The sequence below is a fragment of the Pelecanus crispus genome, chromosome 6 (genome assembly GCF_030463565.1).
Source record: "Pelecanus crispus isolate bPelCri1 chromosome 6, bPelCri1.pri, whole genome shotgun sequence".
Classification (NCBI taxonomy): Eukaryota; Metazoa; Chordata; class Aves; order Pelecaniformes; family Pelecanidae; genus Pelecanus; species Pelecanus crispus.
Genome location: NC_134648.1, coordinates 71,044,247 through 71,150,447, shown reverse-complemented (window position 1 = coordinate 71,150,447; position 106,201 = coordinate 71,044,247). Strand labels below are relative to the sequence as shown.

The window sequence follows — 106,201 nt, the reverse complement described above, 5'->3', positions numbered from 1 at the left end:
GAGAAGGGGCGGGCGGGGAGAGGGGGGAGGAGGAGGAGGAGGAGGGAGGGGAGGAGGGAGGAGGAGGAGGAGGAGGAGGGGGATAATAATTAAAGGAAAAACGCGCCCCGCGCCGCCGGGCCCCTTGGCCTTTTATGGAAGCGAAGGACGGAGCAAGCGGGGGCCGCTCCAACATCCGGGACTCGCCAGGGGGGCGGCTCGGCTGGGCTCGGCTCGGCCTGGCTCGGCTCGGCTCGGCCGGGCTCGGCTCGGCTCGGCTGGGCTCGGCTCGGCCTGGCTCGGCTCGGCTGGGCCCGGCTGGGCCCGGCTGGGCTCGGCCGGGCTCGGCTGGGCTCGGCCGGGCTCGGCTCGGCCGGGCTCGTCTGGGCTCGGCTCGTCTGGGCTCGGCTCGGCTCGGCCCGCCTCGGCCCATCTCGGCCCGGCTCGGCCCGCCTCGGCCCATCTCGGCCCGCCTCGGCCCGCCTCGGCCCATCTCGGCCCGCCTCGGCTCGCCTCGGCCCATCTCGGCTCGGCCCATCTCGGCTCGGCCCATCTCGGCCCATCTCGGCCCGGCTCGACCCGCCCCGCCCCGCCCCGCCCCGCCCCGCTACCGGCGAGGGCACCGCGGCCGGGCCCCCGGGGCCGTGCGGGAGCCCCGGAGCCGGCCCGGGAGCGGCCTCAGGGCCGGCGGGAGCGGCGCGGCCCGGGCACGCGTGGCTGCTTTCGGCGCCTTGCCGCGCCGCCTTGCCCACCCGGCTGCCGGTAGATTTTTTATTTTTCACTTTTTTTAAACACTGGCAGCCTAAAAGCCTTAATCCATAAGCAAAATATTCCCCGTGCGGCGAACGCCTTACCTGAGCGTCGCAGTCCGTGGCCCGCGCCGTGGCCGTGCTGAGGCCGGGCGACGCGCTGGTTCCCTCCATCCTTATCATCTGTGAATCTAGGAAATAGGAACTGTCTTTAAATAAAGAGCCTGAACCGGCACAAATGGAGGAAAAAAAAAATACTATCCGCTTCCTGTGGCTCTCCACCCAATGATACATACATCCCGCCAAGGCAACCGGGCTTCCTGAAAAACCGCCGCGCGGAAGGAGCTGCGTGTTGAGGGTGGTTGGCGGCGGCGGGCAGGATGCACGCCGCACCGTGCCGGGCGATGGGAAGCCGTGTCCCGTAAAAGCCGTGCCCTGCCCCGCAGCCTCGGGGATGCCAGCCCGGAGCTTTCTCCACGAGCACCGTTCCCGCGTCCCGCGCTGCCAACGGCAGCGGGAGCTTGGCCGTCGTGAAGGCAACAAAAAACGCTCGGCGGGGATGCTGAAGTCGTGCCACCTTTTCACTTTTGCTGCTAGAATGGAGATATTTATAAAGGGCTGTTCCTCTGGTTTATGTATGCGTTAATAAAAATTTTCTCCGGCTCGCTCTGCACAGGCTGAGCCGGGTTTTACACATAAACGACACGGAAGATTTGGGCTAACGTGGCTGCTGCTGCAGGAGGGGAATTGGGTAACGCTGGCCCGAACGGTGGGAGGACGGGCAGCAGATGACCTCCCCCCAAATCCTCCCAAGGGCCTTAAGCCCTGTCAGTGGAACCCCCTCTTCCCCCCCCCCCTAAATTTGGAAGCTGGAGCATAATTTGCAGGGTGACGGCTTGGGAGGGCAGGGGGAAGCTGGTCTGTAACGAGAAAGCTTACACAGATTGTATCTCGGTGTGCTTCCAGTGTGAAACAATAGGGCAATAAATAGAAAGGGTTACTCTCGACCCGAACGGTTTGGACGACGTTCCCAGCTGATGCAATTCAATACGGCTCCGCCGAAGCTCGTAACCTTTTAGTACAGCCGACTGCACGCCGTGGGGTAGCGGCTGCTGGTTCCTTATGCTCCTAAAACCATTTGTGGAGTTTCTCTTTCCCTGAGGACGGGGAAAACCGCGCTCTCTGCCCTCTCCGTCCCGGCCGGGGCCAGGCACTGCCATTCCCGGGGTTCTCCTTCCCTCCCGGCGCCGCTGCTCGGCGGTGGGTGTGCGGAGAGGCGGGCGGCATGATCGCCAATGCTCGGCCGAGACGCAAAGCAAGGTCAAAAATGCACCGGCGAGGCTCTTGCGTCAGAGGCAGCCAAGCATCCCCGGGGTTCTTCCCACTGTTTGCAAGAAGTCCTCGCTCCGTACAAGCAGCAATAGCCAAATAAGGTGCCGAAACGCACGGCCGCTTCCATCGGGACAGGGATGATACCTAGCAGATCTGCTGGCAGCGCAGCTCCTGGCCCACCGCTCCTCCTGCCTCCGCTCCGCGGAAACCGGGATGCTTTTCCCATGAAATGACTCAACGGGCATCTTTGGGAAATCGGCGACGAAGCTGAGTGGCTCTTCCCCTGTCGTGGGTTTATTGGACTCGTTTTGCCCTTTTTTTATTCATGATCTTTTTTTTATTTGGGGGTTTTAAACGGTTATGGGCAGTTGTTGAAACCAGCTGGCTTTCCTGCCTGGCTGCTCCGGGGCTGCGGGCAAGCCGCTCAGACTGGCTCTTGCCAGGGTGGCCGGCCACGGAAACCTGCCCTGTGCATTTGGGTGCCTCGGCTGGGTGACAGGAGCACGAAAAGCAGCACGACCGAGCGCCCGGCCCGCCTCCGTATACAGAGGCAGAGAAATTCCCCAAACCTCCATGTAAACAAAAGCTCCGTCTCCTCAAATGCTCCGCGCGGCCGAGCGCGACGTGCTCGGAGCCGGCGGCAGGCAGCCCCTGCTCGGCCCCCCGCCACCCCTCCGCTTCACCCGGGTCTCTGCATTCCCCATCTGCAGCTTCTTCCTTAACAAGGGCGAAGCTTAAAAAAAAAAAAAACAAAAAGGAGAAATGCAGACGCCCGTTTTTCCCCCCTGCCCCGGCACTTTTTGTGGCTCTGACACCTCCCTGCCTGTGTGCTCCTTTACAACCCACTGCCACTGGTACCTCTTCGCACGGGGTTTGCAAGCTCTTTATGTCTCCCTGTGTTTTACTCTGAGCTCGTTACAGACATCCCTTAAGCAACGGGGGACTTGGAGCATTACTTGAGTCCCTTGGAAAAAAATGCACTACTAGAAATAAACTTGGGCAGCGACTGAGCAGCAGCACAAACCAATTATTGCCTGCTCCCGCATCTCCGGCGCCGCAGATGAGAGAGGTTCAAACCACCTGGGTGGTTTTCTCCATGTGTCTCTTCATCCCCTTCCACCTCTAAATGTCTCTTGGACCTAGCCAAGGTTCACTTTTCACAAATGACCATTTTCCAGCAGAGAGAAGGTCGCGTTCCTGGCAAAGGAAACGTGCCGGGTAACTCCACTTCCTTGTTTATTCACGGCCACACTCGTTCTTCCCCGATTTTGTCATTTCGGAAATGTCCGCGACTTGGCCTTTTTATTTTTCTGAATGTACATGCAGAGTAATGAAGCTGTCACAGACACGTATTGTACAAACGTGCGGTCACCTGGTATCCACATAGAGTTATTCAGCATCCTTGTAATGAAGGGACAGATAATATTTGGGATTAAGGTCTTGAAGAAGCACTTGAAATGTGGACGTCTGGTCTTTCCAGATTGTAGTAATTCTCTCTTGTGATCTTGCAAAGGTTGTTCAGCATCTCCATACCTCACAAATAATATTTGCTTAGGACACAACTCCAGCGATGCAGTCCCACTGCTTTGCTGGTGCGTAGCCTTCCTCCAGGCTCATCATCTCAGCTGGACGTAATGTTGGCTTCTGACGAATGAGGTCAGAAGAATTCCCAAGGGTTTGTCTCATCTTTGGGCCTGTCCATAACGGAGCCTCGGCACCCTTTTCTGGGTGGGTTCATAGCTGGTGCGGTGTTTGGATTTTCCCACCGGCTGTGGGGGAGAGCGGAGGTGACAGCGGGTGTCGGAGCTGGAGGGGTATGTGGGGCCCAGGGTTGAACACACAAGGCAACACTGCGTGTCCTCACAGAGTCTGAGGAATAGGTCTGTAGACTCAAGTCCTCGCGCCTTCAGGATGGCACATTTGTCCTAGTTACTCCGAGGAAAGTTCAGGCAACCTGATGTGGAAATGCAGCTGGGTGCCCTGGGCAAGGAGCACTGATGCCAGGATGGGTATCCTTACCTAAAATGAGATCCATCAGCCTTAGGAGGGCCATGTGGCCAGATCGCTCCTCCTGATGGCCAAGGACACATGGGATGAAGCCAGGGACCAAGATCTGAGACTGTCACAACCATCCAGCTTGGTCCTTCATGCCCTTCATAACCTTCAAGGTTACAAAATACATCCCCGCAGCTGGAATAAATCCTAGCTTGCAAGAGATAGCTAAGCTCAGATAAGAGACGGAGGCAGAGCGAGCTACCTCCTCCCTTGGCAAGTCAAGCCAAGGTTTCGTTGCCTTACAGCTACAAAATCACATCTCATTTCCATTCTGCATGCGCCTAACATCAGCCGCGGCACACTGGAGCCTGCTAGGCTTGTGCCGCAGGACCAACCCCGCTGCAGGGCTCTTCTCTGTCCCCTTTTCACCTTCTTTCCAGGAATTGGGGTCAATTAAGCTCTTGAAGCCTCAGGCTGCAAGGTTTGTTTCCCAGCCTCTTCCTCTGCAATCAGCTCTTCATAAGAGATAACTCCTCCGGCTCTCCTGACTCGGCGTGTGTCAGGCATTAGTTTCCTGTTGACATTAATCCCTGCGCCGTCATTTATCTTTTATCCTTTCTCTATCATGCAGTCATGTCCTTCTGATGTTTCCAGCTGCCAGGAGTGACCTCCACCGAGTGTAACTCTTGCCTGGGCCCAGAAATGAGGCAACGTGCCCCAAATCATTCTCTAGTCATCTCTGCGGTCAGAAGGGTCCTTGAACTTTGTGTCTGAAAAGGCCGGTGGGTCCTGGAGCACCCTCTTGACATCTGTTTTAGCCAGAGGGAGTTGTTAGCAGAACACTTGAATCCATGTGATGGAGTATTTGGTTAAATCCCAGGTAAATTCTCCTAAATGTTGATTCATCCCCAGGCTGAAAATGTCCTTCCAGCTCCCTGCCCAGTGCCTGAGTGCCTCACAACAGCCATGCCCAGGATCCCGCTCTTGTTGCTGATCTTCCTCTGCATCTCCTGTGCCCAGCTCATGGTTTCGGTACATCATCCTCACCTTGGACTCTTCATGTCACCTCGTGACTTGCAGCAGCAAATCACGCTGCTCTGCATAGCCCGTGTTTTAGCGAAGAATGGGGCAGAAATGCTGCGCAGGGCTGCAGGCACAGGTCCCTCTCAGCTGCTGCCACCCCCATCGGTCTCTCAACCAGCCCCAGGACCCCCAGTGATGCTGGAACATTGCCTCCATCCAGCCCATCACCAAGGTTTGCAAATTCTTTTGGCAAAACCTCTCCCAAATGTAGCTTTCCCTGGCTGCTTGCACCGGCTCTTGGAGGGTGCTCTTCTGTGGGTGCTTTGCATGGTGCTGTCCGCAAGCCATCGGCGTAGCTCATTTTCTAGAAACTCAGCATGGAAAATGCTGTGTTTTGATGAGGTAATCCCAAAACACGATCAGTCTGTAGGGTTTTTTGGCTAAAAGTGACTACGAAGGGTACTTTACTGCACTGCTGAATTGCACTTGCCCAGGAGAAAGGGGGTAACTCCAGCCCAAAGGTTCAAATATCTCCCCCCTCTCCTTTCTCCTGTAATATACAGCATATTAAACCACTTTCTATTGCCCATCAGATTTTTTGAGCCTTTGCCACTCCTGTTCTGGCTTTTCTCCACCTCCAGAAGGCCTCCTATTCATTTGCCTTTACAAATACAAAGTACAGGCTGGAAGGCTGAATTTCTCCCATGGAGCTGGGGCTCGAAGAAAACCCACATGTCATGCAATGCTCAACCACCATCCCTGGAGCTGGTGACTCTGGGGTGTTAGAAGAAACACCCAGCGTCATCTACCCGCTGCTAGTCAGCAAGAAGAAAAACCAAAAATCCCAAATAATTCATCTGGTGGTTCTGACACCATCATCTGTAGAGCCGGCCAGATAGTAGAAAGCGTCTATTTGGAAGTGATTTACTGGGAAACAGTGGAGGAAAAAAAAAAAAAAAATCCCCAAATCACACCATTAATTATTCATAGCTGCTATTCAGGCCCTTTCGGGACAGTTGCTTGATGGGAAGCGGAGCTGCGGGGAAAGCACCCTGCGCTGGCACGCAGCACCCGGCAGATCTCCCCAGGTTGTGAAGGAGGGGAGGAAAACTGCCCCCAGCACCCTGCGTAGCCCCGTCCTGTGTCCTTGCAAAGCGGCAGCCCTGCGGCCGGCATCGCCGAGTGCCACAGCATCAAACCCCCACCCCACCCCGAGCCCTGGCACTGACGCTTCCCGTTATCTCTCCAGCGCCAGCTCTCCCCTCCCCAACGGTCTGGGGAAACTGGCTCCCAGCCCGCGGGTTTTCCCTCTATCAGCGCAGGGAGCAGCGAGGCAAAGCTCATCCCTCGCGCTTCGTTCGGGGGGGCCCGAGGGCTGCGGAGGCGCAGGGCATCCCTTGAGACATGCCCGACCATTCCCACTCGTAGGGATGCGCTCTGGAGAGGGGTCAAAATCAATTCGAGACACGCGGGGTTCAAAGACAAAGCCCAGCAAGAGCAGATCCGTGTCCTGCCCAAGCCTGGGGTTTCACCACAGCGGTTTTTCTTTGCAAGCATTGCTTGAATCCCCCCACCCTGTGAAAAATTTTGGTCGGCATAAGATGAGCCCCCCAGGGTGCTGCTCGACCCCATGGTATTGCAAAAATCACGTAATCGTGAAGTAGAGTAGCAAATCCAGCCCTGGGGACTGGCTGTCCAGCAGTGCTCAAGGGATATGAGGATGGGGAGGGACTGGGATGATTTTCCCACTGTGGAAAGCCCAGAAACCCCAGCCTGGACCACCCATCCCCTCTGGCCAGTACTGGGATGCTCCCCACTGGCGGCACCACCGACCTGCTCGGTGCCGCTGTCTTGGTCCCCAGCCCACAGCCCCAGAAGGATGCTCTGGAGATGGGTTTCTTCATCTGCCATGACCACAGGTATGAGAGCAGCAGCTTGGGGCGTGAGTGCAGACACACCCCCCCCCCCCCCCCCAATGTAGAGAGCAAACACCAGTGGGCAACTGGGAGACCCTCATGGATCAATTGGCCCCCAAATCCCCTGCGCTTCATGTGGCATCCTGAAAAGGAGCCACGTGTCCACAAGCTCCCTGGGGAGGAGCTGCCCAATGCCCCCAAGTTCAGCCAGAAGGAAGGAGAAGCCGGCAGCAACAGCTCCCTGGAAAAGCCGCCACTTCATTCCTGTCACCGGATCTCAAAAGCATCCAAAGCCTCAGGAATAAGGGACGAGGAGCAAGCCATGCAGGGGCAGGGAGAAGGGAGTTCCCCAAGGCTGCAAAGCCCCAAAGGCCAAACCAGAATAGCAGCAGCCCCATAAATCACACTCGTCCTATAAATCACACCCCCCGACAAGTCCCACCTCTGCTGCAGGAAGCTGCAAAGGCAGGAGGAGGAGGAGGAGGAGGAGGAGGAGGAGGAGGAGGAGGGCACCAAGGACGAAGCTGCTGGGGTTTGGCCACATTTGCTCATGCGCTGCTGGAGAACAAAAAGCTCTCAACAAGGGTTTTTATCAAAACGCACGTCAGAGCTCTGCAAAAGCCGGGCTGATAACAGGCACCTGAGCAAAGGAACCCATGCGACGCGGGCACCGGGGGCACATGTGCCTCCGGGGGGCATTTGGCCACACAGCCCTGATGGAGCCATCACGCAGGGCACTTCTGCCCTGTGTGAATCACCCAAATTTGCCCCAGGCCCCAGGTTGCGGGTGCAGGGGGAGCGACCCAGCATCGTCCCCTACAACCACTGCACTTGGGCATCCATAGGGCTCCACACAGCCCCCCAGACTGCTCTTCAAACACCCCAAACACAAGCACATCCTGGCTCCTCTCTCTGGGTTTGGGGTGTTTGTGAGCAGCCTCACCAGGCACAGGTCACCCAAATTCCCTGTCAAATCCGGGTATGAACGGCTGCAGCCAAGGAAATTGCGGCAATTTTCTCCCCATTTTACAGATGGAGATGCTGAGGCTGGATGCAGGGCCGTGACTTACAGCCACTGAGGATGCAGCTCCCCGCTGGAGCCGGGATCGTGCCAGCCGGGGCGGTTGGTGTGGTTTGGTACGGTGGAAAAGCACAACAGCCCCGGTGAGCAGGTTTGGGTCAAAAATAACCCCAAAGCGCTTTTTTTTTTTGCAGGAAAAATAACACCAGGAGGCTGCAGAGAAACAGGAGGGTTAGTGCACTGGAGGATGCTGGGCTCAGATTTCCCGGCCACGTCCACATCTCTCTCCGTCGCGGATCGCTTCGGCTCTCAGTGCTGTGCTGAAGTTTTCTGAGCTGGATAAAGGCATTTGGGGACCATCAAGCAGAAAAGAAATGCACCTATTAAAGGGGAAGGGGAGTTGATACCTTTTCCTTGCCTCTCGGACACCTGAGATGCCCCGTGTAGCTGCAGCAGCCGAGCACATTCAGGAGCCCGTTGCACCGGGGTAAGCTGGAGACGGATGACGCCCAGACAGCTGGATGGTTTTGTGCTATTTCAGCTTCAGTCTTCACCGGAAAGGTCAGATTCGAGCAGGACGGTAATGCAGTTAGTGCTGGAAAAACAGAGACAGAGCAGAGCGGAGTGGTTTAATAAGGTAGATGTTATTGAATCAGCCAGGTGGGATGAACTTCGCCTCCGAGCAGAGCGATCTGAAGTGATGGGGAGCTCCCGTAGGAAGGAGAAGTGGGCTTTCAGCCGGCCAGCAATAGGCAATGTGGGGAGATGTTGGGAATCCCCAAAAGCCCACTGTAGTACGAAATTGCAGTGACTTGCGGGCTCCTAGAAGACACACAGTGGTCTGCAGGCAAGGGTGCTGTCGTGTACCTGCAGTTTCTGGTGCAGCCCTGTGTCCCCTGCAAACTGGGGACAGGTGGGCTCGATGAGGTCCCCTCTGGGGATCCCTGCTCCCGGTTCATCAGTGGTTTGTGGTGAGATGGGTTGGTGACCGATGAGGAAAGGTTATAAGAATTCAGGCTGTTTACCCTAGAGACAGCCAGCCAGCCGATAACATCTTCAGGTAGATAAAAGAGGGTTTATCTGAAGAGGGAGGGACAGAAGAGGGAGCAAACGCTCTGGTCTATGTGCCCGCTCTGTGCCAGTGGGGCTCTCCCACCTTCTCTGATCAGTAAAAGCTTTTGGCGGCTCATTGCTTAAACAGGAGGATGCTGGAGCTGCTGCCTGATCTAAAGAGCAACAGCTTCATTCTCTCCAAAGATGGGCTTGAAATTAGTGCCATGCATAGACTTGGTCCAGTCCCCACTTGCAGGCAAATCTCTGCGCTCCACCGCGGGCTGAATCCAGCACCGAGGATGCCCCAACCCCACCACGCACCAGCAGGATGCCCGTGCAGCCGCAGGTAGCTAAGACCTCAGGACAGAGAGCACGTCTGTCCTGGTTTTGGCTGGGATAGAGTTAACTTTCTTCTGAGCAGCTGGTACGGTGCTGTGTTTTGGATTTAGGATGAGAATAACGTTGCTAACACGGGGATGTTTTAGTTGTTGCTGAGCAGTGCTTACACTAAGTCAAGGACTTTTCAGCTTCTCAGGGCCTGCCAGTGAGGAGGCTGGGGTGCACAAGAAGCTGGGAGGGGACACAGCCGGGCCAGCTGACCCCAACTGACCAAATGGATATTCCATATCGTATGACGTCGTGCTGAATAAAAAGACTGGGGGGAATTGGCCAGGAGGCAGCGATCGCTGCTCAGGAACGGGCTGGGCATCGGTCAGCAGGTGGTGAGCAACTGCATTGTGCATCACTTGTTTTCTACATTCTTTTATCATTATTATTATTTTCCCTTCCTTTTGTCTCCTATTAAATTGTCTTTATCTGAACCCATGAGTTTTACCTTTTTTCCCGATTCTCTCCCCGGTCCCACTGGGTGGGAGCGAGCGAGCAGCTGTGTGGTGTTTAGCTGCCTGCCAGGTTCAACCACGACAACATCGCTACTCGATCATCCCGTGGGCCAACAAAAAAACAGCAACACAGCCCAGGTGGGAGCAGAGAGGCAGCAAGCGCTGGGTGGGAGGCCAGGACCCTTCATCCCTGCTGCCGGCTCGCACCGTAGGAAGCTGGCCTGGGACTGCTCCTGAGGTGCAGCGGGGCGATCATAGAATCATAGAATCCCAGAGTGGTTTGGGTGGGAAGGGACCTTTAGAGGCCACCCAGCCCAACCCCTGCAGTGAGCAGGGACATCTCCAACCAGCCCAGGGTGCTCAGAGCCCCGTCCAACCTGGCTGGGAATGTTTCCAGGGATGGGGCATCGCCCACCTCTCTGGGCAACCTGTGCCAGTGCCTCACCACCCTCACTGTAAAAAATTCCTTCCTTGTATCCAGTCTGAATCTATTCTTCTTTGGTTTAAATCCATTACGCCTTGTCCTGTCACAACAGGCCTTGCTAAAAGCTTGCCCCCACCCTTCCTATGGCCCCCTGTCAGCACTGCCAGGCCGCACTCAGGTCTCCCCGCAGCCCCCTCCTCTCCAGGCTGAGCACCCCCAGCCCCCCCAGCCTGGCCCCGCAGCAGAGGGGCTCCAGCCCTCGGATCGTTTTTGGGGCCTCCTCTGGCCCCGCTCCAGCAGCTCCGTGTCCTTGTGCCGAGGGCCCCAGAGCTGGGCGCAGGGCTGCAGGGGGGGTCTCACCGGAGCGGAGCAGAGGGGCAGAATCCCCTCCCTCGCCCCGCTGCCCACGCTGTGGGGATGCAGCCCAGGATGGGGTTGGCTTTCTGGGCTGCCAGCGCACATTGCCGGCTCGTGTCCAGCTTTTCACCACCCAGGACCCCCAAGTCCTTCTCCGCAGGGCTGCTCTCCATCCCTTCACCCCCAGCCTGTGTTGATACTGATGGCATGGGCAATGACGGCAGAAGCTCAGTCACATCTTGGATCCGCTGCTCCCCGCGGAACGGAGAGGCCAAGATGAGGTTGTGTTGCATGTTTTGCAGCCCAGTTAAAGCTGCAGCTCTCGTGCAGCAGGCACAGTGCGGGTACTCGGTGCAAAGAGTCAAGCCCAGTCACTAGGGCAAGAAACTGCAGAAATCAGCTGGGGCTTGGAAAAGAATAAAAAAATACAGCCAGAAAATAACCCGCCGCATTGAGAGCTGACTGTAAGCGACAGTTGTTTAAGCATGGCAGAGTATCAGAGCGCTCGAGGATGTGTGTACAAGAGGAAGGTAGCTGGAGGTAGGTGCCAGCATTTTCTGGCAGCGTTGGTTTGGAAATATCCTTCATCTCCTTAGATAGCAAGCCGGAGATTACAATGCAAAGGAATGTACCGCGAGCCACTGCTGTGCACAGCTGTGGGAGGGTGGGAGGAGAAGCCAAGCCCCATGGCAGCGTGATAGGAAACAGCCTGGAGACGCACAGGGAAAAGGAGAAAATCAGGTCAATGTTCTGAAGTGGCTTAACAGGCCGTCGGGAAGCTCTTGGGAAGGAGACTGGTGCAGGAGATATGTTGGGTGAGAGGAGGTCTCCATGGCAGAGACATCATAGAATCATGGAGTGGTTTGGGTGGGAAGGGACCTTTAGAGCCCACCCAGCCCAACCCCTGCAGTGAGCAGGGACATCTCCAACCAGCCCAGGGTGCTCAGAGCCCCGTCCAACCTGGCCGGGAATGTTTCCAGGGATGGGGCATCGCCCACCTCTCTGGGCAACCTGTGCCAGTGCTTCAGCATCCTCAGTGTAAAAAATTTCTTCCCTATATCTAGTCTAAATTTACCCTCTTTTAGTTTAAAACAATCACCCCTTGTCCTGTCAAGATGGGGTGATGGTTATTGCCCATGATGGATGTCATGGTTTCAGCTGGGACCACCGCTCCATGGGCAGCGCAAACGCAGCGGAGAGCCCCAGGGAGCATGAACCGAACCGATGAGCGGGAGAGATGTTTAGTGCCACCTTCTAGGGGATGGACAGGGGCACTGGGCAGGTTTGGGATCCCAACCCAGGCCCGCTCCGCCTTCCCATCTTGGCCTGTGAAGAGCTGAACAGGGCCATATCACGCAGACCTTGGGATTGCTGTGAGCCCCTCTATGGAGAGGTGCCACGCTGACGTGGCACGGAGGAGCACAGGACAGCATTTATCGCCTCATTTGCCTCCCCAAAGCTCTCCGCACCAAACACCGGCTGCTTTTGGGAAACCCCATCTCCATCCGACAACCCAAATCCTGACACATCTGCCCAACACTGGCCAGACCCTCGGAGGTCCGTGGCACCCGGCATCCAGCGCTGTCCTCCAGGCTGGCGGTCATGCAGCGGGGGAAGAGCAAGTCCCGAACTCTCCTCCTTGGCAGGGGACCCGAGGGAGGGGAGGTGATACAGGAAAGTATCTCAACTGCGTGTTTGAATGCACAGCTGGCAAAAAGATATTCCCAAGACCTCACTCGTTTTCCCATCTACACGGAAACATGGCAATGGAGAGGAGGAGAGACCTATTTTGGCCGTCTGATGTGCTTTTCCTCCCCAGGGGGCTTTAACTAAGGTCCTGAGAAGCCACTGCCGTTTATACTGAGCTTGCAGCCTCCAGCTCTTTATTTTGCTCAGTTTTAAATAACGCAAATGTTGGGCTCCATCAGTTCCTTTGGGAGATTTCTTTTTTTTTTTTTTTTAAAGGCAGAGTCCAGGAGATTGTGCTCCCAGAGTATTTTTTCCAAGCATCAAGTCGCCTGTGCGTCCCTGCAGGGCTGTTGTGTGGCCAGGCTTTGCTTCCATCTCTCCAGTGTGTTTTGGGCACTGGAGATGCTGCCAGCTGAGCAAAGATGGGTTATTCCGACATTTGTTCCTTGCAAGGAAACACGTCTGCCTCCCCCTTCATCTCCTGAGGGGGATGACAGCGCCAGGCCAGGAAAAAACAGTGATAGCAGCACTGGAAAGAGTAAGGGGGGAAAAAAAACACAGGAAAAAACCAACAAAAAACCCAACGTTCCATCAAATTGCATGGAAATTAGGCACCACCTTGCAGGAGTCACTCCTGGATCTCAAAGGAGAGGTTACCAAGGCCATGTGGATAACCAGCCTGCGGAGGTTGGTTGTAAATGCCATGTCCTTCCTGGAAGGGACCCCAGCAGGACGGTGGTACCTGCTGTCTAAACGGAGCAAGCCCCTTTGTATGAGAGCCTGAGTGCCAGCAGCAGGGCTGGCATCTCAGGTGGCTTTGGCACCTGACACCACGATTGCCATCTTCTGTACCCAAACGGCTTGGGGTCACCATGAGTCGTCTCAGCGTGACATCCCAAGGAAGAGCAGCTCTCAGGCTTTGAGGAGGGACAGGGAGGATCCGACTCCCACGTTCCTTTCCCTGGGAGAGGTGCCAGGATCAGGCAGGGCTGCCCTGCGGTGCCGACTCGGCGCCCTTGCCTGTCTTCTGCCACCAGCCCAACACCCAGGGACGCACTGCTGTCACTCAACTGGAATAACTTTCTCTGTAGCATCACACCAGTGGAGCGGACACCGGGAAAACTCCCACCACGGGTAAGCCCGGAGTTAACTTTCCAGGCAACGTTGTAGGAAATGAGAAGTGCTACAAGGGAGAGCGCAAAGGCTCGTGCGTATCTGCTCTCCTGCATCCCAGAAAATCAAACAGATGGGGATTGTGGTGGGACACAGAGCAGTTTGCGGGGGGGTGGGGGGACGGGGAAAGGAGATGCTTCTTTGCAGAATAGCTGCTCCAGAGATCATGGGTGACATTTCCAGCAGGGCAAGGCATGCTACACGGTCATGTCCCAGCTAATACAAGGAATACATCGGCTCGTTTCCAAGCACTCTGGCTTTGGGCCAGTCACTTAACTCTCGGCATCTCAGTTCCTTTAGCTGGAAAAGAGGCGAGCTGTTCTTCCCGGCCTCTCTGGCATCTCCTGGGATGTTAGGACTTTGGGAGGTGAGGACAGGGTGTACACCTACAGCCCTACCGCAGCGAGCTGTCAGTAGTAGGGTGCGACGGACACTGGTTTTCAGGAACCCAGTCCCCTGCTTGCAGGTGCAAGCCTGTTTTCTGCAAGGCCAGGTTCAGGAAGCGTCATTTGAATGATTAATGGTCTGCTTTTTTTGGGGGAGCTGTTTCCTTCTGTTGGCCAAGCACTGGAAGCTACCTACTGCTGAGGGCAGGATGCTGGGAGCACTGGGTTGGCTCGGACAAAAGCCCTGCACTACTAACTCGCCCTTTCCGAGGAAATTTGTCGTCAGCGGTGAAGGTCACTGCACCGAGAACTCTGGGGGACAGCAAAAGGAGGCCTGAACGCGATGCCTTAAAAGAAGTCAGGAAGGGACCTGTCTGTCTGTCCCACTAAGCTATTTTGCAGCCAGCATCTCCCTTCATTGACTTACACGGATTCTAAAAGCGTCGCGTTGCAAACAGATCAAATGCCAAGTTCACCTAATCTGGAAGGAAGATCTCGTCAAGACTCCCGTGGGCATTTCCTAGACTGCCCGGGCACAACATTCCCCGTGCAGGATGTGAAGGGCACCGGCAGGCATCGGAGCAGGACTGCCCAGCTTCCGGAAAACCATTTCTGGGGCAGGAGAGCTACCAAATACACAAAGAACCCAAGAACCAAGAAGGATCTTGCTGCTCCCACTGCTCTCCAGGACACCCGTCCTCTCCTCCCAGGAGCTGGGATGTTTCAGAGCTCGCAGAGCCGATTCACAAAGCTAACTGCAAACTAGAAAACCTTATGTCAGGAAGAAGTCACAAGGCATCCTAACCAGAAACATATTTGGGGAGTGAGTCAGTGGAGGGGGAAGCAAAAAGAAAGTTGCACCCTTTTACTTGATGAAAAAAGCATATGGCAACAGCCAATATTGTGCACAACATTCCCCACTCCAGCGATCGAGCCAGAAAGAAAACTCATGACTCAACCGTTGCATTTCATCCAAATCTAAAGAAAAAATCTCGTTCAGGAGGGGTATCTTCAGGGAGAGTCAGCAAGAACTGATTTAGCCAGTTAATTAACTAAATTGTTTGGAGAGGGTAAAATTATTTTGCAGAGGCTTTTAGGCTCATTTTAAAGCCCAGATTTAAACACAGCTTAGACTGTGGAGAAACAAGTGCGCTCTGCAGACATATATAATGCATAAAATATATTCAACCATGCTCGCATACACACACGGTTTCTTCTGATTCCACAGAATAAACTCGGGAGGACCTTAACACTTGCCCAGAAACAGCTTGCATCCAGAGCTTCCCCTTCCCCCAGAAGGCTGTGAATATGTCACCATAAATCATAAATCCAAGGAGGCCAAAAATGCCATCACGATTATGAAATACAACTAGAAATTGGCAAAACATTTACTGCAAACTCCGTACGACTCTGATTTTCTTTGGGTAGCTGGAATGAAAGAATAGGACGCAGTGCAGGATGCAGGACCAGCGCGGTCTGCAGATGCTTTCAGGCACCGTGGCTCGCTGAGGCTGCTCGGAATCAAAATACACTGCAGCGAGAGGCAGTCTGAAGCAGCCAGTCCTCAAGTTTTTTTTCCCAAGACTTTGTGGTTGCAGATGTCAAAGCTGTAACGCTCGGTCAGCCCAGTGACTTGGGAAAGAAAGTGAATAATCCCTAGAAAGCAGCCCGGCGATGCTGGGTGGGAAGCTATCGCCTGCAGGAGGTCAGACAAGACACATGGGTCCCTCCTGACTTGAGCCATCCGTCGGTGTCCGGGTTTGGGCGGCTCTGGGTAGGGAAGCGAAGGCTCCTGTTGCCCTAGCACCGAACTGCAACCCAGCTGCTCCTTAGAGCCTGCCCACTGAAAATGGGACCACGCACCAGATAACGCCCAGGATCGGGGCAGGCTCAGAAAGGGGTTTCGGTTCCCCTGGAGACACACGTGTACGCCGTGGGCTCCCTGCTCCGGTTCTGGGAGGTCCCACCCACGCGGACGGGGCACAGGCTGCCTTGCAGGACTGTCCTCGGGCTGAGTGTGGTCACCGGAGCAATTAAATACCCCCAGGAGAAGCCTTGCTACAGCGATATTTTGCAGTACCTCAGTTCAGGCGTGCTCGCGGCGAGTCGGAAGGGATCGCACAACCCCAAAGAATATGAGGGTGCTGGGGACAGGCACAGGACCTGGCCCCTCATGGGAGGAAAGGGCCGTAGCTCTCGTCCTGCTCGCTGCCATCCGCCTTGCGCCCGCGTCTCCTGACGGGAGCATCAAGCTGCAACATGTGTTTAACACGTGCTGGCTGATACGCATCAGGCTGTTCCGCAGCGCTGCCAAGCTTTGCCTTGATTTAATCAGCGCTTCTCCTGCCTGTTTTTCCTTCCCCCTCTTTCCTCCCCCCGCCCCCAAATGCAGATGTGGTCTCTCCAACACGAAGGAGATCACAGGTTTCTTTCGTGACAGCACACCACGCATCGTTGGAAGGAACGTTTCTACCCTCTTCCCTTTTCTGCAACCACCACAAAGCGACCTCACCTCCCTCCCTTCCCCCTGCTGATTTTTAATACTCTCGTTTATATGAAAATTAAAAAAGCCCTCACACGCAATTGCATGCAAGGGGCAGTCTGGTGAGCATAAAGGAGAAAACCTGCGGGGTGTGCCAGGAGACATAACCGCCCCATCCGAACATCGAGCTTTCTAAACACAGAAATTTCAGCTGTTGTTTCGGTATAAGCCCTTCCTGCAAAGCACACAAGATTAAACGCCAGTGCCACATCCCGGCTGGTTAAAGATTCCTTTTCCAACAGTATCTCACCTTATACAAAGCACAGAGATTAACTGAAGAACCCTTCGCAGTCCAGTAGCGTTAAAGCTAGTGGTGGAAATACCGGGGAAACGTGGTGGTGGCATCCCTGGAACACGCTCCGGCGAGACACCAGCTGGGAGATCGATAGTGTTAGTTTTGGAAGCGGTCTGTCCTTCTTTGCAAATAGGTCTAACCATTTCCTTACTGAAAGCGCACATAGCAATGTTGAAAGTACGTTATTTTTAAACTTAAGTATTGGTTACTTCAAAGTAATTATGAATGTGAAGATAACTTCTGACAAATCCTGCAGTGTTAAACATTCTGGAGCATTATCAGGGCAGGACATTGGCATTTTTAGATGGAAAACTGCACGCTCCTCATTTGGCCCTTCAGCACAACAGAACGGGAGCGGGATGAAGAGGTGGAAAGAGAAAACATTTGTGCACGTTTTGGAGGGCTCTTCTCATCTTGCAGAGATTTTTGCCATTTTGCGTTTCCACACCGATTCACAACGGGAAACGCCGACGCCGGGAGCCGGCGGGGGAGCCTGTTCCTGCCCAGCCCCGCTCCCCCTGCGCACGCCGGGCTCGGCAGCGCCGGCCAACTCAGCACCCGGGTTTCACCGGCACCACCGCCCTGAGACCACCTCCACTTACAGCAGCTCAGCCTTTGCCCACCCCGATCATTCACAATGGCCTTTTCCGCTGGTTAGGGTCAATCGAAATGGTCTCCATCCCCAGTCTGCTGCGTCCCTACCCTGCACAACCTGAATATTTGGAGTCCAAAAACCCCAGCGCATGTTAGTGACTCAGTTCTGAAAACACAAGCTGTGAAAATACACCAGAGATGATGTGGTCTGCCAGCCTCTTTCCGGTGGTAGCACAAACTTGTTTCTAGTTTTGGGTAGGTGTGAGAGACAGCAGTAGATGGAAAGATACCACAAATTCAAAATCAGCAGAGCTGGTCTCCTTTCCCCCTTCCCATGGCTTTGGTTTCCAACCGGTCTGGGCTTTGCAGGCAGAAGGATACGAACAACACCACAGAAAACCAGAATTCAACCACAGTGTGATTTCTCCGTTCGAGAGATTCAAGGGTTCAGTGCTGGCCAACTGGCGACCTAAATGCCAGATCCTTTTGTTCCCCCACATAATCCATATTATACGTATTCACCTAAGAAAAGGTAGGAAGAGCAACGAGCTCTAAAGGCACTCAGAATATGATCCCAAACTCGCTGAAGTCAAGGGAAGACCTTCGTTTCAGCAGGATTGGGATCTGACTGTTAGAGAAGTAGCAGAAGCAGAACCACATTGGTAGCTTGAGGGGGTCTGACACATTACCAGTGATACCGTATCAGAGAGAAAAAAATCTGGATTCATAAGGCACGGGCTAAAATTAATTTCTATTTGAAACAGCTATTGTGAGTTCAAAACCCAAGCTAAAGGAGCCTTCTTATAAACTGAAGAAAGCAGTAAAACCCCCAAAACTGAGATGTTTTGGCACAAACATGCTTGAAAATCATGTTTTAAAATAGAAGTCAAGGATCTTTATCAAGGGGTATGGTGAAATGGTAAGACTCTTTAAGTAGCTGCTCTTTAAGTACAAAGTATGGGGCCACTCTGAGATGAGATACTGACTGAGATACTGAAAGAGCCATAAAACCAGCAAGAACAACAAATTGGATGTGGGGTCCTTGGAGCTCCAGGGTCTGGTCAGGGCTGCAGTCTGTAGAGAAGTTTGCGCTTCACCTCTCCCATGTCCGTGCTTACAATCAATGAGGCACCAGGGAACGGGCAGAGTAGCTGCAAGAAATGGTATTTTATTTAAGAAACAAAGAGAGAAGTTAATTTGTAGCAGATGCTCACAGAATTGTCAAATGAAAACCCTCTCTCTGGATAAATCAGCGAGGATTTCAAAACCACAAGGGATTGCTTCTGGGACATCTCATGTTTGCAGGGGACTCGCTGACTTTTCACTCTTGAAGGGTTGGCCAAGGCCTGCTAGCCAAGAGCTGCTGCAACTGCAGCTGGGGGGACAGGGCATTTTTGGGGGAAAAGGCTGATGTCGGAATTTGCTTCCTAATGGGACCAGAGAGCACTGACCTCCGGGGCGATTTCAAACTTTCATAGCCAGGCATTTCTCTCCATGTATTAGGTCTCCTCCTCTTATTCCTTGGAAGAGGACACCATGTCAACACACTGTCAGTATCAAAGGCTGTGCATGTGGTTTTAAGTGCTTCTGCAATGGCATGCAGAGAAACACAAAACATTGTGACATCTATAGCAAAGTGTGGGTCAAATGGGCCTCATGGGATGCAGGAGAAACCCAAAGAGCAAGGAACCAGGCTTGGGAGAGGCCAGCCCCACTGCTCACTAACATGCCAAAACCCATTGACAATGACAGAAAATGCTCAGTCCCGGAGTTAAGCTGACTGATGGCGGTGACCAGAAAAGACATAAACGCAGTGAGAGAGAACATGCAAACCCATCCAGCAAGCTAAACACATCCAGCTGGGCTTTGCTGAGCTTTCAGGAGAAGTCTCCGGGATCACAACGGTAATACGTGTCTCTTGGGTTTCAAGAGGGTTTCAAAGTTCCCACTTTAAGTCTTGAGGATGCACAGGGCATGCTCAAACAAGCAGAGTCTTGAAGCAAGCTTCAATTCCAGTGGACAGAAATCAAAGCAGAAATGGAAACCAGAGGCTTCAGAAGAGGCTTGAGCACAAGGGGTAACAGACAAGGTGTACTAAAAAATACCCATGGAAGATGTAGGGAAAAGCTAACCCAAAAGTTTGATTTTGTGGAAAAGGATTATTAAATGCAGATCAAGCATGAAATGCAAGAGAAATGTCAGGCTGAAGTCCACCCGATAAACCGGAAAATGGGATTGTCACAGGGGTAATATTTTTAAAAAAGATTTTAAAGCTTTTCGCAAGCTCAGCAAAGACAATAGGCATGGACTCCGGGGAAGCAATGAAAAGCGGTCGCTACAATTGCAGATGGAGAGCAACCAGAAAGATAATGCTTGGAAAACTGAAAGTAACTCAGTACATGTGGCACTCTATTACCGGGTCTCGGTGCGTAAAAGCTTACTGAACCCCTGACAGTCAGTGAAGATGTATGGCAGAGACGGGGGACATGACCTGCAAAACACCACGGTCAATCACCTGCAGTCCAACTTCAGTAGAAAAATGATGTGCGGAGGCAGAAACCTGATCTCCAAGCTAATAACGTAAAAATGGGAAACGACGAATTTCAAATAAACTTGCTGGGCAGAGGGCACACAAATATACATTAACTATCTAACTGCAAACAGTTGACATAGTGATTCATGAACTCAACTTGGAAAAAAAAAAATCAATCCCCACCGATTCAGCTACGGGCAGAGTCAGCTCGACTGACAAGCGGCATGGGAAACGAGCACCAGCTCAACAGAAAACCATGAAGGAGGAAGAGGTGCCAACCAGGCGTAATATATATATACGGGAATAAGAAACATATTTCAGTTCAGCCTAATAATACTAATTAGGAAAGAAGATAAAGTAACTGAACTTGGCCAGCTAGACTGTCACGGTAAAATAAAGCAAAGGGCCTCTGACTTCAGAAACACGGGCAATAAAAGCAGAGAGAACTCATATACAAGGGAAGGGAGTTTGTGGTAAAACCACGACAGAATAATTAGTAGCAAAGGGATGGAATTCAGTAAAATGAGGGGGAAAAAAAATAATTAAAGCTGATTATCTGCAAAAATGACCTTGTAGCAAAAAAACCGTAAGCGTCAAATTTGGACAAAGTATTCAAGGGCAAGTTTCAGAAAACAGCTCAGTATCAGTCAGAAGACCGACAACAGCGTGGTACATTTCCCTTATCTTGGTTTCTCAAGAAAAACCACCAGTCAACACAGCTTATAAAGCTAAACATTGTTCTTGCAGAAGAAAACAAGTCAGTAATTGGAAGCCAGGACATTCCAGCTCTATATTATGCCACGGACCATCTGACCACAAAGTTTTAAGCGTGAAATTTAGCCTCTTGCATGCAGAGACATGACCCTACTTGGATCTTTGTTACGCTGCAGAATAGAAATGGGGCGACCCTTTTTCTAACAACTCCAAAATTCAATTATCAAATAGTATTTCATCTTTGCAGGAGGATGAGATCTTTTTTGAGGATTAAAAAGATGAAAGTCTGCCCACAGCACGCTTAACATCTTTGCATACACTTTAGAATAAATCTCCATCTATTCTTTTGAGGTGTGTTTTGTCTTTGTAATTAAGCTTGGAGATTAGTAGATGCCCCATGAAGTAACAGAACAGAATCATACATACGTCCATTAACTCCGGAAAAATGCAAAGTGATGAGCAGGTATTGGTCCTTATTATCCCTTCTCCTACCAGCAACGTGGTTTACTTCTCAGCTCTATCTTCTCCCTGATTTACCAAGGGGTACGTACATAAAAGTAGGATCTCATCCCTTATATGGAGAGCAGTCGGCAAGTACCAGCATGTTCCGATGCGAAGGGAACAGTTACTCCATAAATCTGAAACATGTTCTGGACAACAGCAGAGTTTAGACAGACCACAAGAATTAGAGGAATTAACCCCCTTTTGTTTACAGCGTTTAAAAAGAGATCTAGTGTAGAACCAGTAGGGTAAGGGGATACTGCAGCAGTGACACGATCCAACTCAAAGTACTGAAACACAAACCATGCAACATTTGGAACCGTTTTGCATGTTCTAAATATAAAAGGAGATTCTCCTTTTATGTTTAAGTTCTCCTAATTAGGAAGAGCTGATTAAACAGCTTATCTGGAAAGCCAGCAATGTAAACAAAAGCCTGTTTTCTGGAGTAGAGGTGTCAAGCTTCCTTCTCTTAGAGGGTTGATTTTCATTTTTTATAATTGTTCATCAACCAAGGTAAACACGTCAGGCAGGAGAGTTACAATTCACCGAGGATAGATGGATTTTTTCAGAGATCCACACTGAAACATGGTCTTTTACATTGTCTGAACATCTTGCTTCGTTATTGCTTCATTGCATTTATAGTCGTGCTCTTTCCATCACCTTCTTCCCTTCCCATTCCCCTCCACTCCTCTCTTTCCTTTTTCTTTGCATCGTTTTTTCCCCTTCATAATTGTTCTTAAATCTGTAACATACAGGCCTAGCTCCCAATTCCTTCCCCATTGCACCATGGACTAGGGAAACAAGCAACAGCCCAAGTAGTGTTATTTGGGAGAATAATATTCTCTCCTCCCCCAGAATTTCAGAAAGGGACGTCTGGGTGGTTTCCACACCTCCGAGCCAACTGCTGGGGCTGTCTGCTGGTGTGGGCTGATGTTGTCACGTCTGTTTACACTGAGAACACCGCTATTCACCAACACGGCAGCCTCTTTTTTTTTTTTTTTTAAAAACCAAAAGTTTCTAGACATACATAGATCACAAATAGCTCAGCCAGAGGCAGCTCAGAGGCCATATATCTGACACTTCTGCTCCGGAGTTTTAAAATCTCAGCGATGACCTTTTCGTGTTTCATTTGGAGATCATTCCCTTTCATCACAACACTTCTCTCATGACTTCTCCTGAATTAGTTTCAGATACAAATCTAATCTAAGCTCAGATATTCTTAGGCCTCACCAAGTTTCTTTTATGCTGCTCTCTTTCCTCTTGACAGGATCCTTGTGCGTAAATACACATCTACGTACATCTTCATACAAACGCGCACACGCACATATATATGCGTTTAATAATGGTAAGCAGAAGACAGCTGGATCCTCTGCAAACCAAGTCTAATGTGAGCTCAAAACCTTCCTGTGCCTGAGAAACACTTGGGACCTAAAAAGCAAAGCCAGTTACCTACCTTTGAGAAGAACGTGACTGATGTCATTTGTGTGAAACCACAAATATTTATTTTTAATGAAAAAATACTTAAAGTGTGCCACAGTGTCCATATATTCATTTGAATAGTAGTACAAAGATATGTATTTCTGAGAAAAAGTCTTAACACTGTAGAAAATAAATGTGGTTCTTAAATTATGTCAAAAGAAACCAGTAAAAAAGTAATGTTTTATACACTGGAATAAAATGAAACAATTAGAGCTAATAATAAATTATAATTACAGTATTTCAAATATTTGCTTCATGCTTTTTTTCAGCATTAGTTTCTAAATGTATCACGTATAATACGCCCTCAGAAGCCAGCAGTCAGAATGGTCTTTCAATGGTACTGTGGATAATAGGATGTGGAGCTGAATAAAGTCCTAGAAAAATGACACCACCGTTGGTTATTTACTGATACATAAAACATCGGAACATGGCAGTTTTAGGTTTGTATCTAACATATATTTTTGTTAATGGAAATTAATTTAGTGGGTTGTTTTTTTTTTTTTTTAATCAGCTAATCTTTTATACTTTAATGAACTAAACAGCAATTATGGTCATTAACAAGTATGTCACCCAAGCACACTGCACAACCGTGCTTACGGGATGCTGCACGTTGTATTGGCTTTTTATACAGTCAAAGTTAACAAGAATTTGGAATCATTTCGGGTCTAATTAAGCACTGCAAAATGTTTAAAACTGTAAAGTGCTTTTAAATACAAATAATTTTTGCTCTTTAGAAATAGGAAAAAATCCAGACATGCACTTAAACCTGAAACCTCCATGCCATATATACTGCAGTTCAACAGTAAAACATCAGTTTTGTGCCATTCGTTTTAAAATTTCCTTTCCCATCCCGCCCCATCCCCAGTCAAAAATTCAAATAGTGTCTAAATTGGACTTGTCAGTATCTTCTTGGTCGTGTTTGCACATGAAGGTTAGAAGGAAAAGAGCAATATCCAGAGATGACCAATAGGCAGTGTGTGACGTGACCGCCGACCAGTATCTGCTCTCCACGAGACCTTCCCTGAGCTCGAAATCAATCCTGTGCTCCAGTTCCACTAGAAATTAAACAAGAACAAAGACGTCGTTAGAATTGTATGTCAGCAGAAGAAGAAACACCGGCGTGGTTTTCCATCGGCTTTGGGTTCTGGTTCTACTCGCTGTACATACATAAAACGCACATTGGATCGCTGTGTTTGCATTTAACCAGTCTCCTAAGTCAACTGTGATTTTTAATAATATGTACGTACATTTTTATGCACATCCATTTAGCACAAACCTGACCTAAGAGTGGTGCTTAGTTCAGGGGAAAAAAAAAAAAAGAAACTAAACCTAAAGCTTGGAAAAAGCTGGCATTTTTTTAAGCAGCTGTTTTCCTTATAGTAACTATATAAATACACTTATTTATGCTCCTTATGGTAACTACAGAGAAGTATCCAGCAAATGTTGAGGGCCCATCAGGAAACATTGACTTTCAGAAGGTGGATGCTCAGAACTTACTGAAATAAATGGACTTCTTGCATCTTTAGCAGCTATACAAGGAGACTACACCCAGTATTACAAGCCCTTTCGGAAAACCAGCCGTCCCTACACAGCACTAGCCCTTTTCATTTCCAGATTATTCCAAATATATTTCAGCAGTTATCCTTTCATGTCAATGGCTGCTTTGATTAATACCACATTCAAAGCAATTTTCCCTGCATGTTTAACTGGGCCAATGGCTAACCTATTGTTAAGGCACTTCAGCGGTCAGAAAACCTCTACAAGGAGCAATGGAATAAAAAGGACAAAACTAAAAGCCTGCTTAGCTACAAAGGCCAAAACCCCATATTGAGTAAAAAATGCAGCCATTTATCAAGGCCAGTTTCAAGGAATTTTAATTCTTGGCTCAAAGAGGGCATAAAGGGAGCATCGCACAAGCGCTGCCCCGGCAGTCACGGCACGGCAGCGCTCGGGGGACGACACGCCTTCGTCTTTTCACAGGAGCACCGCACCGCTGTGCGCACGCAGCGAGGAGCGGGAGCCGGAGCCTTCGAGCACCAGGAGACAACCGCAGTCATTTCCACTGCGACGCGGAATACTCAAACCCCAGCCGCTCTGCAGGAAGGACGCCCCGAACGACTCCGTCTCCCTCTGACGAGAGGCCGTCACAGCAGCTTGGGAGGCAGCCAAGCCCCACCGCCAGCCGTGCGGCCGTCCCTCTCAGAAGCAAACGCTTTGGCGGCGGATTGCATCATTCAGCTCGCAGCCTCGCTGGCCCCCGCTCCACGTTCTCCCAGCAGGAGCAGGGCAGGGATCGTCCCCCTGCGCTCGGCGCTGGGGAGGCCGCACCTGGAATGCTGTGTCCAGTTTTGGGCCCCTCAGCACAAGAAGGACATTGGGGTGCTGGGGCGTGTCCAGAGAAGGGCAGCGGAGCTGGGGCAGGGTCTGGAGCACAGGGCTGGTGGGGAGCGGCTGAGGGAGCTGGGGGTGTTCAGCCTGGAGAAGAGGAGGCTGAGGGGAGACCTTATTGCTCCCTACAACTGCCTGACAGGAGGGGGCAGGGAGGGGGGTGTTGGTCTCTTCTCCCATGTAGTTAGCGACAGGACGAGAGGAAATGGGCTTAAGCTGCGCCAGGGGAGGTTTAGGTTGGAAATTAGGAAAAATTTCTTTACGGAAAGGGTGGTCAAGAATTGGACCAGGCTGCCCAGAGAGGTGGTGGAGTCACCATCCCTGGAAGTGTTCAAAAAACGGGCAGACGTGGCACTTTGGGACATGGTTTAGTCTAGTTTAAGCCTTGATTGGTTTAGAGTAGACTTGGTAGTGTAGGTTAATGGTTGGACTGGATGATCTTAAAGGTCTTTTCCAACCTAAACGATTCTATGAGTCTATGATTCTATGGAGCAGGGACGGGCTTTCAGCGGAGAGGGATGCAGGAATCGTGCAGAAGGCCCTTGACGTGCCAAACCACCCCGAAAGGACCTCATCGGCAGCTCCGCAATATTGGCTGCCACGCCACGCTGTTTGCCTCAAGTTTAAAACGAAGTCTCTGTCCTCAAACACTGCCTCAGACAGGTTATCTGTTGACATCAGCAGTGATGAGCGGACAGCAACGTATCATGTGAACGCTATCAGAAGATACAACATACTTGTGACTCCTTAGATTGCAAAAACCCCCACCTTGCAACAGTGCCAATGAGAAGTTTAGAAAGAAAATCAAGTAGGAATTTCTGTGAAGGAAGTACCTATGCTTTTCCAAAAAACCAGCTGCTCAAATTGCACTTTCTTTTCTGGGCAGTTCAGATCAGGACAAGAGCAGCTTCTTTTTCCAGTCATACGTGCCTTTAAATCCAGATTGCTTCAGAATCGCAAATGTATGGGGAAATTTAAGTAAGTCCATTTTATGATAAATGGGGAGTGGAATTCTCTGCAGCAATTTATATTGCTTTTCCTAGTGGGAGTCTAGGAACTACTGAGATGCAGATCTCGTTAGGCAAGAGATCTTTTTTGAGGATTAAAAAGATGAATGTCTGCCCACAGCGCGCTTAACATCTCTGCATACACTTTAGAATAAATCTCCATCCATTCTTTTGAGGTGTGTTTTGTCTTTGTAATTAACATGCACGTATATGTGTGAGTGGTGTACGTGTAGGTACAAACACGTATACAGATAAACCTCCTTTAAAAGAAAAAGGGATAAAAGGGACAACGACAAGTCAGGCCGCGGACAGTCTTAAGAGATTAAAAAAGCGGGAATGGATTCAACATTTATCACTTTAGCGCAAACCAACATAATCAAAGAGTGGCATATGTTGTTGTGGTATTTCCAGCCTCCCACAGCATACATGTGCAGCCCACTGAAGGTCTTGTTTCCACGGGGTTCGTACGGCGGGCTCGTCACTAACCTGTGGGTTCGAGAAAGCTCGAGCTGCTGTGCGGGAAAGGCGGCGTCCCAACAGCTGGGGCCTTCTTGTCGTCCCCCTCGGCTCCATCTTTTCCCGTCTCCAGCGTCTGTGGCGTGGTTGTACTAGATCGCCCAAATCTCGAAAAAAGCATCCCGCCGAGGCCCTTCCCAATACTCGCAGCTCCTGCATTCAGCGTGGAGGGGAAAAAAAAAAAAAGAAAAAAAAAAAAGAAGCACAAGGACAGCTAAATCAAACTGCAAATTCAAGTCACTGTAGCACCCATCAATTAGAGTTGAGTGACGGACGAAGGAAAACACTATTCATGCTTTTCTAGGGTGGGAACAGCTTATCTGACTTAAGTGTACGCTCTTTATCATGAGACCAATCTAGCGTACAAGCAAAGGCTGTAATTTGGAAACTGCAGTTAGGGGAACAGAAACACATGAGAACACTTTGGCAGCAAGAAATCTGGTACTTTTAAGGGTATGTTGTAATGCCTCTTTCATAAAAAGTCTAAGATGAAGACCAAAAGGCTTTACAACAATGTGAGTTCCTTCTGCACATAAGAATCCCACCAGGACATTTAAGACACTCCTCCCATTGAGGGTCCTTACGTTGGCATAACCCTTACAGACATTTAGAAATGCTATAACATCCTTGAAAAGGACTGTTTTGGTGGCTGAGGAAGAGGGGTGTAAAAGTTAAGAACAGATCTGTGATGTTTTCTCCCGACTTTGCTGCCACCTTATGGACATGACATTAAAGTTAGTATAGTAACATGGCAAAAAGCTTTGAAATACCACCTATTCCCACTTAAGGACTAAACTGTTTTTATATGCTTTACTTATTTGATTGGGAAGATTCCTGGCACTAGGTCACATTAGCCTTCTTCCAGATCCCACATAGAGAGCTAAAGGAAAGCCCTGAGTCAACAAAAACTGCAAGTGCATGCTCAAATGTAAGCGCCAGTGAAAGTGAATTTGAACTCAGTTAAACCAGGGCTTATTTTAACCCAGAAAGCCGGAAGGGGACAGACTTCATATGAAAACCGCCTGAATTTCCTATTGTAAAATCATGAGTTAAATGGAACTGTAATAGCTTTCATAGAGTGATTTTTCTCCTATTTGCCAATACCAGAAAACATAGTCACAAAACAAGCTTTAATTTATTTTTTTACCCATGAAGTCGAGTGGAAACTATTAAATCACCAGGATGTTACTTCAATAAGGCAGACAACAATAAGGCAACCATAGCATAAACTCCCTCACCCACATCCTCTCCCTGCAAGATTTGACTCCAGTGTACGTAAACTGTCTTTTCTTCAAAGTAAATGTCAGTTGGGATTAAAACAAGCCATACACCTATATAGAACAAACTGAAACAGCCAGGAATAACTTGCTTATGGTTGCACCTCAAACGGTGAAGCTCTACAAGAAGGTCCTGTATTAAAAAAAAAAAAAAAAAAGGACATAAAGAACAATTACCTAATATACTCGCTTTGCCTATGTTTGTTATAGACTCCCCGTAGTGGCGTCGAACCATGACTGGTGAAGTAGTTGGGCTCGGTACAGTTGAAACACTTTCGCTGTCAGTAACTGAGGTAGGTTCTTTTGTTGGGTTGAGAAAACTTGGCTTCATGTGCTCATAAGGTAGAGGGTTTGCAGTGTTGTACCAGTGGATCTGGACAGGCGAAATGTTGCTGTAGTGTTTCAGAATTAAAGGTTCTAATCTATAGGCCTGCAAGAGCAATTCAGAAAAGAAAATCCTGAGTTTCAAAACTGAAAAATCACATTCCCTTCCCATACAGAGTCCTCTCCAACCTCAAATCCATAATATCTGCAACAAGGGAAGCCTAGAAGATATATTAGCTGCCTAGTTGCTTGTGCATGCACATTTGCGCATTTCTCTGCAACACTTCTACTACGCGTTGTTACCAACACACAAGTTACTATTAACAGATGTTGTTGTTATGCACTGACAGAGCAAATTGACAGACAGTTAAACTGATTCTGCACAATACAACAGAGAGGGAGGAACTGGCTACGTAAACATTTTGTTTGATGGCTCTTCATTGACCCCTGTGCAAACCATGAATTGGTGGGCTTATTAAAATAATTTTCTATTGATTCTTTATTTTTCTTTGTTTACTTAGATGCAGAAAAGCATTCTGCACTTCTTCATCTTAAGCCTAAATAAAGTTACTATTTGTGGAGTGGGACCACAGATAGCAGCCTGATCAGTCGTCCTAAATGTCCCACAAAAATTCTGGTTTTGGAGTAGCTGGAGCTGAACAAGATCTTGAGATGAACAGAACCAGTGTGTTTGGATTGAAGTCTAAACACAAAAGTATCCCCAAATGACCGTTCTACAGGAAGCATGAAATCCCAAATCAAGCTTGCATCAAAGAAGTTGCCAAGGTGATGCAGATCAAAGGTCCAGCATCCTGCCTTTGATAACAGCAAACATTGGCTGCCTATGGAAGAGTATAAGGACAGGGCAAACCTATACCGAAACCACCCTCCCAAATACTATCCCACTCTCTAACAATCTGTTACTCGAGCCCTTGGGGAAAAAACAGTGTCTTTGTTTTTCTACAGTATCTTGTAAGCTGCTTGTGAAGCCTTTTTTAACAGCAGTAGTGTCTTTGGACAGATGATGTTTAATGGAAGTCAGCAAGTCAAACACAAGTTGGAACGTGACTAGAGAAGGATTATTTCTTATGCCTTTGCAAAAAAAAAAAAAGCAGAGTAATCTCGAATTTTACGCTTATTAATATGAAAGGAGAAGCAAAGTATATGGTATTTAAAGCAATTATTTGTAGAAACTGTTATTCTACATTTACAAAAACCAAGACATTGTACAATAATCATCAACAAATAGTTCTGCGCTGGAACACACTTGCGTTGATTCACACGCTTTGAAGATCACACATTATCACACAGCTGATGCTTAAAAATAGTCAAGGTAAAAGCTTGCAACTGCAGTTAAAACTCACCACTGGATCTGTTGGATGAAAAATATTTAGTAAGCGGTTACAAATTGTTCTGGGCAGAATATGATCTTGACTACCGCTGTTTCCCGGACGGATGCCACGCAATGCCAAAAACACTGCTAATGGAGATCCCATACAGAAGAAATTCTCAACCTAAGGAGAGATTTCATCCACATTAATAAGGATGGAAATAATGCTTTCTAACATTTGGATGGATTTGATTTCTCTCTTTCAATTGATTTCTCAGTTTCAACTGAGGGACATGTATAGTATTAGTAAGTCAAAAGGGGGAAGACGACTGTAATACACATACTATAACATGAAGGTTAAGTTTCCCATTTCCCTTTGCTGTGAGAAGAGTTGCATGTTGTGGTGCTACATAGTTGGAAAACTGAAAAACAAGTCAGGTATTTGAACTGAAAGAGGTCTACCAACACTGGAAAAGCTAGAGTGAGAAGAATTTGGAAGACACTAAGGAAATGTGATGAGTTTCACAAGATTGAAGTTGGATTTCTCATGAAACTTCCCAAAGCTTACCACAGCTCCTTAATCTTACCCTAACCAAGTACTCCATGATTGGTTTTGCTACACACACCCACTGATGAAGTAGAAACGCAAGCTACACTGAGTATTAAGACAACCTGGAGAATACTCACCGTAGTCACGCACACATACAGGCTGGTGTTATGCACACCCTCTTTAAAACACCTAGTGTTAAGCGAACAGGACGTTGCTTGTCAAAAGTGCCACCGCGTCACACGTTAGGAACCGCTATCCAGGACAGGTACGGTACACTGAGCGACTCTGCGGGCTACTCTCATGCCATCCAAAGCTACCATGACTTTGCTCTAAAAGGACTGCCTCCGACACGGGGAGGCGACCGAGTAAACCTGAACTGCAGCTGCTAACCCATCTGACAAAGGTCACTGAACATGCATCAGTGGTAACGACTTTTGGTCACTACCAACCTGGGCCGGGATTCAACAGTGACCTAGAGGTGAATGGCTTCGTATCCCATTACCAATCCTCAGACATCGTCTCCTAGAAACATCAAATGTAAAACTCTGTAGTCAAAAATATTTTCAGAAGTCAAAATTACTTTTTAACCTTTAGAATATTTTCTTATAAGAAAAATTAATTTTACCATTATCAGACCTTCACTGCAACTTGCCCAATAGTAGTGCCCGGTTTGCAGGGCGCTACAACTGAGCAACTCCTAGTGCGCTGCTACTTAACCAGCAAGAGAAATTGCTGCATTCTTGCTAAGTGCATGTGGAGGATGCTTGGATTCCCATGTGCCTTCACTATATGTCAGCACATGGAGCGAGGGCGTAGAAATAATGGTGCGTTTCATCTATCAGATTCCAACGCTGCACAAAACATTCCTCCTCCTCTGACTTGGCACTGGCACCCCACCTCTTCCTTCCAAAAGAATGCGCAAGTCCCAATTCAATGGAAAAAAAAAAAAATCTAGGTCTTCAGCAAAGCTATTCAATGTCATATGCTGCAAAGCACTGCTCTGTCACCTATACTGTTACTCCAGTCTAGTGCAAAGCTGCTCTCCTTTCTTATACTCGAGCTTTACAGAGACCCTTACATTTTTGCAGTTTGGACAAAAAGCTTTCTGATCTTCAAATACAATAGAAACAGATATTAACAGTGCAATCCTTTAAACTGAATAAGTAACCTTTAACCCTGTCCATCTGACATTCCTGTATTGAGCGCCTGGAGTACACAATTGCAGTCTTTCTGCTTTAGAAAGAAATCAGAAAGTGACTGCCAGCTTACACTTGCCAGCAGATGCTTAAAAGATGTTTTCATGAATTCACCTTAGGCCACTACAGACAAAAATCTCAAAAGGTAAATAGTTGCAGTGGTTACGTGGTGCATGGCTTTTGTTCCATTGTTTCTATTAATAAACACAGGATTAACAGTGTCCACAGACAGATGCTTTCTTCTTGGAGGGCACTGTTCTTTGCTATGTGTTTTCTTACAAGCGCAAGCCTTTCAACGTGGTCTTCCAGCTCTGGAAATGCTTACAAAGACAAAGTACCAATTGGTGGGTACTTTCATGAGTGGCACCAGACCAAAGCAGTGAACACTAAAAATCAAAAGTAAGTCTTTAAAAAATAAAGTCCTTTAAATTGCAGCCATGAGACTCTCAGCGCTGTTGCAAAGTGGCTGAAGAGAAAACTGCCATGCCATGAAGAGAAGACTGCCATGCCATGAAACCTACTGGGAATAGAGGACTAAAATCTTTCTAGAAAACTTGTATTAATTTTGGTGTTTCTCCTAGAAGCAGGAGTGGGGCACTTCACATATACTCCTGTAAATGTTTAACAACAGAGAAGAAATGTTTAAGAACATGACCTTTCAGGATAGCACTCCTCTCCTGGGTATGATTCATGAACAGAAGACTTAATGAATTTATTTGTATTTTAAGCAGAAGCTGAGCCAAATAGTCATCCATTCAACTTAAGACTGCAGTATTTTCAGAATTTTAAAAAAAAAAAAAAGCTGAACGAGCCAACAGAAGTGAGGCAGCACAGCTCCTTCGTGCACAGGGAAGTGTGGGGGACAAATGAATGTGTTTAGTGGTGGTGTTAAAACAGAAGACCCAGGAGGCGATTACAATTTATGTTTCTGTGCTGCCTTTCAGCCTGGAGGATCTCAAGCATCCTCCCAGAGTGAGGAAATACAGACCTCTGCAGCAGCCTCTACCCGTTCCTGCACCCAGGAACGTTCTGCAGCCTTAGCAGACAAAGGGAACAGAGACTCAGACCAGTATTACATGGGGGATTTAACTGGGCGGTTGTGTGTTGAGCTACTACGGCACCTTTCTGCATTCAGTCTAAAGGCTTCCTCCTCTCAGATAAGGCTGCACGTCAGCATCCCATTAAGCTCTCATAATTCTTGCACCTGTGGTAAATCACTAGTATCTTATAAATAATTTGTGATAGTTGTTACCAACGTTGACACCACTGTCAGATGATGATGTCAGAAGAGTTTCTGTAACCCTGGGCGAATGAGGAATCCTGAAGCACTTTGGGACAGCACATTGACTAGTCCAGATTCAAATTAATTTCCATCTCAGTACTAGGGAGCAACTGAGGTACGTCCTGCCCTCCTCTTCGCTACTGTGATTGAAAATCATCCTACAACACGGTTATTTTCATGCACCACAGAGTCATAAAGAGGTAGGTATTGCACCATTCCCCATGTTTTCATGTTCTTCAGCCCCTTTAGCCTTTAACTTCGATTCCTCTTATGAAGCTGGTGGGGAGAAGGCTGCGATTCTATGCTTTACATTTGCAATGGGGTGTTGGCTTTGCTTTTAACCTGCGCAGGTCCTAATGATTTAGCAGTTTATTCAATTGTGCCATCTGAGGAGAAATAGAGGAGAGAGAGCCATAAAGATACCTCATCCTCAAGTTCTCATTCTGGTGGCTTGTCCAATACATTATTAGAGTACAAGACACTCCATATCTTCAAGGGTTTTTTTTCTCCCCAATGGATCAGTTAAACACAGATCATTTCCTTTAATATTAAATACCAGCCAAGTTAGCTGCTGTATTTATTCTTACACTTGTCTTGCCAAAAGCTACCTTCGTGCTTGCTCAACATCAAGCAAGCTTAACTCTGCTTAATGTAGGACTAGTGACTTTCTCTCATCCTGGGAAGCTTAATTTGTTTCAATCCATAAAGGAGGCAACATATTGACAGCAGCTAGCCTTTTTCTTTTCAGCTGTACATGCCCATTTCATCACGTAATACAGCCTAAGGAGATCAGTGACCAAAAGACTCCAGTCTCCTGCATCACACAGACCGAAGTAATTTGTGGATCAAGCGCTTGTAGTTACTAGCAACTCATGATCAAACCAGAGCTCTGGTCTGCCATGAAGAGCCAAGCTGCTGGTAGTTGGTACCTACAAAGCAGTTAGTTCTCTTTCAACAAGCTAGTCAGCCTCAGTAAGCTGGACTGGCTTGCTGATGAGCAATCATCTTTCAACGACATCCGGCTGAAATCCTCCCTTGGCAGAAGCACTTTGCCATCACGTCCATGGAAAGCCTCCCTCTTCCCCTGCAGCTCTGTCTCAGGCATGGTATTCAAGCAATGGGAGTCACTAGTTTAAAGCTTCACAGAAACAAAACATCTTCCTATCAGTAAGGGTAAGAAAAAGGATGTACTGCAATGGAAATTTACCTAGCAATAATTTGGATTGATACAGTCCTCTTTTCTTCCCCCTTTCTTTTCCCCTCCTTTCCTGCTCCCTCTAAAAAGCATCTCTTCAAAAAAATCTTTGGTTTAAACACAACTGAGTGAAGAGTAATCTTTCACAGAGCTGGAGGAGTATCAGCCTGACTCCAGCTTCCTTGATGGTAGAGATAATAGCACGATGCTTTCAAGCAGTGATGAAAAGGAGAAGGCTATGACAAATTGAATTATGCTTAGTTTCCTCTTTTTTATGGCTCAAGATTGACCTTGGCTTCTAGGAGTCCTTCTGAACCCAGAAGGAAAGAAAAATGGCCAGTTAAGAAACAATAATCTATTTTCTTCTCATCTATCATGTCACATTTTTTACGGTTTAATATTTCAGGATATAGTCAAGCAACTAGAAAGTGTTGCACATCCCACCAAGAAGCTAGAAAATGCCTTTTCCTAAAGACATGAAATTGTAGCAACTTATACAGCTGATTAGCAAGCAAGCTATTTCATGAGACTAAAAGTAACTTGTGCTAACTGTCAAACCGGTGTAATTTGGAAGGAAAATCCACTGCTGGAGGAAATTCAATCAAATTTGCTGAGAGATGTGACATGTTAGCAGTAGTCCCCAAGGAAAATGGATTAGTCAACAAAGTAGAAGTGAAATGGTTTAAGATAGGTGATTAATGCAATTTGCCAAACAGTTTTTACCTTCCCACATAGTTGTATGTGTGTGTGTGTAATATATTAACAACCTATATACAGGTTTATATATTTACATATATATTCATAATAAACAGTAATATATGAATACAGTAACATGTTCACACACACGTACACACGCTTCAACCAATACATCAAAATAATTCTACCAACATCGTGTCTAGGGACACGGCAAAAAAAAAAATATAAGTAGAATAACTCATATCACAGATGTATTTTTACAGCAGGTATAATATTCAGTAAAAACCTCTTGACATACATACCTTAAATTTTAAGACAGGTGGTTTTGATATGGTGGATGCCTTTAACCCATGTAACCTCTCTTCTATCTCTCTCAACCTAGAAAATAAAGATCATTCTGAGATCCAAGAAAAAATGTAGCCTTAACCTGTCCAATCCAAACAGGCATTCCTGTGGGGTCCAACAGTTTTGTCTGCTGGGAAGAGAGAGTGATGGCACCAGTATTTCTTGGAGGCAGTCCAATTGATTAAGAGTCAATGTATGTGAAATCCTGTTTCTCTGATCACAGAAGGAATCAATCAAGACATGACAGTTTCCTTGTTCACCACCCCAAGCACCTGCCCACCCTCCTTCCTTAGAAGTAGGTGACTCACCTCCTGTTTCCTTGGTGTTTTAGCAACCAAATCACCTGGTTGGTTTGGTTTTTTTGGTTTTTTTTTTCAAAAAAAGCCACAGGAAACTCCATGGTCCAAGCATTATGGAGTTCTGTATGGTGGTGGAATATCTGGAGGACAGTGTCCCACCCTTTCAACTATCATTAAAAAAGGTTGTTCACCTGTTCTTCTAGTTAGCCTGAATTTAAAAAGCAGCTACAATATAAAGCACCTCATACGGACCCCAGCACCAGAACGTTATGCCCTCTTCGGAGCAGGAAAACACCATCTCCTCAAGTTCCACAAAAGCATTACAGAAACAAATACGTTAAGCTTAACTTCTGCCATCCTGGTTAAAAGAAGCAAGTCTGGAGCTGAAACTTCCCAAAGAGCAGTACTTTCAAAAAAGTTTGTATGCTTTAATGAGCACGATTCAGTCTTAAAAAAGAAGACATGCAGAATTCTTGATTCCTGTGAACTGTTGTCGAAGGGTTCCAACACACAACCTCACATGCTGTATGTATGTTATTCTACAATGTAGAATATTTATACATGCTACGACACACCCTACTCAGGCATAAGCATTTCCAGACAACCTCTATGTGTTTGCCATCCTTAAAAACACCAGAAATGCAAAAGTTCTAGGATGTCAGGAGTACCCGTGCTATTATTTCAGACTGAATTGCACTAAGATGGCTCACGAAATGGAGAGCCACTCTAGCTATACAGAAGTGCCAGAGTCAAACGATACTTGGATTACTGCAGATGCAACCTGAAGCACTTCAGAGGATGCCTAAGGAGCTGGAGCTTGAGTGTGAAAATGGCAATTTTTCCCTGATCATATGCTAACGATATGCCTGAAGGGTCATCTTACCACTGGACTACTTCATTAGGTTTCTTACTTCCCTCATCTCAGAAAGATTGCACTTTATCCAGCTGTGCAGCTGATAGAGATGTCCTGATTACACACTGGCCTGGTTTCGGCTGGGATAGAGTTAATTTTCTTCCTATTAGCTGGTATAGTGCTGTGTTTTGGATTTAGCATGAGAATAATGCGATAACACACTGATGTTTTAGCTGTTGCTAAGCAGTGTTTATACCAAGTCAAGGACTTTTCAGCTTCCCATACTCTGCCAGCGAGGAGGTGCACAAGAAGCTGGGAGGGGCACAGCCGGGACAGCTGCCCCAAACTGGCCAAAGGGCTATTCCATACCATATGGCATCGTGCTCATATAGAACCTGGGGGAAGTTGGCCAGGGGGTGGCAATCACTGCTCAGGGATGGGCTGCATCTCAACCGGCGGCGGGTGGTGAGCTTGTTTTCCCTAGGTTTTGCTCCTCTCATTCTCTCTCGTTGTTTTCCTTTTCATTATTATTATTATATTTTATTTCAATTATTAAACTGTTCTTATCTCAACCCACGTGTTTCCTTACTTTTGCTCTTCAGATTCTCTCCTGCATCCCACCAGGGTGGGAGGAGGGTGCACGAGCAGCTGTGTGGTGCTTGGTTGCCGACTGGGGCTAAAGCACAACACTCACATACTGATTTCGAGCGCCGCAGGAGATCTGATGCTATATTAATGCTTCCAAAGTACCGCCAATACTAAGATAGGTTTCAAGTAGGAACCAAAAAGAACTGTGATCATGATTTATCCTCACCTACCACTTGAAAGATTGAAGCTCAAGCTACTATTATCAGATTCTCTATCTACGGGTGTCTCATAGCGTCTCGATATCCAGGTTAGAACCTGGAAGTCAGGGAAGGGAAGAAGGGAAGTCATCTTCAGGGAAGAAGGGAAGTCACCTTAACACTGTGGAGACATCACGATGATCTGCAAGGTGCCCTAAGAGAGGTGCCCTAGAGAGGTGGTGGATTCACCATCCCTGGAAGTGTTCAAAAAACGGGTAGATGTGGCACTTTGAGACATGGTTTAGTCTAGTCTACCCTTGATTGGCTTAGAGTAGACTTGGTAGTGTAGGTTAATGGTTGGACTGGATGATCTTAAAGGTCTTTTCCAACCTAAACAATTCTATGATTCTATGATTCTAACACTGAGAATCCCTACCAACACTTGCAAGGTGCTGAAACTGAGGTCCTGTTTGTCACAGTGGGCAGTGCTGCTTCACGCTCCCAACAGCATGAACATTTCTAGATGGCAGCAGGAAGAAGCTGGTAAATGATCCGCAGCAGAGTAGTAACCCCATAAACCCAGTCACAGCAATTACAACATCTGTATCCAGCTGGTGGAGCTCAATTTCCAAGCTGAGCCTAGGAGAAAACTTCTCATTTTCCTCTAGAAACTTAGAAATGTCACTGCTCAGGTTCTGCTCAGTACTGCTGCTCACTGCCCACCTGCAAGCTACTTTGTTGTGTTTCTCCTCAAGTATCTGGAGAGCTAATGGCCTGACATTCGCCTTTCTTCCCGGCTATGATCTGCTCCCAGTGCATCTGGTCAGTGGGCAGTAGCTAGTTGCTCAGTTCTGGTACAGCCCGTAGGATGTGGATTCAGAGCTCCTATTAGCAGTGCCAGCTTCCTGAGCCTGCTCAGTCCTGTGTTTAGCATTTACCACTGCCATTCGTCACCAGCAGAAGAACATCAGCCACAAAAGATAACAGCCATGACGGGTTCTGGAAACACTCAAAGGGTGTCATCTAAGGATGTGGTTTTCTCCTTTAATAATGAGAAGTGGATGCATTACCGTTGTTTAGTTATGTAAAGTTCTTCAAGTAAATGTTGCTCCTCATAGCTCATCCAACGGTCCTCAAGCTCCTCCTCCTCCTCCTTCTGCAGCAACTGTTCGTAAAGCCTGACGGGGTTCCAGCCAGTCATGATGTCGTAGGTGATGACACAGCCCAGCGAGTGGGACACAATCGAGACCTTCCCTCCTTTCTCCTCAAACTCTGGATTCCGGGAGCAGAAAAGTGTGTATAGCCGGTTCAGCTCCTGCTGCAGCCCTTTGACCAGCTGTTTCAAGAAGGTAAGGAAAGAAATTGTAATATCAACATTTTACCGCTCCTGTTCACGTATGTTCATGTACTACACTGACCAGCTTCTCGAGCATGTATCTAGGATGAGCATGATAGTCTGTTCATTTGGGCTGGGAAGATGAGCAAAATCTTATGGTCAGCAGCAACAGCTTGGTTGACTGTCGCTGACTCCAGTGGTTCATCTCTCCCCTCCAAACCCAACAACCACCACCACAGAGGACGGGTGGTGACCCTAGAACTGCTACGCTCCACAGCCCAAGGCATTAAATTGCAATAAACCCTTAAACAAATGACAGCTGTGCCTAAAGTACTTAACAGCATCCTCTGAGATGAGCAATAGCAAGGTACTTGGTTTTCACTAGCGGTCCATTAGCACAACAGCGACCATTAACACAGCTCTATTTCCCTTATTGCTTGTTTCTCTACCTTTTCACAGCACTGAATGTTTCTCCCGTGTCAGAGGTTCAGCTCCTTTTTTAACCTAAGGAGGCTGGAAGGAGCCTGAGCCACAGACGATCTGGAATCAACTCACATCTCTGCCACAAGCGTGGCACATAACCCTGGCCAAGTCATACTCCCTCTTCTCCATTTATCAAAGCGAGCAACAGCATTCCTACCTCATTGCAGGGGACTGGGAAGATAAATCCACTAAAATGGATATGCTCAGATACTACAGTGACAGCCTAAATGGGTACTGGGAAAACATCCTCAAATTGCTTTTGGATCTCCATAAAGCATACTTGAACTCATCAAGTCTTTCATTGTTCTGCCCGCTGCTTGGCTACAAGGAGATGCAGCTTTCTGTCCTACTTCCCCTCCTACCATACTGCACCTATTGTAATTTCTTCCAAAGGAATCAGAACGAAATGATGCTGCTAAAGAATAAAAAGCCTCCTCTCAGGCAAAAGGAAGACACGGGAGGAGAAAAAGCACAAATTCTGGCAGCAGCGCCAGAATTTTAACATTTGACATGAACAATGCTAAGAAAAATAGTTTTCTGGTTGTAGGTTTCTAGGAGGGGTTGGGCAGGGGGGAAACAGGAATGCAACGTGGTTCTCGAACATCATAGGCTAATCCTATGCAATAAATATATATTGGTCCTATGTTAACTGAGCCTCTGAGAGGCTATTCAAATCCTGTGCTAGGGTACATATGCATAAAAATGTTCAGAAAGTATTTTTTAGAGAGAAATGTTGAAAGCCATGAGATTTAGGAACTAGACAATACAAAAAAGGCAGCTTTGCTTGTGAAACTCAGCATGGTAACTGAGCAATGCTTCCAGGCGATGGCATAGAGGAGGACAAACAAGAAATTGCAAATCATTCCCTTGTTAGCAACAGGAAATTAAAGCTACAGAACATGTAATTTGAACATGATTTTTCAAGAGCCTGAATCATTACTGAATATAAACATGAATGGCACTAGGACTGTCAGTGTTTGATACACATTTTACTGAGCGAGAATTCACACATCAAACCCGACGCCTAAAGCACCGTGAAATGATTAACAAAGCCTCACAACAGCTTGGAGAAATAAGTATCATCATTCCCATTTTCAAATCCTTTTGACTGTGACGCTGCCTATTCTTGTGTTTGGCCCTATACAGACTTTGGGCACTACTTTCACACATGAACAAACAGGCAGAGGTTTTAGCAAGAGTTGGAGCTGAAATCAGAACTACCTTTGGCTGGCATCTTCTCCATTTAAAAAGGCTTTGATTAAAACCCAGAACAAACCAGCAGAGATCTGTTGAAATCAAAATGTTTTGGGCTTCCTGCCAGGAGCTCAGTGAAATGAGGGAACGCTGACATCCAGCAGTTTGCCTGGCTGGCTGCCACGGTACCCTCCAAGGGAGCCAACGTACATCGTCCCGCCGTCGGGGACCTCAGCAGGGAGCCCGGGACCCCCAGCCATACAGCAGACACTCTGGATGGAGCGCTGGCTTCAGGTTTTAGAGTCGGCAGTGTAAAAAATGCCAAGCAAACTAGTGCTGGACTCATCACAGCTTCCAGCATCCCTGTCAGTGCAGCAGGGAGACGAGCAATGCCATCTTGTTTTAAAAAATCCTAAATAAGCTGTATTAATGTATCTCAGTGCCCCCAAATTTTTCCTCTGGTGGGAAAAGCAAGATGCACAACAACTCAACTGCTTATCAAGAATAGATTTAGACTGGACATAAGGAAGAAATTTTTTACACTGAGGGTGGTGAGGCACTGGCACAGGTTGCCCAGAGAGGTGGTCGATGCCCCATCCCTGGAAACATTCCCGGCCAGGTTGGACGGGGCTCTTAGCACCCTGGGCTGGCTGGAGATGTCCCTGCTCACTGCAGGGGGTTGGGCTGGGTGGCCTCTAAAGGTCCCTTCCCACCCAAAGCATCCTATGATTCTATGCTTCCCTTGGCTTCCTGTTGCATAAAAGCTATTGCTCCCAATGTCCTGCCCAACTTGCTCAACAGCCTTGTACCCTACTCTCCTGTACCCTATTCCTGCACAGCCTACTGCCCGGGAAAAGCAGATCTCTTCCAGGAAGAATGACATCATGTCAGTCTCCGCCACAACCCATAGCCACAAAGCGGGTAAGGAATCTTCTGGCATCATGGCATTTCATTACAAAGGTCTTGTTCTCTTGCAATCTGGGGCCGTAAGACAGAACATTCTTGGAAAGCCCTCATTGGACACCGAGTCCGACCCTGTTTTTAACTGTCCTGCTCTATAAAACCATGCTGTTACTGAGAAGTTAGGCAAAAACATGGACAGCAACTAAGAAACTGTGCATGGATTTCCAAATTGCTGCATATTTGGAAGTTTGAAGACCAGAGTCCAAGCATTTAATCCAACTAAATCGTCTGATCGAGATTGTTTCTAAACTCCAAATCGCTGGTTACCTAACTTAATTGTAGAGTAGAAGGTCTGCTGTAGTAAAGCCTCCAGATTTTCAGGCACTATGAATGGTCTGGTTTGCTGCTATGAGAAAACCAGAAGCCCTCCACCTGCAGTGAGCGCTTATGGATGTCGGTATCTTGCCAACAGTTCTGCATCAGTACTAAGATTAGAACCTTTTGGTATATAGTAAAGAAAAAAGAAAAAAAAGAAAGGAAAAGAAAAAGCATATTCATTGTAAGTCCCAGCTAAAAAATTATTTGGTTAAGCAGTATATGAACTTAAGGTAATATTTAATCCTGATTTGCTTTCTTAGTCGTAAAAAGCATACACTATTCTAAAAGAAAAGCTTGGTTTGAAAAGGGCTTTAGTCCAGCAAGTGTAACATGATTTACTACAGCAGACCTTCTACTCTACAATTAAGTTAGGTAATCACTGATTTGGAGTTTAGAAACGATCTCAATCAGACGATTTAGTTGAATTAAATGCTTGGACTCTGGTCTTCAAACTTCCAAATATGCAGCTATTTGGAAATCCATGCTTTCAAATCTCTTTTGTAGTTACAGCTTGATAGATATCCTAACACTCCATATAAAAATACCTTCTATAAACCCCAATTGGCTTTATATTTGTTAAAATCAGTGACGTTTTTCATTGAAATTAAACATGAAAAATATAACCACCTATCAAATTTTCTCCCCTGAACAGCATCACTGTAATTAAAAACAGCTTTTTAAGAGCTGATTTTTTTTTTTATCCACGGCTTGTCTTTCTGCTCCCTCTAAAGGGGTCTCTGTTTAATTAAAAAAAAAAAAACAAACCCCAGCAAAACAACAGCTTGCTCCTCGGCCTCCCAAAACCACAACACCCGAGTGGCTGCTCCACATCTACACCTCCTTGTTAGGTGGTAAGTAAGGGTGCCTCTCCCAGGGCTTGCTGACAGTGTCTCCTGCTCTCCTACACCTACAACCAATGACTTCCCAATTAAGGGAGCCCTTTCCCCACTGTTTTCCCTGGTGCTTCTGCCAACCCCAAGCCTCACCGCCGGCCGGTCCATGGGATTTAGTATGTGCTTAGGAAGCACCTGGTGTTTCTGCCCGAAAACAGGAAAGCGGGAATCAGCCGGGGAAAAAAAAAAAAAAAAGAAGTTTAATAGTGGAATGCAATATGACCAGACCCCTCTCTTCTTCCATCTCCCCTCCTGTCTCCTCCCTCCCGGTTCCCACCTTATTTTGGGCACCAGTGGGACTGCACATGCAAAGAGCTGTTTCTCCAGCCCCCGCAGCAGTGCCGGTTTTTGGCAGCAGGGCTTTCAGTAGGGTTTTCCCCACAAAAAGGCTAGAGTTTCCTTGAGTTTTTGCCCAACCCATACTACCATCTCCAAAGGCTTCTCCCACAGACTAAACAAGCTCATATATCTCACAAAAGAACAAATGTGGCAGCAGTCGATTGGGTCGATTTTTTTTTTTTCTCCTGTGCAGCTGCTCCCACAAATGCTGCTTGCTGCTCTGACTGCTAATCTGCTGGCTGCTCTGCTCCGTTACCCTCAGCTCTTCCAGAAGGACCAGTGAAAGGCAGCATGCTTATGTGGCTGTTACTGAACAGATCAAACCACCGTAACAAAGAGAAAATTTCCTATTTCTTCAAAAAATAGCCATATCAAATCCCTTCCTCCCAGCTGACCTTTCTACCACAGCATTAGTTTCGCATCAGCCTGAGGACACTGCAGTATTTGAAAGAAAGGTACGGAAAATCTTCCAGTGTTCCTATTTTCTTCCCCCGAAAAATCCTCTCTCCCTGTTCTGATTTTTAGGGAAAAATTTCCTAAGCATCTTTTGCAGACCAATTGGTTCAGTGCAAAAGTTTAGTGCAGGATTAAAATGCTACAAGCCTCGAAGATGTGCCACTGCAAATACTCATAGATACCCAGAGAAAATGAAATACAAGTAAAGCAGGACTTTGCAATGCCTGAAGCCTTTAATGCAATCAAATTTCCGAGACTGATTTTACGGCAAGCCATGATCAGGCACATGAATCACCCCATAATTCTCAGGCTGGGGAGAGAGCCCTTATGTACCACGAAGTTTTCAGACCTGCTCAACGCCAGCGGAAGCACAGACGCTCGAGACACGACCTTTGATACAGTTTGACACAGCAGCATCCAAGAAATGGAGGCGTTTCCTACATGTTCCGGTCTGGTCCCAAAGGGGAAGGGACAGACTTGATTTCCAGCAGTCAAAGATCTCAGCAAAACACGGTGAACGGAGAAAAAACCCCACCAGACAACGGAGCAAATGTGGTACGGTGCTGTTCCCATGTGAAGCTCCTCTGGGAACGTGTTTCCTTTTTTCTTCACGAAAAGGAGGTCGATTACTAGTTGCCTGAAGCTCCCTTTATCAGCTGAAGTTTTGCCAATAAATCTTCCTTGCAGGAAACTCAGGCCGGCAGGATCAAGTTGCTCAGAAGTCATCGGCTTATATTCTGACAAACCGAGGTTAAACGCTGCATGCCCTTCACAAACCCAACTAAAGGCAGAGTAAGGAATGGTCTTTCTGCACATTCACGGAGAGCCAGCGTGACAGCCGTGCAATCCGAGGGGAAGCCAAAAACCAGACACTGTGGACCACGGAACAGGCTGCTGAACCTGAGCAGGCCAAAAATGCCCTCTGCTTTCCAGTGACCTGCCTGCTTGGCATATGGCCTCCAAGAAGTCAAAAAACAACAGCCCGTTCCAGTCATTCAGGAATCCTGGTGGCAAGGGCATGTGTTTTATAAAGACGAGACGGGAGTCTGAGTCAGATGAGAGATGCCACTGTCATCTCAGACAGAAGAAGGAGCTGTGGCAAGGCTGATAATAAGGGCAGAAGGATCACGTCTCTCTAATCACCTCCTGGGTGTTGGGTAAGCCTGAGCTGCTGCATCATGATGGGGAGCAAGTAACCGTGTAAGCAGTGAAACATCCAGAGCTGCTGTCTGTCTCAGCTGAAGCTCTTTTGCGCAGAACATTAACAGCATCCTGCGCTGAGCTGGAAAAAAACAAACCTCTAAATCCCCAGCACAGCATCCAAAGCAGCTGCTCATTCCGCCTCTGATGCAAAAGAAGCCTTGCGAGACACCAGAGTAAATAAGCATGCCTGTTTCTCGCAAAGCAGAAGGAAGTCGGCTGTGTGGGTGGTGGACAAACATCTCCTGGACCTACACCACGGAGATCCAGGCAGGAGGAAGAACTTCATCCCCTGCCCGTTCTAGCGGGCAGATCGCTGGGGTCAAAGGGGCTTTTCAGTGCACCCCAAAAGTACCAGGGTAGAAAATGACATCTTCCCCTCCAGGAAATGATTTTTTTTTCAAGAAAACAAGGAGTACGAAACCCCTGCTGGCACCCTGAGCGCAGGAGTAACACAGAGCTTGCACTGCTCTTGCTCAAATCCTCAGTGACCCACTTGCTGCCAAAATTTGGATATGGCACTCCAGTCCCAACCTCTTTGATCTGTCAAAGCCAACACTTGCTTTCCTCTTTGGTTCTGGTGATTGTCCTCTTCTGAGGCTGCTCTCTGCTCTGACTACCCCCTTGCTGTAACTTTCAGAGGTCCTTTCTCTTTGCCGTCCCCACAGGACCTGCACCCACTGGACAATCTTCTCACATGAACAGCTTGAAGCCCAAGAAAAAAAAAAATAACAGACAGCTACATATGAAAAGGGAGTGCAGGAAACCTGACCTCTGCACCCCCTCCAGCTTGAATAGCATGACTGTTTTAGTAGGCTTCGTGGGAAAGGAATTTTAAGGAGATCTGAGGAACAGTGAGTTTTGCAACCAGCTCCCTCCAAATGTCAAGAGAACTTCAGGAGAAAGTGCAAACTTGTTTGAAATTCAGCAAGCAGGCAATAAGAAGGCGTGTGAGCCAACTGGAGGTAGAAGAAGGTCCTTAAAAGCCAGTGAAAGATCTGCAGCTCAGGGATGGCTTGTAAAGGACCGTGAAAGCAAAGACAAGGAGCGTTCGCTTCACGTGAACCAGGAGAACATGCCAGCACACAACACAGAGACAGGGAGGCTGCTGACCCTCCAGCATACAACAGCTGTCACGCTCCCCGACGGCATCACTGGCGGATGCCAGAGGAGTGTCACAACAACAGATGAGAGGCCAGAACGAGAGTTAGCTGTGTGAACAGACCGGAATGGCTGCGTCTTAGTGACATTACAGAATAAGGATCGGCAGATCTGCCCAGACCCGAGTCTCTCTCTCAGTACCCCTCCTTCTGTTGAAAAGCAGAGTCCAACCCATTTCTAACCAAGTCACTGTGTTCAAGACTAAGTTTAGGCTCAGGCAGATCCAGTAACCTATCGCATTATAAAGCTGAGAATACATTCAAGAACAATCAAATGAATTAAGCAAGCCATGAAAGTGCTGCCAAGCAGTTTCTTAACTATTAGGTTCAACAGAATAAGCAAACCCAGTGTTGAAATAGTCTCAGTTAAATATTTCCTGCTTCACATCCCTCTCGTTTTCAAACACACATAAAACAATTGCTGAAATTTATTGCTGAAAGAAGTGCATAAGAGAAGGCTATTTCCATTGCAAAACCTCATCTCAAAGAGGGATGAAAGCTCTAGTAGAAGTTAATACTTGTCCCAAATTTCAAGAGTACAAGCTCCTTCATCTCCTGACCTCAGCTGGTGAGGAACGTTCAACACCCACTGCGTCTCCCTGCTCTTCAGCTGTGGTGGAAGTAATCCATAAATATCTCCTACTAATCTGCTGAGGCTATTGCAATATTTGCACTAAATCTTTAGAGATCTTGGGGTGACGGATGTAAGTAATATTTATTCTGTACTAAAGGCATTTTCTGCCAAGACATATATCAATAATTTACAGAACTACAATTAGCCTGCAAGGAAGCACAGTGAAGATCAGTAAAATAAGCACTTAAAAATATAATGAAGGTGACAACGCTAAATTTACTATGCATCAATTAGTCTTTTTAATCTCTCTCACAGCCATTTATTATTAAAGAAATGTGAAGCTACAGTGACACAGATGTGAAACGAAGCCACCCACTGAAGACACTAAAACCCAAGGGTATGTTACCATAGATGGCACTAGCAAGGCCAGAATTAAAAGCGTGAAATGATTGTTTGTTTAGAAATAGGCAGGTGTGCATCAAAATATCAATTTATTGCTTTTCCTTATTATCTGCGTAATGTTTGAAGAGGGCTTCTGGTTTACTCATCGTGGACCACCGTGTAGATGAGGACCCGCACAGCCCAATTCATTTGCAGCCCCACACACGCGCCGCAGCTGAATCTGTTGCCCGCAGACGTCCCCCACACTGAACTCTGAGACCAGGCTGCCTGAGATGTTCGTAGGGCTGTACTGAATTATTAATACCTGCCTGGTATCACATTATGGGTCAGAAGTCAGAGGCACCTTTTGGATATTCTCCTACCATGCTGCAGAAGAAACAACACCTGAAATGAGAGAGGGGGTTACCCACCACGCTCCCGTAACGCTTAGCAGAGCAATCCAGCTAGAGCTGAAACTGCTCTCCGCTATCTCATGCGAAAGCTGATATCACATGGCTTCTTCCCCCCCGAAAGGAGATAGTGGCTACCCACTTGCAAATCCCTTAACAAGTTGTTTAAAGAGTGGTCAAAAGCTTTAAAGAAGCAGTTACGTTACTTCTAGATGTGGGCAAAATCCTTGGAAGTAGAAAGAAAATTCATATCAACGTATTGTTGGGTGTTGTCAGCAGCTTTACTCTTCTCTAGGCTGAACTTGCTGCACTGCTCAATTTCTTTCACAGGGGCACAGCAAAGTTTAATTAGCTCTTTTTGAGATACTGTTAGGATTTCTGGATGGAAAGCGTTAGGAGTGCCCACAGTACACAAAGAACCGGGTCAGCGTTATGAAGCAGCGAGCAGGAATACCGATTCCGAGCAACGTGTGACCACGTGAAGACTTGAAGACAAGGCTCATTTCTGAGCTGGAATGAGCGCTCGGAGCAAAGTGCCACCGAACAGCTCCACACTGAACATGGGAAAAGAACCAACTGTTTTTCCAGAAGAACGCTCAGCTTGATACTATTCTGTTTAAATGCTGCAAATTTAGGTCACAGAGAATAAAACGGAATAAGGAAGAGTAACCAAAAAAACCCAAACCAACCCCCAACTAAAACAAGTCTCCCTTCTGTAGGTAAAGGCAAACTAAAAGGTGAAAAAATATGCAAAATCTCTGAACTTGACACAACTCCTAACCAAATGAGCAGAATCAAGCAAGAAGTCACATCCCTGACAACTCACTGGCAGAACACGAACTCTGTAGCTGAACGGACAACCAGGAAACCTGCATCCCAAACACTTTGGCTGCAACACCAAAGACGCATTTCAGAAACCTGTTCTTCAAGGTTTTAACATTTCATTTGTAATAGCACTTTCTTTTTTGGACAAATACTTGCAATTCCAATTGTACAACTTTGCTTTAAGAAAGTTATAAGATTTATCAATGCAGCCTGAATATGGTAAGGTAATGATCAACTTGTTGCAAACGTTTCAAGACAATTCACTTGATTCAGCGACGAAAACAACTTAGTCTTTTGTAATCAGATCTAAGCACAGCCACTGCACACTCATTTTATTTGTCAATTCTTGTACTTGAGAGATGGTGACATACCTGCAAAACTTCAGTTCTACTGAGCAACGAATTAAATTTTTCATGCATTGTTGGCCAGCATACCTGAACTTTACTTGCTAATCCATTTCCCATAAGAAGCCCACAGACATGCCAAGCCTCTAATGCAGTTTAAAAATCTATTTTAGAGCTGCCAGAGAAGTTTTCATCGCTTGCCACAAAAGTTCACGCTGGCCTGAGCTCCACAACAGACAGAGAAACCTGATAGACAGCAGAGAACCCAGGAGCCCGGAACAATGAGCTCTGCATCACTGAGCAACAAGCTCAGCTTTTGGAACACCTATTGCTAGTGCTGGAAGCTTAAAAGGCTCATAGCCATCTCACCACCATTGCTGCTAGCGGAAAAAGAAGTATTATTAGGTAGTTTAGGGTTTAAAATTATATTGTCCATCTAAACGACTTATACATATCCAATTTTAATGGTAGGTAGCGTCAAATCGACAGGTAGACTTTGAAAGTCTCCGCCCCAGCCTAACTGTGCACAGAGCACCAAGGCTGCAAAAAGATTACCATCGCTCCATACATAGAATCATAGAATCGTTTCAGTTGGAAAAGACCTTTAAGACCATCCAAAAACTAGAATTCCTATAGAAACTAATCCTAAAGCGTCCCCCCAGGGGTTTTCCAGTTAAGCGTGACACAGAGAGGATGCTACTGGGGTGATGCGCTGTACGTACTTAACAGGCTACATTATCACTCATTAAAGGTTTTTCCCCTCTGATTGATGGAGTCACTCTCCAGCTACACAGACAAAAGCACACACAGATGTGGCAGGGTAAGATGGGAGCTTTCACTGTATGAGCGAACAGGTAACTGAGGGCTGTCTTGCTTTTCCTGCAAGGAAAGTGTATGCAAAAGCACTGAAACTGGCTGGGGCATGTTTGCACGTGCTGCCATCTCATCTGACACAAATGAAATGACAAATGTCCACAGATTTTGCAAGAGGTAAGAAGAGTGTCAGCTCTACGGACTCCCATTGCTCTGAATATGCAGATGCATGAAAACACCATAAAAAACCTTCCCATTTCTAAGCTGCTGACACAGACCTATTTTAGACAGCCATTTCTGCTCTAAACAAATTACACTGATTGTACTTTTTGCTGTTTCTCTACTCCTCTCACTCTTTAAAACTCTGTGTTTTGATTACTACGGATGACCATGACATACTGGCAAAGCGTTAGTATTCTTTATGCCGGGTGTCTCAGAAAGAAACTTTGCTTACATTCCTAAGTCGAGTGTGTTTCAGCCTCTACGCTCTGCTCTAGTAAAACTTAGATAAACCCACACTTACTTCATCTCGGTAAAGAGGACTTGTATAATACATGATATCCATTGCGCTGCTGTTCAGCATATCCCTTAAACCTCGTACTTTATCTGGAGTAATGGAGTCCACGGTGTCTGGGGGGGGAAAAAAGAAAAAGACTTGAGTTACATGCAGGAGAACGATAAAATCCAAACAAGGCACGTGCAGAGGACACGGCGTTAAACTTCTGGGGACAATTGTGCAGACTGCAGCCACTGGAACAGCGAAAGAACCAAGTAATGTACCTCCATCGAGGGTAAGTTTTGATCTCCATTCAACCGGAAGAAACTCAACATGCGTTGCAAGATTGGAAAAATACTTCTCTTCTATTTTTCTTGCAGTATCTCGCATCCTATAAAAAAGAAAAAAAAGAACACGTTCCCGTAAAGACTGCTATTGGTGCTCTTATCAAATAAAGCCAATGCATCCAGCACATTTTTTGCGTTACTGCTTTTCAAGTATGCAGTGCATGCTTACTAACACAGGTAATCACCTCACCTCATGCTTTTGTTATAAAGTCTTTAAATTCTCACAGAATGAAAAATTCTGCGCATTATATGCTCAAAAAAAAAAAAAGTTTAAAAAAAACCCTAAATGTATTATACTATGGGCCTAACATAAACCACCTAAATTCAATTGAAAGAGATCTGTTAACTCTGGTGGGTTTGGGGTAGAATGTGATCTGAAAATTAAGAATTTTACCACTGCCTTGAAATCCTGAATCCACTGAAATCGATCATTTAGACCAGTATGGAAGGAAGACAATTCAGTGCTTTTAAAGACAAAGAAAACTATTAAAAATATTGCTTGAAAAGTCAGAATTTTAATTTCGCATATCAAATTGGAAGGCTTGGGAGCTCTCAGCGTGAGAAATAGGGCCATTTATTAGCATTTCAACTTGCAGTAGCAGACGGACAGGCTAACTGTCCTTTTAAAAGACTCCTCATTTTTAAAGCATATCTGAACACAAACATTGATGCATCTCTCTTGAAGGATGCGAGAAACTTAAAATACCTAAAACCCAAAGTATATCTGACCCTCTCTGTTGTTTGGGGGAAAAGGGGAATAATGGTATGTTATATTCTTTTAAAAATGCTGTTTTACTTGTGTTGTGTGGAAGACCCATCAGTAAAAAATGAAAACCAGCATGAGATTATACAAGATAGTAAAATATCCATACGTTCTATCAAAAACATTCAGCAACCAAACTGAGAAAGCGTTCTATTTTCCTTTCTTTCCTTTACATGAATCTTGGCTCCCAATCGTTTAGCATTTTTGGAGATGAGCATGACAAACTAAATCCGACCAAGGGGCAGCAGTGCCAGGTTTCCAGCAGCAGGTTCCCAGTTCCAAGCATCAGAGCGGTTTTTATTTCTGAGGCAAAGCCCAGAGTTTCAATATATATATATTTTTTTTTTTCCTATTTTCAAAGCAAACCCCTTTTAATGATTGCTGCAACCACAGGCATGATGACATTAATCTCCCATCTGTACTTCCACAAGTCCAAATGGGGTTTAGTAAGTTTAACCCCCTAGCTGAGGCACCTCCCTTGAATATATTAATGCGCCTCTGTTCTCCTTCAATAGAAATGGGACAGTTTAGCCTAAATCACTACCAACACCTGAGACAGTAATCGCTTAAGCTGCTCCATTTGATGAGCAAAACGCTGTCAGCACGGACACGGCAATACCCTATAGACAACCCTACCAAACTCCCGCCTTGAGTTTCAGCGCACTTCAAAACAAAGTCAGCGGTACGCAGCCCATAGCTGCAAAATGAAGTCAGGAGCTGCCCAAATCTCCTCCACGAGGCTGCCGCCCGAGGTGACAATACAGATGAAAAAGGAAAAAGTATTGACAGAATTTGTTCTTAAATCTCCCGGCGTAGCTGTCGCGTCAGTAGGACGCAGCTCGCCAGCGGGATTTAGGCTGAAGGCAGATGTGTCCGGTGGAACAGACACGGATGAATTCAGCCATCACCTTCAGCTCCTGAGAGATGTCACGGGAATGGAGAGATGTCACGGGGGCTTTGGGCAAAATGCCTTCTACATTTTTCTTTCAGCCTTACCAGCTGCACAGCAAGAGAGAAACACACTTCACTGAGGCAGGAGTATGAAAGCCGATGCCTTGCAAAAATATTTTCTACAAAGATAATTAATTCTTCTTCTTTATCACGTTTTTCCCAGGAAAAGGAAAAGCACATTATGCTACTAAAAAAGCAGATCAACGATATACCAAATTTTTGAAGCAGGCAGTCAAAACACTTTTCCCTAAGTGACACCTGCTTTCTGCTGAAGGGAAGGGAAGGGGAGAATCCTTTACACATTTTCTTCCAAAGCAGTTACTGATGGTCTGACCAAACAGCCAAGAATTACAACTAATCAGCATCTTTATTTTTAAAGCCTGTTTTGATTGCACTCCTAATCTCCTAGTCTCTAGTCCAATGAGATGGCAGAGGTTTAAGTAAAGCAGAATGTCCTTCCCATGATGGGGGGGGGTGGAAATTCAGCAAAAGGATCTGCTTAAATGGGGGTTGGTTTACGGCCCGAGCTGACCTAGCCTTGCAAAGCACAAACCAACCCTCCCCACCAGCACCACACCCAACACACCTCTAAGGACACTTATTCGAGAGCCCAACTTCAGCCGCACGGAATTTCTAGATTATCAAGAAGATAAAAATTCAGTAAATACATTAACATTCCTGGAGTCCCTGAGCAACCAAAACAGAAGAGAAACACACCTGTCTGAACAAAACCAGATGATTACTAGCACAAGGAAATGTAGGGACCTAAAATCTAAATTAATATTCTTTGGAAATGCTAATGATTCTTCGGTATCGCCAAGTCAGCTTGGCTTTCTCTGCATGAAGGAGGATGGTGGCCAGCGAAGATGAATGCAGCAACAATAAGTTTAGCAGGAAACCAGCCAAGCAGCCGTCCAAAGCTGCTAGGCTTAAAAGCAGTAAAAGCATAGAAATGTTGTATGAATAGGGCACAGGATTCTACACAGCAACAATTACTTGAAGAGAAGGAACTGGTAAATAACCTGGTCCTAATAGTGCAGGAATAAACATCAGTAGCAGCTCTAAACATTATGAAGAAATAGATATTAGAGCTATTGGCATCCCCATCTTCAAATATGACACCCACAGGGTTTCTTTCTGCTCGAAAGAGTCCAGGTCTTACTAAAGGAGAGGATTTTTTTAACTAAAAGTCTTCTTTCTAAAGCTAGATATATGAGTTTGGAAAAAACCAGTGCAGCCTAGCACTTCTGCCAAAGCTTTTGGGTAAAGCTTCAAGTCTCCCCTCCTACAAGCTGTGCCAGCTTTGTGTCCTTATCCAAAATTTGGTGAAATGCAAAACCTAATTTTACTCGGATTTGGAGGTTCCTCCCCACGTCAGCTGAAGTTTTCCAGCCATGGTCCAGCCTCCAGCAGAATAGTCCCAAACTTCTGCTAAAACGGATTATGGACAAACGTTCAAAAGCACGCGGGCACATTAGAAAACCAAAACCCAACTCTGCGTGCATCTTCCTTATGCCTGGCAAAATACACTCTGGTAGAAGTGCACAAAAAGTCTGTTTCAATGAATTTTTGTTAACTGCCACCTCTCCGATGTCCAATCAAGGAAGCAGCACTTGCATCTCAAGTGTGCTCCTCCACTACGATACGCTGCGTTGCACGCTAACCGCATGAAGCTGGTTAACGCTACAAACTCCTGACTGGAGTTCTGCAGATTACAAACTATGGAGTTACGGAAACATTTAATTTTTTTTGCCTTCGGCTAAACTTTCTGCGGCAACCCAGTTCGGTGTTACCAGCCAAATTCTGGTGCAACTATTCTCTCTCTCCTTATTTTCCAGCAGCAATGTCACACCCATCTCCTGATGGCAAGAATCATGGAGGCATTAAAACACACCAGCAGAACAATGCCCAATGCAACACATCTCATTTACAGCAAATGGCACTATACATCATCTCCCACTGATTTTGATCCACAATGTTATATTATAAAATCTAATAAAAATTGCAGTGTAATTGGCAAGCAACGTGCTCACATCCAAAACCCCAGAATATATACCTGCTATAGCCACGCTCATCTGTTCTGCTGCAAAGTCTTTTTTTTCCCCCGTCTTCTGACTTCTTAAAAATAAATATTTTGAGCTATTTTGTTAGATGGCAAGTCCCTCTACTCACTTGCTAAATTAACACCAACTGAAGTAATAAATCCTCATTTAAACAGGCAGAGAATTCTTCTCCTTTCCAATACAAATGGATGTTGAAATATTGACCCCAGAGCAACAATTACTGAAATCTATACATCAAAACACATGGCAACAACGAAAATTTATTATTTTTCTAAGAAAAAAAACCACTCAGGTGCAGATGAAATGCATACCTTAGAAAGCATTTTGACATATTGCTACTTGCCATGCGAGAAGTAATGGCTTGAAAATAGATACTTTGAGACTCCCCATAAATAAAACGTGCTTGGCTGCCTTTCTCTGATTAAAATAATAAATAATAAACCCGTATTTTCACAGGTATACATCCTTGCTTAAGCAAGTGTATTCCAGAGATATATTTAAATAATTATGATCATTGCTGTGTTATGCTACTAATTTTACTCTTGTGGAGCAGTCACAAGTACTACATTAAAAACTGGAGAGCTACAAACAAGTTAGCTTCAGCCAGTTCGCAAATTTTATAAAATGACCTTGACAGCTGGTAACAGAGCAAAATGCCTGAAGGCTTGAAGATGTTACTCGTTTTATTCCCAGGCCATCTTTGCAGACTCAATTCAGTCAGATGATCCATAGCCAAGAAAAAGGGAATGATCTTTAATTTTAAAAGCATTACACCAGCCAACTTCTTACTCTGAACTCTTGACTTGAGAGATAGGGCAATGGAATGTCCCCACAAAAACCCCTAAACTCTCGCTACTGCCTGCAGAACCGTGTGGATCTGTTCCTGGTTTTTGGTCACACAACTGGTGAATTATGCTCTAAAGCATTCCCCAGCTGCTTTCACCACTCTGGAGTTCCCTCAAACGGAGGGCAGCGCTCACTGCCTCTTTGAGGAAATAATACCACGAGTTATTGAGGAAACCCAGGACCGGCTTAAGCTAAATTTGGTAAGTCAAAGTGAGAGTAGCAGGCATGAGTAAAAAAAATTGAGATCTGCTCAAGCCAGAGGGAGCGAAAGGGAGGCTGTTTGCAAAAGCTTAGCTGCGCTGCAGAAATGCAAACTCAAGCCTTGCTCTAGGTGGATTTCAAAGAGCACCTGCAAGACACAAGTCACCTTCTGCCACGGTTCTTCAGGGATTCGTCTGCTCTCAGACCAGAACACATTAAGACTGCTGCTCCAGGGCATATGCAGACTCGTTTTACTTGCGAAGAAAGATGGATATTCTAGGATGCAAGCAAAGTAAGCATGATCGCGGCTCACACTTCATCCTTTTCCAGAATAACAGGAGTCTGCATGGTCGAAGGAACTCAGGCTGCTCAGTTATTTGATTACGGGATCCCCGAGACGAGCCTGTGGCGATCCGGGTGCTCCAAGCGTGAGTGCCTCCCTGCCCAGCGCTGCTGGCCAAACGCTGCCGCAGTTGCCCCTTAGCGAGATGCTGGCTTTGGCATAAAGCAGATTAGGCGTTCCCCATCCCTGTTGATATCCCCTGCCTCCCCGACAGACACACTCCCATCTTCCAGATGGGGATCCAGTTTTTTGGACCAACTGCAGTGATCCAGTTTACAATGGGACCGTACGGACAGTCATGCTGGTGTGGGCAGGGCAAGGGCAGCACCGGGCAGGAATGAGGGCTGCGAGGATGTCCTGGTTTCGGCTGGGATAGAGTTAATTTTCTTCCCAGTAGCAGGCACAGTGCTGTGTTTTGGATTTAGTAGGAGAAGAATGTTGATAACGTGCTGATGTTTTTAGCTGTTGCTCAGTACTGCTTATGCCAGTCAAGGACTTTTCAGCTTCCCCTGCTCTGCCAGGGGCACAAGAAGCTGGGAGGGGGCACAGCCAGAAGAGTTGATCCAAACTGCCCCAAGGGCCATTCCATACCATACGGCGTCATGGGCAGTATAGAAACTGGGGGGGTTGGCCGGGGAGCAGCGATCGCTGCTTGGGAACTGGCTGGGCATCGGTCGGCGGGTGGTGAGCAATTGCATTGGGCATCACTTGCATTGTATATCATTATTATTATTATTATTATTATACTGTTACTATTAGCATTACTATTTTACTTTATTTCAATTATTAAACTGTTCTTATCTCAGCCCAGGAGTGTTTCTCACCCTTACTCCCCCGATTCTCTCCCCCATCCCATCGGGGCAGGGGCAGTGAGCGATGGCTGTGTGGTGCTGAGCTGCTGCCTGGGGCTAAACCACGACAGGGGAGGACGGGAATGAGAACACATCTAGAGATACATCGAAGTCCTAAACAGGCTGTTACAACTTCCATCCCATATGCGGTCATGTGTTAGATAATTAATAAATGTACACAAAACAAGCTCTTACGAAAGTCTCGAACGCCCTAACTTTCACCTTTTACCTCTTGGGCTGAACTTCTCATTTAGCTTGCAAGACAAGCTCAAGTTGAAACCTGTAAGACAATTTTTACCATTTGGATACTTAATTTCAGAAGAACATGCAATTATTACCTGCACCGAAGAATGGAAGACAAGCACGTAATATGTATTTAATGCAATGCAAGCATTTAAATGGAAAATAAGCAAAACTACCAAATATCTAGAAAGCTAAAAAATTATGCAGAAAATTTTACAGGAAATCTTGATTTAAGATTCCAGCAGCACATATTTAATGCACTGAAAGGCCTCTGAGAGGCTCTGCACTCTGTAAGGGCTTGCATACCAGTGGAAATTTACCAAAATAGCTATTCTGAAGTAATTATTATAATGATAATCCACAATTAAAATGCTTTCTAATGGGACTTGCAATAAAAATGTAATTGGTGATTATGGAACGCCAAGATGATGTTGCTTGTGCAGGCAGCAATTTTTGTGCTACGAGCAGCAGCACAGGCAAATACAATTTTCGAATCAAAACAGGAGATTCAGACAGAGGCAGCCAGATACCAGCTTCAGGGTAAGAGCAGCCAAGAAGTGTCACAACACTACAGCTATTATGGAAATACACAGAACAGTTACTTCATTCGTTTTTCAAGCACAGGAGCTGATGAAATCTAGAGGGCCAGCCTAAAGGTCTGACCTTTACCTAGGTCAGGTAAAACAACAGGATGTTTTAAAAATGAGGTTGGAAGCATGGATAGTAACGTTCCTAAATTCTATCTAATGTATGTAAGAAACCCCATCCCACCCCCTGCCATAATCTAGAAGCACAAGTTCAGCAAAATCAGAGATTAGGGTTCAGTGACAAAAATAGTCCGATTAACAGTATGAAAGTGCATACAGTAAAATTAAAAGGATATTCCAAACCGATTTTTTTTTTAAAGTTAACATTGTACCTTATCAGAAACCTAGTAATGCCAGAATACTGCATCTGATGGCAAATAAAAAACCTCCAATTATGCCATAATATCTTGATTTACATCGCACAGGAATACAGAATATAATATCTTCTTCCTTGAATGATCCTCCCTATGCTAGCAAAGCAGCTCAGAGCACATTATTCTGTTCACGTTAGGTCAGCTGAATCACTGTTCCAGCCTGGGGGAGGTACTGTCTCTTCCCAGACGACTTCTGCAGTTAGTATCAGCACTGACAGGAGCAGCTTGTTGTACCAGCTGCCGTGCTACATTTAGCTAATAAATGTATTTAACTGCACTGTGAAGAAGCAAAAGCATGTCACATCTACCAAAGACCTGTTCCTTCAAGCATCAATAAAAGGTACCTTCTCCATTTACCTACTTGCAGGACACCGTGCGACCATAGCATCTAACCACGTTAATGGTTAGATTGAACTCCAGTCCTTAATGAGATTAGCGCATATAATTTTAAATCACCCTGGAAGCAGAGCTCTGTTTTCACCTCTGTAACCAACAGGATCTGCCTAATGATGCAGATGCATCATGTGAGCTGCACCGATTTCTTCTCGAGGTGGTAATGTGAGGACAGAGCATATCAAATCAGCTCTGGTAGGGTGTCTCACTGGCCTGGGTTACAGACAGAGTATTCCATGTCTGCGTTATAAGCTGTATTTTTGCATTTTTTTTCTTTTTCTTTCCTTTAGGACCACTTGTTCAAGTGAGTCTTCGGTTTTGCGCTATGAGCTGAAGTGTTGCTCTCACACAGGTTGAAATAAATACAAAAGTTTTATCCCAGGGTAGACCGAACCTCCAAAGGAGCAACAGCAACTGTACGTGGCAAAGACAAAATGCACAAGGCAGTTTTCTGTGGATGGTAGAAAGAGAATGCACCCAAACAAATATTCCCTTCTGGAGATCCCAGAGTCCCTCCAAGTATTGTACCAAAAAAATGCAAGGTGCCATGGAGATTGCCTCGCCCAACCTGCCTCGTCCCTGTTCTCCCCCCAGAGTCCAGGGAGAGGACTGGTGGCTCTCTGCAGGGGAACGCGTCCTGCCAGGTGTCCTGGGGCCTAAACCAAAAGCAATTTTCTATTTCTACAGAAAACACACACCACCTACCCCAGGGTTCCCACACCAGCACAGGTCTATCACAAGTGACATCCAAGTCCTTCAAAGCTGCACGCAGCCCAAGACAACGACGAGCTCTGAGGGCCGATAGCACCTTCTACATCTGCTGGTGGTACCCAGGTATCGATGAGGGAGGAAAGGAGTGGTGACACTGATGGGCAGACCTATGGCTTAAGTTACAGATTTAGCACGGTTGGAACTACAGGTTTCCTACTAAAGAACGTGCATTTAAAAGGAAAAAAACACTGAGGTCTTTCCTCCTTAGCTTCTACTTTAAAGTGTGACGGGTCAAAAAAATATTTCTCCTTACCTGTTGTATCCTTTTTCAAAAGGCAACATTTGACTTCCTATGTCCCTAATGCAAAAGAACGTTAAAAAAAAAACAAAACGCACACATATCATGGATGAAAGTGCTAACAGAAAGTGCTAGTACGGCTTGTGAGAGCTGCCATTGTGCTGGCCTGGCAGACATTTCTTCTAAAATCTCTTCCTAGAACATATGGGATCTTCCTCACTGATAAGTTTTAAGCTATAAAAAAAAAAAAAAAGGAGAAAAAAAAAAAGACTTCAATCTAAAATGATGCTTTCGTTTGCAGATTTTGTACAGAATACACAATTTATGCCACTAATTAGCATTTTAAAAGGCTATGCAATACTGCCCGATATTTCTTGAGGATGTGAGTGAGATTTACTGAAGCACAAACAGTCTTGTTTCTCTTTTAGATAAAAGATTTCACATAATGGGCTGCCAGTTAAAGCAGGACTTCTTATGGAATGAACGCCTATGCACTGTGTCCTGAGCTGAAGTTAATCCATCCATCCAACCCCTGTATGTATATTCAATGCAAAATGGGGTAGGGAGAAAGAAAAAGCAGAAAACCTTAAAGATTCCAAGGTGGAAGCTTTATTTCTCGTCACTGTTAAACCAGTAACTTATATAGAGGGTATTTGCATTTCCAGTGTAATTGCCTCCTACAAAAATTTAAGTTTTTACATTTATTTTGGTGACTTAATTTCAGCTTTTTATCAAGGGCTCTTTTCCTCTTTGGTTTTGATTGCTTGCTCTTAAAACAACACGAATAAAAGAGCAGTGAAGTGCCAGAACAAGGGGAGTAGGGAGCAGCAGGTTGTTGCTTTGAGATGACAAACGACACAGCAGCAAAATCAAGAGGTCTACTCTACCACACCGGAGGACACTAGAGCGGAACAACGAGCTGAATGAACACAAGAGCCTGCTGACATGATGGTACACAGCACGGCGACGGCACGTATGCGCCGACCTACATTGCTATCCTGGATTTCAAGGGAGGTTCACAAAGCTCTTGCCACGAAATCAGCAATCCCAGCTTTACACACGCTTTCACAGGAGTCACTGGGTATGTCACCACTTCCGTCAGCTTCGATGGAATGTGGAACTATTTGGGACACACATACTAAACCATCTGCGCAACACGGAGCTGCAATTAACACTTTTTTAGTCTCTTCTTTCAGCTAATGAAGCATTCCTTAATATCACCTTGGCCCCCACAATGCTGTCATCACAACTTTACAATTCCTTCTAATACTCAAAAATCTTTTGAGGTACAGCATCCTCAGCAGCTCAGGAGTTTCTCTTCCCATTCACCAGCACCCTAACCGGCCTTCTAAGTTAGGCTCAGATGTCAAATCAAAAGCCATTTGCAAACCAGTCTCCACAAAAGACATTCAATGAAAAGATCCGGTAAGCTTTCAGTCATGTTTTACTTTTTATCAGGCCTCTACGCACAGAGCTCGATGAGCAGACTCACAGCAATAGCTTCCCACTGAATGAAGTCACTGTCCTGTTCGGAATGCCAACATCCCCACTAGCTCCCCATCTCTCCTCTCTTACCAGTATGCACTTCGCTCTTCCACTATTCTGACAACCAGCAGGAGCAATGGAGATTCCCCTTGATTTTGACCAGAGGAAAATCTCTCCCCACTCAGCAAAGCCACTGACCACAGGTGCTACAAACTCAGGGGCCAGCTCCCAAAAAGTCGCAAGTGTTGGTCGTGAAAACAGAATATACCTTTGCTCTTCTTGCTCTTCTGGCTTGTAGCTGCTCTTACTAAGCCCACACATCCTAATTAACACAGGAAGTAGTGTACCCACAATATAAAGACTAATGACTCGGGGGAAGAGGAGAAGGAAACAGGAAAAGATACAGCTTAAACCGAAGGGTCTGCTGTCATTTATAACGTCAGCCTTACATTCAGGCTAGAGTTGGTACTGCAAATATTACGAAGCACTCACATAGCTGTATTTTTGATGATCCTTCCTTGGTCCATTTTCTGCCCAATACCATGCACAACAAACACAATGTGACTAGTTTGTGGTGGCTTGTCTTCTAACGTAGCTTCTTCTACATAGCCTCTATGTAGCCTTGTCCCACTACTTGAAGCTGTAGAAAAAACATTATCCTAGATCAGTTACATTCTACGAAGTGCAATGGTCTTATATGTTGACAGAAGCTTGACTTGTCTCAGACCACGACATTAAAGTATTTTAAAAATAAGATTTTACGTGAATATGTATAATAATAATATGCATGTATTTTTAAATATCTAGAGTTTTAAACTCCTGAGAGATTTGAGCAATTAAGTGATATTAATTGTATCAGTCAATGTGTTACTAGGCCATTTCCACTGTAAAGACAACTGATTTCAGAGAGGTTTTGAAAAACAACTTTTTAAAAAACAGTTGTATAATTGTCCATCCACTTTTACAATGCAATACCCTTCTTCTGCATGCCTCAATCATTAAACTTCCTTACATCTCCACCTTACTTGCACAGTATGGAAGGATCGTGGAAATGATCTGGCCACAAAACTGGTGTTGTCATTCTTTCTCTGACCCAGTTCAGAGAGCTGGTTGAAAAGCTTCACAATTTTTCATTTTGACGGGGAAAACCTATGTTTTATTTCAAGCTGAGCCAACCTCAAATTTCCCCACTCCTTCTCCAGTTCAGTGGCCAAACCAAAAATCAATTACCCAGGGCAAATCTGGTTCTTCTCTCCGTGTCCCGCTGATGTCTGGAGAAACCCAGTGGCACAGCGTGTCTCCATCCCCCTCTAGTGACAGACCCGTCCAGAGGACCACAGCCTTGCCCGAGGAAGGCAGCAGCATTCCCCACCACAAAAATTGAAACAAACAACTTGTTTTAAGGAGGAGGAAAAGACTACAAAAACGCTAAGGGCAGTTTTTACACAGGACAGGTTTCGTTTACCAAGTGGGCTTCTATTTGATATTTCTCCCCCCAAATTGTTTAGGACAGATCTTACTTATTATTTATTACACACTATCCAAATTGTGTTCGGGATACAGAATACTTCATTTCTTCTGGAACTGAAGCACTGAATTATATTAATTCTTGGCAAACATTAATTAAGTATCCACCCAAGAGCCCTGTGGGGTAAGAGGGCATTAATTACAGAACAGCGGCACGGAGATTAAAGCCAAACCTGTTACCTGATCTTGCCTCTTCAGAAACCAAAGAACAAACCGTGTATGATCTTGTTTTTGTAGTCGTCCAGCAGTGCGTAGGAGCACCACGACAGAGAGGACAAGTTCCAGTTTTCTAGGTTGGCAATAATCTCCGTTAGCTTGAGAGAGACCATCCCCTCTTCCAAACATCTCAGCCTCGCTGGCTTTATAATTGGTAGTTTTGAGCTTAAATGAGCCCGGATTCCTACTGGAAACAATTTCTGTCTAAATGCTTCACCCCTCCTCTCAGTTCATATGTCTGTTTAATGAACTGAAAAAAAGCTAAAGCTGGCAAGAAGGTACGATCATGTATTTAAGGAATGCATCACCGTATGCAAGTACACAGCGGTGAAGCTAAGGTTGCAAAGGGAATTGTAACGCTTACAGTGTAGCTGCTAGACATTGCCACTGTAATATTTTCATACACTTATTATGTAATGCTAACTTCTGCATTCAAAATAATAATGAAATCTGTAATAAAACTAAGTCATAGCCTATTCACATCTAGTTACGATTATGTACAACAACCTAAGGACCCTCATATACTCTTCTGTAAAAATTGCAATGGCCAAAGCCCAAAGTGGGCTAGTCACATATTAAAACTTCAAACTTGAAATCTCCTTCTAGCGTTAAAGTAACACACTTAAAATACTGGTATTTACAATATTCTTTACAAACTCTGAGAAATATTACCTTTGGAAAACCCCAACTTTTGTGTAACAGTTCTTGCAATTTTAGATGTTGTTGCATCACTGTAAAGATACACTTCATCCACACTGTGCCAGTCCACATGGTTGCGACTCAACTTTAGACTATGAATAGCTGCAGCAAAAAGGAACAACATTTAATTTAGATGGGTAAGAGGAAAAAAAAGCCTCTTCAAACACAGAGAGAGAAGAGTAATTTACACATAGGTTAAAATCTAGAGCTCCGTTATACCTAAATCCGTCCTACTTCTTACCTTGAAAAGTTTTTTTTTACATTTAGGATTAATCTGACCAGGACAAGCAGCAGTTTGGAGACCACCTCTGGGGACATTTCACACCATTCTCCTCCCACCCTCATTTTGGGATGGTAGGTTTCCAAAATATTCCCTTAGCTGCAAACAAAAAACTGGGGGGGAGGGCAGGGCAATGCATCCTGAAATATTGCAGGTTGGTGTGCTGACCAGGTGGCTGCCCCGTGCACTCTCATCACTAGGAAAAGAGCAGTTTCACTCCTATCTTCTCCCTCCTGTGTCCGTACCGTGAGATTCCTGGTTTTGACTGCACACTGCAGTAACACAGAGGCTTTCAAGGCTCCGTTACTAGAAGGCTCCATTGCATTTCTATCCTTTCAGAAATATCTAGGAGCTGGAAACACAGTTCAATGAGAAAGCCTCTGAATGAGTAATTTCTGGCACAGAACAGAATCTAGCTCTTTCAAAAGCCACTAAGAGCTCTAGTGTTTTTTGTGCAGTTATTGTGTTTTCCAGATTTGGAGCTGATTGAGCTCTGGGACCAAGCTCATGACACACTGCCTGATTGTCAGGATTAAGCACAGCAGGCATGTTATAATGCAAGTCAGAATCTCTCACCTAAGGCTTAGAGCTTGCTTGAGCGAAGCGGTACCACACCTGTATTACTAGCAATTCGGATTTCACCTAAGTTTGGAAATCCGCTGCTTAGGTCTCATCTAACGTGGGATACACAACATTTGGAGAGCTGACAACAGCAATAGCCCTGTGACAAAAAAAGTGTTATTTAACTGTCGGTGGTCTTGCTAAAAAGTCCAAAGTCATGGAAAACACCCAGAGGGATTGTTTTGGGTTTGCTTTTTTCCGTAATAATTGGAGCTGTAACCAGTCCCCTATTTGAAGCCAGTCAAATTAATTTTTTACACTCTTTTAAAAATATTCTGAGAAAGCCAGAGCCATCACGATTTCACATTTTAATTCTGCTACAGCACAAACCAGCCATGTTAAGCTAGATGTTGTTACCTTTCTCCTGTAGTATTTTTTGTTTCTTTCCCAACTCAGATAGACCTAACATAGTCTGATGAAAAACTAAATGAACTCGGTAAGAAACACGGGGATTAGAAAAGGATTACCCCTTCTGTTATAGTAAACAAACATTTCACAAAAAATAACTAGAACTATATTGCTGTTTTACACTGACAGAGCAAGAACAGGAAAGGAAGTAAGCTTGACTTTGAAGAGCAGACACGTCAGCTTAGGCTAACGACTGGCCAGAGCAAGAAGCAATCTAGTGAGAACTCAATGCACATGCAAACTGATTTTTCATGAACATCCCTGCAGATGCAGAGATGAATCCATGTCCAGAAATCTCAATTTAGAATTGGAGAAGGAAAGGAAATTTCCAGCAAAACTTCCCCTTTCAGACTTGGAGACAATGCAACACGGACTGTGATGTCCTGAGACAGGCACGTAGCCTAGTGGCAAAGGCAAGGGAACTCCTTGCAGATGTCTCTGCAATCTCTTCCATCCTCAAATCCATGACCAATGTAGACTTTTTATGCATTGTCTAGCAGGTCTTTAAGAGCTGTTCCACCTGCATTCTGTAAAACCCCTCTAAGAGTATGTTTCTGGGAAAGCTGACAGAGGAGGGCTGGAAGGTCTCTCTTTGGAGAGCATGGTGCTCAAGGTCCAAAGCATGCAGAGGAAGAGACGGAGAGGTCCATGGCTGAGTTTTACCAGTATTACCACTGGAAGAATAGAGTTTGGGGACAAATGATCTGCAAGCTCTTTCTGGAATCAAGTCCAACCTCTCTATTGGAAAAAAATACACAGAAAGTGGTAGGGTTTCCCCATGCTGCATGAATTATTCTCACTTGGGAAGAACAAATTCCTAACTTTTACTCTTACGGTGTTCTTCAAAAACATGTATGTTGAAGGACACATCAAAATCAACTACAAGACATGCATGCACTGAGGAATTGCAAATGAAATACCCAACTCTATTTCTCTGCATATTTAGTAAGGCCTTCAGAAGGGAACCTGAAAAATTTGGTCTACTGTTAACATAAGCACCACATGAAACTACCAGTAACTTTCAGTAGGACCGTACTTCCTTGCCTCTTGACAACTGAGTAACTTACCTCTCTGAGATGTTGTTAACATACACATTGCATTCAAGCTCAGATATATTTTTTACAGGACTACACACCCTTCCTTTCTACCCAGCACCCAGAACAAAAATAAAAATAAAAATAAAAAAGTAAAAAAAAAGTGTTTGTTTGTTCTTGCTTCTCAGTTTTCCTTCAACCACAAAACATCAGGAGTTTTTAGGGAAGTGGCAGGATCCAGAACATGCATATGGACAATGCTTTTCAGAGAATCTACCAATTTGCCAGTAAGATGATGATAAATTTTGCAATTTTCATTGATATATTTACATTTTGTTTTGAATCTCGTGGTAAATTTTATTTACCAACACATTCACTGCTTTGCTTTTGAGTGCCTGTCCACGTGCACACTCCAGAGCAAAGTCCAAACCAGCAGCGGAGAGACTCAATCACTGAAAAACAGCGGCTGCAGGACGTTTCAAAGGCACCCTGCACTCCAGTGCAGTATTTTGCATAAGTCTGGGTGACACTTCCAGGATGTCTATCTTATCAACCAGGAGCAGACATATTCTTTTAAAAGTTAACAAGAGTCACCTGGGTCAAACCAAACTAAGCTGGATGCTCTACCTTGGCACTCTGTTCTGAAATCCCATGGGAGGCACTGTTAAAAAGTCTGCCTGAGCATCAATGCACCCGCTCCACAGATGAATGCACCCTCTTACTGAGGTGGGGTGAGATTTTGTCTCCCCTTTTTAAGATTATATAAACATGGGGATGTCTGTTCATCCTCAGACCCTGAATGTGATGTCCACCAGTGGAACAAAAATCCCCTAATAAAGGAAAATCTATCACCCTGAGCTCCAGGCCCTCTTGGTGTGAAAGAATACCCCTTCAAAATAGGAGTGACACCCCACTGGATGACTATGGTTGTGCACTCTCTATCCTTACATGAGCATCTGTCCCAGTGATGACAGTGCCTGGGGAGAGAAAAATGGTACACGCTTGCAGATTTGCACGGCAGAAACTCAACTGAGAGAAGAACTGCCTAACTGAGATCAGTCACAGCGACAAATGATCCATAAGCCATGTGTGTGTGCATATCTAGGCAGAGACAGTGGTTCTCTGTCATTATGCACAGGAGATACTCTTTAGGTAAAAAAAAATAAGGTACCTCTTCATGAGGACCAACACTGCGCCAAGACTGTGAGGAGATTCTCAAGACTCTCAAGTGCCCTACCAAAAAGAGCTTCTGCTGCTGACAGTCCCGGGGTGTGTTAATAATGGGACAGGGAACAAAAAAAGTGGTTTTGGAGACGATTTGATAGCAGTCTGAAAATAAGCATCCTAAAAAAAAATGAAAATAAGCAAACCGTGCTTTCCAAGTATGGGATAACAAGGGCTGCCATCGCTGTTTTGAAACTGAACACAAGGAAAAGCAAGCTGCGTTTTCCTGAAGATGATGAGGTAACATGATTTACATTCTCTTTTCAGAACAAACGGTGACTGTTCCATAAACCTCTTGCATGCTGCAGAGGTGGTCAAATTGACAGCTCAGGAGCTGTTCGTAACGAGAGATGTCACAGAGTGTCAGAAAGTCAGCAGGGCATGTCGTAGCGTGGCTGAGGAAGCCAAGCCACAGAATTCAGATTAGGCGGTGGGTATGGCACAGGGGAATGCTCTTCGTGTTCATTCCTCTGCCTTCTGGGTCCTTCAGGAGCACGCTTCCTATGTTTGTGGATTCTCTCCAGGGCACCAGGCTAGGATGTTGCTGAGCTTCACTGAGATCCGACTGCGGCTACGGCATCGCTGAACGGCAGGCAGAGAAGATGAAGGGTCTCCCGTAAAACCATGGGACAGGAATCTCCCTGTGGATCAGACTTCTTGCAGCTTTGTTTTCACATGAACTACTTCTCTGACACTGACAACACGTACAGCTTTCTTAGCAGGCATCTCCATAGCTGCATCTTCCCCAGTTGCAGAAATCCCTAGGTATTCCACACACTGCTAAATTTTCTAGTTTTCCAAGCCCATAGAAATGAGACCAAGTTTTGGTTTCCTTTGTAGCCAGAAACTAGAAACAAAACTTTTTGCAGGAATACCAACCACGACAGACACCTAGAGTATGAGTACGTGGAAGGCACAACCCCACTGTAGATGGAAGACAGCCTGACGCTAGACAGTAGTGAGCAAGCCATGCAAAAACAAGGAGAGAAGCACAGGGGAAGTGAGAGGGATCAAGAAAGGACTTCTTTCCGCTGAAGAAATCAAGGGTTACTATCACACAAACCTCCAGTTTCACCAAGAGAGATGAACACAGAGGGGAAAATGCCTTGAAAAAGTTTAAATATGAAAAACGAAGAGGTAAACATAAAACTTAGAATACATATTCCTAAAGCCTTGAGGAACCTGATCTCAGTTAGACTGCAGAAACTCATCTTGAGTCAAAATAACTAGAGAATAGCTGAGGAACAGAAAGCCTGCGCTATTTTTTATGCTCATAGCACAAAACCCGTGGAGAAGCTGGGGATGTGCACCCTGCTTGTGCGCTGCTAGTGCAAACATCCTCCCCGCTGAAGTGCTTGAGGAGCTGAACACCTCCGGAGTAAGTGCAGACAGACAGGTGCTTGAACATGGCATTTCAGGGGCCCAACAGTTCAAAATTAAAAACCTTTTAAGGTAAGCACCTCTTTTTTACTTGATACTTTCATCCACCTGCCAAGACCAAAGCATGGGGCGATTCTCTGCTACCAGAGTTTGACTATGCTCAAGTCAAAATCATTCCAGAGGAAAGCATCTTGAAGTGCGAAGAGCTGACATTATCTCCATCTCCCCCACAAAGGCACTGTCATTCCAGTCAGGGCTAAAGACCAGAGAAGGGGTACATACCGTCTAAAAACCTTTCCTGCCTTCTTTTTTTCAGGGATTTTAAAATAAATCTGTAAGCGTTAGTTCCTGCACAAAACTCTGCCACATCACACACACAGCTGAAAGCGTAATTTGGCCGCTCCTGTTCTTTCTTAAACAACTCTGAAGTTCTGGTATGTAAACCTGAGGTACAGCTGTAGATTTTAAAACCTTTTAAAATTTATTTAAAAAACAAATGTGAAGCCATTAAAAAGGCTAATGCTCTTAATTAAATTGGGCTGTTTCACATCACCGTCATTTTTATATTGCACTTCACCACCTCTCAATTCATCAATGTCACTATTTGTTACATAAGCACCCACTTTTAATTTTTTAATTCAGACAGGGTTCATTACCACAACTGACCATGACTTGGAGAAAAAAAACTATACAAAATAACTTCAAAATTATAATCACAAAATGAAAGACAGAAGTCCTTTCTTACTGCTCCAGACAGTAGTTACATTTATTCACCTTTAACAATCTTCAGTTCCATGTGTGAGAAGAGGCAGGAAAAAGTTTACTATCAAACATTTTGATTTCAAGCATTTTCATTTAGACCCAATTATAGAAAAATATAATTAAAGGAAGTCAAAAGGCTATCTATGCAAAATCTATGCATTTCAAAATAAATTCTCACACTTTACAATATTCCCAGGAGCTAAAAGAATATATGGTATGACAAGAATAACTCTAAACCTACCATGTGCATTTACATTCTAAATTGGGGGTGCAGTTTTCAGAAGTCTAGTTCCACAGTCACTGAAGTCAGTAAAAGTTTAATCACTACTGGCTTTAATGCTGGCAGAGAAAGACCAGTGACAAGTACTTTTGAGCCTTCTGCAATCATTAATGGCTCCTCTAAGATCTACTCCCACTTTCTGAAACAAATTTGCACATCAGCTGCTGCGAAGTTCAAAGTTGTTTTCTGCAATGCAGCAGCCTTTGTCACACACTCTATACAGCTTCCCCTTTTTATATCGGATGTCCAAAGTCTCACTTCATTCCAGTACTCTACAAAAGCTGCAGTAAAAATAATTTACAACATAAAATTAAAGATGCATGCATTATTCAAAAAAAAGTGGCAAAAAAAAAATTCTTTCTCTGACATAATTTATCTTATACCAGGTCTGCTGTGATTCTAAAAAAGTTGCTTTTAGTTTATTGAAAAAGCCAAACCACATATAAAGAGCGTTAAGAGACAAACGTTTACAGTTTTCATCACAGTCACAAATAATTATAAGGATTACTGCATGATACTGTTAGCATCTACTTTTCTCTAAGATTCACAACACTTCTACTTTTCTTCTAAGATCTATGATGCTTTTTCCTTCCCTTTTGAAGGAAATGGCATGAATACAGCTCAATAAATGGAAGCATGTAAATCTAACACATTTAACTGATATAAGCAAACTAGAATTTAAAGCTTCCTAAGCCAGGAGTACTACAAAAAAGAAATCTACAATTACTGTACCTTGGGAACGCTTTCGCTTAAGACATGCAGCGTCTGAATTCTCCTTATATCCTCTCCATTTGAACAAAGAAGGGAGGGAGAAGGGAGGGAGGTAGTAGAGAACTAAAAGTAAAAACACTGAGCTTCAAAGTAAAATTTTTAAAAGGGGTGTCATTTTTCTCATTAGTATTACCATTTTTAGAAAAAAAAAAAAAGTTGGCACATTTTCTGAAAAAGTATATACACTTAAAAAAACAGTTTTGTAGCAAAAGTGTCAGGTCACATTAGCCAAATTCAATTATTTCACTATTCATAAACAGTTATGACATCACAACAAAGCTACAGGCATTAGTAAAAGACAGCTGGAACACAGTGTGTAATCGGCCTCACCGAGTGCCTTTGCATTTACACGTACAAAAGCATAAACGCTCTACTTGTATAGAACACAGCAACACAGCAACCCTTCTCAAGCATACACTAAACATTTGAATAAAAAAAACCCCAACAAACCAACCCTCAATTTGAAGCACAGCTCTATTCTTTTCCCCAAAGAGTGTAAAAGGCTCATTTAAAGTTAGATTAGACAAAACACGCTGCTGTTACCCTGTTCTGTAAGTCAAGAAGCTGCTTTCCACGGTGAAATGCAGCAGCACGCCCGCTTTGCCTCTGAGCTTCCCCTTGATGGCAAGTCCCTAACTTCTGTTAGACTTTCAGCGGTGTTATTTCACCCCTCATGAGAATACTGAAATACTGCACAGCGGCCCAAAAGATTCTTTTTCAGGGGCTTTGACATCAGTGCTGTGTGATTATGGAAGAAATACTTTAAGGTAAGTGAAAGGTGCTGCTGAGGAGCAGGCAAAGTTATGTGAGCAGGAAGAAGGTGCTCTTGGCACTTACGCAAGAGGAGACTTGTATGCACTCTTAGCTCGGTTACGGATACCTTCCACCCTTCTTCCCGGGTTCCTGAGCAAGGCTGAAAGTGAAGTCCTACAACTCTACGTCTTCTGCGTTACCGCTCTGTGGGCCCTCGCTCATACAGTCTTAATTTCAAAATGTTTTAGCCTCAAAAGCCTGATAGAGTCAAGAGAGTGTTTAAACGCAATGAGGAATCAAGAGGCTCCAGCCTGGCTTCTGAATCCACGAAGTCATTAAGCTGCGATTCCCTGCAATCAGTTAGCCTGCTGGAGGGAAATGCAACCCAATGACATCTTCCCTTGCAAACGCCGGGAATTGTTAACACTCTGTGATCCAGTAACGCGTGCCAGCACGAGAGAGGGACGTTCCACGCTTGCGCCAAGGGCTTCGACTGCCACAGTTACGCTGGTGCGGGATCACACCTCTGCACAGCTAACAGCTCTGTCAGCAGATGCCTTAATACAGATGCAAGTGAAGTGTATTACTGCTGCGCATCAGTTGTCTAGAGGAGAGGAAAGTTAGGCTCATAGCTACTGCACTTGGAACTTGATGGAATAATTTAGTCTACAGAATAGTTTACTGGCTGTGGCAACTCAAGAAGAATACATGCAGGAGATTCAAGTAAAGTATAAGCAAAAAAAAAAAAAAAAAATCTTTTTGATGGTGAGGGTGATAAAACAGTGGTACAGATTGCCCAGAGAGGCTGTGAAGTCTCCAATGTTGGAGATGTTCAAAACCCCACTGGAAACATCCGGAGCAACCTGCTCGCATTGACTCCGCAGCTTTGAGCAGGGAGGTTGGACCAGGTCATCTCCAGAGATCCCTTCTGGTCTGCAGGACTCTCTGATTCTATGAATATGACTTTCCCATCTAAAGGTTAACTTAGCCAGCTGCGACAAAAATTCGTTGTTAATATAAATTTTTTAATGAACAGAGAAAATTTTATTTGAAATCTAAGGCAGAACAAATCAACTATTCCAAATGCAACTTTTACAGTTTTTGTGACATCTGACCACACGCTGAAAATCCGTAAGAAAAACCAATAAACTTATGCAGTTTCAAAATCAATGAATTTCAAAAATTCCTTCTGATTCTGACTCACTGGATTTTTTCTACCTTTTTTTATCATCTGTCACAGAATGACAGACTTGATCACAGAATAACTTCTGTTGAAGGGACTGCTGGGGTTCGTCTGCTCCAATCCCTCGCACGGATCAGGATTAACTTTTAAGTCGGATCCAATTTAAAATTTGGATGAGGTTGCTCAGGCGATTTCCAGCTAAAATTTGAGCATCTCTCTGTGCAAATACAATGAACTATGTCTATTCCTATCTTACTATCACATATATTAAGCTTTCAGCTTCACTTCATCCTAATTAAATGAATATACCTAAAGAAGAAGATGGAGCAACAGATGGTAGGTACTCAACTGTATTTATGATAGTAACGGCTAACCAAGTATTCTTAAAGCAGAGACAGCAAACCTTATGTTAGAAGATATTATTTATATTGGGGATCAGCTTATGATGTACCTTTTGAACCACTCCTCAGTGGTCTCTAATAGAAGAATCAGGATTGGCCCTCATGCCAGCCTAGAGCAGTGGGAATACCACCCGCGCTACCTCCCCCGGAGCGTGCCGAGCACTTGCTGTGCCCGCTCTGCCGTTCGGCACCGTCGCCGCTATACAGAAGGCAAGAGATGGCGGTTTCACCCGCCTGCTAACAGCTCCTCTGTGCTCGAGGAACTCGCAGCAAGGCATATGTGGCTGAGAGAGTTGGGGTTGGTCAGCCTGGAGAGGAGAAGGCTGCGGGGAGACCATATCGCGACCTTCCAGTGCTTAAAGGGGGCCTACAGGAAAGATGGGGAGAATCTTTTTAGCAAGGCCTGTTGTGACAGGACAAGGAATAATGGATTTAAACTAAAGAAGAATAGATTTAGACTGGACATAAGAAAGAAATTTTTTACACTGAGGGTGGTGAGGCACTGGCACAGGTTGCCCAGAGAGGCGGTCGATGCCCCATCCCTGGAAACATTCCCGGTCAGGTTGGACGGGGCTCTGAGCACCCTGGTCTGGTTGGAGATGTCCCTGCTCACTGCAGGGGTTGGGCTGGGTGGCCTCTAAAGGTCCCTTCCCACCCAAACCACTCCATGATTCTATGATTCTATATGGGCTTTGTCCGCAGGTCAAGAGAGGAAAATCAACACTGCAGTAGCGACATTGACCCTCCATCAAGAAGCTCCTGGTCTGAGCATCACTGCCTTTATTATGGTTAAATACTGTTTGCAAAATATCTAGTCCAAGAACCCTTAAGAACCTGCTATGATCTGAGTTCATGGTCTTGTTTTATCTTACAACGGCCTTCATATTACTGAAATCACTTGAGAACGCTGCTCCTTTCATAGACTACTTTAGACAGGTCCTGAACTCACTGTCTGCCTAAGTATGCACAAAAAGCAGTTTCTAAATCTTAGGTTATTCTGTACATTTTAAGCTTATTGACCGCTAAAAAGGTATTATGATACCCTTTTTGTATTCCTTTCAAAATGGTTTCAGCTGAAATGTTGCTTCAAAGAGCAAGTGTCACAACCTAGGTCTGTCTCAGAAATATTTATAGAATTATTTTAGAGTAGTAATATATTTAAGTGTAATCACTGGGCATATGTAGTACAAGGAAGGTCAGTATTTCTGCGCAAAGGCAGAGTTATAAACCATTCTCAGTGGGATCAAATAAACAACCCAGGTATTTCCATATTTTAAGGGCTGAAGTTTGTATCATTTAAAATTTTGAACCTAAGAATTTAGATCAAAATGCTACCTTACATCCTGTGTTGATATTAAATTATATGTGTTAAGTTTGAAGAATAAATCTTCCTTAAGAAGGAGAAGGAAAGCCAATATACAAAAAAGCCTAGTTTACCTGGATGGAAAAAAAACGAGTACTGGACAAATGAATTTGATGGCCCCATAAAACCCCAACACCGTCTACTTATCAAAAGAGTGGCAGAACAACAAATCACTCCTGGAAGCCCACATACACTCTTACAGCAGTGCAGCATCTCATTTTGAGGTTTAAGGAGTCATCAGACTCGATTTTTAGCAAAGACTTGCGTGGCAAACGTCAAGCTCTACTCCTCAATACAACTATAAAATGACAACGTGATGACTCTCATTTTGCTCAAAAAAAATGACGTAAAATTACTTTATGTAATGACAAGCCAGAGGATGCCTTCCTGCACACGCCAATACGCAGATTTGCATTTGTGCAAATTTGTGATATGCATTAACTCAAATCCAGGCTGCAGACATTCCGTTTCTGTACAACAAAGCAGTCGAAATGCAGCCAAACCCCTAATTCCTCATCCTAAGTGTGGTTTCCTCCTGCAGCCATTTCGGTTACTCTGTCTTAAAAGGCAGAATAGCAACGTCCTTTCCTGTACCTATCAACAATAAAATGAACTATTTAAACCGAAAAATGCGTGTGGCCAGGATCAAAGCAGCCTCTCTGAGATGCGAAACAGAGTGCGGTCAAGCTACGGAGGGGACGGGTGATGCCCTCGCAGGATCTGCGTGCACCAGGACCCCAGCAGCATTCTTCTGCCCTGCTTTTAGGCACCTCGGGAGGCAGAGCTCCCTGCAGAGTCCATGAAGAGAGAGGCTCGTGCCCTCAGCACCCCTCCCCGACACATTCTGCCTGGTCCGTGGTGGTCTGGGGAGTTGGCTGGCACACGCCAACACCTACGGATGCTGCACTTCAGCCATCGCCACTCAGGGTAGCTGGCTTTTTACAAGCGTTACAGATGCCAGCACATTCAGAACCAAGCATCGCTGCAGAAATCTCATCAATTTGACTAATTTCTACAAGCAGCAGATAGAGCTCTGGTGCCTGGGAACCACGTCTGTGAAATCCTCCAGAGCATAACCTTCTTGGAGATGAATCCAGGTCAACTGGATATGGCAAATCTAAAGGTCACGATAACCTGCGTGGACAGTCCTAAGAAATAAAGTGCCCCAGTTCTGTGTTCTGCCATTACAAATAATTTACCTGAGAAAGTCATGGCACTGCCGAGACCACCAGCCCAGCAGACCACTGAAGAGGATCAGACACCGAGAGGAGTCAGCCACATCAGGCACCATAACCGCAGTTCATTTTGCAAGGCGTGAAATTAAATACTTTGTAAGGATGAAAATCATAATACCGCTGCAGTCTGCTCAGCAGAGGGATCTCCCGTGGAAGCAGTGGTCTCCAGGCTGCCCCACGCAAAACAGAACTTGAGAAATCGTTCACCTAAACACCGCCATATGCTGTTCTGTTACCTTCAGCATTTACAGCTTCCTGCGGTCCCAAACAGCGCTGGAAGGTAGCACGGGCATGATGTTACTTAGGGGCCACAGGTTGGAGATCCCTATTCTGAAACATTTAGGTCTGCTTGGATTAACATTTTAATAATGTTCTGCACTACAAGTGTAGTGTCGGGCCCTACACTTGGGTCACAACAACCCCGTGCAACGCTGCAGGCTTGGGGAAGAGTGGCTGGGAAGCTGCCTGGCCGAAAAGGACCTGGGGGTGTTGGTCGACAGCCGGCTGGACATGAGCCAGCAGTGTGCCCAGGTGGCCAAGAAGGCCAACAGCATCCTGGCTTGTGTCAGGGACAGTGTGGCCAGCAGGAGCAGGGCAGGGATCGTCCCCCTGCGCTCGGCACTGGGGAGGCCGCACCTGGAATGCTGTGTCCATTTTGGGCCCCTCAGCACAAGAAGGACATTGGGGTGCTGGAGCGTGTCCAGAGAAGGGCAGCGGAGCTGGGGCAGGGTCTGGAGCACAGGGCTGGTGGGGAGCGGCTGAGGGAGCTGGGGGTGTTCAGCCTGGAGAAGAGGAGCCTGAGGGGAGACCTCATCGCTCTGCAGCTCCTGGCAGGAGGGGGCAGGGAGGGGGGGTCGGGCTCTTCTCCCAAGTGACAAGCGATAGGGCGAGAGGAAATGGCCTCGAGCTGCATCAGGGGAGGTTTAGATTGGATATTAGGAGAAATTTCTTCACAGAAAGAGTGGTCAAGCATTGGACCAGGCTGCCCAGAGAGGTGGTGGAGTCCCCATCCCTGGAAGTATTTAAAAAATGGGCAGACATGGCACTTTGGGACATGGTTTAGTCTAGTCTACCCTTGATTGGCTTAGAGTAGACTTGGTAGTGTGGGTTAATGGTTGGACTGGATGATCTCGAAGGTCTTTTCCAACCTAAACGATTCTATGATTCTATTCTATGATTCTATAATGGGGCATGCATTCGTTGGCCACCTAATCATCAACGAAAGCCCGGGATAAAGCTTAGTTATTCCCTTGTTAACATGCTACAATCCAGAAGCAGAATTAATAAATCAAATCACTGGAGTGGGAAATCGGTTTTCTAGATGTAAGTGTACTCCCCTAACGTGTATCCCAAAACTAAAGATGTGAGGAAAGAAGAGGGGCACTGCATGCTGAGCAGCTGCCCTTCACAGGTAATGTACGCAGTGCTGGCTGTCAGTTTTTGCAAAGATGAACTCGTCTGTGCGGACGACTCCACATGCAGCACCACGTGCCCTGTGCTTAAAGAGGGCGATTCCGTGGCCAGCAATGCCCTGGGCAGGCTGCTCAAAAGCTGAGGGTGCTAAACACATAGTAAACTTGCTTGCAATTCTGTTTTCTTCACAAAAAGATTTCAGAGGACAATAAAATAAATAAAGATTATTACGTTGCAAATACATTGTCAGCTGAGTCTTGGATACTAAGTTCCAGGATATCGTATGTTGCCCCGAGTTAGCAGGCTGAAGAAGAGAAAATTATCCAGAATGGGAGCAGCAAAGGGGAAGCTGCTCCTACATTTTCAGCCTGCTGCCACCGTTTAGAGCATGGCTGGGGTCAAATCAAGAGCCGACAGGTTTGTCTACTGCATACCAACAAGATGCGTGTTGACAAGCCAGTTTTTCATTATTTATGATGCAAACTGGCATGTTCATATAAAAAAAGTAATTATGTCTAAGTACTGACAGACTGTTATGGCAGATCGTCTTAATTTTGCTGAGGAATTAGATGAGATTCCTAATTTTTCGTCATTTACAATGCTTTATCGTAGCATTGCGAATAGTCACTTTGCCTCTCAATGCTATTTACAGATCTATTCTAACTTTCACTAGTCTGAAATAACAGCTACCTGTAAACCTTGACGGGACCAAAATATGTTTCACGCAGGATGCAATTGCAACGAACTAGCAACAAATTGTAGTATTTAAGAAATTTATAAACTAAATTCAGCGCTTCTCCTGCTAACTAGGATTACTTCATCAGCGATAATGCAAGTTGTAAAGCTTCTCCCAGTGCCACGTGCAGATGGCAATCAGTGATCAGAGGTGTATTGAGAGGCATATTATAATGACAAAACCACTTTTCACACTTACTGTTAGCTATAATTTTCCTGCAACTCTCCTATTACTACAAAAAAAAATCTATTGAAAGTTATGGGTGACTTTACATGTATTCCATTTTGAAGTGACTGCATACACAGCTATTTTTTTTTTACCTTTAGTTTTAGAAAAGGCACTGGCATCTGAATTTGGATTTTCTTTTTTCTGATCTTTTATGCTTTCGTAAATATTAGGCATTGTATCTTCCTCACCACTCTCCCCTATCTCTCCTACCTTAAATCTGAAAATTTCTGCTCCACAGACCAGACTTTTTATGGGGAAAAAAAAAATGAACTCCCTTCCTTACTCGATAAGGAGAATCCAAGTTCAACTGAAGCCATCCTTCCTTCCTTCCTTCCATCAGAAGTTAAGCTACCAAAGGCTGGAAGCACTCAGCAGGCATAAAGACGCACTTTCCAAGTGAAAGCATACTACCCTAGCACAAACAGCACTGCACTCACGGTGCGGGGGCAGCTGCGCTAACAAAGCTGAGCTTTGTCCCAGGACGCTGGAAGAATAAATCAGTAGAAGCACACAGAAATACAGGTGAAAGTGCCTTTCAAAAGGGCGGTTGTACTGGCACAGTGCTGTGGCGCAGGGGTCGCACCATTTTATGCACCTACTTGACAGAGCTGTTAAAGCAGGAGACTGTACCGCAGGCTTGGCCAGAGGAAAAGATCTTTTGAACTGGTATAAATAGAAAAAAAAATATTCACAGAGTCCTCGCTAGCCTTGAGGTGAGGGGAAACTTATCTACTCTCTGCATTGTTGAAAAATGTCTCCAAGTCAACAAATGCTATTCTGGTATTCCTTACAGTAATCACAAAAGAACCCCAAATACCGCCTTGCTTCTAATTTATTAACAAGGTTGACTTGTGTGGCCATGTAGTTCACACATAAGTACTCCTCCATGCTCATGGCCAAAACACAGCCACTCCTACATTCTGTAGCTGTTTCGTACAAAGTCGTAGTTTTAAGAGTTTAAAAATAAAGTTGCTTTATAAAGAATAACACAACCCAAACCCTACTAAAATATATCGTGAGGCCTCTGTACTTGAAGCTCTTGGTTTGTAGATTGTTCAGCAAGTGACAACCAACAAACAGAAGTGAAGTGTGAAAGCCAAAACACCTGAACTTTCGCTGTGCTATACTTACCCTGAGCAACCAATTCTACTGCGTACATTAAATAATAGATCAGTTATTTCAGAAGGCTATTCTTGAAAACGTTAAATGCATTTGTCTGAGATTCCCAAGAACACTAACTGAATGTCCTCAGCCTGGCCATTAAAATATAAGGACTTCCATAACAGAATGAATGCCTAAGATTTACTATAGCTGAAAACTACTCCAATAAAGTCACAGACTGAACTAGAACGGCAAATGAAATGTGACCTGTAAAACTGATTCTCCCTTTAGGCCCAATTAAGAATGCTGGCCAGAGAACTAATAGCCAGTTTGCATTTAGACACTGACTCTTCTTGTCCCATCAAGAGATTTTGGTTTGAAGTGAGATTTCAAACACACAATTAAAAGCTATAAAACACAAAGCAAAATGGGAACAAGAAGTTTATCCATGAATATAATTTTACAGTGTTCATCAAATGTGCTGCAGCAGAAAATCCTACAACATCAAGATGCACTGAAAAATGGGAGAGCAAACTGATGCGTTCCCCACTATGCAGGATGGAAAACCATCGCAGATCACATTCTTAAGTTTAAGAAAAAACAGATCCCAACTTTTCCAGAGAGCATACTATAAAAATAGTGATCTAAACAATCTTACCCTCTTTCCCGTCAACAGGTTTTGATACTTCCATATCAAAGCTCTCTTGCAGCTGCTGGCCTTTGAAGCGGTTGAGATGCTCCTGTTCTATTAGGTTACTTTCCTCCTCTTCCAGAGGTTGCCATGTACCATCAATGAACCACTGCCCACGCATTACAGGGATCTTTTCCGTTTCTGAAAATCAAACAAGAGAATTTTTATTTTTTTTTTTTTACGCAACAAATCACAAACTGACAGCAGGTAAGAGGGAAAGGGAATTCTGTTTGATGTTTTGATGAAAAAGTTACACTCCCGCTGCTGGGACCCCTAACAAGGTAACCACAAATGCCTCAAGAAACACCACCACCTTTCCCCACGGGGCTGAAACGAGCAGTGAAAGTAGTGTTAATCTGCAAACAGCTGAGCTAGTGAGGCCAAGTTTTCAGAGGGTGTGTGAGGATGTGAGAGAGATGGGCAGAAAGATGCAGATTCTGCAAAATGTATGAAGGGTTAAGTTCAAACAACAGGCCAACCTTAATGGGATAGACTCCTCTCTACCCAGTTGCCCTGCATTTTCAAAACATTAGGCACTTTGTGAGACTCCTGCTCCTCTGTAAAGTCTGACTAATAACAACCAGTGGTTTCAAAGCTGTTAAGAGGATGCAGAATTGAGGAGAGACAAAACCGCTCATGCTTACCCTGACCGCCCAGAGCCTTGTTCCCTTTGGGAACTGTACTTACAATAACCCAAATTACATATCAGTTAGTGTACAGGGTGATTTTAAAGAGAAAAGGTTTTTTTTAAATTTAAATCAGTCTCTCACTGAGGGCTCTTTTTGGTCACTGTAATTATAGTTTCAATTTCGGCACTCCAAATGAGGAAGCTGGGCACCCAGCAATTGCTGTCCACGTGACAGAAGAGAAATCTCTACAGAAAATGTATCTTGGTGCTTATTCTTCATCAGACTGTGCTTGATGCCCAAACTAACTACTGGGGCTGTAAGGAGCAAGAATTCTCCTCTTATACCCATCCCTGCAAGCAAGCTGAGACAATAATATCCATTGTAGCTCAGCTCAGAATTGCTCCTCCTGCATCTGGAAAATCAAGAAGGAGAAATACTGTGTGCGCCTGTGCTCCACAAGCCTGTAAGACCCCAACCTCCAGCCTCACGGGACCAGCACAGACACAGCTCTGCTGAGACCCCAAAGCAATGAGACCACTGACCTCCAGTGCCCGCTAATGTGCACTGCTGTATACTGCATATAGAATCATAGAATCGTTTAGGTTGGAAAAGACCTTTAAGATCATCCAGTCCAACCATTAACCTAACACTGCCAACTCCACCACTAAACCAGTTAAGGGGAGTGTAGTATTTCATGTTTCCTGGCTTGGTGGCTGGATTGTTTTTTAATGAAAGTAAGAACTAGGAATCATTAAGATTGGAAAGGCCCTCTAAGATCATCAGCCCAACCATCAACCCAACACCCCCATGCCCACTAAACCATGTCCCAAAGTACCACCTCTGCCCGTTTTTTGAACAATTCCAGGGATGGGGACTCCACCACCTCTCTGGGCAGCCTGGTCCAATGCTTGATTACCCTTTCCGTAAAGAAATTTCTCCTAATATCCAATCTAATCCTCCCCTGACGCTGCTTGAGGCCATTTCCTCTCGTCCTATCGCTAACTACGTGGGAGAAGAGACCAACACCCACCTCGCTACAACCTCCTTTCAGGCAGTTGTAGAGCAAGATGAGGTCTCCCCTCAGCCTCCTCTTCTCCAGGCTGAACACCCCCAGCTCCCTCAGCCGCTCCCCACCAGCCCTGTGCTCCAGACCCTTCCCCAGCTTCGCTGCCCGTATGCATAGAGAGACTCGGCCAAATGCAAACATCTCGTGTGTGTGTGCACGCTAACTGCACAAGTTCAGCTCTCCAAAGCAGCTAAGAACTCAACTACAAAAGAAGGTCCAAAAAGGAGATGGGGGGGAAGAGACAGGTTTTACTACTCAAGGATCTGTCCCTACCTGGAAGGTGGGGAAAAAAGCTGGTAAGGACAGCTTGGAAAAGAAACAATAGATGCAAAGAAAGAGAAAAGGAAAATTAGGTAAAAAACCAAACAAGAAACAATAGGGAGCATGGAGATTGCTGAGTTACTGAGCAAAGGAAGGGATCTCTCTGATCTATCATCAGACCAGAACAAACGCAGCTGGGCAAGGTGACCCAGCCAAGGGCAGTGGTTTTTAGCCCGGCCAAGCCGCTGCGTTGGCTCAGGCCACGCAAGCATCTGCTTCACAGAGCACCGCACCGGGACGGGGCACGTCCCACTCACCGTGGTGGCGGTTCAGAAGTCTCTGCGCTGCCCTCCGTTACAGATACACTGCTAGTGCTCGCTGTGCCCGTGGACACTAATATACACCAGAAGTATTCTCCATACTAACTGCTTGCAGATGAGAATGTAATAGAGAATTGCAAGCGGCTCCATAATTTACTTGGAACCTCTAAGCTATTCTGAATTCTTCATCCCTCAGACCACTGTACCTACAAGCTATGAAAAGGAAAATCTCCTTAAAATAATCTCCCCACAGGGCAAGTAACACTCAGAATGTTTCAAAAATGTTTCCAAAGCCAATTTTGAAACCCTTCCCATAAGATTTACAGGAAAATGCTGTTTCTACGGTGCTAGAAATGATGATGATCTCTCAACACCCCAGCTTTGTAACAGAAGGAGGGCACACTTGGGGGTGATGGCATCCTTCAGTTGGTCCTGCAGCAATCAGCAAGAAAAAGTGAACAGCAGGAAAGCTCAAGGCAGGGAGGGAAGCGGACGCTGGAGGCAGATATGTGGAGCAAGGAGCCCAGATTACCACTGAACTTCCCTGACTTGGTGCCGGCACATGTGCTCTCCCAGTTTACCCAACCATTCCAGCGACTGGGAAACCTGCAGGCAACCCTATAAAACAGCCCGCCCTGCGCGCGCATGGCACAACGCAGAGAGTGAATTTCCCAAAACAACAGCTCCGAGCGCCGCCGGCCTCTCCCATCCCAACTTCCCACAGATCCCACTTTTCCTTGGCAGGCATCGGGCATGCTGGTTCATCCCTCCCAAGTCCCCCAAAGCCCCACTGAGACTCTCCGATCCCCCTGCATCCTCAGCTCGCCCTATATAGAGCAGACGGCTGGGGTCTTGTTGGCTTGACCAAAATGCAGACAGAAATAGCACAGGACCTGGTTCTGCCATTCAACTCCTGTTTGCGCAGGTAAAATAGCTATTCCGGACAGGAGCCAGTTGTTACGCGCTGAATTTCTAACGTTTCGGATGCTGATGATCCATCAGTTGAATAACGAGGCCGGGCTGTTTGAAGGGCATGGTTATTTAATGAAAATTAATCCCAACCTATCAGAAGAACAAAAGGTCTGAGTAGCTTTAAACTGCCGACGTAACAGTTGCTAGAAATGACACAGAAAATTCAATCGTCTAGGAAAATTTAAACTAATTTTGGAGTCTACATCAATGAAGTGCGACACACAAGTATTTAGTTTCCATGAAAGTTAACCGCAGCACTGTTAATTAGCACCAAATACAGTAGCTTCTCATCACGCACCTGTCTTAACCTTGGCCGTATTCCCCTACATTTTACACCTGCCAAATATCCGCATTTTTCAGTAGAGCTAATACACACAGATCCGGATAGGCTGCCCTTACAAACAAAGCACTGTCTGTAGGGAAAAATGAAATGCACATAATATGTGAGCGCAGATAAAGGATCCCGTTGTTGCTGAAGCAATGACACAACTACGTCAGATGTTAATCCTTACTGGGAAAATCTGTAAGCAATTCCTTAATTCTTGACTAAGCATTCTGACGAGGCTCCATTCATTGAATCCATAAAAAGATTTTTTTTTTAAAAAATTAATAATAATATGAATACTATTTTGTACTCCAAACCAACTGAATACAAGACACCTCTTTTTCAGTTTTGAAAGGCTTTAAGTTTTTCACATGGGAATTTCTACCTACAGATTTCTAAAATGCTAAACACAAAGCATTAAAATAAACATATTCAGGCACTTTTTGCTTGAGATAAACTTTTCCCATAGTCTACTCTTTACAAGAGCAGACTGTAGCACTCAACAGCAGCTCTCGAACGTTAAGATGGGCAGTGCCTTTTCCAGAAAGGCTCAGCCAGGAAAAATAGACATGCTTGAAATAAGAAAATTTTTATTGCAAAATCTTTACAGGATAATTTAGTTTGGGAATAAACTAATATATCTGGCTCTGGAAAGGGCATCTATATAGAAATACAAATCACTTTCAGATCCAAAGACAAATTATTATGGAGCTTTGTTTTCAAACTAGGGCTTTAAAACCTGAGCAAGGCAATTCTGTTCTCCAACGTTCAGTGTGATTTTAGGGGGAGCCAGGAGTTGCTTTTTTTTTTTTTCCCCTCCCCTCCTTTAAACCATTGTACACTACGCGTGCAGCCGCAGCACCCTGAACTACAAGCTTGTCTTATTTCACATCTCCAGCTGGATGGCAGGTTTGATCACTGTGCTACCAGGAAACCTCAAGAGAAAACCGCCCGTTAGAGGAAGTGAGTAAATGACATTTCCTTCCATCAGAAACACGGTTTGGTTTTAAGAAAGCTGAACACTGTTTTTCAGAACCAAAACAATCAAATTTGTGATCACAGCTGACAATCATAGAATTGTTCAGGTTGGAAAAGACCTTTAAGACCATCCAGTCCAACCATTAACCTAACAATGCCAACTCCACCACTAAACCAGTTAAGGGTACAGTAATAATTAATTTCATGTTTCCTGGCTTGGTGGCTGGATTATTCTTTAATGAAAGTAAAACCAGGAATTACTAAGGTTGGAAAGGACCTCTAAGATCATCAGTCCAACCATCAACCCAACACCACCATGCCCAGTAAACCATGTCCCAAAGTGCCACCTCTGCCCGTTTTTTGAACACATGAACCATTTCACCTTACTCCTCGTTAGAGAGGAGGCTTGGTAAGCGGGAAAGAACAACTGCCCATTAACATTTTGCAAAACTGAACAACGACGGCATAATATTATAAACGTGTAATGCTGGATTTCAGTCCAGGTCAAAGTCTAACTCCAATCACGATGATGACGACAACCTCCTGACGCTAAAAGTCACCAGCTCCAAAAGCAAGTGGCATTTCAGTCAGGGGGAGAGAGGAGGATGTTAAGGGTAATGACACTGAATACTCTGGATTGGGTGGGGAAACGAGGTGACTGCAACACAAGAGGAGATTTTTCAGTATAATCTGTTGACTGTGGGAAAGAGTAAAGGCACGCCTTGATAAACACAATTCCTCCGTTTAATCTTAGACAGGTGCTGTTATTTAAAGATTTCTCTGCGATTCATCCAGAGAACTTGATGCAACCTATCACAGTAATCGCCATTAAAAAGTGATGAAGGAAAATTGCCATTTTAGCATCCAATTTCACTCACTCCTATCCACCTTCAATAAATTCATTCACAGGTTGGATATTCAGACAATTTTAGAAAGCTTAAATGACGTTCTTTCAGCTATTTTTGTTTTCTGGGAGAATTAAATACACGGGTATTTACATCATGTTGTAATTTAACTTTTTTTTCTCCCCCCCCCCAATACAGAATTCCAAATCTATAATATGAAGTGTTATTTATCTTTGTCCTGACAATCTTGATCCCTAGGAAAGGATTTGCCTTGATTTCTTGACTGCCTTAAGTCTTACGCCATATAATCTGCAGTTGGCAGTGCTTCAAACTGAAAGATAGCAATATATTTGGCCGGTTATACACTTGCACAGTTTATTTATACAAGAATTTCTAAATAAATTTGAATGGCAGAGATTACGAGCTGATGAAAGGCACTTTATTTTAATTTGTCATACATATTTTACCACTTTTAGAGGAAAATACTTTAAGATATCTAGACTGCAACAAAGAATTTATTTATTTTTACAGAAAAAGGTCTTTTTTTCCTGAAAATCCAAAGAATAAAAGAATACAAGTGCTGTAATTAACGATGTGATGAGACAAGAACATGAGCGATTTGCGTTATGATAATCACCTAAATCCTCTGAATTACAAAAACTATGTTAAAATAAAAACTGTATGCAACATATAGTATACACATGTGCAGTAATTTATACATGTATACCCCAGCTACTCCTTTTTTGTGAAGATCTTTAAACCGTGTGCTCACATTCAATATAAATTGAATGAAAAAGCTAACTAATCCATCAGAACACAGTATGAAAAGTAATAACTGAGTAGAATTTGCCTCTGTTTTTCTTCTTGTACTACTACATGAACATTTTAATTTGTTTCCTGCCACCACATAGGCTGAAACTGGGTATACCTAAATTTAAATATTGTACAGCTCAGCCGTGGCTCGTATAAGCCTCTTTCACTCTACTTGATTGAGAACCAGGAAAGAGTTGCAAAACCGAGACAATACAGAGATAATAACTAAAGGTTAACAAACAGAGCTTAAACAAAAAGCCCAAAGGAGGTGTGTTTCAGAAATACCAACACCAGGAACATAGACAGAATAAAATCATAAGAGAGTAAGATTCAGTAAACTTCTGTTTCATTGCTTCGAAGCTGAGGTCCTGTTCAGATGGCTTGATGGCAAAGTTACGGCAATTCTGGCACTGTTCACTCATCAGTCTCAAGACAGCTATAGCAATTTACCCACAAATGAGATCTAAAAGGTTAATATAATATTCAAAGGCTCAGAAATTTAAATTAAAGCTTGTGTTTTGCTGAATTGACAATCCCAATTTCCCAGCTTTCCAAGCCCAAAGCCAAGAGGTTGGACAAGAAACACAAGCTCATAAAATGCAGTCAGCTTGAGATGCTTTTCGGTATAGTAATTTCAGATTCCTGCTTTTCAGTGTAGTAACTTCTGTTCCCTAAATTTCACTTCCTTATTACTAGAGTTGCAAACAATTGGCAGTGCATGAGAATAACATCTGCACAAGCTGAAGGTAACTGTGAGGCCACCATTTGTGACATCTCAAGCTGAAAGGTATTTAAATAACGAAGAGAAGTGCCCATGCATTTACCAAGGGAAAGAAAACTTGGGCAAAATACTTTTTTTTTTTTTTTTTTCTTTCCACAAAGGCCTGCTAAAAGTGCTGCACGTTACATGTCTTGGAGCACAGCACTCCTAGGAGTTGTAATACACAGAAGAACCTGAATGTTGACATGAGCCACTGAAATAAATGTATTCCAGAATAACATCAAGGGTACCGTTGTAAGCTTTTTAAAATTTGCTGTCCATTCCTATTGTATCAGGCCTAAAATTCTATCGTGGGTATATTAGCTACTGCACAGCTCTAAGACTTTTTGCTTGTGCAAACACTTCAGTGTAAGGACAGGTATTACTCAACCTCTGCATCAATGTGCATCCTACCCACCCAGCAGCCACGGCCACTACTGCCTCTACAGCAATAATGATTTGCAGATTCTATTTTTGCCAATGCAAATGCACAGAGTGCAGTTTGCGGGACAAGATCTGTTCCTCTTACTTAGTTCCCACATGGCTGGGTGTGTAGAGTCTCGTGAAGGAAAAAAATTAAAGCTCATGAGGACTGGGAGCTTTATTACAAGAATAGTTGGTTACTGAAAGCGATCGCGAGATTGAAGATTCTTACATTTTGCCCTCAGTGACATGATCACGCATGGCGGGTGAACAAACGTGTTATAGTGAAATAGCCCTAACCTAAAATTTCATTATTTCATGTTCAATAGGAAACATAACAGACTTTTTTTTTTTTTTTAATAGCTTAGTGTTCCACAGCTTTCTAGCTATTCCACAACATATTATTTCAGAATAGAGCAGGTTACTGAATAAATGGAGCCACTCATTTAATCACAGCCCGGGTGACCTTCTTTTGTTTTCCTACAAACACATGCAATCTGTTCTGCTCTTTCAAAAGTAACAACGTAACCTGAAGAGCAGTTCAAGGGTGGAAATCCTGGCCTCAGAAAACTTAACACAGCTAGATGAACTTACAGAGCCAGACTTTTATTTTTTATTCAGTGTCTGAGATGAAGAGAGATTTAATTCACTAAGCAGTAAAGGATAATATATTATTTTGCTGGTCCATCGAATAATTCTAAATTGCTTTATTGAAGCAATTTCAAAATTACAGGTGGAAGTTACTTTTGATTTTCAGAGACTAAGCACATTAAGAGCAATCTGATTGGCATAGATGGGATTTTCCTTCCAGACTGATCTACAGAGCAGCTACATGCGAGCCTCTGCGTTTGCTTCAATGTTAGATGCAGCAAGGGAGGAACACGCGTATTGCTCCACCGCGAACGTGAAATTGCCTCCATTTTACCAAGACTGCCTGAAATAATCAAGCAACAGCTGGTAACTGGTTTTACCTGAACCATTTTTAATTGGTTTACACTATGAACTGAGCAATCCAAAACAATAACGGAAGGCTGATCTTTGGGGCTGGATCAAGCGTCAAACACAGAAGAAACCCCTCAAGAAGAGATGACCGCCCTCAAAGTCATCTCTCACCTCAATTGCTGTATATCACCCCAAAATACAGTATCATGTTTTTCAAGAAGGATTTTCTGGTTTAAGTTAGTAGTTTAACATCTCTGCAATTGCTCTTTACACAGACCAGAACTCAATGGTCCAAGTCAAAACCCTAAAGTTCACCTTACCAGCCGTGGCAAACCATGGACTGTTGAAACGTGAAACGGGGCTGCCGTTTCAAGTTCAGAGTTTTATTTTTATTGAATTCTTATCAGTTAAAATAGTTTACCAAATTTCAATAGCAGTACTCTGAAGCGAAGCACTTCCACCGCCAGCGTTTGCTGTTGGAGTCAGTAAGCTGTAGGAGCTAGTCCCTTATCAGCTCTTTTCTCACCCGGAGAAGCTTGCCTTTTTTGAAATAGCATTAGGTGAAAGCTAAATCAACACAAAAAAAGAGTGACTGTGCCACATGACAAACATGAGGACCTCCTAAAACGTAAGCACGTGCTCAAATCCCACGGAAAGTCATGGGACTGTTGCACAATCGCACCCTCAGCTCTAAGCGCGCGTGCTCGCCCGGCAGGCGCTCTTCAATCAGTCTTTTGTAAGCGAGATCTCAACAGCACCGAGCAGCAATCATCGTGTCTGTACAGTCTGAGCAAGTAGGTCCCTATGCAGGAATATCTTTAAAAAAAAAAAAAAAAAAAAGAAGAGCAAGATAGCTCAGACCTACCACTAACAAGATGAAGATACTCAAGGGCACACCAACCTTTGCTCTCAACTCCTCTCTTCTCCTCTGCAGGGATTTTTTTTTTTTTTCACTCTCCACCTAGCTTCGCTTCCTTTTTCTGTCTACTCCACCCCAACTGCAGATTTCCCTACACTTTCACCCCCAGGTTTCAATTTTTCCTTCAACTTTTTTTACCCTATAGGTTTTTTCCACCCTTGAAAACCAGCATGATTTTAGTTTCTTTCGTCTTAACACTGCCTAGGACCCCACTTGCACCTCGTACTCCCTTCATCCCAGCGCTCACCAACCATGCTATTTACAACATTTACAATCTCTGGAGCTTCTCCTCTCCAGTTCCACACCAGGCACACTCTAGTGTAGCATCAGCTACTTGCAACCCACTCAAACAGATCTTACCACACTAGTGACCTTTTCTCTGGCCAACACTCAAACCCACTACTTCATCTTCACTTTTTTCAACCTTACAGATACCACTGACAGAACTGCTCATGCTTCTTACTTTAATTTCTTGCTCTTTTGCAAATTTTTCTTCTATCTAGTCCTTCTGCTTACTAACTTACACAATGTCAGCTCTTTGAGGTTGTTCTTGTGCTCCTCCCAGGGCAAAAAGAAGCTCTGCCCAAGGTCTCCCTTTGCCTTCAGTATCGTTTTTTCCCTAGACAGCATCTCCCTCTCACACACATACACACAGAAATTCACCTGTCATCTATCTTTAATCTAGCCCTGCCACCTCCAAATTAAACCCCATCCTATTTCTTTGTTATCGCCACAGTCAAATCAGTATTCAAGCCTGAATTAAGTCAGAACAGAACTCCCGATCCTTCTCACCCCACAAACATTTTCTGCTTTCTCAGCTGCAGTAGGTAACACCCTTCTGCCTGTCACCCACAACTTGTAACCCAAGTATTCCCGGCACCTCTGCCTTCTTCCTTGTTGACCACATTCAGCGGGAAAAGTGCTGGAGCACATCGAAGGGCAAGCACAACTTGCTTTCTAAGCCGAGTCCACCCTTAGCTACTCTGCTGTAGCTGACACCATCCACCGAAGAGCGATTCTGTGAGTCTGGTATCATTTACAGGAGTAAGACAACAGATTCATTTTGCTTAAATAATGCTTGTAAATCACAAACATAAAAGCAGAGGACACGGAAGAAACCTGCCCTCACACACGCACCCAAGCAAAGCGCTGAGATCTCCCACCTGTTGTAGTAAAAGCATCCTAAATGTCACAAGTTCTCTCTGCTGAAAGAAGGAAAGGTACCAGAGGCCATAAACAGAACATACATGCAAACAAGTGTAATTTGGGATTTAATACATGGAACGCTGCAAATCTAAAAATTTTTTTCATCTATGCATGTTAGTCCTTCTGGTCAGGAAGGAACTGGCCAAAACTAAGCTACAAGATACTTTTGGAAGGATGGTATGGTAAGAACAGAAGTAAAAAAGCAAAACCCAGGAAAGATTTTGAGTAGCAAAAGTAACGCTTTACCTTGCCACACACACTATCAGTATTTTATTTGCAAAAGAGTAACATAGCTGGAGATAAAAGCAAGAAAATAGTATTCAGGAATTCAGCCTTCGATCAAAAGGTGCTTCACATAAAAGAAATTGTATCAACCAAGTTCACACACAAAAGCAGTGTTCTAAGCATGCTGTAAAGCAACTAAAAATGTGTTCTGCTGCTAAGAACAGACTAAAACAAATGCAAGCCACAAACATACTGATAAACTCTTGATTCCAAACCCTTAATTTTCATCTTGCCTCACGAATCTGTTTTTTGTTTCTATTAATATTCTAGTTCTGTTCCAGAATACAAAACAAACCCCATAAACTAAACACGCAGCCTCAGAAGAAATACCAGACATTGATTAAAGCAGCCAGGCAAGAAGTCTAGCGGGGCCTCAAGATGGGTTTAGGGTTGCCAGTCTGTAAAGCGTCAAGATACAAATTTATGCTGCCAGCTCTAGGGAAGGCACAAGCCCCCAACACTCCTGCACAAAGCAGACAGCAGAGAAGCACCTTACAGCTCTGAAACGCTGATTTCCAGTCTTGACAGCGCAGCCCAAAGAACCACCAGCGGCTGAGGTGCAAAAGGCTTCGTGTCTTACTCCTAACACCTACCTCCTACATCAAAACAAACACATGATTAAAAAAAAAAAAATCCACAAACAAAACAGCCTTTTGTAATCATCTGGTGCCAAGCTTCAACTACGATACTCCCAGATTTCTCAGTAATCTTGACCGACTCTAAGTTCAGAGGGCAGATAACACTGCCCTGGCATTCACATCTCCTTTTGCAAAAGCTCAACCTGCAGAGGCTTTTCACCGGGTGCTAATGACGGCCTCTTCTTCCAGCTTACAACGCAGCTCACAGAGAGCTTACAAAAGAAAATACAGGGTTGTGGATATTTCTTTCAGTCCAAGCTTAAAGGTAGCTGAAATCGTTTTTAAAAGCTGCCCAATTCCAGCCTGAGCATACAAATTTTCAAATTAAGACCCAGTGGTCCACTCTGTATTCACAGGTATTTCCAGGCTAAGGTCAGTAAAGTATCTGTTATATCAGTACAGCAGAACTTACTCTTACTCTTCGCTCAGAGATGGTCCTAGCGAACAATCTTTTTTTTTTTTTTTTTTAAATACAACAAGAGGTATTTTACCTAATAGACTTCTGCAACTAGTAGGTACAAAAACACATGTTTTAAAAAAAACCCTTACCAAACCTGTGTGCGGGAGTGGAGTATTTTATCCTTCCCTAAAAGACAATGCTCCACAGACTCCCCAAATGGCTGCAGAAATAAATGTTTTTGTTCTTGCTTCTCTCCACATGCCACCACAGTTTACAAAAGTCCTACTTCAATTTTAAAAACTACCATTGCAATACAGATGTCAGCCGAGGTGATGAGTGTCCCCAACACACAGTCAGAATTCAAACTGGGCAACATGCTGGGATGAAGACAACTACCTGGCGAGTGAAAGTGGACTGACTTATAAGAAAACACTGCAGGAACTAAATACAGGCAACTTGACAATGTAACCATCAAAATGCAAGGGAAAAGCAAATACCGGACAGGGCAATAGTTGCATGGGACAAACCCACAAGCCAAGGGACAGGAGAGTCACCCAGAAGTCCACAGGCTGCAGATTTAACAGACTCACCCAGGTCTTTGAAAACTAGACTGAGTAACTCTATAACAAATGGTGGTAAAGCAGCCCTCTTCGACCGGGAGGACAGAAAAGGGCTGAATAATTTAAGAAGATTCCAACAGAAGACCCTGGTATAAAATATCACTCGTTGTTATGTCCACAGAAGACAAGTAGCAGCCCATCTTCAACTTATTCATTTATCTGGAAGCCTACACTAATAATTTTAGTCCTCTTGCACTGCCTTTGCTAGTTCTCCAATGCTAATTAAATAAATCCCAGAGGTCACAAGGTAAGGATAAAATTCTCAGTAATTAATCTGCTCAAATTGTAAGTCAGTCTGATATTCCTGATGTTACAGCCGAATCCTGTGATGAGCTTAAGACTTCTGAAGACGTGAAGTGAAAAAATATTTCAGCACATGCCAAGCTATAATCAACATTTCCCTGTCATGAAGATGCCACCATAGCCGAAGGAACTGTCAGCGCGTTCAGCATCGTAGCTGTGAGATCGCCGCCTTCCCTGAAGTACAGCACAAGCATGAAACAGAACAACAAAACGGGCAAGAACAAAGATAAAAGCTTTTAACCTTTGCTCTGAACTGAAAATGTGAATCAGCAAAACTGGATAGCGGTTTCTGTACTCTTTAACGTCCACCTCAGCATATTTTAAGTCAGTTGTACTCATCATACTTCATGCTCGTGGGATCAGAGAGCGAGATTCTCCTCCCTTACTCATGGGCTTCACTAGTGTGAGATCCGGGTTGCCACCACCAGCTCCCTCCCGCACTACGGTGAACCGACGTAGTAGCTACCCTTTGGGTCTGAAATTACACCCACACTATCAAATGGGAACAATTTGGGAATAACAGCTACGCCAGGGCCTTCAAAAGCACAGATGAGACTGGATCCTTGGGATCTGACCTTGCTGTTTTCTCAGGTCTGGACGCAGCAGTTGGAAGGAAAGAATGGGAGAAAGGCAAGGGCGCTCATGTACACGGGGAGCAGAGGCAAGGAAATGTGAGTGAAGGACGAGCGAGACCAGAAGACACTGACAGACCAAAGACCAAAAGTTGATCTCAGTCTTGCGAAGGAGTGGACTTGCTAATAAGAAAAGACTTGAGCGCTTTCCTTAATCAGCTTTCTGAGGACTAAAAAACATCCCTGTCGTTAGCCTTCTCAGGACCATGAGTTTATTTCTCCCCTGCCTAGCACCGCTTCTGGTGCTAACCTCTGGGAATCTCTCCTTCCAAGCATCAGAAACTGTCTCTGCGCAGCGTATGTTGTCGTTCGAAACATCAGCTCCTCAGGCTTAATGAGGCTGAATCAGCTTCCAAAATGACCAATGCACAGGGTCAAGAAATTAAACCTTTAAGCTGCTGACGAGTACAGCCTCTTGCTCCCATTACCGGGAGCAATCCTGCCTCACCTGACAGCTCTGCCCACTCGCTCTCCTCTCTCCCTACGGCACAGTTACAAGAGGGATGTCAGCAGTTTCCTCATCCCTTGGACGACCTGCATCATCTCTTTCCAGTAACCGTGCGGCATATGCATTAAGTACCAACAGCAGGGGCTTCAGGCTGGTGACAGGGAGAACAGCCTCCACTTTCTGCCCGAGGAGCTGTGCCCAGGCTCCTCTAACTCGAAACACGTGTGGACCGAGACCTCTGCTCGCTCCTCGAGCTCAGTGTCTGCTGGGGCAATGATTCCAAAGACAAATTGGCACACCACAAGTGAATTGTACCACCCGGTATTGTCATTTATGGATCTCCCTCCCGTAAAGATGCTGATAAAGAAGAGGGGGAAACAACCAAAAGCCCTGCTCTTCGTATCTGAAACAGTTCTGCTGGTCCTCTGTGACTCCCACCTGCGTCTCAAAAATACACAGAGGAGACGAGAGAAACCTGCCTGCCCCTCTCCCAAGCCCACGCCAGGACAGTGCCTATAGCTCGGCTACGCTGCATCTCCCGCTCTACTCCATAACATTTCCCTTGTCCTCGAAGGAACGCAGTTGGAAAGCAAGTCCTCGGGGACAGAGGGTGAGCAGTGGCACAGCTCGTCTGCTCCAGAAGAGCAGACGCCCACTTGTCCAGCGAGACCCTGGGAGACATTCCCTCCAAAGGAAGGGGCAGAAGAGCTGAGGTGCCTGCTCTTCTTTCACCTCTGTTCCCCAAGGTCCCCCCTCCTCCAGCAAAGCCCAAATGAATGGGAAGGGAGGGGTGGCAGAGGGAGCGCATCACCACCTCATTTCGAAGTTGAGGCAGTGAAGCAAATTCCCCTCTATTGGAAGGGTAAGAAGGACAGACTCTATGTGTGTCCCAGAACCCTATTGCCTCCCCTTCAACAGAAAGGAAGAGAAGTCCCATTCCATGCCCGCTCCCAGCAGACAGCAGATGAGGAAGGGAAGATGAAGTACAGCATCACCATCATCCTAGCCCAGAGGGCAAGGGTAGCAGAGGGGAAGCCAGGTACCAGCCCCCTCTTCCACCGTTCCTCACCGAAGAGGGATCAGAAGCGCGCGTGTGGTGGGGAGGCAGCGGACAACCGATTGCTGTTTCTACCCTGCTCCTTCTCATGGAAGGGGGTGCGTATTAAGGGAAGGGGGGAGAGCTGAAGGCAAATCTCCACCCTCCCTCACCCTTTGTTTAGGAAATGGGAAGCGTAAGCAAGAAGGTTCTCAGACACCTTCCCTCCCACTTTCTTCTGTACATGCTGAGAAATGAGAAGATGCCCAGACCTCTTCTCCCGCGTCTCCGTATGCCAGGGTGTGAATGCCCAGATCCCCCTTTCCTCCAGGTGCATGCGCGCAGAGGGGCGAGAGGGAAAGATGGCCAGTTCCCTTTGCAGCTGGAAGTGGATGAAGAGGTGCCTGGTACACCCTTCCCCATGCCCCTGTACGGCGGGTGAGGGTTACCCAGTGCCTCTCCTCCTCGGGGGTGAGGGGTGCCCAGTGTCCCCTCTCTCCAGCGCACGCTGAGGGATGCCCACACTGCTTCCCTTACGAGCGTGCCTGGGAGGGTGGGATGCCCAGTGCCATGTTCCCCACTCCACATCCGAGATGTGGAAGGGGACTCGCCAGTCCCTCCTCGCTCAGGCGGGCATTAGAGATGGGCACGCAGGATCCCCTCTCCCTGGAGAACGTTTTGTCCCGTATCCCTCATCGCAAAGCGCACGCAGGCAGCAAGCAGTGCCCAGTCCCCTTGGCTGGTTTGGGGTGACAGGCAGTGCTCAGACCCTCATTTACCCATGGGGGTGCGCTGGAAGGGCTAGAAGGGCTACATGGTGCCCCCGGGGGGGGAACAGACCCAGTGCAGGGGTACGCACAGGGGATGCCCAGTGCCCCTTCTTGGGGACAGCGGGAGGCAGCCCAGCCACCCTCCCAGGTGCCCCCCACGGTCTCGGTGCCAGGACACCGGGATCCCCCAGTCCCCACGGGAGGGCAAGGGGAGCTCCCCTGATCCCCAAGGAAGGGTAAGGGGAGCTCCCCCCGGCCCCCCCGGGAGGGGCAAGGGGAACTCCCAGGTCCCTGCGGGCAGGGGGTAGGGGGCAAGGGAAGCTCTCCTGATCCCCGAGGAAGGGCAAGGGGAGCTCCTGGGTCCCTGCGGGGGGGGGGGCAAGGTGAGCTCCTCTGATCCCCAAGGGAGGGCAAGGGGAGCTCCTGGGTCCCTGCGGGCGGGGGGCAAGGGGAGCTGCCCGGGTCCCTGCGGGCGGGGGGCAAGGGGAGCTGCCCTGGTCCCCGAGGGAGGGCAAGGGGAGCTGCCCTGGTCCCCGAGGGAGGGCAAGGGGAGCTGCCCCCGGCCCCCCAGGAGGGGCAAAGGGAGCTGCCCTGATCCCCAAGGGAGGGCAAGGGGAGATGCCCTGATCCCCGAGGGAGGGCAAGGGGAGCTGCCCTGGTCCCCGAGGGAGGGCAAGGGGAGCTGCCCTGGTCCCCGAGGGAGGGCAAGGGGAGCTGCCCTGGTCCCCGAGGGAGGGCAAGGGGAGCTGCCCTGGTCCCCGAGGGAGGGCAAGGGGAGCTGCCCTGGTCCCCGAGGGAGGGCAAGGGGAGCTGCCCTGGTCCCCGAGGGAGGGCAAGGGGAGCTGCCCTGGTCCCCGAGGGAGGGCAAGGGGAGCTGCCCTGGTCCCCGAGGGAGGGCAAGGGGAGCTGCCCTGGTCCCCGAGGGAGGGCAAGGGGAGCTGCCCTGGTCCCCGAGGGAGGGCAAGGGGAGCTGCCCTGGTCCCCGAGGGAGGGCAAGGGGAGCTGCCCTGGTCCCCGAGGGAGGGCAAGGGGAGCTGCCCTGGTCCCCGAGGGAGGGCAAGGGGAGCTGCCCTGGTCCCCGAGGGAGGGCAAGGGGAGCTGCCCTGGTCCCCGAGGGAGGGCAAGGGGAGCTGCCCTGGTCCCCGAGGGAGGGCAAGGGGAGCTGCCCTGGTCCCCGAGGGAGGGCAAGGGGAGCTGCCCTGATCCCCGAGGGAGGGCAAGGGGAGCTGCCCTGGTTCCCGAGGGAGGGCAAGGGGAGGTCCCCCCGGTCCCCCCAGGAGGGGCAAGGGGAGCTCCCCCCGGTCCCCCCGGGAGGGGCAAGGGGAGCTGCCCTGATCCCCGAGGGAGGGCAAGGGGAGCTGCCCGCGGCCCCCCGGCAGGGACGGCGGCACTCACGGTTCCAGTAGACGGGGTAGCTCTCGGCGCTGGCCACGTCCACCTCGTAGAGCCCGCTCCGCACGCACACCGGCTCCACCGCCGCCACCTCGCCCTCCCGGGGCTCGGCCGGGCCGCCGGCTCCGAGGGCGCGGTAGGCCAGCTCGATCCGCAGCGAGTCGTAGCCGATGAAGGGCTTCCAGGTTTTCCGGTCCTCCCGGTAGAACCAGCGCACCTCCTCGGCGCCCAGCTCCCGCACCACCTCATAGCGGGGCCGGCCGCCGCCCGGCCGCCTCCTCTCGGGCAGCGCGGCCGCCGCCAGCGAGAAGCCGCCGCTGCCGCCGCTCTCGCTGCTCGCCAGCCCCGCGCCCTCGCTGCCCTCGCCGCCCGTGCCCGTGGAGTAGCGCAGCGAGGCGCCGGACTCGGCCGAGTCGAAATCGCAGCCGGCCTCGTCGCTCAGGCTGGGCTCCCGCGGCGGGGCGGCCGCCGCCTCCGGCTCCCCCTCGGAGGAGGAGGTGGAGAGCGCGGCGCGGAGCGGCGGCGCGGAGCGCGGCTGGGGCCGGCGGGGCGGCCGGGCGAGGGGATGCTGCACGCCGCGGCTCGCCGCCGCCTCCTCCTCCTCCTCCTCCTCCGCCGCTTCCTCCTCGCCGCGGGCCGGCCGCTCGCAGCAGCCGCCGACTTCCCCCGGCAGCTCCCAAGCGCCCTGCGGCGAGCCGGGCTCGGGGTAATCCATGCCGCAACGCGCCCGGCCCGCCGGTGCCGCCTCGCCCGGGCCCGCCCCCGCCGCCCCGCTCCCGCCCGGCCCGGGGCTGCCGCAGCCGCCGCCGGCTCCCTCCCGCCGGGGGCGGCGCCGTAGCGTCACGCGCGCCGCGCCGCGGCCGGGGGCGGGGCGGGGGCACGCGGGCTGCGGGCGCGCGGCGGGGGGGGGCGGCCCTGAGGGGCGTCCTCAGGCGGCGGAGACGGGGCGGGGGGGGGGGGAGGCGGCCTGAAACGGAGCCGACAGCCGCTTCGGGGTGTGTGAGAGGTACCCGCGGACACGGCTGCAGCCCCTCTGCATGTGTGAGACCCCCTCAAACACAGCCGGCACCCCTGTTCCATGTGTGAGACCCCCTCAGACACGGCCTGCAGCCCCTCTGCATGTGTGAGACCCCCTCAGGCACAGCCGGCAGCCCCTGTTCCATGTGTGAGACCCCCTCAAACACAGCCGGCACCCCTGTTCCATGTGTGAGACCCCCTCAGACACGACCTGCAGCCCCTCTGCATGTGTGAGACCCCCTCAGGCACAGCCGGCAGCCCTGTTCCATGTGTGAGACCCCCTCAGACACGGCCTGCAGCCCCTGTTCCCTGTGTGAGACCCCCTCAGACACAGCCTGCACCCCTGTTCCATGTGTGAGACCCCCTCAGACACGGCCTGCACCCCTGTTCCCTGTGTGAGACCCCCTCAGACACGGCCTGCAGCCCCTGTTCCATGTGTGAGACCCCCTCAAACACAGCCTGCAGCCCCTGTTCCATGTGTGAGACCCCCTCAGACACAGCCGGCAGCCCCGTCGGTGTGTCAGACCCCCTCAGACACAGCCGGCAGCCCCTGTTCCCTGTGTGAGACCCCCTCAGACACAGCCTGCAGCCCCTGTTCCATGTGTGAGACCCCCTCAAACACAGCCTGCAGCCCCTGTTCCCTGTGTGAGACCCCCTCAGACACAGTCTGCAGCCCCGTTGGTGTGTGTAAGACCCCCTCAAATACAGCCTGCAGCCCCGTCTTCTGTGTGTGAGACCCCCTCAAACACAGTCTGCAGCCTCGGCTCCATGTGTGAGACCCCCTCAAATACAGCGTGCACCCTCTCTGCATGTGTGAGACACCCTCAAACACAGCCAACAGCCTTGTCTGTGTGAGTGAGGCACCCTCAGACACAGCCTGCAGCCCCATCAGTGTGTGAGACCCCCTAAAATACAGCTTGCAGCCCCAGTTCCCTGTGTCTGACACCCTCAGAGACTGCCTGCAGCCTCGTGGGCATGTGTGAGACCCCCTCAAACACAGCCTGCAGCACCGTCGGTGTGTGAGACCCCCTCAAACACAGCCTGCACCCCCTCTGCATGTGTGAGACCCCCTCAGACACAGCCTGCAGCCCCAGTTCCCTGTGTGAGACCCCCCTCAAATACAGCCCGCAGTCCCAGTTCCCTGTGTGTGACACGCTCAGACATGGCCTGCAGCCCCATCTGCATGTGAGAGACACCCTCAAACGCAGCTGACAGCCCTGTCTGTGTGTGTGATGTACCCTCAAACACAGCCTGCAGCCCCAGCTCCGTGTGTGAGACCTCTTCAGACACAGCCTGCAGCCCCGTTGTTGTGTGAGACCCCTAAAATACAGCTTGCAGCCCCAGTTCCCTGTGACACCCTCAGACACCACCTGCAGCCCTGTGGGCATGTGTGAGACCCCCTCAAACATAGCCTGCAGCCCCGTTGGTGTGTGACCCCCTCAAACAGAGCTGACAGCCCTGTTGGTGTGTAAGACCTCCTCAAATACATCCTACAGCCCCACCTGTGTGTGAGACCCCCTCAAACACAGCCTGCACCCCCGTTGGTGTGCGAGAACCCCTCAAACACAGCTGACAGCCCCGTTGGTGTGTGAGACCCCCTCAAACACAGCCTGCAGCCCTGTCTGTGTGAGAGACACCCTCAAACACAGCCTGCAGCCCCAGTTCCCTGTGTGAGACACCCTCAAACACCGCCTGCAGCCCTGTCTGTGCGTGAGGCTCCCTCAGACATAGCCTGCAGCCCTGTCTGCATGTGAGGTACCCTCAAACACAGCCTGCAGCCTTGTCTGCATGTGAGGCACCCTCAAATACAGCCTGCAGCCCCGTCTTGTGTGAGGTACCCTCAGACACGGCCTGCAGCCTTGTCTGCATGTGTGAGGCACCCTCACATACAGCCTGCAGCCCCAGTTCCCTGTGTGAGACACCCTCAAGTACAGCCTACAGCCCCGTCTTGTGTGAGGTACCCTTAAACACAGCCTGCAGCCCCAGTTCCCTGTGTGAGACACCCTCAAGTACAGCCTGCAGCCCTGTCTTGTGTGAGGTGCCCTCAGACGCAGCCTGCAGCCCCGTTGGTGTGTGAGGCACCGTCAAACACAGCCTGCAACCCCGTCTGCGTGTGTGAGGTGCCCTCAAGCACAGCCCTGGCTCCATGTGTGCACGTGAGGCACCCTCAAACAGCCCTGGCTCTGCGTGTGACAGGCGCCTTGAAGTACAAGCTGTGTACGTGAGACATACGTGAGTATGTGGACATGAGTGACACCCGCCAACACAGCCTGCGGCCCTCCGTGGCGTTGAGACACCCTGACACGCAGACAGGCACGCTAAAGCACAACCTGAGGCCCAGCTTGTGTGAGACACCCTAAAGCACAACCTGCGGCCTCACAGGTGGGCGAGACACCCGGACACACATCCTGGGGCCCAGTGTGTGGGTGATGGGCACCCCTGAAACGCAAACGGCGGCTTGCTGTGCTTACAGCAGGCACTCCTAAAACAACAGTCTGTGAGTGTGGCCAGCACCCCCAAAGACACAAACTGCGGGCCCGTGTGGGTGACATGCTCTTAAAGCACATCTTGCACCCTCGTGTGTGTGTGTGTGTGTGAGACAACGCACATCCTGCAGCCCCGTGGGGGGGTTGGTGTCTGTGCACCCCCAGCACTCGTCCTGTTGCCTGCTGGGAGTGTCGGTGTCGGTTTGTGTGTGCGTGGGGGTTGCTCCCTACAGCCTGCCAGGGGCTCACTGAGGTTTGGCCTGTGAGTGTGGGTGTCAGGCCCAACGCACGCCTGATAACAGTGCAAGGGGTGTATGCACTTATGCAAGAGAGACAACCCCAGCCAACACCCTGCAGTGTGCCAGGAATTACTGGGGTTCGTGTAGGGGGGGAAGGTGGACCCTTCATCACACCCCACAACACCTAACGGGGGGGTAACCTGTTCATCTCCATGTGCGCTGGGGATGTCACGCCCTGCGACTACCAGAGTGCACCAGGGACCCCTCCTCCGTGCGTGAAATCCTACCCCCTGCGCCAAGGAAACACTACAGGTTAAGGTTGACAGTTGTGCACAGGGTGACGCTGTGCGGGAGATGTCCTCCCCCAGCTAAACACCCCAACAGCCTGGCAGGGAGAGGGGGTCTGGTTTGAACTCTGCTTCTTGGTGTGACACCCCTTTTCCCTTCAGCCAGGTGTTTCTCAGTTGTGTGTGTGTGGGGGGGGTGAGACAGACATACCCCAAACGCACTCTCTGAAAACTAACAGGGCAACAACCTGGGGTCACCCTTGTGTGAGAAGGACCCTACCCCTCCAAACACTAGCTATGGCCCCCAAAATTGGAGGGGCTGGGGTTCACCTGTGCTTGTTTGTGTGTGTGAGCGGGAAACACCCGCCTCCATCCCCAATACACACCTCAGAATCAACAGGAGGGTGTGTTGAGATGCCTATCTGTGTGATAAAACTCCTGGCAACCTGTAGCAGGAAAAAGGATGAGGGAGGGTGCCCGGGTTTTACACCCGTGTGAGACAACTCCCTGTCCAACATACACCCTATGGCCGAGGAAGGGGTAGTGATGGATCACCCCTGCGCTGCCAGTACCCCCAATCCTTTCTCATGGGTTGAGGGTTGTTGTGCGTGTGGGAAAGAGAGAGACTCCCAGAAACACACCCCAGCTTACTGGGGTGGGGTCACCTGTTTACGAGACACCCCCATTTTTCGCAACATGCCCAGGAGGAAGGAGGTGGTGAGAGGGTACGTCAGTGATACTCCTATCTCAGTTATACCTGGAAGGGCAAGGGATACCCGCGCCTTTGTTGCATCTGCATGTACAACGTCCCTGCTGCCTTACTCATACGCACATCACAGCCGGCAGGTCAGGGTGCTGGTCTGCAACCTCCAGCCACGTACACCCTGCAGCCCAACGGGGTACGTGGCTGTGCGCAGATTGTACCCCCAGCCCAACCTTCATACACGCACACACTCGCACACTTTTTCCTGAGGTGAGAACAGGGGAAGAGGGGCTGACTGGGTGTCACCTCCGACTGTGAATTGCCCAAAACACCCAACAGCCTGTGCTGGTCTGCGGTGGATGGCTGGGTTTCACCCCACTTAAAAGAGGCAGGTAGTGTGTGTATGTGTGTGTGTATGTGTGTACAGTCAGAATGCAGGGAGGAAAGTAGTTTGTTGAGTGTCATACACATTTGTGTGTCGCCACCCCTAAATATCTGTGTGTCATTCTCCTTGATTTACAGCAAATCCCTCTCACAGCCCTGTACATCAGTTGTGGAGGAAAAAACAGGGTACAGTGCATGTGTTCCGCGATTCCCCCGTCTCCTACGCATTCTTCTTGTGTCCATCCTACAGTCTCCTGCAACAAGGGGACTTCTGTGTATTGCGCGGCGTTGTATGTCCAAAAATAGACTTGTGCCGTACCTCCTACGTCCGCTTTCAGCCAGGGAATCCTGTTAATGGAGTGTGTTAAAACGCAGAGAGAGGCCAGGTGAAGTTCAGGCTGGGAGGGCAGGAGAGGCTTTTAAAAATGTTCACTGCTGGTGTGTTGTTTCCCTGAGTCATTAAAACCGTGCTGAAAGACTGCGCGCGGATCCTCAAATGCATCGGCAGCACTTTTCAATCCTGAAAGTTCCAAGAACTTTGTTAGCGTTCACAAGGCCCCACCGCGGGAGCTTTGTGCATGCTTGTTCTACTTTTTCAGACGGAGAAAGAGAGGAAAAAGAGAGGAGATAAACAAGGTGCAAGCAAGAACTCAGCGGAGGAGGCTGCACTAGGGCGCTTGACCACATTGCTTTAGCAACAGGGACACGATCTGCTTGTTTAACTTATCTTTTGCATTTCGAATGAACGCCACAAGGTAATCTCTCCTTGAAGCCTGTCCCAGATTTTCCTCCACAGTGGGGAAGAAAAAGGGAACGTTACTTAGCTTGTAGATTGCTTTGAAGACACAGATTGTAGGATTCTCACTTTTTATCCTCATTTCCATCAAAGCCGGGGCATTTCACCATCTTTTCTCATTCAATAAGTGTTTCACCCTTCTTCATGTCATCCTGCTCAAATTCTCCCTCCTTTTGCTCCTTGTCTGAGATCAAGGAAAGATTGTCCAAATGAACCAGGGGCACTTTAAATGTTCTTTACCTTTTTTATATATTCTTTCAGATGATTTGATTTATTTCTTGATGTGCGCTTCTGGGGGTATATGTCTGCTCTCCATATGCGGACGCTACATTCTTGTGCACAGTCTCTCTGTAGACAATAGGCAGGAGGACCGAGCACTAGGGGTTCATCATCATTGAGCTGAACCACATCACGGAGAGTTGCAATGTGACTCTTCTTCACTACAGCCCTCTTGGAGACCTGCGGAGACACGTGGCCTGAAAACTCATTTATTAAAGGCAAAGAGAAGGAAGTCCAGAGCCTGGATCCCTTCCCGAAAGAATCCCAGTGGCTTTCACTTTGATTTTGTGAGGAAGGTCTTTGCTGGGGTGGGCTGGTATGAATGAAGTTGAGAGCCCAGATCTCTCTTATTTGAGCTCAAAAAAGGAGTATTTCCCCCTTTTTACTGTTAGCGTCTCTGAGCTCACAGGTGTGGAGTAGCTTGAAAGTTTCTGACATGACACAGGACTCAAGTTCCATCACCATAGAGTTACATGAAATGAAAAATAATACCAAATGTATAAACTTCATTTACCATCAGAGGAGGGAAATTTCCTACAGTGGAATAAATGTGGAAGAATATTAAGTGTCTACATGGAAGTTTTAAAGCAAAGTTATCTTTATTTTGAAATGTCATTTATATAGCACTGTGAATTTCCTTGCAGACTAAGAGCAGCGGATTGCTGTGATCCTTCTATCATGAGCCCTTCACAGAAGAATTCCATAGCCATATAGGTATACATATTTCCTTTCTGCAGAGTTAACACAGTCAGGAATTTCCTGGAAAAGAGGTAGGGAGGTACCATGAGGAGCTCCCAAGGACCTCCCTTTGTCCAAGAGAGAAAGAGGTACCACAAAGGTAGGGAGTATGTTTGTAATTGAAAGTATAAGGCACTGCAAATCATCTCTGAATATCCTCCAGTTTTTAACATTACTTAAAAAAAAATGCACACAAGAAATGGACCCTGAACTTCTGCAGCAACTTCACCAAAAATGAAACCCAGCAATGCCTCCTATTTATTCTATTCATTTGCCCAAGGTTGCTGTTAGCTCCAGCGGCCACAACATTGCGCTGGAGTTAGCTTACTACAAATGTCCCCAAAGTACAGTTTTCCACCACAAACTCCGCTGCTTTCCAGGGTATGCAATAACCAAGAAGCACTTCTGCATTTGGAGATTATGTCTATATGACCCTGCACGGTGCTGGATATTTGTTCCTAAGTGTAGGACTTTGCAGTTGCCTGTCCCAAGACTTCCTTTAACTAAGCACATTTTACCAACTTCTCCTAATTATCCTCATCCCAGCAGTCTTCGTGTGCAAGACAAGCTACTCCCATCAGTGCACTTTTAAAGTGTGGTCAGTTTTGAAACTGTCTCTCACAGTTCACAAGTGATGCATTGTATTTTCTTGCAGACCCTAAATAAAATACAATGAACAGGACAAGCGCAAGTGCTTGCAAGAGTCCATTAGAAACAGTCTTTATTCACTGATGAATCCTTTATAACCAAGCCATTTTAAGATCTATCCATTAGCTATTTTTAAAGCATTTATTATGCACTCATATTGATTTTGTATTTCCTCAAATCTGGATACTGTGCAGCACTGAGTCAACACAGTTACTGCTATCAACCGTACCTGTGATTTTATGAAAGAACAAGATGAAATTTGTTCTTTGACAGGAACCACTTCCCATGAAAACTGCCGATTGCTCTTTCATTACACCCCCACTCACTACCTCCTTATTAATTGGTACAAACCACTTCATTATACCTAGGTCAGGAGTGATGTTGGACCAGCCAACCTGAAATTGCGTGAGCTTACCTCAGTCACACTTTTCAAAATATTGACACAACACTGTTTTTCTTCTTAGAAATGGTCTCCTGGACCGTTTCTAAACTCTCACATTCCCACCTTATGTGAGAACAGTTTTCTGAAGAACCAGCTCTTAAAATGCTGACATGCAAGTTCTCTAGACCCGCTGCTTTTGAAATGCTAGCTGCGCTGTTTGATGTTCTTTTTAAAGTTGCTTGAATAGGAAGCATTTAATCAGCATTATATAATGTGGAAATGGTATTCAACTTTGTCCCAAATACAGGCAGGAAATATTTATCAAACACTTCTGCTTTTTCGGTTTCACAGCTATCCAAATATATTTGGATACACTGAGAGTATTAGTAATTGGACTCCACCAAAACATTGTTCATCGAATTAAGCAGGGTTCCAAAAAATCTTTGCTTACAACATGATATTTTCTGCGCAGGGAACATTAACTCTCTGGCTCTTTTAGAAGGGGTGTTGGTCAACTGGGTTAAAAATCCCCCTTGCGAGTGTTTTACCCTACTGTCAGACACGGGAGGCTTGTCTGTTTATGTTTTTCTTTTCCTTGAACACCAGCAATATTGGTACAGCTCTTACGCCAAGGTCAAAAGTGCCTTTCACTAGATCTGAAATGTTCTTCCAAAGCCACAGCTCCACCTTTCTTTACCCCTGCTGCAAGCAGCAGCAGAACATCCCCCTAGCTCTAGAAGACAAGAATTAGGGGGCAAGGAGAGAGTAATTTCTGTGATATCAGATACTGTCTCTCTCGAGGCAGCGTTGTTACATTGTACGGGCTTTTTCCCCCCGTTTTGTGGGTTTGTTTTTTTTTTTTTCTTTTCTTTTCCCATTGTTCCGGGGCAAACAAAGGAAGAAAGCAAAGTAATGATCCCTGGCAGAAATATTTACCCTTTCAGACTTTGATCTGGTGAAGCCCTAAGTGTTAAGCGTTCACCTCTGTGTGGGTGAGACTCGCAGAAAGACATGCACAGGCAGATTGCTGGCAGCGCTTGCAAAGAAAGGGCTGAACTGGAGCCATGCTGCTGGTGTGGGCTCAGCCACCACATCTCCCCCTGGCTCCTCCTTATCTCTTTTTGGATTTCCAGGGGTACGGATTTTGCCCTTCTTGTGGGAGTGAATGAGAACGGGCTAAGTTGTTCAACAAAACAAAGTGGGGTTGATAGGACTGAAGGAAGAGTTTCTGATGGTGAGTCTGTCTGTTATCACGCAAACTGATATTATCATGGAGATATTGGACAGGAATCATTGCTCGCTCTTTCTATAAAAAAAATATCCTTTTTTGTCCCAGAGTAAAGAAAGGGGCAAAGATGTGAAAGAGATAAAAGCTTCAAATGGAGGGGCCGCACTCGGTCTTCCAGCCAAGACCCCTTCAGCCTTCTTCTGAGGAGTGTTAAAAAAACAGGTAGGCTCAAGGTAGGCTCACTTACTAAAATAATGTTCTCTGTGTGTGTGTGCGGGCACACGTATGAGCTCGTAGAGGTGGATAAAAGGCCTGTCCCATAAATGTGATTGCGATGCAGCTGCATGTCCTGCACCAGAGATAGTCCTTCAAACCCAGGTACTTCTCCTCACAGGGCATTGACCTAGCCCGTCCCCAAGGATGCCAACAGCTGCTCTGTGCACACGCTGTCCCATAAATGATGCCATCTTATTTCTAGGATATTTCCCTTCCTTCCAGAATACTCTTCCAAGAGAGTTTTGTCACATGTCCCTTGGCTCTGGGATTGGGACAATTCCCAGTATTAGAGGGGTCGCTGTCATTGATTTTTTTTTTTTTTTTTTTTTTTGCTTTGCTAGAGATGGTGAGCACATGGATGAAAATAAAAAGGTAGTTCTTGTGGTGTTTTTTCCTGCCAGTTGTAACAGGATGCACAAGGTGCCTGAAGTTCTACTTTCTCCAGGCCTTTCATTTAGCTAAAGCCATCAAAATATAATCTGAGAGCAGACATATTTCTTCCTGTGGCTGTTTTTGTTTCTTTTCTTTTTCCTTCCTGATGAGATACTATGAGTGTGGGCACATGGGAGGCAAATGAGTTTTGTAGATCCAAGAACAATAAAGTTGAGGGAGATAATTCTTTTGCGGGGGAAGAGGGACAGGGCAAGGGGTGTTGTATAACATCCTGGTAAGTGTTGACTGTGGACTTGACCAGATCAAGGTTGAAAACAAGGGCTCTGTATTCATCCTGTGCCAACCACTAAGCCAAGAGATGAAGCACAAAGACCTTCCAGAGAAAACCATCACAGACCTTTGGGAAAATGGAAACCTGGTTCCTTTCTGCAGACACTGAGTAAAGAGTAGGAGGCCGCTGTCTCTCCCACACACCTTGCGGTTGGCTGTCTGAAAGGATACGATACACACTGCACAAGCTGGAAGTGCCGCAAGAAAAAGTAAAAAAATCCCCTTTATCCTGCACAGAACCCCTCTGTCTGGTGAGTGGCTGAAAAACCAAGAACAAGAGGTGGTTACAAGTTGTCCAAAACTCCTGCACATAGGGATTATAAGGGAACAAACCAAAAATACTCCCTTGTTCACTTGGGAGTGGGTTGGTGGACTAAGGAGGGTTTTGTAGCAGTGTGGGGCTGTGCTAGAGTTCACAGCTAAGGATCTTAGGAGTGAGGTCAGATGGGGAACGAAGAAATTTTGAAGCCCTCTGTACCAAAATCACAAGGTCTGGAGGATTGCACGCAAATGTTTTGTCTCATAACACCCGAAAGCATTGCTGGAGTTGCAGGACCTTGGGAACACTTGGCACTAAAAGTGACTTTGAGGTCACCATCAGTGTGATCGTGTGTGAAATCCTGGCTTTACTGAGAGCGATGTGAGTATTGCCATTGATTTCAGCAGGGTTAAAAATTCACCCGCTCCCTGCGGTTCATCCTTTCCCCTCCTGAGCGTTTTTTATTGTCAATTGATCACAATCCACGGGATGTATTTCTGGCTCTTGAGAGCCAGAACTTGAGATAACTGTTATGCATGATGAATCATAAGAGGTACAAAATATATTACCTAGTCCTCGCAGTACATGCTGTTCTGGGAAAGCCGAGTAGCAGCGCTCATCATTGCATCCTTGATGGAAGTACTGAGGGACGTACTTAACTTCAGGCATGACAGCACTAATGGAAATACTCGTATAAAGTCAGGCACTATCTTAAATATCTTACTGAAATAGGGTCTGATTGAGAAGACCTTTAAGCCTCCACATATCTGCAGAGATGCAAATGTTACCTCTTGGTAAGATGAGGCATGATAGTAGGTGAGTGACCTTGGATCATTTGACGTCGTCATATTGCCCCGAGGGAATGTCCTTATGACTGGGGTTTTAGTAGGTAAAATGGGATCTTTGCTGCCTGTGGCTGTAGCATGTGTGAAAACGCGCAGGAGGGTTGTGGAAAGCAGTAATGTGCAAAGACATTGCGCTGTCATCTGGCTGGAGCTGTCTGTCGGTCAGGTGACAGCTAGGACCAGATTCCAGCTATAAATATATCCCATTTTTTTCATTACGTGGAAAGTGCTTTCATCATAAGCCTCCAATTCCTATGGGCCTCAGGACACTCCAGTTTTGCTCTTTGCTGAATATTCCGGCTACTTTGTTCTGCCTCCGTTGCCAGATTTATTCGCTTCTC

At 46.6% G+C, this 106,201-nt stretch overlaps 1 protein-coding gene across 2 annotated transcripts; it reads right to left on the bottom strand.

The window, feature by feature from the left end:
• Positions 1-23,470: 23,470 nt before the first annotated feature.
• On the bottom strand, positions 23,471-95,285 carry DDHD1 (DDHD domain containing 1). 2 transcript variants are annotated; one of them, XM_075712713.1, is made up of 13 exons: positions 94,574-95,285; positions 77,547-77,728; positions 62,955-62,967; positions 61,697-61,825; positions 59,774-59,921; positions 49,110-49,216; positions 48,853-48,959; positions 37,711-37,976; positions 34,661-34,736; positions 29,474-29,623; positions 27,963-28,215; positions 26,479-26,661; positions 23,471-23,652 (listed from the first exon to the last, which is right to left on the bottom strand). In XM_075712713.1, exons 1-13 carry the CDS (start codon positions 95,283-95,285, stop codon positions 23,471-23,473), a joined length of 2,508 nt encoding a protein of 835 aa, XP_075568828.1. The 2 variants fall into 2 exon arrangements, with proteins under 2 accessions (XP_075568828.1, XP_075568829.1); XM_075712714.1 differs by lacking the exon at positions 62,955-62,967 and having other exon boundaries at positions 77,555-77,728.
• Positions 95,286-106,201: the final 10,916 nt, after the last annotated feature.

Excerpts from the sequence above, each read along its gene's own strand:
- DDHD1 (XM_075712713.1), bottom strand. The coding sequence starts at position 95,285 with ATGGATTACCCCGAGCCCGGCTCGCCGCAGGGCGCTTGGGAGCTGCCG. Across the intron at positions 77,729-94,573 it reads CTACCCCGTCTACTGGAACC|AAACGGAAAAGATCCCTGTA; the intron begins GTGAGTGCCGCC and ends TTTGATTTTCAG. Across the intron at positions 29,624-34,660 it reads CACCTGTCTTAAAATTTAAG|GTTGAGAATTTCTTCTGTAT; the intron begins GTATGTATGTCA and ends ATCTCTCCTTAG.